The sequence below is a fragment of the Carcharhinus amblyrhynchos genome, chromosome 10 (genome assembly GCF_965287045.1).
Source record: "Carcharhinus amblyrhynchos chromosome 10, sCarAmb.v2.hapA, whole genome shotgun sequence".
NCBI classification, from domain to species: Eukaryota; Metazoa; Chordata; class Chondrichthyes; order Carcharhiniformes; family Carcharhinidae; genus Carcharhinus; species Carcharhinus amblyrhynchos.
Genome location: NC_137333.1, coordinates 63,056,723 through 63,200,901, shown reverse-complemented (window position 1 = coordinate 63,200,901; position 144,179 = coordinate 63,056,723). Strand labels below are relative to the sequence as shown.

General features: G+C 41.9%; 1 protein-coding gene across 1 annotated transcript; it reads left to right on the top strand.

Annotated features, from left to right (window-relative positions):
* The first annotated feature begins 47,376 nt into the window (after positions 1-47,376).
* On the top strand, positions 47,377-143,884 carry LOC145349385 (beta-galactoside alpha-2,6-sialyltransferase 2-like). Its single transcript, XM_080197904.1, has 7 exons — positions 47,377-47,503; positions 99,671-99,906; positions 104,591-105,592; positions 121,643-121,740; positions 127,807-127,908; positions 134,134-134,308; positions 143,415-143,884. The coding sequence occupies exons 3-7, from the start codon at positions 104,650-104,652 to the stop codon at positions 143,663-143,665; spliced, it is 1,569 nt and encodes a 522-aa protein (XP_080054030.1). The 5' UTR covers positions 47,377-47,503; positions 99,671-99,906; positions 104,591-104,649; the 3' UTR covers positions 143,666-143,884.
* The last annotated feature ends 295 nt before the right edge of the window (positions 143,885-144,179 follow it).

The following is a 144,179-nucleotide window of genomic DNA, read 5'->3' as shown; positions in this document are numbered from 1 at the left end:
CTGCTTGGTGTTTTATTATCCTGCTTTTCCTTGCTCGCTGTTTTATTTTTTTAAAGGATATTTTTCAGCTAAAATTGCTTGTCCCTTTCAGTCCCCCATTTTTGCCCTCGGCCTAGACCATTGAAGCCAACTTAGTGATACTGCCCTTACCCTTACACTCTGCTGCCAATAGATACCGGCCAGGTATCGAGCTTAGTGTTGTAAAGATAGTGGGTTATACCATCTGTATAAATCGGGCCTGGTGGAATGAATGCTTGCCTCTTTTGTTTATTCCCTGCATTATCAAGATGGTCAATCTCTCACTATTTCTTGTGGGACCTTGTGCAGTAAACCAAGTATTCTAAGTATGGAACCAATACATGGGAGATGATCTTAATCCATGGGTGTACCTGGACATTCAGTCTCCAGTTTCATAGGCCTTCCCACCACGTGGTATCATTGATTTGTTCAATACCGTCCATTATTTTACGAGCCTGTTGCTGTAATGTCTAATGCATTCTATGTTTCCTTTGCGCCTCCTCTTGGATAACTATAAGATGTTCCAGCAGTTGTGGGATCACTTTGGAGTTTCCTTTTGTGCTTTCTTCAATCGCATGTTAGCTGTTTCCCTCTTGTAGATTCCACCAGTTCTACCTTTACCAGACAAAGTGTGTGATTTGTTATGGGGCAAGTTTGATCATTCTCATCCTGATACTCTTGTTGGAATGTGGTTATATAATATCACCCTTTACCCAGGTATTCATCATGTGTCAGTTTCATTGTGGCTCATAGAGCTTCCATAGTGCAGTTAGCTGTTGTATTAAAGCCGTATCACATCTGTATCACATACTGAATATGGACAACTGCAGATGCTTCCACAGTACAACTATCTAAAGTAGTTCCTACCATATTCCCCTCTATCGCTACTGTGTATGGCAGTAAATTATGGTACCTCTCATAATAATCCTTCCTAATTACCCCAATATTTTCTACACTATATAATGTCTTAATGGGTGTTAATTCTGGCATATTTATTCTTTATACTTTTCTATTTTAGTCTAATCACATTGTTTGAAATTCTTTGATGTTAAATGCACTGCCCCTGCTGCCAGCGAGAATGGAGAATTTGACACTCAGCCAAATCTCCATTCACAGCAGCGGGTCTGGAGAATCCCAGTTGCAGATGAGGTTGGAGAATCCTGGCCATCGAGATTGAGGCTGGTCTTTTTTGAACTCGGATTGGATTTTTCCAGCTGTATCCCGTATCTCAAAACTGACAGGCATAGTTAACATTAATGTTACCTTACAGGACCATTTAATTCAGTGTTAACTGAGGCTCAGTCTGAGATCCTTCTTGTGACGAATTTTGACTTGGAAATTCTGTGCAATCTTTTTGCTGCCTCTTTGCTGCCCGGTATTACAATTGTTGCATCGGTATGTTTTCTTGTGCTAGTTTGTTTTAACTGGATCACAAACAAATAGATTTTACTTACAAATTGTGGCATACTGTGGAAAAACATCATGTCATTTCCAATATAAAATCTATACTTTTGAGAGGTAATTTCAGAACAATTTCAACAACACAAGGCCCCTTGACCAGAGTACACTTTAAATGAGCTTTGTGCAATGGGCAAAGTGCAGACTTCCCTTCAATATCCTGTATTGAGGTCCGTCATTTCCTTGAAGTGGCAATCAGCAGCAAATTGCCACTCTGTAGCAATTTAGCTGGGCCCATCTCAGCTGACCTTGGTGGCTGTGCCTTCAGCGACCAAGGGCCTTTATTCTGGAAATCTCTCAATAAATATCTTTGAATTCCAACTTTCTTTCTTCCTTGATGCTGCTTCTTGAACCTCCACTTTGGCCAAGCTTTTGACCATCTGCTCTGCTATTACTGTAGGCTCAGTGTCTTAATTTTCCTTTATAATGCTGCTGTATAATGCAGCATGAGACGTTTTATTGTGCTAAAGGCTCATTATAAATGTCAGTTCTTAGTGATGGAAATCTATATATCTGAGGGCTACACTCACAGCAAAAATACAATAGCAACAAGAGTGTGCCTGCCAATGGAATGAATACATTCTCTCTCCTTTCTTATCCTGCGCTGCTGATTTTATATGCTTGGCCTCTCTTTTGTAGCTTCTTTCTTACTTTGGCATTTTGCTTTCTTTCTTCACAACCACAGTGCAGGATTCACGAGAACTGTTGCTGCCTCAAGAGCAAGAATCAATTGTGAATACAAATTTATATAGTGGGAATAAAAACCCTTTTAAAATTACTGGGGGGGGAAAGAGAAAAGGAAACACTAGAAGTTACTAGCCAAGACCATAAATTCTGATCCTTATGCTGGAAATCAGGAAATTCCTCAAAAAAATTGATAGCTGAGACAAATCAAAACAGGAAGACAATCATCTTTATCTTAATTCACTGACTCTAAATATTGCCGCTTTTTTGCAGAAATAATGGAACACTGGAGTGGCTTTAATCATTTGTAACACTAATTAGTTTAAACAATTCCAGTTGTGTTTTGCTGTCAACATATTGTTGCCACAAATTTTTTTCAATCTCACTATGGGGGGGAGCCTTATTAGCTTAAGCCAATGCCAACCCATTTGCTACTGAATAATTGCATTGATGTAGCATTTGTTCTTTGAAGCAAGCAATGGCAGAAGAAAACTTTGTAGTGCAACCAATTCTTAATCTGTGAAATTTCTATATCGGAGAAGATTACTGAGGCATTGGTCAATCAAAGCAACAGCCTGGGGGATAGCTTGTGTAGATAGGAGGGCAGCTGACAGCTGAACTGACTGGGGATCAGCAGGTCACATTCTGGAGCTGCTGCACTCGTTTAGTTGATAATGCCATGCAGTTTGCGGGAAAGGGATAACCTTTTTTTGCCCTCACTGGTGTTTTAAGCACCATTTGCTCTTGAGTCATTGTAATACTTAGTTCACTAGGCCTAGAGAGGAAAGACTGAAAAGGAAGCTTGCCCGCTTACTTTGCTCACTGTGGTCTGACTGCACTTGTAGCTTGTGGGGGTGCTGTAGCTATTTTTTACAATCATCTTCTTCTTCATTTGAAACCATTACATAAGAGGAATTTTCAATAGTGCTGTCACTACATCAAGCAAAACCATAAGGAAGAGGAGCAGAAGTAGTCTATCTGGCACCTCAACAAGCAACCCCGTTCAGTAAAATCATGGTTGAACTTTACCTCAACTCCGCTCCCTCCTCCACTATCCCCATATCCCTTAAAATGAGAGAAACCTGAGTCTTATGCTATATATTTTCTTTCAATACTTGAAACTATGTCTTAGATCATCCCTTCTCCTAGTGATTAAACCCTAGATGTACCCCGGAAGATAGAAACATAGAACAGTACAGCACAGTACTGACTCTTCGGCTCTCAATGTTGTGCCAAGCTATGTCTAAACCCAAGATCAAGCTATCCCACTCCCTATATGATGCGCTGGGATACTCCACAGAAGTCCCTTTGCACCAATTCATTCATGTTGCACTTCAGTAAGAACTGCAGTTGTAACTGCTCAACTGTGAATCCTCCTCTGCTCAGAGCTGTCTCTCTCTACTGCCTGTGTTCCATCTCCAAGCCATGTTTTAGCCCAAGAGGGTCAGGAACCATGGTCCCCAACAATTGAAGCAGGCTTTCTCCTTGACAGGGTTCCAACTCCTCAGACTTCCTTATCTAAATATTCCTTGATGATCTAAAAGGTTTGCAAAATGCTTCTAAGAATAGTCAATATAGTAGCTACACTAACACTGTACATGTCATTGTAAGTCAAAAGACCTCACCTGCAAGTTGGAAGGATGGCCCTTTAAGTAACATTAATGGGGGATATAGAATGGTCCAAAGTGGGGGAATGAGTGCCAGATCAGCACTAGAGACTATTTGGCATCATGATCCCTCCACTCTGCATGCTTTGGCATACTTACATTGTGCTGGTCATGCCAGAGATAGCTGGAAATGTCTCAGCCGCTGTTATTTTACTTTTGAGCTAGGAACCCAATTATGTGTCTAAAGTATTTTCTTTGGAGGGAAACTACCAAATCACAGTATTCCAACAGGAAAGGTCACTGATCTGAAATGCTGGCTGGAATTCTTCAATGTCGCACAGCTGCCGGCGAGAATGGAGGGTTTGGTTCTCAGCCAAATCTCCATCCACGGCAGGGGAACGGGAGAATCCCAGCCATGAGTGAGGTCATGGAATTTCAGCTGGAACTCTGTTTCTCTCTCTACAGATACTGCCATAACCTGCTGAGTGTTTCCAGAAATTTTTAGTTTTTATTTCAGACTTCCAGTTTCTGCAGTATTTTGCTTTTGGCAAGAACACCTGATGGGTTTCCCACTAACTCTTAATTTGTGAATTTATTCTGCCATAGCCTGGCATGACTGGTCACGTCACACTCATGGCACTATCTCCCTTATCCTTAAAAGCAAAAGGCCTTGCAATGTAACTCCCACAGTACAATGGATGAAATTTTTCTAAAAACAGATTTGTAGAAAACTGGAGTAATTCATGCTTTTTTTTCAGTGGGAGTTCAGACAAGAATCTCCCACACACTGTGCAATGCAGAGGCCACCAGCATGAATATCATTAGATTTCAGAGAACAAGGCCTGTTCGCACTGGACCAGCAGGCATCAGCACATGCACAGTAGCCCCGAATTGACAGCCTGAAGTTTGCTAGCCAGCTCGATCACTGGCCAGCCCAGGAATCCCACAGTCCTGCCACCCCAACTTCTCTCCAGCCTGATCGCAGCCTCATCAACCCAACCCACCGACAATTCCTGGGCCAGCTCCGCTCACCTCACCCATCCACCCATCCTCCCTTCCTGGACTGCCCTGATCTTCAGGCATCCCCAAAAGTTTCCTCGCCCAGCAGTGCTGATTTCCCTCCCCCTCTCCTGTTTGCAAACCCCCCTGCTGACAGACTCCACCCCCTGCCTGATTTTCCCTCATGCAGAGTGGGATTCCCCACCCCCATCGATCGCCCCCTAGGCCCTGTACTCAAGGCCCTGCCCCCAAAAGGCCCCTCCTCCTTGGCACTGCCCCTTGGCTGGTGCTGATAGGGTGCTCATGCCTAGCCCAACCCCCCCTTCACATTAATGGGGTCGCCCTAATAGGTCCCCAAAAGTGGGGAGCCAATGTAATCACGGCTGGAGTGAAAGATTGGCAGGGTGGGAGAGGATGCTGGGCCCAGCGGATTCATTCCCAGACCCACTAATCACATTTAAATGACATTAAAATTAGATTAATATAACTTACCTGTCTTCCTGCCGGTTTCCAGTGTGGATCTGATGACTGGGAGTGAGAATGCATGCATGAATCCCGTGCATGCCTGGATGCGAGATTCTCCCATTCTGCTGTGCTAGAAAAGTAGCGCAGTGAGGTGTGAGAATCGCCCCCAATATCCTTACTAAATCATTGTAATTTTGTTGAAATCCATAACTGCGCAGTTCAATCATCTCATTACAAGATTCATCAAGATCAGAGAGAGGCAGTTTACTTATGGGAAACGCTCATATAACTACATTCATTGCCTGTTCTGGGTATTGTTGATGGATCTCGCTCAGAAACTGAGCAGTTCCTCAGTGGTGTTTTCTTTGGTACAAACTTTGATCATTGTCAGCTGATCTGCAGTGATACTGTTATTTTGTGGGATTCTACTTAGATCCCAGAATGCAATCCATTGTGATCAGCAATTGGATGGATTTGTTTTCTTATCCATGGCTGTCTGGTCCTTCTAAATTCACTTCTGTCAGCTCAGCAGCAGTTTTGGGGCAGATTAGTTGGCAAGCGTTTGAACAAGATTTCTTAGCTGCTCTCACTAATTGATCGACCAAGGCGAGCTTTGTCACTTCGCACCATAAGCAAGAGCTAGGTGCATCAACTGAACCTCCACCATATAGTTTGCCATGCAGAGTGGCCGGCTTTTTGACTTATCACATCCACTTCAAGGTTGTTTATTATTTGCTAGGTTATTTTCCATCTGGGGATATGGTTGGGATATTGATTACTTCAAATATCAGATGGCTTCAAATTGTCAGCCAGGTGCAGAGTGAAGGCAAACAATTCTCAAAAACATCACAAATTCAGAACAGAGATTGTTTTCTTCAGTATTCATGAGAATCTTTCCTTTTTTTTTCCCCTGAGGGCTATTCTGTGCATTCTGTTTCATAGCATGAAGTGACAAAACATCCTCACCAAATTACATTGCTTTTAGAATCTGTATTCAAGCTTAAATAGCTTTCAGTTGAGCTGATGTAAGATTGCATCTCTTTCAAATAACCTCTATCAACATAACAATGGAATAAAACTAAGTATTTAAAATATGTAAATTTGCAACGGTACATTTACATGCTGTTAAATATGTCAACCTTTATAGTGCTTCACTTTTGTTTGTCACCTGGCCCCAACATTTAAAAAAAACAGATGGCTCACCAGATTTCCAATGTCCATAAATTGTTTAATTAGACAAAGTTCATGAACATCAAATCTATTATAATTCAAGCCTATTGTATTAAACTTCATCCTTAAGTGAGCTATGAGAAGGCCTGGCTTTGATGCTTCTGTTCAAGTGAAACAATATATTGTCCACTGCTGCAGAACAATCTCCAGCATACAATATTAATGATGTGCAACAATTGTACAACTTTTGACAACACCAAATAACTGGTCATTTACAGCTCTTGCTATGTTGCTGCCATAAAGTATAAGTATTTGTCACTTATGGGGTTGAATATTGTTAGCTCATTGCAGTTTTTTCTTCCCTGTTTTTCTTTCCTGCTGATTTGATTGTTGATAATACAGAAGGAACATACAATCAGGTAAGGATATGGAATTAAATTTGTTGCAAAATACGTTTGAAATTTTCAAAATTCAACTTATGCCTGTGTTGAAAGGTTGGTGTAAATCAGTCAGTGACAAAGAACTAGGAACAAAGAAAAGTATAGCACAGGAACAGGCCCTTCAGCCCTCCAAATCTGCTCCAAACATGATGCCCAACTAAAGTGAAGAAAACCTTCTGCCGTTACTTGTATCCCTCTATTCTCTCCTTATCCACGTACCCATCCTGATGCCTCTTAAATGTCACGAATGTGCCTGCTTCCATCACCTCTGGCAGCATGTTTGGGGCACCAACCACTCTCCATGTGAAAAACTTCCTCCATACATTTCCCTTAAACTTTCCCCTCTCACCTTGAACCTGTGGCCCCTTGTAAAATTGACACTTCCACCCTTAGAAAAAGCCTCTGACAGACCAGCCTGTGGTTCTCATGTTTTATGTTTCTCGTAATTTTGTGGACTTCTATCAGGTCTCCCTTCAGCCTCCCTCTTTCCAGTGAAAGCAGTCCTAATTTATTCAACCTCTCCTCATAGGCAATACCCTCAAGACCAGACAAAATCCTAGGGAATCTTTTCTCTACTCTCTCCAAAGCTTCCACGGTCCTTCTGGTATTGTGGTGAACAGAACTGCATGCAGTACTTCAACTGTGGTGTAATCAAGGTTTTATATAGCTGCAACATGATTTCTCAACTCTTGTACTCAATGTCAGGGAGACTCTCTGGTCAAACCACCAACAGCAGATTTTCTATTCCTGGAAGGCTTTCAGATAACCAGCAGTTTCCAAAACCAGGGAGACAGGGAGAGAGAGAGAGAGACACTTATTTCCAGCTTGATGTTCTTTCTAACACTAAACTAAACAGCAGCTTCGAACTGAAAATGAAAGAGCTCCTGACCTGCCAACCAGTTTTCCTCCTGACAATGCAGAGCCATAAAAGATTCCACAGTAAAAATAAACAAACCCCTGTTTAAGCAGCAATAAAAGGATATCTCCAGACAAGCCAGTGCCATAATGAAAAAACAGCTGATGCCAAAAAGGCCTGCTTACAACTGCAGAAAACATGATGTAGAAAAATAATCCCTTAAAGATACACTAACATCACAATGTGCTTTGACAAAGGGTCATCTGGACTCAAAACATCAGCTCTTTTCTCTCCTTACAGATGCTGCCAGACCTGCTGAGATTTTCCAGCATTTTTCTCTTTTGGTTTCACAATATGCCTTCTTAATCACCTTGGCCACCTATATTGATACTTTTAGGGAACTGTGGACCTGCACACCAAGATCCCTCTATGTTAATGTTCCTAAGGGCTTTGCCATTTACAGTATAGTTCACACCTAAAATTGGTCCTCCAAAATGCATCACCTAGCATTTGTCCAGATTAAACTCCACCTGCCATTTCTGTGCCCAAGTCTCTAATCTATCTATACCCTGTTGTATCCTCTGACAATCCCTGGCATTATAAGTAACTCCACCAATCTTCATGTCATCTGCAAACTTACTAATCAGACCCTTCACATTTTCTCCAGTTCATTTATCTATATTACAAGCAGAGATCCCAGCACTAAGCCCTGCGGAACACCACTAGCTACAGATCTCCGTTCTGAAAAACACCCATCCATAACCAAGCCAATTCTAGCCAGCCCATCCTGAATCCCATGTGATTTTAGTTTTTGTCCCAGTCTCCATGTGGGAACTTGTCAAATGGCTCACTAACCTACTACCATATAAACTACACCCACAGCCCTTCCCTCATCAATTATCTTTGTCACCTCTTCAAAAACTCAATCCAGTTGGTGGGACATGACCTCCCTTGTACAAAACCATGCTGCCTGTCACTAACTTGTCCATTCTTGTCCATATATCTTGTCCCTCAGTCTCTTCTCCAAAAGCTTCTCTTCTTCCTTTTTTAAATAAGGGAACAACATTGGCTATTCTCCAGTCCTCTGGACCTCACCTATGGTCAAAGAGAACGTGGAGATATCTGTTAAGGCCCCAGCTATTTCTTCCCTTGCCTCCCATAGCAATCTGAGATTGATCACATCCAGTCACGAGGACTTGACTAGCTTAATGGAATTTAGGATACCCGACACTTCCTCCTTTGATATACTAACATTCTCTAGAGCACTCACACACCTATCCCTGACCTCAACATCCATCATGTCCTTAAAAGTCACTATTGTATCTAAAGAAGGACAAAGAAAATTACAGCACAGGAACAGGTTGTTCAGCCCTCCAAACCTGCATTGACCATGCTGCTCAACTGAACTAAAACCCCCTACTCTTCCAGGGATCATATCTTTATGGGGACTTTCTCTTTGGTGAATACTTATTCAAAATACTCATTAAGGATGTCACCCACTTCCTGTGGCTCCACGCAAAACTTCCCTCCATTGTCCTTGAATGGGCCCACTCTTTCTCTTGCTACCCTCTCACTCCTAATACATGCATTAAAAAAAACCTCAGGATTCTGCTTGACTGTGTTTGCTAAAGACAATTCATGGCCCCTTTTAGCCCTCCTAATTCCACTTTAAGATCTTTCCTATTTTCACTATATTCCTCAAGGGTTTTGTCAGTTTTTAGATGCCTAGACCTATTGTATGTTTCTTTTTCTTTTTGACTAAGCTTACAATTTCGTTGTCATACACGATTCCCAAATCCTGCCATTTTGATCCTTCATTTTTGCAGGGACATGCCTGTCCTGCACGTCAATCAACTGGCCTTTAAAAGTCTCCCACATGCCAGGCATGGTTTTGCCCTCAAATAGCCACTCCCAATCCACATTCCCCAGTTCCTGTCTAAATTGGATGTAATTAGCTGTCACCCAATTAAGCATCCTCACTCGTGCACCATTCTAGTCCTTATCCATGACTACTCGAAATCTTATGGACACAACAGTTTTCATGGGTTTGAAACCTTGTGGCTGAATTTTTGTTCTGTGGAGGTGGGCAGGAATCAGAAGATAGCCAACTCCTACCTCTGCCTTTGAGAGACACGCTCTAATACTTCTGGCGACCAATTAACTGCAACCGGATGGATCCTTGGCCAACATGGTCTCTTCGAGATGCCCATATAAACTACATCCACAGCCCTTCCCTCATCAATTATCTTATCAAACACCCTGTTAAATATTGAAAGAGAAATAATTGTTCCAGAAAGTGAAAAACTGAATTAAAAACTGAAACTATATTGAGCTGTGATGCACTGAACTTAACTACCATTTGTAACTAAATTAATTAATTTACTCAGTGTGTTAGGACAATAATTGCTTGTTAATAAAATCAAAAGTGCTGATAAAACTCAGCTGGTCTGGCAGCATTTGTGGAGAGTGGGTAACTTGTTTGACCTGAAAAAGGTGTGGAGAGTGGGTAACAGAGTTAACATCTCGTTATGACTGTTCTTTAGAACAAAGAGTAAATAAGATCAGGAAGTTGATTGCGTGGCTCGAAGATTAGTGCAGGAGAAATGGTTTTGATTCATGGGGCAGTGGTGTTAGCACGTAACAAATGATAACATTGGATCTGTTATAATGTAACCAATGGTAACATGCTGTGAGGGTCAGCTGACCAACTGATCTGGCATACAATGTAACCAATGACAAAATGATGTGGTGATCAGCTGACTAAGTATAAATAAGAGGCAGCCTGGGAATTGGGGAGAGCTTATAAGGCTTCAAGTGCTGGAGTAATGAAGTTTCTTTATTTAACCTTTTTCTTTGATTTGCTTTCTGAAGTAAGTTCTTTTTATTGCTTGCAACTGAAGAATTCCTTCTGCTGGATGAACATTAGCAGTAGAGGAAAAACCCATTGTAACTTAGTGTTTGTTTTTGAAGAAGTGCTACAGATTCAGGATACAACCATGGTAGAAGTAAACTGATATTGTTTGACTGCTCCCCCTGCCTTTTCAGATGCTGAACCACATTGGTAATGGAAGGTAGAGGTGGAAATATGGACCCTTGATGCCACAAGTCTTAGCTTTGTCACCTCTGATTAGAAGTAAGGTAAGAAGTAAAACACTTTGAGTGGACTGCAGATGCCCTAAATAAAGAAGGATTTATAGCTCCTGCTGTGATATCCAGATAGGTTTTACCAAAGGAGATTTTGGATAATTATGAAAGATGGGTGATAGTTAGGATTAGAAGATGAGAAGACCAGTCATTGGAGGAATATATAACTAATGTTAAAAGAGGCTGTAATGGGGTAATGAAATTTAATTTGGAGATTTGAGATGCAGTATTGGTCTTTAAGTTGTTGAACTGTACATGTCTGTCGCAGATAGATAGTCTTCCAGTAATGATTGGAATACAATTAAGGGAAACGGAGCCCCTGTTTCAACAAATGACAGCATCACTAAAATTGTTGTTTGGGGAAACAATCGTTCCCTGTCACTTTTTTCAATCCAGATCAGAATGCCATAGCACCTGGAATAGAGGATTCACTGGCAACTCATCTGCATGTCAGACTAAATGGTACACAAAGGCCCTTAAACAGAAACAGTTATACTAATAACAGACCTGATCCTGAAACCAGATGTAACCGATTTTGATAATGGGGGAAAGACACATGGAAAAGTGATAAAAGATGTTTAAATCAAAGAAACGTTAAAGGGATTGTGAATCACTGTTTCCATTGCGATTTTCCCCATATCACCGCCTACTAAACTGCCCGAAATGAAGAAATCTTGTCTTTGAAACTACGTGACACAGAATACGTGGAAACTGACAGTGATGAAAATAAGGACCATGGAGGGACTGTTTGGGTGGCAGAAAAGTTGAGTCCTATAATGAATGTCCTGATACTCTTTCAATTATGCTGTTTTGGATAGTGGATGTACATTCACTGTGGTCAAGATTAGCTAAATTGTTGTTTAGGGTCTCTTGATCATAGAGTGAAAAAACATGATATCTCCAAATTGAAAACAGGTGGAATTAACAATACTTTACTTTAACATCTTCCAAAAGAGTGGTATTTCCCTGTAGGACTGCAGGAATCGGCTTGTTCACAAGTACAAATGTAGCTTCCAGTGACAACCTTGGGGGGGGTGGTGGTGAATGAAATATAGACCTACATTTTAGAAGGTCAGGTCATCATTGTCTTCCCTTAAGCAAACTGAAATTATCAGACCAAGAATTCATGGCACATTAGTGTCACTTCCTGACAATATGATGAACAAAAAAGATTATTTTGAAACTTCATAATCAGTTTGCTCATCCAGCACCACAGACTGAGTGCTGATGTAGATGTGCTGGACAAAGGATATAACATCAGCCCAGTGTGAAATTTACATAAAATATAAAAGGACACTTCCCTGTCCAGTCATGAGTCTACCATTAGCATGAAATTTCAATGATGTAGTGGCAGTGGATCTGAAGCTATGGGATAAAGACAAAGGTGTCTATTTATTGCACTTCATAGACATGGCCATCCACTTTAGCATCTCGATGGTAATTTACAGCAATGATAAAAAGCCTATTGTGGATAAAATTATGACCTATTGGATTGGAACAGGATTGGGGGCATTGTCTAAATTTTTGACAGACAATGGGGGTGAATTTGTAAATGATGAATTTAAATATTGTAATAATACACACTGCAGTGGTGAATCCGTTCAGCAATGGCGTCTGTGAAAGGAATCATGCAGTTATAGATATGCTGCATAAAATTTTGATGGATCAGCCAGGCTGTAAATTGCAGATTACATTAACATAGGCAGTGCACACAAAGTTTGTTACAAATGGTGAGGGGCTATAGTGCATACCAATTGGTATGAGAGGGACCCAGCATTACCATCAGTATTGATAGACGCTCCTCTGGCATTGGAAGGGACAAGCATTAGTTTCATTTTTTCCCCACACATTTAAACGCCGTACATGCAGGAAGGAAGGCCTTCATTAAGGTTGAGGTTTCAGATTGGGTAAGACAAGCCTTAAGGCATTGTGTAAGACCATCAGGGGTACATTTTGAAAAAGGTGATACGGTCTACTATAAGAGAGTGGAAAGGGCTCAGGAAAGTGATAGGGACATATGGTGAGGTCCTACAACACAGTGATCAAACAGTGCAAGCCCGCTCTTCTAGAGTAGTGGGAACTGATTATGAATTTGGAGCATCTGAACAAGATATAGAAATATGGAACGTACCATGTACCTCGCATACACATACTTTGAACAACTATGCTGATCAGACAACTATGGATGAAAGGGAATCTGATGATCAGCTAAGTAACAGAGAAGCAGGGGATGAAGCTGTTACTTCAAAGGTTCAGTTACCAAAAGTAGGCACAGTATCATACATGCACAAAGGGTCAAGTGAGCGGAGGGATGCCAGTATAATTGGAAGAGTATGAAAAGCCTCAGGAAGGTATAAACATCCAAGAGCAAAAAGCAAAAGCTATAGTTTGGGAAAATGAGGTGGAAAGATGGTAAACAAAAAGCAAGATTTAAGTTCTGAGGATGAGACAGTGAGCATTCATGAACCCAGGAAAATGACACAAATCTGTGGCCAAAGTTGTGTTACGGTGGTGTAAGAGTAGCAGCCATGACAAGAACAGATATGGCAGAAGAGGCCAAAGTTCAGTGAGGAAGGCTAGGAATTGTGATGTTAGTGTACCTTTAAATTCACGCTCACAGCCTTCGATGATGTCATTAGTGGGAGGAGAAAACACTGTGGGCAGGTCAGGTGACAGGGTTTCAATTTCAGTTTCAGTTTTGAGAGTTGGAGTGTTAGCAGCATTGCTGAAAGAGAAGTCTCTCTCCCTGTTTTTTCTTCCTTTTGGAAATTCTGTTTTCCTGAAGGGTGAAAATCTGCTACTATTGGGGGCTGGATTAGAGTTTCTCTGGTGTTCTGAGAAGCTGTCTTGTTTTAAACTGTTCAGAGTGAATCCAGGGAACTGCAGGCTTCAACCAAAGGACTCAGTTTCCATTATCATGTGAGCAGTGGACTTTACTGTATTGAACCTGTTTAAAGAGTTTTGTCTATGATGAGGATTTTGATTTGATTGGAACATATTAGAGATCTTTGTTAAGGATTATACATAATAGCAGTTGCTTTGTTTCTTGTTTATAATTGACAAAAGTCCTTGCTAATTTTCTTTCTATACAAGTTAACTGTATTCTTAAATAAACTTTGTTTGATAAAAGCTCCCTAGTGGGTCCTGAAGTGGAACGTATCATGCTTATCCTAGCCACATTCAAGATGCAAAACTTATGATTCAGGTGGGCTTCATAAAACGTTCAGAATTTCTAACCTAAACCATAACAGAATCAAACCAGTGATAGTAATAGGAGTGGAAGTCCCCATGACAGGGAAGTCTTGGTGGCTGCCTATAAAATGGAGCTCATGGAAATAGAAGAAGCTAAACAGAGAATTGGATAGTTGGAAAGAGTTTGGGGTGTACACTGAGGTACCAGACAAAGGGCAGCCTACTCTATCTCATCAGTGGGTTTGTACAGAAAGATTTGCAAGATTAGAAGCAGTTTGGGAATTGGGTATGGCCCCAAATGTTGGAGTAATGAAGTTTCTTTATTAACCTTTTTCTTCAATTTTGCTTTCTGAACTCTCTCAGAATACTACAGTGCAGAAGAGGCTTTTCAGCCCATAGCTGGACTGATACATGAAAGGCCCTTACCTGCCCACCTAATTCCACTTGCCAACACTTGGCCCATTGCCTTGAATGTTATGGCATGCTTAGTACCCATCCAGGTACTTTTTAAAGGATGTGAGGCATCCTTCCTTCCATCACCCTCCCAGACAGTGCATTCCAGACCATCACCACCCTCTGGGTAAAACTTTTTCCTCAAATCCCCCTAAACTTCCCACCCTTTATATTTAATTTGTGTCCCCTCGTAACTGACCCTTCAACTAAGGGGAACAGCTGCTCTATATCTACCCTGTCCATGCCCCTCATCAGGTCACCCCCTCAGTCTACTCTAGTCCAGAGAAGCCCCTCAGTTTACTCTGGTCCAGAGAAAACAACCCAAGTCTATCCAACTCTCTTTATAACTTAAATGTTCCATTCCAGGCAACATCCTGGTGAATCTCCTGTGTTCCTTCCATTGTGTTCACATCCTTCCAGTGCACAGTACCCCAGCTGTGGCTTCTCCAAAGTTCCATACACTTCCATCAATACGTCTCTGCTTTTGTAATCTACACCCCAATTGATAAAGGCAAATGTGCCATATGCCTTTTTCACCTCCCTTTCCATCCTCAGATCTATGGACAAACACACCAAGATCCCTTTATTCAGACCTTTCACAGTATACTTCCTTGTCAAATTACTCCTCCCAAAATGCATCACATCACACTTCTCAGTGTTAAATTTGATCATCTTGGCAATATCTTCCTGTAACCCAAGACACTCAACCTCACTGGTAACCACCCAGCCAATCCGTGTCATCAGCAAACTTACTGATCCTACCCCCACATAGTCATTTTATATAAATTATGAACAACAGGAGGCCTAGTATGGATCCTTGTGGTATGTCACTGGCCTCCAGTCACTAAAGCAGCTATCACCACCCTTTGTCTCCTACCGCTAAGCCAATTATGAATCCATTGTATCAGATCACGCTGTATCCCATGTGGCATTCATCTTTTTAACTTCTTTTTACTGTTTGCGCCTGAAGAATTCCTTCTGCAGGGTGAACATTGGCATTAATGTGGGGAAAGAAGGAATGAGAGATGATTTTGTTGAAACATATAAAACTCTGAGGGACCTTGACAGGATAGATGCTGAGAGAATGTTTGCTCTAATGAAAGAGGGAACCTAGAACCAGGTGGCATGGTTGAAAGATGAGGGGTCTCCCATTTCAGACAAAAAGGGAATTTCTTCTCTTACAGGGTCATTAATCTTTGGATTTCTCTGTCCCAGAAAGCTTGGGAGGCTGGGTCATTGGATATGTTCAAATAGATTTTTGGTTGACAAGGGAAGCTAAGCGTTACGGCGGGTAGGTTGGTAAGTGATGGTCTTATTGAATGGCAGAGCAAACCTGATGGGCCAAATGGCCTATTGCATGCTCCTATTTCTTACAGTCTTATGTATAATACTACAGGTCACCATGGGTTGTGATGAAGCTGCCAGGAGTGGGTGGAGAGATAAAGGAGCTTCCTTTGATCCATTTCCAAGCATGGAATGATAAGTAGTGTTAAATTTCAGATTGTTTTTGATATTTGTAGTTTTTTGCTTATGTGGCACTATTTCAGTAAAGGTCATGTGACCAAATGACTTATTTAATTTATGGTTCAAATTGGAATTTTAATCTAACTTGTGTGCTATCATAAGACTAACTTCCAGTCTTACACCTTCCAACTATGTAATTATGCTGTGAACAATAGCTGTATTTTTTTCTCTATCTGCACTGGTTCTATCAACCTCCCAATCTGCTCTTCAGTTTTGACTTCATGCTAGCATTTGCTTCCATAGGCACTGAGTTTCTTCTAGCACGTCAACCCAGTAGCCTCTCTTGATGTGCAATCCTATACACCTAGGACCGGCAGATTAATTAAATGAAAAGGGAATGATGCCTAAGTAGAAACTGGACTCCTTCTGACATCCAGCACAGGAAGGATCGCAGCACAGGTTCTTGTAAAGTGCTTCTGTACCTGATCCTCATCCCTGGCCAATTTTCCCTTTCCTGAGCTCATTTGTAGGGCTATCATCCCATCTCTAGCAATTCATCATTAACAGGCATTAAACCCTGACACCTTACTCTCTATGTTGCTCAACTCTGACCAGCACAGCGATTAACCTTGTCAATTTGGTGATTTCTATGCACAGCGATAAACAACTTTTACTTTAGTAGCGTTCTTCAGCTAAAAGAATGCCTCAGAATTCTTTAAGTGAATACCAACATTAGCCCTTTTGTTAGGAGGATGTGAGAAGAGGCGTGAACACAAGGGCACAGAGTAATTCTTTTTGGACTAGGAGGAGGGTGCAGTGAGCAAAACATATTTTAAATAGACTTAGCTCCACTATATTTACCTCTCTGCTGAAACTTATCCCAATCATTCTGATCACAAGATGGAACAAACGTTCTTTTGCTCAAAGCAAAGGATACGTTTGTGCAAAAAAAGAGCAAAATAGCACTTGTGCTGTTTTTTTTTCTAGAAAAGCCCTGTCACAAAACAATAGTTTGCTATCTTGTATTGACAACAACGTATTGGTTTCTTTAATTCTGATGACAAATGATCAATTCATTAAAATGAGTAAAGACAGCAATTCCATTGTCATGTATTATATAATGTAAACTGGTTTTACTTACAAGTTCCAATTAATTTTTTTTATCTGAGAATTGTCTTCTCAGTACTAGTTTATTTTCACAACAATTTTCCATTCCTCTTCTGATCACCATTGACTCCTGCTGTGATGTCCGGCTGTCCACTAATATGTCGTCCAATTGTCCTTTCCTGTGAGTTTAGACAATAGGGTATCAGAAATGTATCATTTGGTTCAACCACATGGACAATTACAAGACAAATTTTTCCCACACATGTGTATTGTCTCAGAGCAGGAACCTGAGCAGACTTTGCCCTCCTCTTGGGCAGGATTACTGGGGCCTGTTCTCCGCCCTACTCAGTTGTAAGTGGTTTGATTATATACTGCTTATATGATGAGGCAGCAGGAAAATTTCTGGTATTTTTACAGGGGTCTTTTACTCAAGTAAGTATTTTACTCCTTTGTTTTATTCCTTTACGTTTCTGCTGAAGGTCCCCATTCATGTTGTGCTATTATTCTATTGGTTATCCATACTTAATCTAATGCTGTAACAAAAATAAAATGCTGCAGATGCTGGAAATTGGAAGTAAAAAATCTGAAGGTCGTCTGTATCCAAAACATGTATGTCTGTTCTCTCCACTGGTACTGGTGGTTTTGCTGCAGGCTTCAGCGCTTTCTATTTTCATTTGTAATCCTATCTTTACCTGACATTTACACATACTGACTCATGATCAGGGGTGGTATGACTGGCTGGTTTTTCCACTGCTTTGTAGAATTGAAATCAATTTTAATGTCTCAAATTTAGTCCTGGCTGAATTAACTACTTCAGCACAGTCTGACCTTCACGTTGAGGACATTCTGAGTCTGCAGAAATCAGGACTGTACAAAGCAGAACATTTAACATTGGGCCATGGGAGTCCATTTTCAAATAAATGAAAACAAAACTTTGATACTAGAATCTAGAAGTTTCTAATCCAAAATAGACAGTGAGTTAATTCACACCTACTCTTAGCTATTGTGGGTAAAGTTTCAACCAACAATAGGGGCTAACAATGAATGTGAAAACAAATGCAATATGCAGCACATCAATGGTGCTGCATTTAGTAGTTACTCAAATTAACAAGTTATCAATTGAAAAAGGTATTCATCAATCAAGAAACAGTGGCAAAATGATAATGTCACTAGACTAGTAAACCAAATTGACTCTGTTGGCATTTGGGATTAGTTTAGGGGTATTTAAAAAATGGGCAGCATGGACAAGTGTGGCCAAAGGACCTGTTTCTATGCTGTAAACCTCTGACTTAAAAGTGAAGGCTAATGTACATGAGTTCAAATTCCACCATGGCAACTAGTAGAAACTAAAATTTAGTAAATCTGGAATTGAGAACTACTCTTAGTAACGGTGAACATGAAACCATCATTGGCATGACACTGATCTGATTCACTAATGCCCTTTAGGGAAAGAAATCTGCTATCCTTAGCAGGTCTGGCCTACATGTCTCTAGTCCCCACATGTAGTTGACTCTTAAATGTCCACTGAAATGTCACACCCAAGTTACTTGATTTAAAAGCGATGAGGGATAGGCAATAAATGCTGGCCACATCCCATGAAAGAAAAAAAATTTGGTTCATGTTTCAAAGTTGTAAAAACTGAAGCTGTTAGGTATGAATCATTAATTCACTTTGTGCACAGAATCAAGGCCTAATAATCATGCCCAGTGGTCTCCTTGCCTGACATTCACATATTTTCACACTCCTGTCAGGGTCAAAGCATAATGAACTTTATCTCCCCACCTTCAATTATGACAAAACGGCATCAGCACCTCAGCAAATATAGCTTAAAGCAAAGGAAAGAGTTTCCTTGTCAAAAGTACCATTTTCCCTGACTTATTCTGGTTAGTTGGGCAGATATGAAAATCCCATGGTACTATTCAGAAGGTTCTTTCTACATTTTGGCCAGTACTTCTTTCTCAAACAGCACCATTGGAACAAAGCAAAGATCAAAGAAAACTACAGCACAGGAAGGGCCCTCCAAGCCTGCACTGACCATGTTGCCCGACTTAACTAAAACCCCCTCCCCTTCCGGGGACCATATCCCTCTATTCCCATCCTATTCATGTATTTGTCAAGATGCCCCTTAACAGTCACTACCGCTTCCACTACCTACCCCAGCAACAAGTTCCAGGCACCCATTACTCTGTATAAAAAAAAAACTGCCTCGAACATCTCCTTTAAACCTTGCCCCTCACATCTTAAACCTATGCCCCCTAGTAATTGACTCTTCCACCCTGTGAAAAAGCTTATGACTTTACACTCTGTCCATGCCTCTCATAATCTTGTACACTTCTATCAAGTTGCCCTCAACCTCCATCTTTCCAGTGAGAACAAATCCAGTTTCTCCAACCTCTCCTCATAGCTAATGCCCTCCATATCAGGCAACATCCTGGTAAATCTTTTCTGTACCTCTTCAAAGCCTCCATCTTGTAGTGTGGTGACCAGAACTGAACACTCTATTCTAAGTGAGGCTTAACTAAGATTCTATAAAGCTGCAGCATGACTTGCCAATTTTTAAACTGTGCCCTGGCTGATGAAAGCAAGCATGCTGTATGCTTTCTTGACTACCTTCTCCACCTGCATTGCCACTTTTAGTAACCTGTGTACCTATATACCCAAATCCCTTTGCCTATCAATACTCTTAAAGGTTCTGCCATTTACCATGTATTCCCTATCTGTGTTAGACCTTCCAAAATGCATGACCTCATTTGTCTGGATTAAACTCCATCTGCCATCCCCCCCACCCAAGTCTCCAACTGATCTATCCTGCTCTGATGGTCCTCATCACTATCCACAAATCCACCAACCTTTTTGTTGTCTGCAAACTTACTAATCAAATCAGTTACATTTTTCTCTAAGTCATTTACATATATTATAGACATGAAGGTCCCAGCACTGATCTGAGTAATGCCACTAGTCACAGCCCTCCATTCAGAAACACACCCTGCCACTGCTACCATCTGTCTTCTTTGACCAATGATGTGGAGATTTTGGCTTTGGACTGGGGTAAACACAGGAAGAAGTCTCACAACACCAGGTTAAAGTCCAACAGGTTTATTTGGTAGCACAAGCCACAAGCTTGGTGGAGGAGCAGCGCTCCGAATGCAAATGGCTTGTGCTACCAAATAACCCTGTTGGACTTAACCTGCTGTTGTGAGACTTCTTACTCCTTTGACCGAACTAGTTCTGTACCCACCTTGCCAGTTCACTTCTGATCCCATGTAACATCACTTTCTGCACCAGTCTACCATGAGGGACCTTGTCAAAGGCCTTACTGAAGTCCATGTCAACAACATGCCCTACCCTCATCAATAATCTTCTTCAAAAAACAGTAACATGTTATTCATTGCATTACTGTTTATTTTCCCGAATGTCACTAGGTTTGCTTACAAGACAAGTCATCTTACTTCAAATACCTAATAGCATATGGGATGCTTTGAAATGTTTCTGACAGAGAATTGAATATAAAACAGGTATTTTGTTGTTGTTGACCACACCATTCTCTCTCCAGTGTTGTGCAGCAGAGTGTGATTGTTCTCGCCTGGCTCCATTCTTAACCACCTAATCATAGACAAAGGATTACTTTCAATGGCTTCTCATCCTTTTTCCAGAACATTATTTGTATTGGCCACAAGGATCTATCGTTGGCCACTTCAGTTTCTCCTTTACAAGCTGCCCCTTGGGGGCATCATCCAAAGGGCACATTTAGCTTTCACATACTGATGGTACCCAGTTCCAGCTCACCACTATCTCTTTCAACTCCTCCACTGTTGCTAAATTATCAGAGTTCTGACATCCAGTAGTAGATGAGCAAAAAGTTCCTTCCATTAAATATTGGGACGACTCTAGTCACTTGCCAAATCTTGCTCCCGTTCATGCCGATGGGATCTTATAGTCCAGCCGATGATGCACTCCTCGCTATTGGGTTTCCCAGTGGTGAGGGGTGCATTCCACAGGAAGCCTTGTTGATGACAGAGGGCCATAAGATCCCAACACCAGCAAGCATGTGCCATCAGCCACTGCCATGAAACATGTTGCAGAGTGGGAGAAAAATCCTGCACGTTTTTTGAACTGCGCTCCAAATTCGATCCCTTAGCTACTGAAACCATAATTCTCCCTGACAACTTGAGATTAAGCCAGTCTGTTTGCAAGTTTGGTGTCACATCTGATCACAAGATGGCTCCTAACTGCATACTCAAGCCTCACTAAGACTGTTATTTCTATCTCCATCATATCTTCCAACTTCACATGATGCTCATCTGCTGCTGAAATCCTCATTTGTGCCACCTTTACCTCTAAACTCGACTATTCCAATTAATCCCTGGCTGGTCTTGCACGTTTTACCCTCTCTAAACTTGGTTATCCAATACTCAGCTGTCCATATCCTAATTTACAGCAATTTACATTCCCCTATCACCCCCGTGGTCACTGACTTACACTGGCTCCTGGTCAAGCAATGTCTTCACCCTAAAATTCTCACCCATGCTTTCAAATCCCTCCCTGACCTTGCCCCTCCGTATCACTATAATCTCCTCCAGGCCCTCAACCTTCTGAGATACGTATTCTAGTCTACTTTATGACCTCTTGTGCATTTCCAGTTTTAATTGTTCCACCACTGGTAGCCATTCCTTCATTTTTTTCTAGGCCCCAAGCTCTGGATTTCCCTCCTTCTGTCTCCCTACTTCACTTTCCTCCTTTAAAACTCCTTAAAACCAACATATTTGACAAAACTTTGATCATCTGACCTACATTGTTTATAATGTTCCAGCGAAACATCTTTCTTTTCACATTATGTTAAAGACACTCTCGTCATGAACAATGGAAAATTGTGACTAAGATCTAACCGAATACAAGTTAAAGAAGGACATATTTTTGAAACAATAAGAAACAACACTGACCAAAGATAGCTACCACCAGTCACCTGATGCTTGGTTTTGTAAATGCTGTGCATGTATAGTGATTTCTTGCCTGTAGCACTGAAGCTGAACAAAGTCACCAGAAGTGATATAATCAGTCGTTCACGTAACTGAGGTGGTTTGCAGCCTTACTGAACACATCTCCTTAATAAAGCTCCTTTGTTAAACCTCCTAGCTTCAATCCTCTGAACAACAAGGTAAGTTTACTATTTTTCTGGAAGGTTCTGATGTGGATTGCACAGCAGATATGCCCTGATGTATTACATGGAAAATTCACACCTGGGAGGTACCAAGGTTCACTTCAGAATGGGACTCTTGAAAAGAAGGCATTAAAAATACAAAGCCTGGACTTGATTAACTGTCATTTTGCCAAGACAATGGGAAATGCTAACAACGGCAACATCTCCACATCAAGTGCTAACAAGCCAGGTACACCCATCAGACACTCAATCCCCTGTGGAGGATGAAATAACCTCACTACTATTTTGAAACACGGCAAAAGTTTCTGAGATGCAAGATCAACAACATGATTATTTATTCTACAAGAATGACTGCAAGACATGCTCATCAAATTCATTTTCTGAGAATGTACAGAAATGAGGTTTGAGAACTAGTTTTGCCAAGCTAGAAACAGACACTGAAGTCATCAGCTAAAGGAGATAATAAGGAATCTCTTTCACCTGCTCTCTTTCTAATTCTAAGATTTTCTCCTACAAACTAATTGAGGTTTGTATGTCATTGCATCCTTTTATTTTTTTCCTCTCAGGTTATAATCTATTAAACTTACACTTTCTTTGATTTAAGAAAACCTGGTTTGTTTGTCTCCCTTTTAAGAAGTAAATACAGAAGTAAAAAGGGGAGGCAGTGATGTAGTAGTATTGTCGCTGGATTGGTAATCCAGAGACTCAGGATAATGCTCTGCGGACTCACATTTGAATCCCACCATGGCAGATGGTGAAATATAAATTCAATAAAAATCTGGAATTAAAAATCTAATGATGACCATGAAACCATTGTCCATTTGTTGTATATGCCTATCTGGTTTTTAATGTCCTTTAGGGAAGGAAATGTACTGTCCTTACCTGGTCTGGCCTACATGTTAACTCCAGATCCACAGCAATGTGGTTGATTCTTAACTGTCCTCTGAAATGGCCAAGCAAGTCACTCAGTTCAAGGGGCAATTAGAGATGGCCAACAAATGCTGGCCCAGCCAGCAATGCCCATATCCCATGAAAGAATAAAGAAAAACATTTGGATTGGAAAAGGCAACTATGGAGAAAATAAGTTTTAAAAACATTTATCGTGGCCAACCAAGAGCTGAAAAAAGGGGAATCAGTTCACTCCCCCTCACTCAGGCGTAACATTATATAAACATAAGGATGTTTTTATTTTCATTTTGCGACAGTATGAGTTGACAGGATGAATGAATTGCTGTGAGTTTTCTACTTGGGAATATAATTTTGAAGAGAAAGTCTGATCAATGAGTATTGTTAACATACCTTATCACTTGCGCATAGATATAGATATTAAGGTTAATTTTAAACAGATTACCATAAAACCCTTCAAGCTAGCTTATCCTAATATGCATGTTGAATCTTTCCTAGTTCTGCATTTCTTGAAGCATTGGGATTTCCAGCTCCAAATTTACCAGCCCCAGAGAAAGCATGTTGGATTCATTAAGGCTGACTGTACCAGCACTCCATTAAAGGCAATCGAACAGCAGGTTCGAATTCTGTTCCACTCCACCTACACAGAACAAGTCACAAAAAAACAGCTGTTTTCAGAGCCCCAGGCATCGCAGCTTATTAAGAGTTTAAAAGGTATACAATTGTGGAGAAACTCCTTTAATTGCATGGGTTTTTTTGCAATTGTACAAACTGAATTAAATAGAAGTCAGCTGATTTAGTTACAAATAACCAAGGCCTTTATTAAATCTTAAATAAGAAAGAACAAATTACTCTGAAACCGGAATAAAAATTCTAAGGATTCATAAATCAGTGTTTCATAGAATGTAATTTTTCAGCTGTATTTTGTAGTTCACAAGACCCCTTGGTTATACAAATCTGTATTAATAAATATTTTGGAGCACAAGAATTATTTGATACTATTGTTATCACATACTGTATATTTTATCTCAGTCAATTGAATAAGATTTGTTATTCGAAACAGTGATATTCCATGATGGCAGTCTGTCTAGCAATATCATTGAGTCCCACTGCACAATTGTGGGACTTAAAACAAAAAGCATTTTAAGTACCTCATTTATCCTGTCTGAGTAGGTAAGTCTGGGTTCATCCTAGTTCAATATGAAGTGAATTCTGCAGAACACCTCCTGAAGTAGTTTACTTTTTAAGGAAAGCTTGGTATTTTTCTCTTTAGTGTGCAACCCTATCTAAAATCCTTCAGGTTTTATAAGAACGTAAGAACTAGGAGCAGGAGTAGACCATCTGGCCCCTCGAGCCTGCTGTGCCATTCAATAAGATCATGGCTGATCTTTTCGTGGATTCAGCTCCACTTACCATAACCTGCTCACCATAACCCTTAATTCTTTAACTGTTCAAAAATTTATCTATCCTTGCCTTAAAAACATTCAATGAGGTAGCCTCAACTGTTTCATTGGGCAAGGAATTCTGCAGATTCACAATCCTTTGTGTGAAGAAGTTCCTCCTCAACTCAGTCCTAAATCTGCTCCCCCTTATTGAGGCCATGCTCCCTGGATGTAGTTTCACCTGCCAGTGGAAACAACTCCCCTGCTTCTATCTCATCTATTCCCTTCATAATCTTATATGTCTCTGAGATCTCCCCTCATTCTTCTGAACTCCAATGAGTATAGCCCCAGTCTACTCAGTCTCTCCTCATAAGCCAACTCTCCCAACTCTGGAATCAACCTAGTGAATCTCCTTAGCATCCCCTTCCAGTGTCAGCATATCCTTTCTCAAGTAAGGAGACCAAAACTGTACACAATTTCCTTCCCCCCCTCTTAAAGCACTGACTGTTGTGGGGACTAAGATCCACAGGTTCTCAAAGTCAGCTAGTATCTTGCCAAAGAGCTGATTCTTCAGGTAGGAGTTTCACTTATTCATGGAAACATCCATGGAGTTTTAAAAATGGTGGACTCAATTCTGGGATTTTAGCCGACATTCTTGGTATCACCAATTTTCATTGCCGGGCAACAAGCCCACACCCTGCAGTCCTGACCCAACTGGTACTATTGCAGGAATAGGCATCTCTTAGACCTCCACAGTTTTCATGGAGTCAGGCCAGCTACTCAAGAACTCATAGTTCATAACCTCTCAAAGGAGGCATGAACTCCCATACCCTAAATGTGAGAGCATTTTGAAAGATAACTTCGAAAGGTCTTGCCTACACCCCCTGTACCTTGCAATGATCCCTCCAAGCCTCCATGTCAACCTTAGCTCCCTAACCACCCCCAAAAGTTCCTCATATCCTTCATGCCAACTTGTAACAAACACTTCCATGCCTATTCACCCAGTATAAGTACATAAGATGCAGGACCAGAATTAGTCTTTTCCACCATTCGATCATGGCTGATATTCTCCTCATCCCCATTTTCCTGTCTTCTCCCCATAACTCTTCAACCCATTACCAATTAAAAATTTACCTAACTCCTGCTTAAATTTACTCACTGACCCAACATCCACTGCAATTTGAGGTAGTGAATTCCACAGATTCATAACCCTTTAGGAGAAGTAGTTTCTCCTTGACTGTTTTAAATTTGCTATCCAATATCCTAGAATGCCCCACAGGGGGAAAGCTCCACGTCCACTTTATCCATACCTTCTATAATCTTACATACCTCAATCTGATCTCCCCTCATTCTTTTAAATTCCAGAGAGTATAAGACTAATCTGTTCAATCTCTCTTCATACGACAAACCCCTCGTTCTGCACGGAAGCACTGAACACTAATGACAATGGAGTGTGTGGAAATACTTAAACTTATTCATAACTTTCTAAAAAAATTATTGTATAAAAATGTCAATAAACCAGACCCTTAAATTACCACACTAACAGGGAATATGAGAATTTGACATTTCTTTAACTTATGTAAATAAACATTGGGGCATTGACAAAATGGCTCACAGAAAAAAGTTTGAGAGCATATATATAAAGAAATGTTTCCCTTCTGTGCACCTGTTTTAACAGATTAATGGATGTTTGAGCTCACATTCAAGTTTATAGAACACTTTCCTTAAATCTATTTTGTACTATGCTACGTGTGAGCTGCAAAATTGGACAGTAATGATGACCATGAGCCTACCATTGTCATTATAATAAACTCAGCTGGTTCAGTAGTGTGCTCAGGAAAGGAAATTTGCTACCCTTACCTGGTCTGGCCTACATTTGATGCCAGACCCACAGCAGTGGCTCTTATCTGCCTTCTGAAATGCTTTGGCATACCATTCAGTTCAGGGAGATAAGGATGGACAGCAAATATTGGCCTTGTCAGCAAAGCTCACATCCCATAAAAGAGAAAAAAGGTAAGTTTCTGATGGCAAGCTCCCCCAGAGAGCAATGGGATGATGTGTATATTTTTGATTGAGGGATTAATTTTCACATGGACATGAGGGATAACTTGTTTGTTTTTTTGAAATAGTATCGTGGGATCCCTCACTGTCACCTGAAAGAGTAATTTAACCTTTCATCTAAAAGTCAGCACCTCCAACAGTGCAGAACTGCCCCAGCGTTGCACTTGAGTCAACATAGCTTTGTGTCAAACCTCTTGAATGGGTCTTGAACCTTCTGACTCTGATAGGAGGCTCAGTAGCTATCTTTGATTCTAAAGGCATTGACATATAAGAATAAAAATGTCTTTTTGTATAGGGCTTGTCCAGACCATAACTGGGACACTGTACAGTTATTCTCTCCTTCACTAAGAAAGGACATACTTGACATAGAGAGAGTGCAAGAAAGATTCACAAGATTGATTCCTGGAATGGGAGGATTATACTATGAGGAAAGTTTGAGTAGACTAGGGCTATATTTCCTGGAGTTCAGAATGAGACGTGATCTCATTCAGATATGTAAAATCTAAGTTGATAGGTCATTGCATCAGAATAAGGAGGTGGACCTCAATGATTGAGATCAGGATAAATTTCTTCACTCAAAGGTTTTGGAATTCTCTATTGCAGATATCTGTGAATGCTCAGCCATTGAGTATATTCAAAACAAGAGTCCTATAGAGTTTTTAATAACAAGGGATTCAAAGGACATGGACAGCATGCAACAATGTGCAACTGTGGTGGAAGGGCAGCCTTGATCTTATTGGATAGGATAGACTTTAGGGATTGAAAGGCCTATTCCTGTTTCATCACTATGTAAATGGAATGCAGTCTTCCATGATCCAGTTCAGCCCTTTTACATATCCACAATCTTACACCATCAGCTATATCATCAGCTGCCAGGCCTGTATTCTGGAATTACTCCCAAAAACTGCATGTTTCTCTTTCTCCCCTCTTTGAAAATGCTCCCCATCTGCCTGAGTATCTCCTAGTGTGGCCAATATGCCAAAATTTGCTTGATGATGCTCCTGTGAAGTGCCTTGGGATGTTTTATCACATTGAAGGCAGTACATAAATGAAGATTGTTGTTGTTGTTGTGCTACAACACATTTCAACCTTCAGTATTCGTAACTTGGGCATGGATCATTACCCGTCCCAGGTTGGTGGAACCACCTTTTAGAGTCAGCAGTCATGATCCAATGATGTCATCAGTGCCCTGACATAATTTTATCTGCTTGAATAGGCATTGCACATGGAACAATCCCCGTTAACAACACCATGTTGGAAATCATCAAACGTTGGGGTAAGTATTTAAATTAATTTGCTTAAGAATTGTTTGTGGACCAGGCGAAGGAATGCTCCCCAGGCCCTGCAAGCAGTTCTTAGGCCACTCCATACTTGGCCATGCCTTTACCTTCCAAAGGCATAAACACTAGGAGTCCTGCAGCTCAAACCATGCCAAGCACTGTTTCTTTGGGGCTCCAGTATGCTCACGCTCCTGAGGTAACATATACTCCAGCTCAGTTAAGCCTGATGTTACTCCCGTGAGTTTTGGATGAGAGGCATTGATGGATTATTCAAATGTGACTGTCCCCCTCTGGAACTGGCCAAATTAAAATTCACTCTACAGACACTGCTTTGAAAATATTGACTATCCATGTGTAACATGAGTGTCTGATTTATTTATAACTTTTAATCATTTTCAACAAGACCGTAAAGTCTTAAGTGTCAATTTTGACACAATTGGTAGAACCAAAGAACCATCAAAAGGTTACAGTGCAGAAAGAGGCCATTAAGTCCATCACATCTGCACCAGCCATAAGAGGAAGATGAAACTAGCTACTCACTTTAATTCCAAATTTCCAGCACTTGTTCCGTACCCCTGCAGGTTACAGAATTTCTGATACAGATCCAGGTACCTTTTTAGCAGCAGTCTTGTCTCTGAGTCGCAAGGTTCTGGTTTCAAGTCCCATTCTAGGAGCTGAATTTTCTGGCCCCTCCTATTGACAGGATCTTCAGTCACACTAAAGTCAACCCTTGTTGGTGGGTCAACAAGCAAAGCAAAAGCCCAGAGACTTTGGCACAACTAGAAGATCCCATTAACAGCTAATGGCTCTCTGCATCCATTATGGGAAAACCCACCATGGAATGGTGGGGTAGCGGAAAATCCCAGCCTAGGACTTGAGCACAAAAATCAAAGCTGACACTCCAGTGTAATCCTGAGGGACTGCTCCACTGTTCTGAGATGCCATCTCTCAAATGAGCTGTTAAACTGAGGCTCCAGCTACCCATTACATTCAGTGTAATAGATACCATAGCACTAATCCAAAGACAAATAGTGACGTTATCCACAGAGTCCTGGTCAACATTTAACCCATTTTCAATATCACAAAACAGATACCTGATCATTATCATGTTGTGAGGCATTTGCTGAGTTTACAAATTGCTTGCTGCATTTCCCTACATTACAGCTGTGACTACACTTCAAAAATACATCATTCATTGTGGAGCACATTAAGATATCCGTTGCTTTTGAAATGCTCTCTATAAAGGGGGGTAGTTTTACATATACAGAATAGGAATTTTTCGGGGGGCAGTAGACCCGAATGGGCAGTACTGAAGCCCGTGGAACTGAATACAAGATGGAATTTATAAGGGATGTTCATAATTGTCTATCTTGTGCTATGTCCAAAGACAAAGTTGTACCCCAAGATCTGAGGCTGGAAAAAATGTATTAATTTATATTTCAAGTCAAATCATTCTGCAATCTACTAAGAGATATAATTCAGGCTAATCCAGATAAAGGCAAAACTTGCAAAAACTCTCCATTACAGCAATGCTATCAGTTAATCAAATTGCTTCATAGGGAACTGGATACTAACTTGTAAACTTATTAAGAGATATGAGGCAGCGAATTGGGATGAAAACAGAGTCTTGGAGCCATTGCAGCAAATTTATGCCACAAGTCCGAGAGAGTTTAGATAATGCATTGCCGATCGATAGTGGAAATTAGATCCTTTTATTCTGCGAGCTTAGATATGATGCCAAACAGCACAGCACCACATCACATGGTGTATTGGTCCACATAGCCACTCAAAGTACGTGACATTTCATGACCAATGAATGAACAATGTAAGACTGAGGATATCCTTGCATTACATAATACCTATTTCATTTTATTGATGCAAAGCGGGCTAAGTGTACAGATGGAGGAATGCATAGTTTTAACTTGGGTTTAATCATTAATTTGGCCTATAGAAAACTGGCAGACATGGTAAGCCATATGAATATAAGAATTGGGAGCCATTCAGCCCCTGGTGTGTCACTGCAATTTGACAAGACCATGGCTAATCTGATTGTGGCCTCTACCTTCAAATCTACATCCTATATCCTTTGATAGGTTAGTTAATAGCCTATCTAATTCAAAATATTCAATGACCCTACCTCTACTGCTTTCTGTGGAAGAGAATTCCACAGACTAATGACCCTCAGAGAAAAAGATTCTCCTAATCTCTGTCATAAATGGAAGCCATCTTATTTTTAAATCTAGTCTCTCCCATAAAAGGAAACATCTTTTCAGCGTCCACCCTGTCAAGTCCTCTTTAGATCTTCTATGCTTCAATAACATTACATTTCTTTTAAACTCAAATGAATATTTGTGCAACCTGTCCAACCTTTCCTCATAAGATAACCCCTATCCCAGGAGCTAGCTTAATGAACGTTCTCTGTAGTGCTTCTAATGCAATTATATTATTTCTCAAATAAGGAGACTAGAATTGTACGCAGTATTCCAGATGTGGCCTGACTAATGCCCTGTACAGCTGCAGCAAAATGTCTCTACTTCATTTCATTCCACTTCAGATAAACACCATTTTCCTTCCTAATTACTTGCTGTACCTGAATACTGTTTATGATTTATGTACCAGGACACCCAAAGCCCTCTGTACTGCAGAGTTCCACAACCTCTGTCTATTTAAATAATATGCTGCTTTTCTAATCTTCCCACCAAAGTGGACAACTTCAGATTTCCGTCTTTGTACTCGATCTGCCAAATTTCTACCCACTCACTTAACCCGTCAATATCCTGTTTCAATCTATGTTCTCTTCACAGTTTAATCGCCTATTTAACTTTGTGTCATTGGCAAACTTAACCACTACACGTTTGGCCCCTTCATTCCAAATCATTAATATCGATTGTAAATAACTGAGGGCCCAGCATGGGGCACTCCACTGGTTACATTTTGAGAAACTGAAAATGGCCGATTTATGTCAACTCTGTTTCCTGATACTTAACCAATCATCTATCTATGATAATATGTTACCCACTACACTAGTGGTTCATGGAAAAAGAAATACAATTACATGTACTACATATATATCATAATCAATATTACAATATTACTCAATGTAATTTGCTTCACAAACATCTTTGTGCAATATAATCCATTATTATTCTCTGAAATTAAATAGTTTGATGCTTTTGCACGATATCAATGTGAACTCTTGCTTCCCTCTGCATGTATTGGTTAAGAAACATTAACCTGGCAAAGTCAAAAATGGATCTGTGACTTTCATCTGGCACGCTCAAGAGCACAGGGACAGATAGTCAAAATGACAGTTGGGCATCAGCAAATAAAATTCAGCACAACAAAGGTAAGTGAAGAGTGTGGAGAAAATACTTTGAACTGGGACTTACTTACATAAGCATTGAAAATGAACTATCGCCATTATCATAGAATCCCTACAGTACAGGAGACCATTCAGTCCATCAAGTCTGTACTGACCACTATCCCAACCAAACCCTATTCCCATTAACCTACACATTTACCTTGCTCATCCCCTGACAACTAGGGTCATTTAGCATGGCCAATCAATTTAATCCGCACATTTTTGCAGTGTGGAATCAAGCAGGGGAAACCCATGCAGACACAGGAAGAAAGTGCAAACTCCACACAGACAGTGACCCAAGGCTGGAATTGAACCTGCATCCCTGGTGCTATTAGGCAGCAGTGCTAACCATTGCACCACCGTATCACTCGTGCTGTGCATTATTAATCTTTGAGTCATCTTGAGATTTAAACATGGGGAATATATATCGAGGCCTATTGAATATTTTGCAAACAAATTCAAAGAATTTCAGAGTAGCAAGAAAATTATGGAATTCACATTTACAGGCAATGATGACGCTAAGATGATGGACATGAGGTAGAGATGCCAGCATTGGACTGGGGTGGGGACAGTAAGAAATCTCACAATGACGGGTTAAAGTCCAATAGGTCACTCCTCCAAAAGCTCATGATTCCAAATAAACCTGTTGTAATTTAAGCTGGTATGAAACTTCTTACTAAAATGATGGAGGCCTTGTATCAGATGGCTTCACTCATAGCAAAGGTAGGGAAGTTACACACAACTGGGGGGAGTAGATATTGCTAGTGGCAAAGGTGATGCTGGGTTTAATGTAGAGGGAAGGCCTGAAAGCAAATTAACATAATTTTATTGTCGAATGATACAATCCAACGCCGAAGAGATGGCCCATAACATGAGTGGTCAGCTAATAGCGAGAATATACACAAGTCAATTTTATGCATTTCAACCGGATGAATCACTGGACAATATAAACCTGTCAAACCTGTTCATCTAAGTGAGGTATGAGCACATTGGAGAGAAACATGAGGACTTTCTCTTTTATAAATCATTGCCCACACACTCAACTGCAAAAACTATTTTTAACATAATCCTAAATGGGATTGATTGGTTAAATTGCGTAGATATTAGCATAGGTGGGGCCTGTGTGATGTTAGGCCAATACAGTGGAGTTGTTGTGTGCAAGAGCAGTATTTCCACTAACAACGTCCATTCACTGCAGCATCCATAGGGAGGCATTAGCTGAAAGGAAAATGTCTGCTGACGTCACGACCATTTGGGAGGAAGCAGTTAAAATTAATTTTATAAAAGCCTGTCCACTGAACTTGTGAATATTTGCTGCTTTTTGTGAAAAGATGGGCAGTGATCAGCGTCAACTACTTCTGTACACCAAGGTCCACTGGCTGTCCCAGGAAAAGATATTCACATGTCTTTTTGATTTGCATGATGAAGTGAGAATTTATTTACTTGACTCAAAGTTTGAACTCTCACAATGCTTCAGTGATTTTCTGTGGCTTGCCAAGTTGGCATATATAGCAGCTATTTTCCATCAGTTAAATCGTCTCAATCTGAGTCTTCAGGGAAAATCAGTGACAGTTTTACATGTGCAAGACAAAATAGAAGCAATGATCAAGAAAATAGAGATGGAGGCTAAATGACTGAGCAATCAAGTTACTAATCATTTGTGAATCTGTCAGCTTTTTTGGCCACAGCAGAAGTGCAGCTTCCAAACAGTGTAAAACACGACATCAAAGAGCACTTGCAAAGTTTGAAAACACAGCTACGTCAGTACTTCCCTGTTCCCGACACAAAGTTTAACTGGAAACAAAATCCCTTTGCAAGTCTTGATAATGACATCCTCGCAAGCTTGACCTCGGGAGAGCAAGACAGACTTGTGTAACTGACTGACTTTTGACTTAGTTGCTTTGGAATACCCAGAACTGTCCAACAGGCAGTAAAGAATCATAGAATCCTGTAGTGCAGACAGAGGCCATTTGGCCCATTGAGTCTGCTCTAACCACAATCCCACCCAGGCTCTATCCCCATACTCCCATCCATTTATCCTAGATAGTCCCCGTGACACTAAGGGACGATTTAGCATGGTCAATCCACCTAGCCCGCGTATCTTTGGATTGTGGGTGGAAACTGGAGCACTCGGAGGAAGCCCAAGCAGACACGGGGAGAATGTCCACACAGACAATGACCCAAGCTGGGTCTATGGCACAGTGAGGCAGCAGTGCTAACCACAGTGCCATTGTGCAACTCTTTATAAAGGTACTGTGAAAATCCCCTAGTCGCCACACTCCAGCATCTGTTCAGATACACTGAGGGAAATTTAGCCTGGCCAATGCACCTAACCAGAACAACTTTCGGATTGTGGGAGGAAGCTGGAGCACCTGGAAGAAACCTATGCAGACATTGAGAGAACATATGGACTCCGCATGGACAGGGACAAGCCAGGAATCGAACCCAGATCCCCAGCGCTGCAATGTAGCAGTACTAACCACTGTGCTGCCAAAGCTTCTGATGTCCTTTCCTCCAATCTACATTTGTGAAACTGAATTTTCAGGGCCCGTCGCATTAAAGACCAAATATTGGAATAAACTTCTGGTTGAATTACATCTCCAATTGAGACTGTCATCCCTGGAACCTAACATCCAGTGTTTGACATCAGTGAAACAACATCAGCCTTTTCATTAGATAAGTGTTATTTGTTTCCACTGGTAGGCCGACTGCAGGTAAACGTGCTGTGATGAGTGCAATCTATTTGTGAGAGTCACAAACTATTAGAAGTAGCTGTGTTTTTGATACCCGTTGATATAAGTTTGACTCCCATCAGCGATTGGCTATGATAAAAAAGATGTTTAAAATGGCTTGCATGTGTTTTGGTCCACAAAAGCTTTTGATGGTAAGTGATCCGCATAAAAAAGGTTCGGAACCACTGCTCTATACCATGAATTCTTATTTTGCATTGTGACTTTTGACATGGTGTCTTATCAAATGCCTTTAGGGAATCAGGTCTACAAGTTCCCCTTTATTCACCTTGATTGTTACTTCCACAAATAACTCTAATAAATTTGTTAGATATGATTCACCTTTCATAAACCCAAGTTGACTCTGCCTGATTGCATTTTGATTGTCTAGGTGCCCTGGTATAATCTCCTTAATAATAGATTCTAACATTTTCCCTATGACAGCTATTTGGCTAACTGGCCTGAAGTTTCAAAGAACAAAAAATATACCCTTCGGCCCACTAAGTCTGTGGCAACACAGATGCCTTTCTAATATAATATTTTCTTGCCTCTATTCCATGCCTATTCACATATCTATCTGGATGCCTCTTGAATGTTGCTATAGAATCTGTTTCCACCACCTCCTCCAGCAGCGCGTTCCAGGCATTCACCACCCTCTGTGGAAAAACTTGCTCCTTACATCTCTTTTAAACTTCTTCCCTCTCACTTTCAACCTATGCCCCCGAGAAATTGACCCTTCGACCCTAGGAAAAAGACTCTGACTATCCACTCTATCCAAGTCTGTTATAATCTTGTAAACCTCTATCAGATCCCCCTCATCCTTCACTGCTCCAGTGAAAACAATCCAAGTTTGTTCAACCTTTCTCAGTCCATTTTCTCCAAACCAGGCAACATCCTGGTAAATCTATTCTGCACCCTTCCCAATGCATCAACATCCTTCTGGTAGTGTGGTGACCAGAATTGTACACAATATTCCAGATGTGGCCTAACTTGCACAACTTTCACGTCCTTCACAGCTGCAACCTTATGTTCCAATTCCTATATGCAATGCCTTGACCGATGAAGGCCAGCATACCATATGCCTTCTTGGCCTCCTTGTTCACCTGAGTTGTCAACTTCAGGGAACTCTGGATCTGCATACCTAGCTCCCTCTGTCTGCTAATATTTCTAAGAGCTCCACAATTTACTAGAAACTTTCCTTCTGCAATAGACCTTCCAAATTGCATCACCTCATATTTGTCCGGGTTAAATTCCATTTCAATTCAGCCAGGCAGAATGATCGAGGAATATGACTCAACTATTGGAATGGCATTTCCAATGAAAGAGTAATGTGCTTGTATCTTGAATTTCTAATTCCAGTATCCCTTTAAATGTACATGCACATGGCATGGATTTTCAATTCTGCATTGGGAACCCAGCCATTTGTTCACTTTCCACTGGACATTTGAAAGGACAGTGCGCATACTCACCATCCAATTAAGGGCAGCAGGTGCCCTCTGAAGAATAGACTAGTTTGTTTGTGATTTTAAACATTCACAGCTGCTTGGTCATGTTTGTACAGGAGCAAACCCTCCTTGGGATGATCAGTGGCCACAGCTGTGACCCAACAACTGTTATGGGTCAGGGAAGGGGAAGCTTCGCGTGATCCATTGCCTCACCTTCCCCCCCCCGCCCGTCCCACCTCCCCTGCCCTGAGCCCCACCACATTGGGGGTCTGCACATGGTCCAGCTTGACATGGGCTGTTTGTTACATTCTTTCTCTGTTTGATGTAAATGTAGCAATCACTACAAGGACTTATAAAGCAGTAATGTGAGCTCTTATTTGAAGATAAGACTATATACATATAATGTTCACTGGGAGCTAATTATAGTCAATCTGATTTCTCCTGCTGCTTGCTGACTGGTGACAAGTCATGGGTCTAATTCATCACATTCTGCCGAGTAATGTAATGATAGGCAGCCATTTATGATATGCACCCTTAAAGGGACATTACTTCATATCACAACATTCGCCTTTTAACTAAACTTGTATTCTTAAAAAATCAAACTTACTTACATGGCAGTAAACATTGCAACTGATTGCACTTTAACGAAGAGCAATAAATTAACAACTCTCAGAAGTGTACCAGCACTTTGCTTATCTGTCCAACTTTATGGTGGTCTGGAGGCTGCTTTTTTTTTCAGAATGCTAGTTATAGTTCCTTTATTAGTGTTGTGTCTTAAAACCTGTTCTAGTCATAATGGGGTTACTCAGTGTTTTTGATTGCGGTATTCTGATTTGGCATCTGTTTTGTAGCACTGTCATGCCGTTTGGTATTCATGCTAGCTACCTTGTTATTTCTGGGCATAATTCTGCTGGATTCCAGGTACCATCAGTTGGGCATTTACGCAAACTTTCTAGTTGATGTTCACATGGGGCACTTTGTTCCCTGTATACAGGTCATGGGTACTCACCATCTTACTCTGTTTTTTCAATCAAGACAGCATGTACTCCTTGGGTTATTGATGACTGAAGACTGGGGAGTGTTGGAGTACTTGGGTGCCAAATAGTAAATTCTGCATTGAGTCTGCATGCAATGTTTGCAAGTTCAGACTGGGTATACGTATTCAGTTCAGATATTATTCTTTAGCCTGCTGGCTAATGATCTGCATGACAAGTTTAGTTGATCTTCTCCCAGTACCTACTTGCAAGTAGTAAACACCACCTATCATGTCTCTTGTTTCTGCATCTACTTATGAATTGATCAATGTCTCTACGGCTTTTGCCTAAAGGACATGAATTCCAGACAGTGTATCCTGAAGTTGAATTTCACTAAGAATTGATCTTCGAATGTTCACCATGCTTTCTCTGAATTCTGAAGATGGTCATTGGACAGACCTGCCAGGATCAGTCTCTGGATGCCTTCATAGCCAATTGTAATTATAATGGCTTATTTATTTGATTCAGAGATATTGAAAGACAGGAAACAGAATTTGATGAATTGTTGGTAAATTCAGGTAAGGAATTTGTTGTTTTCCAATTGAGTGTTGGAAATTTTGTGGTCACTTTTTAGCTTTTTGCAAGGTTGTTAATGTTATCTAGAGCTGCTGACAGCTGCTTAGCTTTTCTCTCACGCTCTTAGTGTTGCTTTTCACTGGCTTCTAGCCTATTAGAAGCTTTTACTAAATGGATTCTCCTCATGTCTGCCTGCTGCACTCCAATTGTCCCAGAAGCAGCAACAAAAGACTCTCTCCTGTCTGTAAGTTTTGCTTACAGTGAGACTCTCCAGCGCCAGCTATTTGATTTCTGTTCATGTTTAAGATTTGTAATAGTTAGACTTGTACAATTTAAGTTCTATCAAATTCAAACAATCTTACCAGGTCCTGATGCCTGCTGTCTGGAGCAAGGTGTGATTTCTGAACTGAGGTATGGCCATGGTTGAACATAAGAACATAAGAACATAAGAAATAGGAGCACGAGTAGGCCATCTGGCCCTTCGAGCCTGCCCCGCCATTCAATAAGATCATGGCTGATCTGTCGTGGCTCAGTTCCACTTTCCCGCCCTCTCCCCATAACCCTTAATCCCCTCTCTTATCAAAAACCCATCAACCCGCGTCTTAAAAATATTTAGCGAGGCAGCCTCCACCACTTCAACGGGCAGAGAATTCCAGAGATTCACCACCCTTTGAGTGAAGAAGTTCCTCCTCAACTCCGTTCTAAACCGCCCCCCCTTTATCTTGAGGCTGTGCCCCCTAGTCCTACTGTCTTTTTTGAGCGGGAAGAGTCTCTCCACCTCTATCCTATCCATCCCATTCATCATCTTATACGTCTCAATGAGATCTCCCCTCATTCTTCTAAACTCTAACGAGTACAAGCCTAGTTTATTCAGCCTCTCCTCATAGCTCAACCCCCTCAACTCCTGTATCAGCCTAGTAAACCTCCTCTGCACTCCCTCCAAGGCCAAAATATCCTTGCGCAGGTGCGGCGCCCAAAACTGCACACAGTACTCCAGCTGCGGCCTCACCAATGCCCTATACAGCTGCAGCAAGACCTCCCTACTTTTATATTCAATCCCCCTCGCGATGAAGGCCAGCATCCCATTCGCCTTCCTGACCACCTGCTGCACCTGCAGGCTGGGTTTTTGCGACTCATGCACAAGGACCCCGAGGTCCCTCTGCACCGTCGCCTGCTGCAGTTTTTCGCCACGTAAGTAATAGTCCTTCCTACCATTCTTCCTACCAAAGTGGACCACCTCACACTTGCCAACATTAAATTCCATTTGCCATTTCCTGGCCCATTCGCCCAGCCTATCTAGATCCTTCTGCAGACTCTCCACACCCTCCGCACAATTTGCCTTTCCCCAATCTTGGTGTCATCAGCAAATTTCGACACCCTACACTCGGTTCCCTCCTCCAGATCATCTATATAAATGGTAAAAAGCTGAGGCCCCAGCACCGACCCCTGGGGCACTCCACTAGTCACCAACCGCCAATCCGAATAGCACCCATTGACCCCCACTCTCTGCCTCCTATTTGACAACCAATCCTCTATCCACGCTAACACCCTACCCCCAACTCCATGTCCTCTGACCTTCTGCAGTAACCTCTTGTGAGGTACCTTATCAAACGCCTTCTGAAAATCCAGAAAGACCACATCCACCGGCTCTCCTCTCTCCACCGCCCTAGACACATCCTCATAGAACTCCAGTAAATTTGTCAGACACGACTTCCCTTTAATGAAACCATGTTGCGTCTGCCCTATCAAGCAATTCCCTTCAAGATGCCTCGCAATTTCCTCCTTAATGACGGATTCTAACATTTTGAGACATGAAAGATAATATATATATGTAGTCATCCGTTGGAATATTTTTATAAAGTCATTTTTTCTGTGCTTTTAAAAATGGAAAATTGCTGAGCTGATAATTGGTTCAGCCAGTCACCTGATGCCTTGCAGTAGTTTCAAGGTCGCAATGGCCGCTGGGGTGGAGAGTCTGGTCCACTTAACTTCAGCTAATGGCCAAAGGTTAGAAATGCTGACAATGGTCTCAACATTCGAGAGCCTGTTTACCAACTCAACACCAGAATCTCCAAAAACCAAAAGGAGTCCTGACTCCAGTTCAACTCTAGATTCCAACGTTGGGAATATACATCCTGTATCCAACATCAAGGAGGTATGCTGCATGACCCCCCACCACCACCACCCCCACCCCCACCCCCAACCAAGCTGCACTGTGATACCACCTGTTGAAGCTGAACTGCAACAGTGTCTGTCTGACTTCCAAAGTGAACAGAAGTCCAGGCAACAGGCTGTGCCATCTACTCTCAAGCCAGTGGCAGCAGAGAGATCTTGGACCCTCATCAAACCTGCCAATTGCTGCCCCCTTGATTAACATTAATTGGCATGACCCATTTGAAAATTCAGCCCCATGTCTGCGTGAGCTGCATTTTCCAGATGCCCTGCATTTATTTGGAATCATTCTTTAAACACATGTCTGTGGGCCTCTTTAGATGAGCCTGGTACCTTTGAATGGAGGAGTTAAATCTTCAATCAGGATATATCAGAATTTACCAGGTGCACCTTATGCAATGTGACTCAAATATTGGTATTTTGTTCATACATTGTACTGACTTCCACTGGAACAATGTTGATGCTTTTTATTGTTTTATGAAGAGTTCAAATGATGTGGTAATTTGAACTCACTCATGTTGATCTGGATAGTGAACTATGTGTTTGTTAACCTACTATTAACAGGATTATCAGCAGAATTTACAATCAAAGCACATGCATAATATTGCATTGCTTGTTGTTATAATACTCATGAATTTTGCTGGCACCTTTATTGCAATTGTGATTTTATTATCCTGTCTTTTAAATCTTAATTATCACATGTTTAGCATTCACAAATAAAATTCCTCACCAGTTATTTTAAAGGAGGTAGCTACTCATTTAGAATAATCACATAGGGAAGCTTTTCAGATGAGATAGGCCTTATGTAATCTAACTCGCTGCAATAACAGAGAACATAGAATAGTACAGTACAGGCCCTCCTGCCCTCGATGTTATGCCAAGCCATGTCCAAACCCAAGATCAAGCTATCCCACTCCCTATCATGCTGGTAGGATAGGATAGGATAGGATAAAGGGTGCACTTAAATTCATAAGTTGGGTGAAGTGTAAGCAAAAAAAAAGCTTAATGATCTTAATGAGCAAATGATAACTAGAGTATTCTGAGGGTAGGCATAAATGTTTTTATCCGAACACAAGGAGGAATAAAACACTAGCTTCAACCGTCAATATTACTGACATTGTTAGCATCTCAGGAACATGACTGATAGCAAAATATAGCCAAGTGCTGGAGCCAAGGGGGTAAAAAGGGAGATGGAGGAATTTCTTGATTTATAATAAATATAGCCACCATACAAGGAGATAATACAACACTGAAAAGAGATAAACGTAAAACAATAGATAAAATTAAGTACTGATGTGGGTGGAAAATTACTGATTAGATATGATTGTGGACCATCAGCTAAAGTGAGCAGGTGGACAGGCACTGTTTGATCAGATAGGAAACATAGAAACTAGAAGGAGTAGGCCATTCGGCACTTTGAGCCTGCTCCACCATTCAGTTTGATCATGGCTGATCATTAAATTCAATGTTCTGATTTCCCCCTTCCTCCAACATCCCTTGATCCCTTTAGCCCCAACAGCTATATCTAATTTCTTCTTGAAACCAGACCTTTTGGCCTCAACTACATACGTGGGTAGTGAGTCCACACATTCACCACCCTCTGGGTGAAGAAATTTCTCCCCACCTCAGTTCTAAAAGTTTTACCCCTATTTTCAAACTATGACCCCTAGTTCTGGATTCCGCCACCATTGGAATCATTTTTTTCTGAATCTACCCTGTCTAAACCTGTTAGAATTTTATAAGTTTCTATGAGATCCCCCTCACTCTTCTAAGCGCCAGTGAATATAATCCTAACTGACTTAATCTCTCCTCATAAGACAGACGTGCCTTCCCAGGAATCAGCCTGGTAAACCTTTGCTGTTCTTTCTCTACAGTAAAGACATCCTTTCTCAGATAAGGACACCAAATCTGCACACAATACACCAGGCGTGGCCTCAGCAATGCACTATACAATTGCAGCAAAACATCCCAATCCCTATACTCAAATCCTCTTACTATGAAGGCCAACATACCATTTGCCTTCTTTGCTGTCTGCTGCACCTGCATGTTTACTTTCAGCGATTGATGCACAAAGACTCCAAGGTCTTGTAGAGTATCCACCTCTCTCAATTTACACCCATTCAAGTAATAATCTGCCTTCCTATTATTACTACCAAAGTGGATAACCTCATATTTATCCACATTATACTGTCTCTGCCATGCAGATGCAGACACACTCAGCTTGTCCAAATCACGCTGAAGTATCTCTGCACCCTCCTCACAGCTCACTCTCCCATCCAACTTTGTATTATCTGCAAATTTGGAGGGAATGCATTCTGTTTCCTCTTCCAAATCGTTAATATATAATGTGAACAGTTGGGGTCCTAGCATAGATCCCTGTAGAACCCCACTAGTCACTAACTGCTAATCAGAAAAAAACCTATTTATGCCAACTCTTTGCTTCTTATCTGCTAACCAGTTCTACCTCATGACATTACCTGAAATCCCATGTGCTTTAACTTTATATAGTAGTCTGTTATGTGAGACCGTATCATAAGCTTTCTTAAAGTCTAAATAAACCCCATCCACTGGTTCTCCTTGGTCAACTCTACTAGTTACATCCTCAAAACATTCCAATAGATTTGTCAAGCCTGATTTCCCTTTTGAAAATCCATGCTGACTTTGTCTAATTATACACTGCCTTCCAAAAGCTGAGTTATGAAATCCTTGATTGTAGACTCTAGCAACTTCCCCGTACCAATGTTAGGCTCACTGGTCTATAGTTCCCTGTTTTCTCTCTACCTCTCTTTTTGAATAGTGGGCTTACATTAGCTACCTTCCAATCTGTAGGAACTATTCTTCGGTCCAAAGAATTTTGGAAAATAACTACCATGGATCCACTATTTCCAGGGCCACTTCCTCAGATACTCTGGGTTGAAGATTATTAGGACCTGGAGATTTAAACACCTTCAATCCCATCAATTTCTCCAAAACTATTTCTCTTTTAATGCTGATTTCCTTCAGCTCCCTACTATAACATGTTTCTCTCAGCACTTCTGGCACATGATGAGGTGGTCTATAATTCTCAGTCCAAACTGCTCCCATGCCCCTGCTCACCTTAGCAGACGGAATACCATAATTTCAAATCAATTATTAACTGCCCGCATCATTACTCAGTTTTATCCATATTGATTTAACTTTATTTCCTTGTTTTGATAATGCAGGATTTTAACATCCTACAAATTCAACAGAGAACCTTAAGCAAGAGTTGTTAATACCCATCGGCAGTCGTGGACAGTTTGATTTTATAAGGTGCAAAGGCTTTAAAAGATGTTGTATTTAGCAATCCAGCACATGCAGCTGATTACATAAGAACATAAGAACATAAGAAATAGGAGCAGGAGTAGGCCATCTAGCCCTTCGAGCCTGCCCCGCCATTCAATAAGATCATGGCTGATCTGTCGTGGCTCAGTTCCACATTCCCGCCCTCTCCTCATAACCCTTAATCCCCTCTCTTATCAAAAACCCATCAACCCACGTCTTAAAAATATTTAGCGAGGTAGCCTCCACCACTTCAACGGGCAGAGAATTCCAGAGACTCACCACCCTTTGAGTGAAGAAGTTCCTCCTCAACTCCGTTCTAAACCGCCCCCCCTTTATCTTGAGGCTGTGTCCCCTAGTCCTACTGTCCTTTCTGAGCAGGAAGAGTCTCTCCACCTCTATCCTATCCATCCCATTCATCATCTTATATGTCTCAATGAGATCTCCCCTCATTCTTCTAAACTCTAACGAGTACAAGCCTAGTTTATTCAGCCTCTCCTCATAGCTCAACCCCTTCAACTCCGGCATCAGCCTCGTAAACCTCCTCTGCACTCCCTCCAAGGCCAAAATATCCTTGCGTAAGTACGGCACCCAAAACTGCACACAGTACTCCAGCTGCGGCCTCACCAATGCCCCATACAGCCGCAGCAAGACCTCCCTACTTTTATATTCAATCCCCCTCGCTATGAAGGCCAGCATCCCATTCGCCTTCCTGACCACCTGCTGCACCTGCAGGCTGGGTTTTTGCGACTCATGCACAAGGACCCCGAGGTCCCTCTGTACCGTCGCCTGCTGCAGTTTTTCGCCACGTAAGTAATAATCCTTCCTACCATTAGTGACATGAAGGGTTTTGTAATGATTATTGTATTGTTAGATTTGAGATTGGCTAAGGCCAGAGACAAGACTTCAGAAAAGTAAATTACACGCTATGAATACAATCTTGGCAAAAATATTATTAGCAACCATACTTAAAATAGAACAGAAAAAGACAAAGAAATGTATTTAAGACTGTTATATAAGCTGAAGAAAGAAAGCATCATACATTTTAAAACATTCAAAAGAGAGGTAAGGCAGTTAATTACAGCACAGATAGCCTTTAGTCCGAAAAAAGACACTTTAAGGTAATCAGTGGGATACTATAAATGAGCTTTGGAACAGGGGATAATTTATATGTCTGTTATACTCTTTGTGCATCAGTTCCCAGCATATTATGTGAAAAGGTTTTATGTGGATTACACAATTGTATCAATTCACAACTTTGGGTGCCAATTTGGACTTGTGCAGGAAGAACATTCATGATTGTTGCAGACATCTGAAGAAATGGGAAATGCCAGAACAGGATGACAAAAATTATTACAGCCTTCAAAAAGCTCAAAAGGCATCTTGACCCATTGGCAGATTCAGACAAAGGTGGAAGAGGATTAATAAATGACAGGAATAAAAATCAAGGAGAAAAAGCCAGTCATTTTCCCTTGATTTCTATTCCAGTCATTAGTTATGTTCTTGAACCTATAGAGTTATATCATCTGACCCAGTCTGATAGCAGAACTAGAGATGGTGCCGCATTAAATGACAGGAGGAGGATGTTCCTCTTTGTTTCTTCATGGCACCACCTCTGTTGGCCATCCAGCATAACAGTGAAAAACTGAGATCCATAATGCATAATGTTCTCCTTTTGCACATCACATGCATTTTCAGTGAAACTGGGGTTGGCCGAAAGGAGCCATGTCTGAAACAAATCTGAGCTTATTAATATGATGCAAAGACTTTCTGGGTGTGCTTCTAACTATCACACAAATGCTGTTCTCTTTTACCCTTAGTATATAATAAGTGTTGAGGGGTGTAACTCAGCTGCTGGCAGAAGCTCATTTAAAGAACTTAGTTAAAAATAACAATGAATAGCTTTGAGGCCAATTCTGCACAGTTTTGTTAATTTTCTTTTTCTTCTTTCTTCCTGTTGCCAGTTTAATTTACATGACAACTATCTTGCTGCTATTTTCTCTCAAAGTCATCCATCACTAGTGCTATAAATTGGGATTGCCTGTATAGATGTGCTTTGTGAAAAGAGGAAAATCAATCTAACAAGTGAGAAGCCACCAGGGGTGTGCTTTGACCACGTGCCAATAAGCTCACTCAAGTTAATGGATGAAGGTGCATTGATCACACTTAGGAAGTGTGAATGCAAAGTCACCAATTGCCAGGCTAGGTTGTTACCGCAGACCTAATGGTACAAACATAATAGGTGCCTAACTGTTATGCTGGATGGCCAACAGAGGTGGTGCCATGAAGAAACAAACAGGAACATCCTCCTCCTGTCATTTAATGCGGCACCATCTCTAGTTCTGCTATCAGACTGGGTCAGATGATATAACTCTATAGGTTCATGAACATAACTAATGACTGGAATAGAAATCAAGGGAAAATGACTGGCTTTTTCTCCTTGATTTTTATTCCTGTCATTTGTTAATCCTCTTCCACCTTTGTCTGAATCTGCCAATGGGTCAAGATGCCTTTTGAGCCTTTCAAAGGCTGTAATAATTTTTGTCATCCTGTTCTGGCATTTCCCTTTAATGGTCCCCATTTCTTCAGGTGTCTGCAACAATCATGAATGTTCTTCTTGCACAAGTCCAAATTGGCACCTAAAGTTGTGAATTGATACAATCGTGTAATATGCTGCACTGGGAAGGCAACCTAGTTTTGTTTCAATTCTGCATGTCCCAATTCTCAATTGAAAAACCTGAGAAAAATAAAACATTGTGGTGGTCTCAGTAATAAACGTATTGCAGTTTTTATTTAACTTTCTTTTACTCAATTTCACATTCTAGAAAATGCATATTTTCACATTAAGAACATAAGAACATAAGAAATAGGAGCAGGAGTAGGCCATCTAGCCCTTCGAGCCTGCCCCGCCATTCAATAAGATCATGGCTGATCTGTCATGGCTCAGTTCCACATTCCCGCCCTCTCCCCATAACCCTTAATCCCCTCACTTATCAAAAACCCATCAACCCGTGTCTTAAAAATATTTAGCGAGGCAGCCTCCACCACTTCAACGGGCAGAGAATTCCAGAGATTCACCACCCTTTGAAGAAGTTCCTCCTCAACTCCGTTCTAAACCACACCCCCCCTTTATCTTGAGGCTGTGCCCCCTAGTCCTACTGTCCTTTCTGAGCGGGAAGAGTCTCTCCACCTCTATCCTTTCCATCCCATTCATCATCTTATATGTCTCAATGAGATCTCCCCTCATTCTTCTAAACTCTAACGAGTACAAGCCTAGTTTATTCAGCCTCTCCTCATAGCTCAACCCCCTCAACTCCGGTATCAGCCTAGTAAACCTCCTCTGCACTCCCTCCAAGGCCAAATTGTTGTCATTAACAAAAACATTGCTGAAGTGCAATTGCTAACATTCATGAGAACATACACAGAACAGAACTGCATGTGTTTTAAAGAACAATAATTGTTTAAAAAAACAAAATTAGCTGGTGCAACTGGTGAGTGGAGGAAAAGGACATGTTTCCTGATTAGGAGCTAACCATTCTTCTGTGTGAACTGTGGTAGTTCTGTCTTTGCCAGTAACAGGGTAATATCCGTTAATCTACTGGACTCCTACAATCCACAGGCTTTTAAGCTCCAACCTTAGCATCCCCCAGTTGCTACTTCTTGATTTACCACATCTTATCGCATACCTTTTCATACCCAGGGATAATGTCTACAATGTAGGACAAACTCTTTAACTCAGTGTGGTGCAAGCAATTCCATCTCTGAGTCAGACGTTTGCAGGATCAAGACCAACAACAAAATCTAAGCTCTCATTCCAGTGCAACACCAAGTGGTCTGGAGGAGCTATTTTCTGAATGAGACATTAAACCTAGATTAAAAGGGGCATTCAAATGTTTAATCAAAGAGTTGGGTTCCAAGCAGGGTCTTGTAGGATAAAGTGGTAAAACACTGTGGTTTGAGAATGGAATTGCCAAGTCTCTTAGCAGAAAATATTTGCATTTATATGGCATCCTTCAGAACTGTTAGAAGGACTTTGCAATGAAATGATGCAGCAGCTAATTTGCAGACAGTAAGGTTCCATAAACAGCAATGAAATAATATTTGTGATGCTGGTGGGTAACTGGAGGCATTTTAGTGTGATAAAGGGAGGAGGTGCCTATGTCAGTGATATAGAATCTGGATAGTGCAGTGATGTGAGTGGAGGATAGGGTAGTGTATGGTTGAAGAAGGTTACAGAAATATAACTTGCTCCAGTAGTAAATCTAAAGTATGTAATTAAAGGTAGCAAATTATGCAGTTCATTATTTGAAAACAAAGGGTTAAATGAACAATTCATACCCAAAATGTTAGCACATTTGTTTGTTCCACAGATGCTGCCTGACCTTCCTGTCTACAACATTTTATGATTTTGATTCACATTTCCAGCACCTGCTGTTTTGCTTTTTAGTTTCTATTGGTCAAGTGTTTACTCTGTGCAACGTTGTCTTCAACCTTCTTCATTCAAGGACACCTTTGAAACAGCTTCAGGTTCAATGTAGTGAACATAAAAGAGGCCTCCAAATTGGTGCTGTCGGTGACATTCCGCTGTAATTAAATTCAATTATAAAGTAGCAATCGTCTGCTGTGCCTGGCGTCCTTTGAAAGATGCCATTCCAGTTCATTGAAAGACCAAGCTGTGAAATAGTCGGAGAGAATAAAACACTCAAACGTCAATCAGTGCTCATCCGTCATTTTTGAAATGCTCGATTGTGCAGACAGCCTGGAGGCATTTACCATCCGCCTGCGAGAAAGCTGGCATTTTTACGGTACATGCACTTATGGCACTTCTCTGGCATCTGTTTTGTGATCGCAGGGTGTGAGCGAGCTATTATTTCGAGCTGATAACAGGAAGTTGAATGCAGACAAGTCCCCACCCACTAACAGCATGGTTGCTGCTGAGGCAAGTGTAAAGAGAACAAAGAAATGACAAGCAAAACAGTAAACTGTGCTGGTAGCATTCCAAGAGGCATACTTTCCCTGCTTGTATGGCTTACGCTTGCTGGAAAATTTCAAGCCCGATTTGATCTCTGAAACATTACGAAGGTGGTGTTTGCTACTTACAGGTAAGTTCAATAATGTCTCCATGGTATCTGACTTAAAAATCCATGTTGTGCTCTGTTCCTAGCTGCATATTAAGCAGTAGCTTAACATCTTTCTCAAGGATAGACACTGCTTCGGTCTTTGATTCAGGATCTTTTTGAATGGTGACAGATGCAGGACTGCAGCTTAGTAAATAAAGGATATCTGCCTCAAAGATATTTTAAGCCCTTAACAACATAACACACTAAACAGCATTGATTTTTTTTAAACCAGCAAGTCGTATGTGATTGTGGTTTCTGGGGTTGCTTTTGTACAGTTAGACAATGCACTTTAGATGCAGCCTTTATTGTCTAAATAAATGTACTATACTTTACATTTGATCAATATTTCAGTCGTCCACTGCAGATCATTATATCTACCAAACTGACCTACTGTGAGTGATAGCATTCCCTCTTTATGACTGATATTCTGCAAACAATCAGTTCCAGTTTTCTGTGAGGTTCAGAAAGGAAATTCTTTCTACACTCTGCTGTCAGCTACATTTCTGGGACATGGAGTTAGCCTGCCCTCCTGGTCAGAAGTAGTCCAGGGACAGTATTGCATTGAAAAGAAAATACTTGAAACATGTTTTAACCTTTAAGTGCAGAACAAGGCAATGAATTTTAGTCATTGAATCATTTAGAAGCTGAGCAGAATTGTATTCAATGTCAGAGAGCCCTTTCCTCCCTGAATGCTGTATGATATAGTTCTACAGGCTCAAGCAACCCTCCAGTACTTCATTCATTGTCCAGTAGTACCAAATGAAAGAGGGTGTGATAATAGTAGGGATTTGAACATAGCTGGAGTTTGAATGTTTTCTTTACAGTTATGAAAGTTCACCGGAAATTTTGATACCCTTACATCATAAACAGAATTAAGTGGAAAACACAGATATCCTCTTCTTAAACCAGGCTTAGATTCGATTTACATCTTAGAAATTCCTGTTCAAAAAAAGCAAATGATCCAATTTCAAAAGCAGTTAGGAGAGGTAACTCTATACCTTACCCAAGTAGCTATTGTTCCTTTCCGAGTTTGGCTCATGAGTGTTGATGGGCAGTTTGACAGAGGGAGCATCACAGCTCAGCAAAGTCCTGCCCTTAGCTGCAGCACTCTTAACTCTTGAGTCAGAAAGATTCAGGTTGAGGACGTGACTCCATGTGAACACGAGCATATAGTCTATGCTGCCAAGTCAATGTTGTACTGATTATTGGAAGAGTCACCTTTTGGATGGCTTTCCCTGCTCTGTTTTCTTCAGTAATACTGACTATTCCAGTCTCTTTCAATGTCTTGACTTCATAGCAATAACTTGCATTTATTTAAATAGCACCTTTAACAAAGTGAAACATTTTAAGGTCCTTACAAGGACTTATTAAATTTGATACTTAGCCAAAACGGTATGAGGACAAATGATTAAAAAAATTGGTCAAAGAGACAGGTTTTAATGGTTGCCTTAAGGGAGGATAGAGACGTAGTAAAACAGGGAAGTTTAGGAAGGGAATTTCAGAGTTTGACAGCTGAAGGCATAGCTGCTAGTGACACATACAAACATACTAATTATGAGCAGGAGTTAGGCCACTCAGCCCCTCGAGCCTGCTCCACTTTTCAATAATATCAAGGCTGATCAAACTATAACCTCAACTCCACGTATCTTCTTACCCCAATAATCTTTCATCACCTTGCTTATCAAAAATCTATCTACCTCCACCTTAAAAATATTGAAAGCCTCTGCTTCCACTGCCTTTTGAAGAAGAGAATTACAGAGACTCATGACCCTCTGAGAGAAAGAAAATTCCTTATCACTGAATTAAATAGGCGATTCCTTATCTTTAAATAGTGAGTGACCTCTAGTTCTAGATTTTCCACCACGAGGAAAATCCATTCCACCTTTTCAAGATTCATCAAAATCTTGTGTTTCAGTTGTTGCCTCTTAGGCTTGTATACACTGAAGTTTAGAAGTATCAGCACAATTCCTCCCCATAAGACAACCAGCATATTCTAGGATTAATCTAGTAAACAATTCCCGGAACTTCTTCCAATGTATTTGCATCCTTCCTTTAGTAAGGAGATCAGTACTGTACTCAATACTCTAGATCTAGTCTCATCAATGTGCTGTATAACTTAAGCATAACCCATTCAATTCCCCTCACAATAAACAACAACATTCTATAAGCTTTCCTAATTACTAGTGGCACAGTGGTTAGCACCCAGGTTCTTGGCTTGGGTCCCTGTCTGTGCAGAGTCTGCATATTCTCCTCGTGTCTGCATGGGTTTTCTCCAGGTGCTCTGGCTTCCTCCCACAGTCCAAAAGATGTACTGGTTAGGTGCATTGGCTATGCTAAATTCTCCCTGAATATATCCAAAGAGGTGCCAGAGTGTGGGATTTTTCATAGTAACTTTGTTGCAGTGTTAATGTGAGCCTACTTGTGACAGTAATAAATAAACTTAAATAAACTGAAACTTAAACTTGCACGCATACTGACCTTTTGCAATTCAGGGATTAGGACACCCAGATCCGTCTGCATCTCTGCAATCTTTCACCATTTAGAAAATATGCTTTTTTGTTCTTCCTGCCAAAATAAACAATTTCACATTTGTCACATTTTTGCTCACTCACTTAACCTATCAATATACCCTTGTCTCTTTATGTCCTCTTTAAAATTTACTATCCTATTTATCTGTATTTAATCAGCCAATTTAGCAAACCTATTGGTTCCTACATGGAAGTCATTAACATAAATTCTGCTGCTGTTGGGCTGCAGGGTGTGTGTGGGGGAGTGTCCCTCAAAGGACCTGAGGTTTGGGGGAACTCAGGCTGTGGGAAGGGCTCTCCCCTGGAATGGGGATCTTGTGGCTTGACTTCTTATTGCTGCCCTGGAAAATGTGGAAATCACTCTATGGGTGGTGATTTCAGGCACCTTTCAGGTCAAATTCTTTATTGTTGTCTGTCTCCTGTTTTACCTTTTGAAGTGGCCTGGTCACATTAAATTCCATGCCGCCAGAACATCTGGAAGCCTTCAAAATCTGAGAAGCACTCCATTCGACAGGAGGGATTTCCCTTGGTCAATTTCAGAAGTGCCAGGTGTTTGATTGACATGAACTGTCAGTTTCACGAGGGAGATCCCTTGTTTTCTCTCATAAGCCCCAGCTGCTGTGAATCACTTTGAAGTGCTTTGTTTGACAGGAACTGTCAGTTTCACTGAGGAGATCCCCTTTTTAGCATAAATGAGCCACAGCTGCTGTCTGACCTCTTTGAACTTTGATTGACAGCTCCAGAGCAGATCAAAGAATTTATTGTTAATACAATCAGTTCACTCTCCGTTAAGCTTGAAGTGTTTCACCTTTTCACCACAGCTGTCCTCTCACGCTCCATAACTTAACAGTCAGTTTTATTTTGAGTCTCTAACCTTTCCTAGAAAGTTGATCTGCTTTCTGAAACCTTTTTATTTACCATTGGCTTTTTCCCTTGCCAGCAAAACTTCTCACTGAACTCATAAATGTAACATTGCCACATTTTCTCTTATTGTACATTTTTTTCCTTCAAGATTGCATAGGCTGCAGTTTTTATTTTTGAAATAGAGGAGGTTGAGGGAAGATTTAATTGAAGTGCATAAAATAATGTTAGAGCCATAACAGAGTGAACATAAGTAGTAGGAGCAGGAGTAGGCCATCTAGCTCTTTGAGCCTGCCCTGCCATTCAATAAGATCATGGCTGATCTGAAATGGATCAGTTCCATTTTCCCGCCTGCCCCCCATAACCCTTAATTCCCCTGTCTATCAGAAATCTATGTTCCCGTGACTTAAACATATTCAATGAGGTAGCCTCCACCACTTCAATGGCAGAGAATTCCAGAGATTCACCACCCTTTGAGTGAAGAAGTTCCTCCTCAACTCTGTTCTGAACTGTGCCACCGCCCCCCCCACCCCCCTTATTTTGAGGCTGTGCCCACTAGATCTGTTTTCCTTTCTAAGCTGGAAGAATCTCTCTACCTCTACCCTATCTAGCCCCTGCATTATCTTGTAAGATCCCCTTCTAAACTCCAACAAGTACAGACAAAGTCTATTCAATCGCTCTTCATAAGCTAACCCCCTCATCTCCGGTATCAGCCTGGTGAACATTCTCCGTACTCCCTCCAAGGCCAATATATCCTTTCGCAAATACGGGGACCAAAACTGCACACAGTACTCCAGTTGCGGCTTCACCAGTGCCCTGTACAGTTGCAACAAGACCTCCCTGCTTTTATATTCTATCCCCCTTGCTATAAAGAGTGGATATGGAAGGACCTATTTCTGAAAGTAGAGAAGTCACCAGGGGGCATAGATTAAAAGTGATAGGCTGAAGGATTAGAGGGGAGTTGAGGGGGAAATTATTTTAACCAGAGAGTGAGGGGTTAGTATAGGCAGACATGGTTATCCATTAGAAGTACCATGATCTATGGGAGTACTGACAAGAACTGGAAAATAAATCTCCTTCAGTCAGCAGATATCTGATGGACTGAATGGCTACCTCCTTTGCCATTGTTTACTATAAATCTGTAGCCAATCTCCAGGGCTATTACTTACATGGTGAAAAACTGCAGCATGCAACGGTGCAGAGGGACCCTGGGGTCCTTGTGCATGAGTCGCAAAAACCCAGCCTGCAGGTGCAGCAGGTGGTCAGGAAGGCGAATGGGATGCTGGCCTTCATAGCGAGGGGGACTGAATATAAAAGTAGGGAGGTCTTGCTGCAGCTGTATAGGGCATTGGTGAGGCCGCAGCTGGAGTACTGTGTGCAGTTTTGGGCGCCGCACTTATGCAAGGATATTTTGGCCTTGGAGGGAGTGCAGAGGAGGTTTACTAGGCTGATACTGGAGTTGAGGGGGTTGAACTATGAGGAGAGGCTGAATAAACTAGGCTTGTACTCATTAGAGTTTAGAAGAATGAGGGGAGATCTCATTGAGACATACAAGATGATGAATGGGATGGATAGGATAGAGGTGGAGAGGCTCTTCCTGCTCAGAAAGGACAGTAGGACTAGGGAGCACAGCCTCAGGATAAAGGGGGGCGCGGTTTAGAACAGAGTTGAGGAGGAACTTCTTCACTCAAAGGGTGGTGAATCTCTGGAATTCTCTGCCCGTTGAAGTGGTGGAGGCTGCCTCGCTAAATATTTTTAAGACGCGGGTTGATGGGTTTTTGATAAGAGAGGGGATTAAGGGTTATGGGGAGAGGGCGGGAATCTGGAACTGAGACACGACAGATCAGCCATGATCTTATTGAATGGCGGGGCAGGCTCGAAGGGCTAGATGGCCTACTCCTGCTCCTATTTCTTATGTTCTTTTGTCCTCAGAGACCCTCAGAAGGACCATTCATATTAATTAAATAAGAATCAAAATAATATACCCCATTTTAAATAGACATTGTGCAGACTATCTAATTCGTTTTGTAATGATCTAACTTTTTAGGGAGCAGTTCAGATCCCGCTTTCAATTTTTTTTTCTGGTTTCTTGCTGCAGTAGAGACTGTCAGAGGTAAATCCACAGTTATAACTCCAAAAGATTCGTCTCATAAAAGCTTGAAGATGAAATGCTTACTGCATTAATCTGAGACTGGGTTATTCGGCTTTCAGTTATTCTGAAAGAAGGAAAATCAGGAAGTCTTCTTGAATGTCAGCTGGACAGCTGATCACTGGTTCGGCAAATTTACACATTTGGTGCGTTTGGCCCAGCATGATTCACGTGGGGCAGTTTATTTAATGTTAAAGTGGTTGAATCCCACCTCAGTAGCACGGCCAGCGCCAGTGGGAAACACACTGATTTTCCTGCTGCTGACAGCAATTAGATATAAACTCGGAGAATCACGCCCAATGACTTCTAACATTTCCCTCGGGTAGATGTTAAGCTAACTGGCTTTTAGTTTCCTGTCTTCTGTCTCCCTTCCTTTATGAATAGGGGAATCACCTCCATTATTTTTTTTCCATCTAATGATGGGACAATTAACACTGAGGCACAAGTCAGAATTGGAGCAGCTCCGCCTTGGAGAACACTTAGCCGAATATCAGAGGCCAAATGCCCCTGACCGTTGAAGTGTTCCCCAGCAGGAAGAGAACACTCTTACCTGGTGATTGTCACGCGGTGTTCATTCATCCGTTGTCGTAGCATCTGCATGATCTTCCCAGCGTACCATGCTTCGGGAAATTCTTTCCTGAAGCGTATCAGGTAGACAAGGTTGGCCGATGGCAAGTGTATATACCATGTACCTGGTGGATGGTATTCTCACGTGAGATGATGGCATCCATGTCGATGATCCGGCATGTCTTGCAGAGGTTGCTGTGGCAGGGTTGTGAGGTGTCGTGGTCACTGTCCTCCTGAAGGCTGGGTAGTTTGCTGCAGACAATAGTCTGTTTGAGGTTGTGTGGTTGTTTGAAAGCAAGAAGTGGGGCTGTGGGGATGACCTTGGCAAGATGTTCATCTTCATTAATGACATGTTGAATGCTCTGGAGAAGATGTCGTAGCTCCTCTGCTCTGGGGAAGTCCTGGACAATGAAGGGTACTCTGCCCACCATGTCCCGTGTTTATCTTCTGAGGAGGCTGGTGCAGTTTTTCGCTGTGGCGCATTGGAACTGTCGATCGATGAGTCGAGTGCCATATCCTGTTCTCATGAGGGCATCTCCCACTCACCTGATGAAGGGGCAGCACTCTGAAAGCTAGTGGCTTGTGCAACCAAATAAACCTGTTGGACTTTAACCTGGTGTTGTGAGACTTCTCACTGTGTTTACCCCAGTCCAGTGCCGGCATCGCCACATGATATGCACAAAACAGATGCTGGAAATCTGAAATTATATAGATAAAATGCTAGAAATGTACAGCAGCTTCTGTGAAGAGAGAAATTACTAAAATTTCATCAGCTGCTGAGCATGTACTGTTTTGATTGCTGTATTGTCCACTTGTGATCATGAATCAAAATAAAAGATTGCTAAGAAGAGTTAGCAGTGGCAATTTGACTACTTAGATTTGAGCTTCAATTTCTAAAACAATGGTGACGATTTGTGTTAAGGTTCAAACGTATGTAATAATTGAACCAAAAAACCTCTTCTTCCAAACTTTAAAGCAGTGCCAGTGCCTATTTCTTCAATTTGCAATAGATACAACTTTCCTCCACCTTAATGAAATGTGCATTCATTTTGGTAGGGCTAACTGAGAACCACAATTAACCCTGTGTGTACTCATTTAAGTGTGAAGTGACTCACAGACCCTTCCTTTTACTCCCCTTTCACTCACAAAAGACTCTCAATTCTCCTTTTGAATAGGGTCGTTTCCCATCAAAAGCCTTTCAATCTCTCTTCCACATCACAATAGGGTATCTCCCCCCTCCCCCACCATCTCCTGACCCTTATCTTATTTCTAACAAGACCTTGAAAAAGAGAAACGAAAGGACAATGTTAGCAGAAACAAAGCCAACTTTTACTTTTGTTAGCAATTTCTCTCCGATGTTGTGTTCAAAGGAAGGTCTGAATATGTGCGGTATTTTGTGGAATTCGAATTGGCACCTTCTTTAGATTTAATTTATCTTTTCTGTAATGAGGTGATGTTGACTGAGCAGCGTATGTAACACTGCAAAAGACATGTAGCATTTTTAAGAAAAATACACAAGATACAAGCGCAACCTGGTATGAAATCAATGTAACTTTCCCAAAAATATAAAAATGAGGAACATTGAGTATACTTGGCAGTGCTCATCAAAGACAATGATGAACAAATAAATGTTTGCATTTCAAGAAGATTCTTATTACAGGATAATGGACTTCCACATTTGCACTTGTGTTGCAATAGCAATATAAATGTACAAAGAGCACAAATGAACTTGTAAAGGATGAAGTATTTACAGCAATGTACTTTAACAATGGCAATCCCCATTGACTAAGCTAACAGATAAAAAATAAACATGTGAGAGAATGGTTGGAATTTTACACCCTCTCTCACCAACGGGATTTTCAGAACATGCCAAAATCAATGGACTTTTGAACTGCTTGCTGAATTTCCTGGCCCCGCCCACGGCAAGGCCATAAAATTCCACCCAATCTTATATTCCCTGGAAGAAGAACGGAAATCTTGAAGGTTACATAAGAACATAAGAAATAGGAGCAGGAGTAGGCCATCTAGCCCTTCGAGCCTGCCCCGCCATTCAATAAGATCATGGGTTTTTGCGACTCATGCACAAGGACCCCGAGGTCCCTCTGCACCGTCGCCTGCTGCAGTTTTTCGCCACGTAAGTAACAATCCTTCCTACCATTATTCCTACCAAAGTGGACCACCTCGCACTTGCCAACATTAAATTCCATTTGCCATTTCCTGGCCCATTCGCCCAGCCTATCTAGATCCTTCTGCAGACTCTCCACACCCTCCGCGCAATTTGCCGTTCCACCAATCTTGGTGTTCCACCAATCTTTGCCGTTCCACCAACCGTGCTGCGTCCGCCCTATCAAGCAATTCCCTTCAAGATGCCTCGCAATTTCCTCCTTAATGACAGATTCTAACATTTTACCTACCACAGACGTTAAACTAACCGGCCTATAATTCCCCGCCTTTTGCCTGGCACCCTTCTTAAACAACGGCGTAACATTAGCCGTTTTCCAATCATCCGGCACTTCCCCAGAATCCAGCGACGTCTGGAAAATAACCACCAAGGCATCCACTATCACCTCCGCCATTTCTTTCAGAACCCTCGGATGCATTCCATCCGGTCCTGGCGACTTGTCCACAATCAACCCCTCCAGTCTGTCGAGCACCGCCTCTCTAGTAACAGTAATGTCATTAAGACCCTCCAGTCCTACCACCTTTCCATCGCTAACACCCGGCAAATTATTCACGTCCTCCTCCGTGAAGACAGAAACAAAAAAGTTATTCAAGACCTCAGCCATTTCCCCATCCCCTACCACTAGGTCCCCCTTCTCATCCTCTAAGGGACCAACGTTCACCCGAGCCAGCCTCTTCCTTTTTATATATTTATAAAAACTCTTGCTATCCTTTTTTATATTAAGCGCTAGCCCAGCTTCATAGTTTCTCCTACCCTTCTTTATCAACTTCTTTGTCAATCTTTGTTGACATTTAAACCTCTCCCAATCCTCTTCTCGCCCACTACTCTAAGCTACTCTAAACGCCTCCGCTTTTAATTTAACACTTTCCTTCACCTCCTTTGTTATCCACGGCTTATTACCTCTCCTCCTACGGTCCTTTTTGACCATTGGAATAAATTTCTGCTGAGCACCAAGAAAGATCTCCTTAAAGATCCTCCACTGCTCCTCAGCAGACCTACCTTCCAACGCACTCCCCCAGTCCACATTCGCCAATTCTTCTCTCATCCTACCGTACTCCCCTCTGTTCAAACAAAGGACGCGTGTCCGGGAACCCACTTTCTCCTCCTCCATCTGCACCAGAAACTCCACCATAGTTTCTGGAGTATCAGAGATGCGACATCCTGGACCCGAGCATCAGGCAGACAACACACCCTTCTGTGCACTTTGTCATTGTGACAAAGGACAGTGTCAATACCCTTCACCCCACTATCCCCAATCACTACTACGTTCCTTTTCACCTTCTCTTTGGCTATGTCCTGCTGCATCACTGTACCGTGTGCAGTTTGCTCACCGACCTCACCTCCCTCGTCCTCTTCCAGACTGGAAGCAAGAACCTCAAACCTGTTATGCAGATTGAGAGGCTGAGGCCTCCGCTCCCCACCCCCCTTCCTCCGCTCCCCACCCCCCTTCCTCCGCTCCCCACCCCCCTTCCTCCGCTCCCCACCCCCCTTCCTCCGCTCCCCACCCCCCTTCCTCCTCTCCCCACCCCCCTTCCTCCTCTCAGCAGCCCCCTCTTGTTCCCGACCCTTAGAGTTAGCCAGTCCAGGGGGGGTGGATGTCACTTGCACCCCATTGACAATGGCACCCTCTCTCCCCCTGATGAGCCTCAGTGTCTGTAGCTCAGAGGCCAGCTCATCTACCTTGAGCTGGAGCTCCTCCAGCAACCTGCACTTACTGCAGACATGGTCACTGGGAAGGACCCTGGGGTCCACCAGTTCCCACATCATACAGAAACAACACATCACATGACCCTCCATTATTCTCTGTAGTAATATTGAAAATTTCCACACGAACTTACCTGGCCCTTTTTCTCCCCAGCCCTTTTGATCTTAAGCCCTAGTAGCTCACTCTGCTTCCCACTCACTCCGCTGCCTGCTCCGACGCTGCCTGCTGTCTACACCAGGCCTCCTTTTAAACCTGGCGCTGTTTTAAAGCCTTCTCCCCCACAACTCCTCCTAACCATTCCCTCAGAATTCTTAAAGCGATAAATACAAAAAGCCCGCAAAAATGCTTTTAAATGCTTTAAACAGTTCTGCAAGGTAAAAGTGCTTTAAACTTATTTAAACAGGTTTTTAACAGGTAATTTCTTATCTGTCTCTCTGCTCCTTCACTCGTCTGCTCCAGCAAACAATGGAAGGCTTCACCGTGTTGCTTGCTGTGTTTACAGTCCACCATGTGAAAGTAGAATTATGAATCAAAACTCGGCCTGAAATGATACTACACAAAATGCTTTACAAATCCATTGGAAACCGGTAGCAATCTGATTCAGGATTCAGCCCAATCTGTTTTGCTTGACTTCTGTAATTGGATGCTGAACAATTTCAGAGCCATTCTAGTTCAACAAATACTGTTGATTTCACTACAAATATTGTCCAAAAGGCTTTTGCAGGTGAGTTAAGGGTTGCATTTGCCTCTTTGCTTTGTTTGGTGCAATACAGCATTATAAGCACAATTTCACCACAGCTTGGCATTAAGTGGTTCTGAACACTTGGCAGATGTTTGCAAGAAATGTATGAAAATAAGGAAATAAGAGTTAAGGCAGAAACTGGGCAGCACAGTGGCACAATGGTTAGCACTGCTACCTCACAGTGCCAGTGACCCTGGTTCAATTCTGACCTTCGGTGACTTTTTAAAAATTCGTTCGTGGGACATGTGCGTTGCTGGCTGGCCAGCATTTATTGCCTATTCCTAGTTGCCCTTGGTGGTGGTGAGCTGCCTTCTTGAATTTCTGCAGTTCATGTTCTGTGGGTTGGCTCACAGTGCCATTAGGGAGGAAATTCCAGGATTTTGACCCAGCGACTGTGAACATAGAACATTACAGCGCAGCACAGGCCCTTCGGCCCTCGATGTTGCGCCGACCAGTGGAACCAATCTAACGACCCTCTAACCTAAACTATTCCAATGTTATCCATATGCCTATCCACTGACCATTTGAACGCCCTTAAAGTTGGCAAGTCCACAACTGCTGCAGGCAGGGCATTCCACGACCTTACTACCCTCTGAGTAAAGAACCTATCTCTGACATCCGTCCTATAACTACTGCCTCTTAATTTAAAGCTATGTCCCCTCGTGTTAGCCATCACCATCCAAGGTAAAAGGCTCTCACTGTCCACCCTATCCAATCCATTGATCATCTTGTATGCCTCAATCAGGCCACCTCGTAACCTTCTTCTCTCTAATGAAAATAACCTCAAGTCTCTCAGCCTTTCCTCATCAGACCTTCCCACCACACCAGGCAACGTCCTGGTAAACTTCCTCTGCACCCTTTCCAATGCCTCCACATCTTTCTTATAATGCGGCAACCAGAACTGTACACAATACTCCAACTGCGGCAGCACCAGAGTTTTGTACAGTTGTAACATGACCTCACGGCTCCGAAATTCAATCCCTCTATCAATAAAAGCTAACACACTGCACACCTTCTTAACAACCTTATCAACCTGGGTGCCAACTTTCAGGGAGCTATGCACATGTACCCCGAGATCTCTCTGCTCGTCAAAACTACTAAGAGTCTTTCCATTAGCCCTATATTCTGTACTCCTGTTACTCTTACCAAAGTGAATCACCTCACACTTTTCCGTATTAAACTCCATCTGCCACCTCTCGGCCCAGCTCTGCAGCTTATCTATGTCCCTCTGCAAACTGTAACATCCATCCTCACTGTCTACAACTCCTCCAATTTTGGTGTCATCAGCAAATTTACTAATCCATCCTTCTACACCCTCATCTAGGTCATTTATAAAAATGACAAACAGCAGTGGCCCCAAAACAGATCCTTGAGGTACACCCACTTGTAACTGAACTCCAGGTTGAATATTTCCCATCAACCACCACCCTCTGTCTTCTATCAGCTAGCCAATTCCTGACCCAAACTGCTACATCACCCTCAATCCCATGCATCTGCATTTTCTGCAGTAGCCTACCATGGGGAACCTTATCAAATGCTTTGCTAAAATCCACATACACCACGTCAACTGCCTTACCCTTATCCACCTCTTTGGTCACCTTTTCAAAAAACTCAATAAGGTTTGTGAGGCACGACCTACCCTTCACAAAACCGTGTTGACTATCCCTAATCAATTTATTTCCCTCTAGATGATTATAAATCCTATCCCTTGTAATTCTTTCCAAGGAATGGCGATGTATTTCCAAGTCAGGATGGTGAGTCGCTTGGAGGGGAAATTGCAGTAGGTGGTGTTCCCATTTATCTGCTGCCCTTGTCCTCCTATGTAGAAGTGGTTGTAGGTTTGAAAAGTGCTGTCTAAGGATCTTTGGTGAATTGCTGCAGTGCATCTTGTAGATAGTACACATTGCTGCTACTGATTGTCGGTGGTGGAGGGATTGAATGTTTGTAGATATGGTGCGAATCAAGTGGGCTGCTTTTTCCAGGATGTCAAGCTTCTGTAGTGTAGTTGGAACTGCACCCATCCAGGCAAGTGGGGAATATTCCACCACACTCCTGACTTATAGATGGTGGATAGGCTTTGAGGAGTCAGGAGATAAGTTACTCGCCACACTATTCCTAGCCTCTGACCTGCTTTTGTAACCACTGGTGTATGTGATGAGTCCAGTTGACTTTCTGGTCAATGGTAGCTCCAAGGATGTTGACAGTGGGGGATTCAGTGATGGTAACACCATTGAATGTCAAGGGGTGGTGTTAGGCTGACTGTTATTGGTGATGGTCATTGCCTGGCATTTGTGTGGTGCGAATGTTACTTGCCATTTGTCAGCCCATGCCTGGATATTGTCCAGATCTTGTTGCATTTGAACATGGACTGCTTCAGTATTTAAGGAGTCACGAATAGTGCTGAACATTGTGCAATCGTTGGCAAACATCCCCGCTTCTGACTTTATGATGGAGGGAAGATCATTGATGAAGCAGTTGAAGATTGTTGGACTCCTGCAGAGATGTCCAGGAGAGAGATGACTGACGTTCCACAACCATCTTCCTTTGTACCAGCTATGACTCTAACTAGCAGAGTATTTCCCTCTGATACCCATTGATTCCAGTTTTGCTTGGGGTCCTTGATGCCACACTCAGTCGAATGTGGCCTTGATGCCAAAGGGCTGTCAGTCTCAGCTCACCTCTGGAATTCAGCTCTTTTGTCCATGTTTGAACCAAGGCTGTAATGAGGGCAGGAGCTGAGTGACCTTGGCGAAACCCAAATTGGGCATTGCTGACCAGGTGCTGCTTGATAGCACAGCTGATGACCCCTTCCATCACTCTACTGATCAAGAGTAGACTGGGCAATAATTGACTGGATTGGATTTGTCCTGTTTTTTGTGTACAGGACATACCTTGGCAATTTTCCACATTGGGTAGTTGCCAGTGTTGTAACTGTACTGGAAGAGCTTGTCTAGGAGAGCAGCAAGTTCTGGAACACAAGTCTTCAGTACTATTGCCGGAATGTTATCAGGGCCTATTGCCTTTGCTGTATCCAGTGCTTCCAATCATTTTTTGATATCATGTGGAGTGGATTGAATTGGCTGGAGACTGGCATCTGAGATGCTGGAGACCACTGGAGGGCCAGATGGATCACTTGGCACTTCTGGCTGAAGATTGTTGCGAATGCTTCAGCGTTATCTATTGCGCTGATGTGCTGGGCTCCTCCATCATTTCAGGATGGGGGTATTTGTGGAACCTCCTCCTCTTCCAGTGAGTTGTTTAATTGCCCACCACCATTCGTGACTGGTTGTGGAAGGATTGCAGAGCTTAGATCTGATCTGTTCGTTGTGGAAGCAGTTAGCTTTGTCTGTCACTTGCTGTTTTTGCCAGTGTGGAGTTTGCACGTTCTGCCCCGTGTCTCCAAGTGCTCTGGTTTCTTCCCAAACTCCAAAGATGTGCAGGTTAGGTGGATTGTCCATGCTAAATTGCCCCTTAGTGTCAAGGGGATTAGCAAGATAAATACATGGGGTTATGGGGATAGGGCCTGGATGGGATTGTTGTTGGTGCAGCCTCAATGGGCTGAATGGCCTGAATGTATAAGATAAGGAAGGGGATGGATAGGGTAGCGGTAGAGAGATTCTTCCCGCTCAGAAAGGACAGCAGGACTAGAGGGCACAGCCTCAAGATAAGGGGGCGGGGGGGGGGGGGGGTGGCAGTTTAGAAGGGAGTTAAGGAGGAACTTCTTCACTCAAAGGGTGGTGAATCTCTGGCATTCTCTGCCCGTTGAAGTGGTGGAGGCTGCCTCGCTAAATATATTTAAGTCACAGGTAGATAGGTTTTTGGTAGGCAAGGGAATTAAGGGTTATGGGGAGAAAGCGGGAAAGTGGAACTGAGCCACTTCAGATCAGCCATGATCTTATTGAATGGCGGGGCAGGCTCGAAGGGCTAGATGGCCTACTCCTGCTCCTATTTCTTATGTTCGTATGTTCTCTGTCTGCATTGTAAGGATTCTATGATTCTAGAAACACCACCTGCTTTCGCTCCACAGTAAAAGGCAGAGAAGTATTTCAACTGAAAGATTCACTGTAATTATCATGCCTCATTTGTAGTAGTAACTTCCAAAACATGCCCAGTATATTCATTGTAGCTCTCCTGTTGTTAATTGGTGCAAGATGAATTTATGAACAGAAAGTAGAAATTAGTGGAGGAAAAAAGAGTAATTGTGCATTTATATAGTGTTAATGTGTGCTAATCTTGTGCGCTGATTCAGTTCTCATTAGCTGCTCAAAATGAGACACTAGATACAAAGAAGTAGTATTTGCATCCTTGCAGTTAGGTGCAATTATAATGTAATTTGTTCAGATGCATACAGTGCAAACATTGTCTTCCTCCCATCTCAAGAGTTGCCAGTTTACATTGGTAATGTGCGTAAGTCTTGCAATTATAAATCATCCCTCCCCGTTATTTACTTACAGGGCGGAATTCTGTTATAGCAGCCAGTGTCTCGAAGGTGCGGCAGGAAAAGAGCAAGACATCCGCACCGAGCTGGGATGGCAAACCGTGCAGCAAAGCCAATTAGCTCTGCACGGTCAGGGCCGAGCTGATTGTGCTGTGAGGGTGCACAGGAAGTTGCTGACCTCACCATGACTCATGGGGTCAAAAGTCCAACCGCAGTATTTTAAATGGCACCCAGCCATTCACTCCATGCCTGCATCAGCATTCTGGCTGTCTGACTGGAGAATTTAAACTGGAGTTGTTACCATTGCCTCCCCACCTGTGGATCTTGATTACCTGTTGTCAGGGTCTGGATGAATCGTGCAAAGACATCAGTCCTTTTGAACATGGCATTGTTAAATACCCTTATGCATCTGTGGGTGGCTGACTGAGAGATGCCACATATTCACCCTGTGGAGCCATGGAACAACCTGGTGGCATAGAAATTCAAGACTTTTAAAGCTATCAGCATAGAATTCCCTATTTCCATGGTACTGTGGGGCTCATATAGGTCAATGACTGTCGTTACATTCTCAGCTGTCATTGACATTGCCTCTTTGACATTTTCAGGTAGTTACTCCACATGCAGTATATTTGATTATCTGCCTTTGCCTGGCATTGCACTAGCCTCTGACCTTCTGTCAATTACCCGTGACTCTTCATCCATCACCCTTGCTCTGTCTTCGGTGACCCTTGAGCCATTCAACAACCCCTTGATTAGCTGCCTCGCGACCTAGAACTACCCCCTTCACTCTTGAGCATCCAACCATCATTCTCAACTCTCCCTCTGTCACCATTGACCTGTCCTCAATCACCCTTCATCTCTCCTCTATCTGCTTAATTTGTCTTTTGTAGTGAATGAACTTCCACGTGTCATCCTGCTCTGTCTCCCAGTCGCAGCACGAACCCTCTAAGGCGTACCATGAGCTGACCTCCCTTTCATGGACAGCCATGCCCCGATCTCCCTGGATAACCTCTGTCTCAGCACAGTGCAACAGTTCAGCTTTCTCTCCTCTGGTCCAGCAAAGTTTCTGTACAGAGAAAATAGCTTGTTCTCACTCCAAATCTACCAGGAAGACTACCCTGCTGGCAGCATGCCACCTTTAAACAGTGCTGAATATGAAAGCACATGATTCTCATTTGTTGCAAGTTAATTGTAAATATGCAACTTAACCTAACAACCCTGTGTTTCAATGAGCATGTATGCCACGCTAGTGCATTAAAAATAGATTCCCGCTGCTTGCCGTCGGAAACCACAATCCTCCCTTAATCTGCCGCCAACTGAATAACCAACTTCCATCCCACCATCAGGAAGCTGATCTTTCGCCTCAGCAAAACCAAGTGTTCCCACCCACCTTGTTTCCCACTCCCAGGAACTTCATTTAATTCCACAATTTTGTTTGTTGTTAACATGTGAATGCATTCATCGTCTTTAGGGACCATAAACAATGCAAATATTTTGCTACAGTTTTTATTCAATATCCTTTCCTATGTCATAATGTCAAGAATGAGCAGTTCGCTGATGTTGTGAAAGGCTTCAACTTCATTTATTATTTTCCAGTAACAAAGCAATGATAGCCAGTTCATAGAAATACATGAAACATAAGGAATTGGAAGCAGAGCGGATTTTTTTTTAATATATTATAATATTCCTGTCAGAAACCCACATCCAGCTTTCCCAAACTGGCCAGCTCAGTTGCGGAGGTAGTACATCCTACTTCAGTATTTTTATCCGTGGTTCACGGCCCCTTAATATTCATGAGGGGACCTTTTAAAAAGTAGGTTCAAAAGGTCCCCTCATGACTCCTATGCCAAGCTGTCCCCTCAGGCCCCCATGCAGTGCTCTGACACTTCTATTCCCATTGACCTACTGACTACTTTCTTAAACCAATGAACATCTTGGTGCATAATGGGATATGTAAATCAAAAAGTTTTGAAAAAAATGTAGTCCATTAATAAATTTCTCCAATAATGCGAAGTCAGGATGGCAAACTAATTAAAAAGATCACCCAGCCCCTTTAAAGTTTCAAAAACCACAGATCACAAGCACTTGAAAGAATTTGACTTATGTCAACAAGCATTGTAAAGTTGACCAGAAAGATCAGAGATTGTTTGATTGACAGCTTACAATGTTCACACTAGGGAGCATATTTAATAGCTGTCTGGACTGTTAGCCAAGCACATGGCTTGAATTAACCATGAGCTACTAACTCATGTAGCAATGTTTTTTGTGACTGTCTTATTGAATGCCTTTTGAAAATCCAAATACATTACATTTATGCATTTCCCTTTATTTGCCAAGTTTTTTACATCCTCAAAGAATTATAATAAATTTGTCAAACCTGATTTCCTTTTCGTAAAACTATGACTGTGATTGTATTATGAATTTTCTAATGTCTTGCCTCATTAAGAAGAGATTCCAGCATTTTTTCAATGACAGATGTTAGAAAAGTCTATAGTTTCTAGATTCTGTCTTCCTTTGAATAGGGACATTACATTTTTGGTTTTCTAATCTGCTGGCAACATTCCAGAATCAGGATTTTTGGAAGATTTTAACCAATATACACCTAAGTAAATGCAAAAGCTTGGACTTTATATTCAACTCTCATGTCAGGTCAGCGTATACGGTGCGACTTATGGTGCTTTATTTTAGTGACAGTGATTGCTTTATGATCCCCTCTAATTTTTGTTCCTTGATTTTCTGCTATCCTCGGGATGTTTTTAGTTTATTCTACTGTGACAATATTTATTCTCAACCATTTTTCTTGTTTCCTATTAATTCCCCAGTTTCAGCCTCTAATGGAACAATGTTCACTTTTGCTATTCTCTTCCTTCTTAGACACTTGTAGAGAAGCTCTTACGGCCTATTTTTATTTTCCCTGCTTCATTTTTCTTACCTTCATGTTCTAATTTTTCCCTCTTTATTCTTTTATTCATCCTTTGCTGGTTTCTAATGTTTTCCCAATCGTGTGGCCTACAATTAGTCTTTGCAGTTTTGTACAACTTTAATTTCAATTCATTATCACCCTTGATATCCTTAGTTCACCACAGATGGTAAATCCTTCTCATGGCTTTACTTTCTCAATGGATTCTATTTATTGAGTATTATTAAATATCTTTTTTAATTTCTGTTCTGCTTATCTATGATCTCAGACCGGGAAATAGGATAAAAGTTATTTTAGTCAACACATCTTTACCTTCATTTAAGCTTAAGACACTAGTTTCAGGCAGAAGTTTCTTATTCTCAAGCTGAATATGAAATCCTTGCATATTGTGATCACTCTTCCCTACATGATGCTTTACCTGTAATAATTTATTTATCCTGTCTCAATTTATTTATCCTGTCTTATTGCATATTACATTTAAAATAGCCTGATCCTTGATTGGTATTAGACTAAGAAATTATCCAGGACACACTTGTCCTCAAGGATACATTTGCCAATTTGAATTGTCCAATATTATAGGAAGATTAAAATCTCCAATTATTAATAGAATCGTAGTATCCCTGTAGTGCAGAAGGACGCTATTCCACCCATCGAGTCTGCAGCAACCACAATTCACCAAGGCCCTATCTGCTAACACCCTCCTAGTCCTCCTGACATTATGGCTATGCTGAATTGTCCAGTCAACCTAACCCACAATTCTTTGGCATGTAGGAGGAAACCAGAGCACCTAGAGGAAACCCATGCAGACACAGGGAGAATTTGCAAACTCCACATAGACAGTCAAGTGAGGCCAGAATTGAACCCTGATGCTGCCATCACTAACCACTGCTAACCAATGCCATCTCACCTTTTGATAAGCCACATTATGCCCTGATATAAGCTTTCTCTTGCAGTGTAGTTTCTATAAGAGTGAATACAAGTGGCAACTTGCCTTTGCTATTTCTTATATTCATCCAATCTGATTTTATAGCTTAATTTTCTGAGCCAATATCATTTCTTGCTACTTTACTGATCTCATCCTTTATTATGTGGATATGCCGGCGTTGGACTGGGGTAAACACAGTAAAAAGTCTGACAACACCAGGTTTTAGTCCAACCGATTTATTTGATAGTAAACTCACTAGCTTTTGAGGGGATTCCCTCTTCTTCAGGTGAATGGAGAGTTCTGGCCTCAGACAGAGCATATAAAGCACAGACAGTTTACAGATTACTGATTAGAATGCGAATCTTTACACCTAACCTGCTGTTCAAGTTCTAAAGTGGCTGACAATGTGAGTGGAAGGAGCACTGATCACATGTTAAAGAGATGTGTATTGTCTCCAGACAGTACAGTAAGTGAGGTTTTGCAAACCCAGGCAAGTCACGGGGGTTACAGATAGTGCGACATGAACTCAAGATCCCTGTTGAGACTGTCCTCATGTGTGCGGAACTTGGCTATCAGTCTCTGCTCAGCGACTCTGCGCTGTCGTGTGTCGTGAAGGCCGCCTTGGAGAATGCTTACCCGAAGGTCAGAGGCTGAATGCCCATGACCACTGAAGTGTTCGCCAACAGGAAGGGAACAGTCTTGCTTGGTGATTGTCGAGCGATGTTCATTCATCCGTTGTCGTAGCGTCTGCATGGTCTCCCCAATGTACCATGCTTCGGGACATCCTTTCTTGCAACGTATCAGGTAGACAATGTTGGCCGAGTTGCAAGAGTATTTACCGTGTACCTGGTGGATGGAATTCTCACGTGTGATGATGGTATCCATGTCGATGATCCGGCATGTCTTGCAGAGGTTGCTGTGGCAAGGTTGTGTGGTATTGTGGTCACTGTTCTCCTGAAGGCTGGGTAGTTTGTTGCGAACAATGGTCTGTTTGAGTTTGCGTGGTTGTCTGAAGACAAGAGGTGGGGGTGTGGGGATGGCCCTGGCGAGATGTTCGTCTTCATCAATGATATGTTGATGACTCCGGAGAAGATGTCGTAGCTTCTCCGCTCCAGGGAAGTACTGGACGACGAAGGGTACTCTGTCCACTGTGTCCCGTGTTTGTCTTCTGAGGAGATTGGTGCGGTTTTTCGCTGTGGCGCATCGGAACTGTCGATCGATGAGTTGAGCGCCATATCCTGTTCTTAAGAGGGCATCTTTCAGCGTCTGGAGGTCTCTGTCACGATCCTCCTCATCTGAGCAAATCCTGTGTATACGGAGGGCTTGTCCATAGGGAATGGCTTCTTTAACATGTTTAGGGTGGAAGCTGGAGAAGTGGAGCATTGTGAGATTGTCTGTGGGCTTGCAGTACAGTGAGCTGCTGAGGTGACCGTCCTTAATGGAGATGCGTGTGTCCAAGAATGCAACTGATTCTGGGGAATGGTGAGTCTGATGGTGGGGTGGAATTTGTTGATATCATCATATAGTTGTTTCAGTGATTGTTCACCATGAGGCCAAAGGAAGAAAATGTCATCGATGTATCTGGTGTACAGCATCGGTTGAAGATTCTGTGCAGTGAAGAAGTCTTGTTTGAACCTGGGCATGAAGATGTTGGCGTATTGAGGTGCAAATTTGGTCCCCATGGCTGTTCCGTGTGTCTGGATGAAAAACTGGTTGTTGAAGGTGAAGACATTGTGGTCCAGGATAAAGCGGATGAGTTGTAAAATTGCATCTGGAAACTGGCAGTTGTCAGCATTGAGTACTGAGGCAGTCGCAGCAATGCCATCATTGTGGGGGATGTTGGTGTAAGAATACCATCCACCAGGTACACGGTAAATACTCTTGCAACTCGGCCAACATTGTCTACCTGATACGTTGCAAGAAAGGATGTCCCGAAGCATGGTACATTAGGGAGACCATGCAGACGCTACGACAACGGATGAATGAACATCGCTCAACAATCACCAAGCAAGACTGTTCCCTTCCCGTTGGCAAACACTTCAGTGGTCACGGGCATTCAGCCTCTGACCTTCGGGTAAGCATTCTCCAAGGCGGCCTTCACGACACACGACAGCGCAGAGTCGCTGAACAGAGACTGATAGCCAAGTTCCGCACACATGAGGACAGTCTCAACAGGGATCTTGGGTTCATGTCGCACTATCTGTAACCCCCGTGACTTGCCTGGGTTTGCAAAACCTCACTTACTGTACTGTCTGGAGACAATACACATCTCTTTAACCTGTGATCAGTGCTCCTTCCACTCACATTGTCAGCTACTTTAGGACTTGAACAGCAGGTTAGGTGTAAAGATTCGCATTCTAATCAGTAATCTGTAAACTGTCTGTGCTTTATATGCTCTGTCTGAGGCCAGAACTCTCCATTCACCTGAAGAAGAGGGAATCCCCTCGAAAGCTAGTGAGTTTACTATCAAATAAATCGGTTGGACTAAAACCTGGTGTTGTCAGACTTTTTACTGTGCTCATCCTTTATTAACATAGCTACCTGACTTCCTTTCCTTTCTTTGTATCCCCCCTAAATGTCAAATGCCCTTGAATATTCAGTTCTCAGCCTTGGTCACCTTGCAAGCACATCTCTGTAATCACCATCATATTTTACCCATTTATTTCTATTTGTGCCATCAGTTCATCCATCCTGTTATGAATGCTTCATGCATTCCGACAAAGAGCTATTTTTCTCTAACTGACCCTATTTGCTGGTGCACTTGTTACGTTTGTAAGCTCTGTCCCTCCCTATCACACACCACTGATAAAAAGCCATCTTGCTATCCTGCACAATTGCCGCGTTCTTTCTGTTTAACTTTGAGTTGAGCCTCACATGAAAACCCCTTCTCCATACCTCCCTTGATTTTTGGTTAAAGCTCCCTCTACAACTGTAGGCATTCGATTCAGCAGGACACTTGTCAGTCCCAGTGTGGATCAATTGAAATTCTTCCCAAAGGAACATACCCTCTTTGACCAGTATGCTGCCAGTGTCCCATGAAAAGAAAATTATTTTGCCCACACCAATCTCTGAGCCACAGATTCAACCCTGATCTTGCTCACCCCATGCCACTTCCTTGGGACTCTGGTAGTAAGTCATAAATTTCATTAATCCTGGCACTGAGCAGGCAACAGAATGTTCGGGATTCACTTTGCATACAACAGTATCTATCTGCATAACTATACTGTCCCAGCATGGTGGCAGAGTGATTAGTACTGCTGCCTCACAGCATCAGAGACCCGGGTTCAACTTTGGCTTGGTCACTGTCTGTGGAGTTTGTACATTTTCCCTGTGTCTGCATGGGTTTCCTCCAGTGCTCCGGTTTCCTCCCACAATTCAAAGATGTGCAGGTTAGGTGGATTGGCCATGCTAAATTGCCCCTTAGTGTCAGGGGGATTTAGTGGGTAAAATACAGGTTATGGGGATAGGGCGTGGGTAGGATTGTTGTTGGTGCAGGCTCGATGGGCTGTTGGCCTCCTCCTGCACTGTAGAGATTCTGTTCTATGAAATCCCTTACCAATCCTACATGCCTTTCAATTTGCCCAACTTTAGTGAGCCCCCAAGCCACAGTGCACAAGGACCATTCTAAATGGTGGGAAGGGAAAGGTCAGTTTGCTTATCCATCCTGCAGTCCCTGCTCCCCTGCACACAGGTTGCATGAAGCTCCTACCTGAATGGGATCCAGTGGAGCATGAGGAAGTCTGTCCCATTTGTCCCATTGGTATTTTGCTGCGCTGGTACAGAAACTGCTTTTCTGGCCAAGCTGCCACAACGTCAGGTAACCTGGCCAGCCCCTGGCATAGAGGAAGATCAATTCCAGGGGGTTGCCTAATGTCCACCTAGCTCTGTCCAACTTTCAATCAGGAGACCCCAATTGGTATTTTGTCTTAGCCTATCATCTCATTCAATCACACTGGCGACCCTACTCATCAAAGAATAAATCAATTCAGATTTGAACTTAATGACCTTCTCAGGCCCCATTCAAGCATTTTGTCAGATGCTGATGGGAAGGAAGGTTTAAATTCTTCTTAATGCATTTGCCCACAGAGTCATAGAGCTATTGTAGATCACAAGGAAATATTTACTTGTTTTAGTTTTTCCATTTTGTGCTGCTGTACATAAGCATCAGGTTTAAGCATGTAATCTTCTCCGCTGGTTACTGAAAAGCTTCTATAATATTGTAAAAATGAATATCAATGATTCCTTCTCAAAAGGGGTAATGTTGCTCCGAGATACAGAAAGGAGAGGAAGGGTGGAAGGCTTTAAAGTTCATTTGTTAGATCATTGACAGTGATAGTCATATGAATTGCACTGAAAATGTAAACTCGTCTGTAAATATTAACTTTATCAACCATGTCATATCTCAATGCATTCAGTATGATTATTATCAGGATTGGAAGTCTGGCACAGTTAAGCAAATGCTATGAAAATAGAACAAAACTGGGTCACAAGCTGTGAAATGCTGAGATGCCAGTTCTAAGAGCCGTTTTATTTTGTTATTCAGAGCTACAGTCACTTCAGTTTTATGTAATTTCTAATGTTGTGAGTCACAAAATGAAAGCCATTGTTGTGAAGAGACAGGGTGGAATTTTGCTGTCTGCACAAAGTGCTGACAGAGGCAAGAAGACTGGCAGCTATCTTTCCAGCCTCACAGCCGAGTTTTCTCTTCAGATTCTCCGTACCCTGTGCACAGAAAGTCTGACGGCGTGATTTTTGATGGGGTGGGGCCTGATAGAGCCTGCAGTTCTGGCTGCACAGCGATTGCGAGGCCGTTTTTAAAGGCCACTTCAATTTGTGCTGGTGAGAGTACCACCCCACAATTCACAGATACAGAGAACCCCCCCTCCTCACAAGCACCAGGGCTAAACCCCCATGCCCATGGATAAGGGAAATCCCCATGCACCAGGGCAGCACCTGCCCCGCTATGCATGTACACACACACACACACGTACACACACACACACACACACACACACGTTGCCTCACAATGGATATCCTCAAAGGGCAGTGCCAAGGTGCTCAGGAGCATGTCCCTGTGCCCCCCCCTCCCCCCACCCACCCAAGGGTCCATCCGCCCATGATGGGATCCCCTTGACTGCATTGCATTTTGTAAAAGCAGTTGTAAACCTTGCCGACATGTCATGTTCTTTAAATGGGCGTGGAACATCTGGCGGGGCGCCCTTTAGATATATTTAAATTTATTAAGATATATTTAAATGTGGTTTCCATCATTACATCACAGGCAAGGGCAAGGAAAATGGAGAGTAAGAGTTAGCTGCTGAGATTCTTGTTTCAGCAGTCTCTTGGGATTTTCCATGGGCATTGCCATTTTTCACCTGGGGCAAATGCCGGCAGAAATTCCCTGCCATAACCTTGGGTCAGTGTCTCCTTCTTCATGGCAAATGTAATTTCTGTATTAGCCAAAGAAAATTATATTCCAACGTAAACATCCTGAGGGGCCTTGAGTGGATGTAGAAAGAATATTTCCTCTTGTGGGAGAATGTTTGTGTGTGGCGCAGCACGTTAGCACAGTGGTTAGCACTGCTGCCTCACAACGCCAGGGACTTGGGTTCAATTCCTGGCTTGGGTAACTGTCTGTGCCGAGTCTGCATGTTCTCCTTGTGTCTGCATGGTTGCTCCAGTTTCCTCCCAAATGCTGAAGGACATGCTGGTTAGGTGCATTGATCTGAACAGGTGCTAGACTCTGGCGACTAGCAGAATTTCACAGTAATTTCATTGCAGTGTTAATGTAAGCCTTACTTGTAACTAATAAATAAACTCAACTTTAGAATCAGGAAATCAGGATCACTATTTCAAAGTAAGGAGTCACCCATTTTGGAGTAAGATGAGGAAATTCTTTTTCTCTGTGGGTTATGAGACTATGGAATTCTCTTCCTCAAGAGCTGATTGAAACAGAATTCTTGAATTTCTTTAAGGCAGAAATAAACAGAGCTTTGATTAAGCAAGGGTCATCAGTAATAGAACAAAGAAAATTACAGTACAGGAACAGGCCTTCTGGCCTGCCGAACCTGCACCTATCACGCTGCCTGTCTAAACTAAAACCATCTTCTCTTGTAGAGACCGTATCCTCTTTTCCCATCCAATTCATGTATTTGTCAAGATAAGCCTTAAAAGTCACTATCGTATCTGCTTCCGTGACCTCCCCTGGCAGCAAGTTCCAGGCACCCACCACCCTCTGTGTAAGAAAACTTGCCTCGTACATCTCCTTTAAACCTGCCCCTTGCACCTTAAACCTATGCCCCCTAGTTACTGATTCTTCCACCCTGGGAAAGAGCTTCTGACTATCCACTCTGTTTATGCCCCTCATAATCTTGTACACTTTCTATCAGGCTGCCCCTCAACCTCCATCATTCCAGTGAGAACAAACAAAGTTTCTCCAACCTCGCCTCATAGTGAATGCCCTCCATACCAGGCAACATCCTGATAAAATGTAAAGTTAAGGTTAAAATCATATCAACCATGCTATCATTGGATGGTGGAGCAGGCTTGAAGGGCCTAGTGGCCTATTCCTGATTCTAATGTGTATGTTTGTATGTTCATATGGAAATGATAGAAGGCCTGACTTTTAAGTCTGAGCTTGTGTGCAGTGTGCAGGAGCTGAAGTAGGTAGCAACTATCTACGGTGGTACGTAAAGCCCAAGCCCCCTGAGAATGATGAAGAGGTCAGTATTTAATGTGGCATGATGTTACCATTGGGTGGGGGTCAATGAAAATGATCACCAGTGTGAGTAAAGTGTTATTGGGATAAGAGTGAGGCTCTGGAAACAAAAGCCAGGTTAGGTCCAAGGTTTCATTTTGGGCCTCACCAAGACCTCTTGACCAGAATAACATCTTAATAAAATTTAAACTTACCTGGGACTCTACAGGTGACAATTAAGCTTAACATTGAACATTACCATCATGATCCACAGTTAAAACCAGGTTGGATTCCAAATTATGTCATCGGACTTCCACATTCAAAATACCCATAGCAGCCTGTAGCAGGAACCTGAGGCACGCCCATTGGAAACATGTATGAAAGGATACTTGAGAAAGGATATACTGACACTGAAAGGGGTGCAGAAGAGATTCACTAGGTTGATTCCGGAGTTGAGAGGGTTGGGTTATGAGGAGAGACTGAGTATTCTGGGGCTATACTCATTGGAATTCAGAAGAATGAGAGGAGATCTTATAGAAACATATAAGATAGAAGCAGGGAAGTTGTTTTCACTGGCGGTGAAACAAGAACTAGGGGGCATTGCCTCAAAATAAGGGGAAACAGATTTAGGACTGAGTTGAGGAGGAACTTCTTCACACAAAGAGTGGCAAATCTGTGGAATTCCCTGCCCAGTGAAGCAGTTGAGAGTACTCATTGAATGTTTTAAGGCAATGATAGATAAATTTTTGGTCAGTAAAGGAATTAACGGTTATGGTGAGCGGGCGGGTAAATGGATCCGAGTCCACAAAAAGATCAGCCATGATCTTACTGAATGGCGGAGCAGGCTCAATGGGCCAGATGGCCTACTCGTGTGCCAAGTTCTTATAATGAATACATCAGGAAATGCCCATTTACCATTTTAATGAATTTTCTTTCAAACATGCTCATGATTTCACAACACCTTCTGTCACTATAATTCACTCCAACCCTACGCCTGCCACCCCCACCTCCTGTGCTCCTATAATTCTATCCACTTGCCCATTTCCAATTGCTCCATCATTGGTGAACAGGCCTTGAGCTGCCAAGACCTATACACTGGAGTTATCCTCCTAAATCTTCCTGCCTCTCTACTTCTCTTTCCTCCTTTACGATGCTCCTGAAAACCTTCCTCTGGCCAAAGTTTTGGTTGTCTGCCCAACATCATCTTATGTAATTTGGTGTCATGTTGCACCTGTGACATTACATGAAAGGCAGTATATAAATACAAACTGTTGTTGTTTTCGTATAGTATTTAGAATTTGAACTATTTTATCATACAGCTTTGATGATTAGCAGTCCTTGTACTGTGTGTATTTAGCAGATCCAGCTCTTTAGTAGTGCACTAAGAATTAGCATATGCCCTCCAAGACAGATTTTTATTGAGTAACTGGTGTCTTCAAGGATCCTTATTTCCATAGCAACAACTGTTAGAAATGTACTTGTACATGGGGAAACCGAGCCATTATTTGTTTTGTAAATTCAGTGACTGGATTTGTCAGAGACAGTTTTCGTTAGAACATACCGACTGTGTAATCTTCAAGTCTATTATTGAAGCTTCTGATTAATAGCAGGTCGTTTGATAAATCATCCATAGTTCATTGATTCAAGAAGTTGTGTCGTTTGCTTGTAGGCATTTTATGAGCACTGCATTGACATAATATCTGCAGAAAGTTAAATCACTAAATCAGTACTGTTTTCAGTAAATGATCACTTACAGACTGGAGACTTAGAACTGGTCTGGGTGTAGAGGGCAATCTCTGCTCTGGAATGAGCTTCAATATTGAAGCTCAGACTGTATTTCAACGAAGCCAGTGAGCTGCTACTGGACATCCAAGTGTTAAAATCCATCAGGTCTCACAAAGGAAATCCCAACAGCTTCTCGGCCACCTTGACCACCTGACTGCACCAATCCATTCATTCTTCCCATCTTAGTATTTATTTCTTAGTTAATTTAAATCCCTGGGCATTCAACGTGTTACTGCTGTAATTAAATAAGGGCTGACAGAATGCATGTCGGTTACAGAGGAAGTGGGGAAGCTGGAGCTGGCGATATACCTAACAGATTTTCAAATTCGATTTAGTGGGCAGGAATGCTGCATGCTGGCCTGTCATATATAGACACACAACACATGGGACACAGGTCCTAGATATACTCATGATAGATTGCCTAGAAACCTGCATCGTGGTGATTGACAGCTGGCTTATGGGTCATTAGAATAGATAATAGGAATTTGTTCTCTTCCAGGAAGAGACGACTGAGTTTGAAATTTGGCTTGGTGAGAGGGGGACCTCATATTCCCTAGAAGCACTTTGGGTATTGGCTTTGAGCACACTTGAATAGGAGCCTACAATATGAGAATATTCAAGAGGGATTGTTTCAGCATCAAAATCAGAACAACTGGGATTTGGGAACTTTTTATTCCAGAATACAAAAGGAATTTTTTGGGGATTTGAAAGTGCTTGGAGATTAGACTCTGAGTTTTGGAGGGAGCGCTACCTTTACCCACCTTTATGTTTAACAATAAACCTGAGTTGAGCTAAAAGGGCCTATCTCTGCTGATGAAACACTAACTGATTCCAAGTCTAACTCAACCCTACAGCCATTGAACCATTCAGTAATGCTGCTGTCATTTTCATCCTTGACTTCTCTAATATTCCCTTTACTGGCTTCCATAGCAGCACCCCATATAACATTTAACCATCCGCAACTCTTCCTCTCGCATCCTGTTCCAAACAAATGTTCACTCGCCCATCACTCCTGTCCTTGCTAACCTTTACTAGCTTCCTGTTTATGGAGAACTGTCATCCAGAATTTATAGGGACTGTAGCTTCCATTCTTATGGAGTTAATTCTCTATATGAAGCACTTTAGCCAGGGAAGTTGCCAACATAAGAACATAAAAAATAGAAGCAGCAGTCGACCATATGGCCTGTTGAGTCTGCTCCACCGATCAATAAAATCATAATCTTTGGCCTTAACTGCACTTTCCCACCTGCTCCTCATATTCTTTGTTCCCTGAGAGACAAAAAACCCCTGTCTATCACTGGGGCAGAGAATGGCAAAGATTTACCCTCTTTGAGGGAAGAAATTTCTCCTCACCTCAGTCCTTTTTGATTGCCCACTCACACTGAAACTGTGTCCCCTTGTTCTAGATTCCCCAGCCAAGGGAAACAACTTCTGTGTCTAACCTGGCAAACCCTTTCAGAATCAAATCAAGCATCTGTGGAATTCGCTACCCCACAGTGTGGTGGATGCTGGGACAGTGAGTAAATTTAAGGAGGAGTTAGACAGATTTTTAATTGGTAATGGGTTCAAGGGATATGGGGAGAAGGCAGGAAAATGGCAATGAGGAGCATATCGGCTATGGTCGAATATCAATGGGCTGAATGGCTTAATTCTGCTCCTATATTTTATGAATTTATAAACTTATGAAAGTACTCAGAATGTGATCCAGTGGCCATGGGAAAAGAAACCAAATTCAAAACCTATTGCAAATCAAATGACAGTTTTCACACCTTGACACAGGAAAAAGGACAGCTGTTTTTTGGAGACGAGAGTTAGACAGAGAGAGAGAAACAATGCAGGTACTGCTGGGGAGAGCAGGAAAAGGTTGTTTTTGTGTTAGCAACCAAGGGGGATGCTGTGAGAGCTGGTACTCTTCAAAAAGAAGACAGAGTAGACTAGACTTGTATATTAAAGGATCAAAGATGGCCCCTGCTGGTGGAAGTCAGTTCTGGAATATTTAGGCTGATTGGGATGATTTTTAGAGGACATTAGAAGATTTGGCCTGGCATGGCAGGGAGAAGTGAGTTGACTGGAAAGTTGGGAGTAATTTGGGACTTGTTCATGGAATGATGTGTGGCATCAGCAATGTGGTGCCAAGCAAAAAGAGTTGTAAGATTTATCTCAGTTGTGTTAATTCGTTAATGTGAAGTATCTTTTCTTTAGTTCAGTGTTAAATAATGTTTGATTTATGTTGCATTTAGTTCTTTAGTTATAGTAAAATTTCTACTCTGAAATGTCTTTCAGTTTTTCATTGGTTGCAAAGAAATTAATCTCTTTTCAAAAGTTATTGGTCTCCACGGGGATTGCGAAAATAGATAGTAATGAACTGGGAACCAAGCACTGATCCTTGCACCACTCCACTACTTACAGTCTGCAGGTTGGAGTATGCCCTGTTTATCCCCTACTCTTGCTTTGTGTCCATTAGCTAATTCTCTATCCATACTAATATATTGTCCCAACTCTGAGCCCTCATCTTGTGTATTAAACTTATGTGTAGCACTTTAACAAGCATCTTATCAAATGCCATTTGGAACTCCAAGTGTACCACATCCGCAGATTCCTTTTCATCCATGCTACTAGTTACAAGTTGCAAGTACTATCTAGTACTGGTCAGTTAAAGGAGTCTGCGACTAACCTCTTTTATCCCAGGACTAAACCATCTGTGACCAGTATAACTTATTTTAATACATCATTATTTTAATCCTCTTCTACAGAAGTACCTTTGTCGTGTGTCATCTCCACTTTGGACAGTTCACCGCATAATGATATTTTGAGTGACACCCGGAATAACTGTTAACTTTTCCTCCTGCATTGCTGGGATTCATTTGTCTTCTGCTGTAATAGCCAGATTTGCTAAAGGTGCTTTCAACCTCATTCTGCCTCTTAATTCCACAATCCTTCCATTGTATTCACACCTGCATTCGGTATCTGGACCATTTCAAAATCTGACAATCATTGAGTCCTATATTATTTGTGATGTTATTGAATGTCCCATTTTTTTCCATGAAGGCTGAAGGAAATTACTGTTTTTCCAGGACTTTTTTCATGGTAGCAGACATCTGGTCAAATAGGGTCTCCCTTTCCAAAAACTAGAAGTGGGAATCTGTTTGTTTCAGATCCTACCCACAGTACATTTAAATGCCAGTATTGCTTCAGGGACCTCAAATTGAGTTTTGACAATTTTTTATATAACCTATTAAAGTCTATATGATATATTTTTCCATGGAATGACCACCTGGTTTCTGAAACCTATTAAAGTCTGATCATGTCTCATAGGCATTTACCCACTCACCTCTCATCCAGGAACTCTGATAGGAGATCCAAACCTCTTCCACTTTCCAACTGGTGGGCATTCATTACACAAAATACTTTTCCTAGGAAGCAACAGTACCGTGGTCATGCCTTGTTTCCTTTTTGGTGTCCACAAATCCACTTCCTTCTTCCAGTGGTCATATGGTTCAGAGTTTTACAGGATCAAAACATGGTACCCCCACAATTTACTCTCACGCTTGTCATTTTCCACATTGGCCACTCAGATTATAGTGTCCTGTCTGATTTTGTTTTCATCAGTATCCAACTTTTACCAAAGGTTACTGGATACTGACAAAAAAAATCAGGCAATATCCAACCTTTAACCTGCTGTCACATCATAATCCAGAGAGCTAGTTGGTGAAGAACAGGATTGAAGGTAATCTTTACATGTTTTTTGTTTGCATTTATTTACAGAATTACATATGTATAAGTATACACCTCTTAACCTAACAGCCACAGGTTCAGTCTGTGCCTATTTGTAGGGACAAAAGTGAATTCTTTAGAGCAGCACGGTGGTACAGTGATTAACACTGCTGCCTCACAGCGCCAAAGAACCGGTTTGATTCTGGGCTTGGGTCACTGTTTGTGCAGAGTCTGCACGTTTTCCCCCTGTCTGCATGGGTTTCCTCCCCCTGTCTGGTTAGGTGCATTGGCCGTGCTAAATTCTCCCTCAGTGTACCTGAACGGGTGCCAGAGTGTGGCAACTAGGGGATTCTCACAGTAACTTCATTGCAGTGTTAATGTAAACCTATTCGTGACACTAATAAATAAACTAAACTAGTTAATGCTTGCAATATGCATCCAATTAAACACAACTAATATACACTTAGTAAATTATGGAATTTATAATGCACCTTTATAAATTTTTAATAATTTTAAAAATCCTTTGAAGTACATTCCATGTTGTAGCAGCATGTGGATCTGACCTGACTCCAGACAGCAGCATTGAACTTGGCTGCATTGATTGATATGGGTTTGACATTTACAGCATTGGACCTGCCTGACCCCTTTAGAGATTTAACCAGTCTTTTGTAAATTTTTTGAAAATGCAGAGATTCTAGTTTCTTTACACCAATTGCAATAGAGTTACCCCTTGTGGTCCTGTAAAAGAACGAATTGCTATAAACTTATTGCCCATATGGACCGTTGGGTTCACTGTGTTGTTGGTTCTTGGCAACACCAGTATCTAACATATGGTTTGGGCAGTTTTAAAGTGTTTGACAGCTTGAATGTTGGAAGGAATCCAAGCTCAATTTGGCATAATGAGCAAGGATTGCAAATAGAGGATGAACATTGTCAATTAGAATTAGGCTATTTATCTATTTATAACATTTTTCCCATTACCTTATAATCTATGTAAGACAGTCTTAATAATTTAAGCTGCATTAAGTATTCAAGAAGACTATGAATTTTCACGTTAAGTTGATGAAGCTGCCATCTGAAATGGAAAACTAAACAGCCCAAACACATCATGTAAACATAAAACCCTGAGTTCCCAAGATGCATATCGAGCATCGGCCTTGCTTCCAAAGCCAGCCAGAATTTTGGAGTTCACAGCTTGTCAGACGGACACGTGGGACTTGACTTGGAGACTTTTAGACAAAGCAATGCAGCAATATATATACTCTGCAAAGTTCAGCAATGCGGCATTAACTTCAATTTTCTTGGCCGGCAACTGCAAGCAAATTTGTACAATTGGTTTGGGAGCTGACTTAGAGAATTGCAAGTCAGGACAGGAGGAAGAGAATAGACCATCGAATCAGAATCTCAGAATGGTTACATTGCAGAATGAGGCCATTCAGCCCATCATGTCTGCACTAGCTTTCCAAGTGAGCATTATGATTTAATACCATTCCCCTGCCTTTGCCAACTCCTAGTTACAAAAAATGTGCCTGAATTATACGCAAGTGCCTTTCAGAACCAAAGAGGCCTGGTACAGACAGCGGGCAGCGTCGGAGCGGGCAGTGGAGTGACAGGGCAGCAGAGTGAGCTATTAGGGCTTAATATGAAAAGGGCTTGAGAGAAAAAGGGCCAGGTGAGTTCGTGTGGAAATTTTCACTACTACTACAGTGAATAATGGAGGGGCATGTGATGTGTTGTTTCTGCATGATGTGGGAGCTGGTGGACCCCAGGGTCCTTCCCAGTGACCATGTCTGCAGTAAGTGCAGGTTGCTGGAGGAGCTCCAGCTCAAGGTAGATGAGCTGGCCTCTGAGCTATAGACACTGAGGCTCATCAAGGGGAGGGAGGGTGCCATTGTCAATGGGGTGCAAGTGACATCCACCCCCCTAGACTGGCTAACTCTAAGGGTCAGGAACAAGAGGGGGCTGCTGAGCGGAGGAAGGGGGGTGGGGAGAGGAGGAAGGGGGGTGGGGAGCGGAGGCCTCAGCCTCTCAATCTGCATAACAGGTTTGAGGTTCTTGCTTCCAGTGTGGACGAGAACAAGGGAGGTGAGGTTGGTGAGCAAACTGCACACGGTACAGTGATGCAGCAGGACATAGGCAAGGAGAAGGTGAAAAGGAACGTAGTAGTGATTGGGGATAGTGGGGTGAAGGGTATTGACACTGTCCTTTGTCACAATGACAAAGTGCACAGAAGGGTGTGCTGTCTGCCTGGTGCTCGGGTCCGGGATGTCGCATCTGGGCTGCAGAGGAACCTGGAGTGGGAGGATGAGAATCCGGTCGTTGTGGTACATGTGGGTGTCAACAACGTAGGCAAAATGCAAACTGAGGATCTGGGGAGGGAGTATGAGAAGCTGGGAATGGAATTAAAAAGTAGAACCGACATGGTGGTTATCTCTGGGCTACTGCCTGAACCGAGTGCAGACGGGCGTAGGGTTGATAGGATTAAGGAAGTGAATGGGTGGCTCAGGGATTGGTGTGGGAGGAATGGGTTTGAATTTATGGGGCATTGGCACCAGTATTGGGGTAGGTGGGACCTGTTCGGGCGGGATGGGGTTGGTCTGAACTGTGCTGGGACTAGAGTGCTGGCGAATCGAGTAAAGAGGACTGTAGACAGGGCTTTAAACTAATTGGGGGGGGAGGGTGCGAGGGTAGGTGACATTACAGGGTCTAAAGTTAAGGAGAGGGTACAGGTAAGGGTAGAGGCCGAGGATGTCCCAATAATAAAGGGAGTAGGGGGCGTGAGTATAGTTGGTGGCGTTCCGGCAAATACGGTCCAGGTGAAGGCTGGGATGAAGGCACTGTATCTGAATGCACGAAGCATTCAGAATAAAGTGGATGAGCTGGTGGCGCAGATCGGCACAAATGGATATGATCTGGTGGCCATTACCGAGACGTGGCTGCAAGGTGACAGGGACTGGGAGCTGAATGTCCAGGGGTATCAAGTGTTTAGGAAGGATAGGCAGGAGGGAAAAGGGGGGGGCGTAGCTCTGCTGATTAAGGATAGCATCAGGGTGGTAGCAAGGGATGATATTGGAGACAAAGAGCAGAAAGTGGAATCGTTGTGGGTGGAGATTAGGAACAGCAAAGGGAGGAAGACGCTGGTGGGTGTCGTCTATAGGCCCCCAAATAATGATCTGGAGGTGGGGCGGGCTGTTAACGCGCAAATAAGTGCGGCGTGCAGGAATGGGACGGCCGTAGTTATGGGGGATTTCAATCTACATATAGATTGGTCGACCCATGTTGGACGCGGTGGGCTCGAGGAGGAGTTCTTGGAATGCTGCCGGGATAGTCTCCTGGAACAGTGTGTGTTGGAGCCAACGAGGGAGCAAGCTATCTTGGATCTGGTGCTATGTAATGAGGCGGGTAGAATTAGGGACCTTGCGGTGAAGGATCCTCTTGGGGAGAGTGATCATTGTATGGTGGAGTTTCTGGTGCAGATGGAGGAGGAGAAAGTGAGTTCCCGGACACACGTCCTTTGTTTGAACAGAGGGGAGTACGGTAGGATGAGAGAAGAATTGGCGAATGTGGACTGGGGGAGTGCGTTGGAAGGTAGGTCTGCTGAGGAGCAGTGGAGGATCTTTAAGGAGATCTTTCTTGGTGCTCAGCAGAAATTTATTCCGATGGTCAAAAAGGACAGTAGGAGGAGAGGTAATAAGCCGTGGATAACAAAGGAGGTGAAGGAAAGTGTTAAATTAAAAGCGGAGGCGTTTAGAGTAGCTAAGAGTAGTGGGCGAGAAGAGGATTGGGAGAGGTTTAAATGTCAACAAAGATTGACAAAGAAGTTGATAAAGAAGGGTAGGAGAAACTATGAAGCTGGGCTAGTGCTTAATATAAAAAAGGATAGCAAGAGTTTTTATAAATATATAAAAAGGAAGAGGCTGGCTAAGGTGAACGTTGGTCCCTTAGAGGATGAGAGGGGGGATTTAGTGGTAGGGGATGGGGATATGGCTGAGGTCTTGAATAACTTTTTTGTTTCTGTCTTCACGGGGGAGGACATGAATAATTTGCCGGGTGTTAGCGATGGAAAGGTGGTAGGACTGGAGGGTCTTAATGACATTATTGTTACTATAGAGGTGGTGCTCGACAGACTGGAGGGACTGATTGTGGACAAGTCCCCAGGACCGGATGGAATGCATCCGAGGGTTCTGAAAGAAATGGCGGAGGTGATAGTGGATGCCTTGGTGGTTATTTTCCAGACGTCGCTGGATTCCAGGGAAGTGCCGGAAGTTTGGAAAACGGCTAATGTTACGCCGTTGTTTAAGAAGGGTGCCAGGCAAAAGGCAGGGAATTATAGGCCTGTTAGTTTAACGTCTGTTGTAGGTAAAATGTTAGAATCCGTCATCAAGGAGGAAATAGCGAGGCATCTTGAGAGGAATTGCTTGATAGAGCAGGCGCAGCACAGTTTCGTTAAAGGGAAGTCGTGTCTGACAAATTTACTGGAGTTCTATGAGGATGTGTCGAGGGCGGTGGATAGAGGAGGGCCAGTGGATGTGGTCTTTCTTGAAGGCGTTTGACAAGGTACCTCACAAGAGGTTATTGCAGAAGGTCAGGGGACATGGAGTTGGGGGTAGGGTGTTAGTGTGGATAGAGGATTGGTTGTCAAATATGAGGCAGAGAGTGGGGGTCAATGGGTGCTATTCGGATTGGCGGATGGTGACTAGTGGAGTGCCCCAGGGGTCGGTGCTGGGGCCTCAGTTATTTACCATTTATATAGATGATCTGGAGGAGGGAACCGAGTGTATGGTGTCGAAATTTGCTGATGACACCAAGATTGGTGGAACGGCAAATTGTGCGGAGGGTGTGGAGAGTCTACAGAAGGATCTAGATAGGCTGGGCGAATGGGCCAGGAACTGGCAAATGGAATTTAATGTTGGCAAGTGCGAGGTGGTTCACTTTGGTAGGAATAATGGTAGGAAGGATTATTACTTACGTGGCGAAAAACTGCAGCAGGCGACGGTGCAGAGGGACCTCGGGGTCCTTGTGCATGAGTCGCAAAAACCCAGCTTGCAGGTGCAGCAGGTGGTCAGGAAGGCGAATGGGATGCTGGCCTTCATAGCGAGGGGGATTGAATATAAAAGTAGGGAGGTCTTGCTGCAGCTGTATAGGGCATTGGTGAGGCCGCAGCTGGAGTACTGTGTGCAGTTTTGGGCGCCGTACTTACGCAAGAATATTTTGGCCTTGGAGGGAGTGCAGAGGAGGTTTACTAGGCTGATGTCGGAGTTGAGGGGGTTGAGCTATGAGGAGAGGCTGAATAAATTAGGCTTGTACTCGTTAGAGTTTAGAAGAATGAGGGGAGATCTCATTGAGACGTGTAAGATGATGAATGGGATGGATAGGATAGAGGTGGAGAGACTCTTCCCGCTCAGAAAGGACAGTAGGACTAGGGGGCACAGCCTCAAGATAAAGGGGGGGCGGTTTAGAACGGAGTTGAGGAGGAACTTCTTCACTCAAAGGGTGGTGAATCTCTGGAATTCTCTGCCCGTTGAAGTGGTGGAGGCTACCTCGCTAAATATTTTTAAGACGCGGGTTGATGGGTTTTTGATAAGCGAGGGGATTAAGGGTTATGGGGAGAGGGCAGGAATGTGGAACTGAGCCACGACAGATCAGCCATGATCTTATTGAATGGCGGGGCAGGCTCGAAGGGCTAGATGGCCTACTCCTGCTCCTATTTCTTATGTTCTTATGTTCAGTATTAGAAAGAAGATTATTAATGACAAATATTATCTTCAAATTTTGTTGCAATGAGTGAATTTAATTATAATTTTGTATTTTCTTATGATCATAGAAAAATAATTTTTGTGTCATATCACTTGTTTTATTGCTGGCATTTTCAACAAAAAGCTCAGTCATTAAATTTCTTTAAGGAGTCAAAAGGTGTGTTGTTCCAATGTCAAAAGCAATTCATTTTGATGGTTAATTAAGAGTTGGAAAATTGTTTTAAGGGGTTTTGTCCATTTGCATAAAATATATGAACATTATTGATTGCATTTCTGAAAATAATCTGTCCTCCAGTCACCTTGGAACAGATGAGTTTTAATGGTAAAAAATTAAACCGGTTGCCTGCTTTTCAATGACAAGATGATTGGGTGAGAATAGTGTTTTGACTTGGATCTTCATGATTCATATTTTAGGGAATTGAACCTTTTTACCCTTTTTTGTTTGAACATATGAATCGATGTGAAGAGTATGATATACATTTACATTTAGCTATGTTATTTTATATTTGTGCAGCGAATTTACAAAACAATAAAGGCAGCCAGACCATCTTCAGGATGATTTTCCAGTTGTGGTGCAGATCGTACTGGGGATGTGCAGGGTCAGAGTCTCGTGAAGGGCCTAGCATGTTTAATCCGAGTGAAAGCCCCCATTGGGATTGGGATTTTCCCAGCCCCAACCCCACAAGGGTGGGAACCAGATTAGTTGATTTTGCGCTGCCTTCTCCCTGCTCCTGGGATTATCTGACCCTTGGGTGCAAAAGGAATCCAGCACATCACTACTGATGGCGACGCTTGGGGGGGAGCTGAGAGGGCGAGGGGCCAGACGCCAAGGGACAGTGCCAGGGGAATGGAGCTGAGCAGACCGGGGACTGAGAGAGTGAGGCATGATGGATTGGGGTCTGGAGAGGGGCATGAAGAAGGCAGGAAGGGAAAGCCATTGGGAGGGCCCCAGTACCCTATGCCAGTGATCTATGTTTGGGGTGGTAGGGGCAGGGGAAATCAGGCCAGCGATCTCTGTTGTGGAAAGGAAGGGGGTAGAAACATACCTTCAATGAGGTATCCATAGTGGATGGGAGCGGGATCTTCAATTTCACTTTGAGCCCTTTGAAAAACAGTCCCAATCTCTGTGAAGCCAAGCTTGCAGTTTGTCAGACCCCGTCCCTCTCGGAACCAGTGCAAAATCTGCCCTCTCCCAAAAAATGATCAAGCGTGGAAAGATTCCACCCCTTATCTATAAAGTTAGATACATATCATACCAACAACGCAAAAGCCTGAGGGTAATCTTCAGCTGGAAGGCAAAACATAACGCAGGCGATTCATGGGATTCCCACGAGTGTTTGCGCCCCGCTAACGTCTCCCAGCATCGAATTTCCAGCGTGGTCAGCGGAGAAGAGGAGTTAGCATTTAAATGATATTTTACATATCATTTAAGTGCTACTAGCAGGCTCAAAACTGAATTCTCAGGCCCCATTAGTCTCCCCCATCCCACCAGAATGTTTCATTCTAGCGAGGATTATATTAGCTCCCGACTTTTGGGGACCTACCAACCTAATTCCACTGGATTGAAGGGACGGGCAATCGGGGCCCCTGGGGGGTTGGGTGGCAGGGGTTGCCCCATGGGGAAGGGCACCCAAGCAGTGCCAGTCTGTGTCCCTGGCACTGCCAAAGGGGCAAAGTGCCCATGCCCAGGGGCTCCTTGGCACTGCCCACCGGGCATGGGGCAGTGCCAAGGGGCAAGGCCTATTGGTGGGTGGGCCTAGGGGCCAATAACTGGGGGTGGGGGATCCCTCTGCCTAGAGATCTTGGGGACAAGAGGGAGGCCATTGACAGGTATGGGCTGGAAAGGGGATGGGGGGTTGCGGTCTGCCAGGAGATGTCAGCACCATTCCTTCAGATGCCTGGGGGTGGGGGGGGAGGATAACTGGAGACTGGGGGGCTGGCAGGAATAGTAGGTGGGGCTGCAAAAAGGCTGTGGAAGGGTTGACGGACAGCACTGCGGAGGGTCCCGAGCTGGCCAACGATTGAGCTGGCCAGCATACAAGAGGCTGACCGTTTGGGGCCACTGCGCAGAGGCCCTGTGTTTTCAACTTTCTGAGTGGGAATATGCCACATCCCCTGAAATTTAATGATATTTACGTTGGTGGCCTCTACATTGCACAAAGTATGGGAGATTCTAGTGTGAACTCCCACTGAATAAAACCAGTGTGAATTACTCCAGTCTTCCCACAAATTCAACAATTAGAATACTTTTTGGGAGAATGCTGCCCAATGAATTTGTTAGTCAGATCATCAAACACCTCTCAGGGAATCCTCTTTGTAAAACTTAGGAGGTAGGATCTTATTCCAGATAATAAGGTCATCTTGAGTCAAATTGAACACATTTGATTGTTGAAAAGTAGTCAAAATGTGAACTGCTAAATACATTGCAATTTTAACCCCTTGATTTTTTTTTAACTAATCACTATTTTTGTAACGATTGGTATTCCGCTGAATCTTCTGCTGGAGATAATGGATTCAGAGGATGATAGGAGATAACCGTCTCTCTCTTTTATTAATTCCCTTCTCTTTTTTATCTTCTTCCTGCCCTGAAAGCATTGATTCATATTGAGGTTGCGCAGGTGTTTTTGGTCATAGTGTTCGCATGTTTGTAAACACTCCTCCAGTGAAAGTCACTACCTGCTGGCTGGGAATGGGAATTCTATCTGATTTCTCCATTCTCCAACTCTGGGCTTTTGAAATTAGAATGCCCAGTAGTTCCCCTGCCCAGGCCAGCTAACGCAGCATAGAACAAGGATAAAACTTGGGGACATTTCTGATCTGTATAGCTCAGTGTTTACACTACTTAGCTGTCAGCCATCACAGGAACTTTGTGGGGGTGGGGGCGTTGGTGAAATGTTACCTGCTGGTGAGCTCACACTCTCCCTTTTGTGACCGACATTTGCAGCCTCCTTAAAAAAAAAAGCTCCCTGCCAGTGGAGGAGGTTCCAGTGACAGGCAAAGTCACCACAGTCCAGAATTTCTTTGCCTCTGTCTTCGTCCAGGGTTCTGCTGGTGATATTTGTAGAACTTCACACAGTCTATTGCACGCAAGTGCACCTCCCAGGCAGCAGGTGTCATGTTTGCCACAGCTGACATTTTGTCATTCCACTTGATGAGGCTGTTCAAAATGAGGAGGGTACTCGGATTTACTGCTTTGGTTGGACTCCCACAGGTATGTGGAGCCACTTTGCACACGTGTGACAATCAAATTGCCCTCAGATCAACCAGCAGTGTTCTTCTGCCGAAAGCAATTACACTCCATCAATATACGACCAACAAAAAAATATCTTGCAGGCCTGTGCAAAGTACCCAGTGAGCTCCCATGATGCCTTCGTTCAGTGCTCGTGAAATCTTCCTTTACTGCCGGGCTATTTCCTTGAGGACAATGGCTACTCTCTACAAAGGTGGCTGCTGATAAGTGTAAACATTCCTACCAATGAGGCACAGGCTAGGTACAACTGGAGGAACATGAACATGCATGTTCACTGAGGAGGCCTTCCACACTTGGAAAGATCTGAGAACATCCTTCAGCATGCATCGGAAAGGGCTTCAAGAATGATAGTAGTCTGTTTTACCAATTAGTGTAGCAGGGAGGACTGGAACTGTAGAAGGAGAATCCTCATGTGGCCAGGGTGCCTGCAACTATTCAGTCTGCCAGGGATGCACAGTTCACATTGATCCAGGTACTCTTCAGCTTACGTAACCATCTGACAGACTAAAGATGTACCCACAGTGCAGGTTGGACCTAATCCACAGCAGAAAGCAAGCCGATAATTACAATCCATCCCTCTCACATTCATTGTTCACCTTCTACTCTCCTCTATTTTCTCAAGGCTGAAGACCATTTGGAAGATGACAAGCAACAATGGGGGATGACTGGACTATGGACTTTTGAAACAAAGTTTATGGTTCATAATTGTTGACAGCAAGGCTGACAATTCACCCAACACCCAACCCATTTCCGTTGAAGTCTTTCTCTACTTTCTTCTACTATCCTGATATGGTGCCAGAATGTGGAAACTGTTTGGATAGAGATGAGAAATGATAAAGGAAAGAAGTCATTTATGGGAGCTATGTACAGGACCCATAAATGTATCCACATGACAGGGTGGAGCATAAAGGAAAAAATAATTGGAGTTCGTCAGAAAGGGACAGTGATAATCATGAGAGATTTTAATTTTGCCCATCTGAAAGTCAGATGGGCAAAAGTAGCCTCAATGTTTTTGGGATAGTTTCTTACAACAGCATGTTTTGGAGCCAACCAGCGAGCAAGCTATACTAGACCTGGTGTTGTGCAACATAATGGGAATAATTAATGATCTCACAATAATTTTACCCTGAGGTAGCAACAGTTATAATATGATTGAGCTTTAAATTCAATTTGAGGGAGAGAGGAGTGGGTCTGAGACCATAACTTAAATAAGGGCAATTAAGGGGACATAAAAGCAGAGCTGGCTCAAGTGAATTGGCAAATTAAGTTAAGAGATGTAGCAGCAAACATTTAATGGGATATTTCAGAATAGATTCCAATGAGCAAGAAAAAGCCCATGGGACAAACCCACCTTCCATGGTTAATTTGAACAATTAAATATAGAATCAAACTTAAAGAAAAATAATACAATTGTGCAAGGACAGGTGGCAGGGCAGAAGATGTTTGAGTTGGCAGTCAATAATAAAGTTATTACATTCTTAATATTTTATTGTGAAGGCAAAAATTCATCAAAATATAATTATCAAGACAAAATAAAATGATTAATAATTACATTCAGTGGCATAATTGGCAGCATTTTCACTAAAATGTTTTCTATTTTTAGAATTTCCATGACACCAAATTAATGGGTAACTAATCAACACACGCTGATAGTGTCCTATGCAGTTAATTCTTACGGGTCACTGTAAAAATCTGTTTGCTTCAATATGATTCTTAGCTTTTCAATAGAAAGTTTTCTTTCCCAATTTGATCTTTTTTAAAATATCTCAATATCATGCCCCCACTTTTTTATGCTTATTCTGTGTTACTATTTTCTCATCTATTTTCTTGTCATCTCTTTTTTCCTTCAATACCAATGATATCTCTGTCATGTTCATGTGTGAACTTTGATGATGGCATTGGTTGGCTACTTATGACGAGCCTCATCCTGTCCACACTTAATATCCACATACTCATTTTCATCTGGGCCACTGATAGACCCTGGGAACAACATTCTTCGTCAATTTAACTTACCTAAATTGGATGCTGATATTCCACCGTTCCGACTGAGATCAGATCAACTTTGACCAAGACTTTCTGACTTATGTGCTTTAGCTGCTCCACAGATAAACTCACTGAGCCATAAGGCCCTTTACCATTAACGCACATACATACAGTGTGTACCTTATTATCTGCATGTCCTATTGATCAGATATATATATACATGTGTTTGTAGTTTATCTACATTGCACTGTAATAAACGTATTCCTTAGTATCTATTATTTCATAATAATTTGGAAAACAGATCATATTTTCTAAGAAAAAATGTAATTCCATCTAAATTAAATTCAGGTTTTGTGTTTGAAAGAACTGTTGGCAAATTGAAAGTGATGGGAACTGTGATGTCTTGCATCAAAGAACATTGCAACATGGAAAAAAAAAATTTCATCTGGAAGAAGGTATTTTTAACAAGAGAAAGAAAAATCCAAAAGCCAAAATAATCTCTTTCTTTCACTCATGAGAGGAGATTGGATTTGGCAAGCTACAAATACGTCAATGCCATATATCTGGGAATCTATACAGACATTCAACTTATCTTTGCTGGCAGTTAGTATTCTTTCTGTACAGACCTATCTTCATCCAGTTTGTGAAATGCTGTTTGCATGTTATGTGTTACGGTTCAGGTCAGAAATTCCAAAGTGTTATATGGAGCCCACCTGGATCATAAGTTTTGCACCTTGAATTTGGGTAGGATAAGAACATAAGAACATAAGAAATAGGAGCAGGAGTAGGCCATCTAGCCCTTCGAGCCTGCCCCGCCATTCAATAAGATCATGGCTGATCTGTCGTGGCTCAGTTCCACATTCCTGCCCTCTCCCCATAACCCTTAATCCCCTCTCTCATCAAAAACCCATCAACCCGCGTCTTAAAAATATTTAGCGAGGCAGCCTCCACCACTTCAACGGGCAGAGAATTCCAGAGATTCACCACCCTTTGAGTGAAGAAGTTCCTCCTCAACTCTGTTCTAAACCGCCCCCCCTTTAAGCATGATATGTTTCACTTAAGACATGATTAAAATGACCCGCACAAGCGCTTTTATCAAACAAAGTTTATTTAAGAATACAGTTGACATGTATGGAAATAAAATTAGCAATAACTTTTCTCAGTCACAAACAAAACAACCATAATAATGTATAGCTCTCAATAAATATATCTAAAATGTTCCAATGGATGGGCTGAATGGCCTCCATCTGCACGGTAGGGGTTCTATGATTCAAACAAAACCCTTGTCATAGACAAGATCCTTTAAGCAGGTTCAACACAGCGAAGTCTAATACCCACCTGATACTAGAATTGAGTCCATTCGTTGAAGAATTGAAAACTCACAGTCTTGTAAGTTCTAATAGTCCTCTTGACACACCCAGAACAGTTTGAAGTTAGAACAGCTTCCCAGAATCCCAGGTAGACTCTGGTCAAGCCACCAACAGCAGATTTTCTACTCCAGGAAGACTTTTCAGCTAACCTGCAGAATTTACAAAACCAGGGGGAGAGAGAGAGAGACTTCTTTTCAGCTTGCTGCCTCTTCTAAAACTAACCTGCAGCTTAGAACTGAAAATGAAAGAGCTCCAGATATCTGACCTGCCAACCAGTTTTCCTCCTGACAATGCAATGTCATAAAAGTTCCAATAGTAAAAATAAACAAACCCCTGTTTAAGCAGCAATAAAAGGACAGGTCCAGACAAGCCAGTGCCATAATTAAAAAAAACAATTGAAACCAAAATGGCCTGCTTATGACTGGAGAAAATATGATGTATCCTTTCTCTGTTTACTTCTCAAGCCATCAGTCTTTATTGGTTAAGGAGATTTATTGTTGTCTGTCTTGTTTAAAACCTAAACATGTCTAACAACTGGCTCCAGGCTGCCGTGTACAACAAATCTAGGCCACATCTTCCCAAGTAAGTTGTATTTCACTCAAAAAGGTATGGCAGTTATATACAAGACAGTAAACAGGGTCAGTATTACTTGAATGACTTTAGGAAATGTTTATTCAGTGACAGTCTCAAAGGAATTCAGGGCAGATTATCCTTACAGTGTATTTCATTGAACTTTTTTGATAGAGGAAAGAATTACATTGGAAAGGAAATACAAGAAGATTGATATCTTCATAAAAATGAAGCTAAGTTGGCATTTTATATTATTTATGTTGTTCAAAATACTTAATTATATTGGTGTGTGGCACTTGCAGGTTTCAATAGGATAAAGGTTAATGTTGATGTGTATTCTGTTTTACAGAATGAGAGGGAAGGCAAATAATCAGTGTTATGCTAGGCCCAAAATAAGAGTCTCTATTTTGTAACCAACAGAGTGTTTTCATTGCTGTCATTATTGTGATACGGCAGCTAGAACTGTTGTTTATTAGTAAGTTCATTGCTTTGATTATCTGTTATATGCTGCACATTTACCAGTAGGGACAACATGTTGCCTTCCTACACTATGGTTAATTTCTTTGGTATTATGAGTTTTGTAGCTGAAGGAATTTTGTGATAACAATTCCCAATTAAAAGGACTTCCACCAACAGTGTTACTTCCGAAAATTCACATTGTTAAAAGAATAATGTTCTACTTCAATGTGCTTTATTGGAAAATATTTTTGTTTAAAATTAAAATTGATAGGTCATTATCAGTATGCTATTCTCTGAGATGAGTTCTCATTCTTCAATCTCTTTCGGAAGATTCTGTCCACCTATCCTCTCCACTGACTTGAGCGAGTGACAGAAATGTATAGAATCAATGAAGATGTGGCCACGTTTGCTCCTCCCTGTGTGTATTAACTATAACCAGATCATGGCAAAATGAACAGTGGAAGCAGCACACTTTGGATAATTGTAAAGCAAACACACACGTGGATCAGATCAAAGTTATGCACAAATCCAAGATACAAAATATACAACAGTACCTAGCACAAAAGAAAACATTTGTAGTTGCTGGAGGGCATTTATGTTAGTCTGAGGACATTACCACAGGAGTTCCTCAGGGCAATGTCCTAGGCCCAACCATCTTCACCTGCTCCATGTTGTCACCTCTCTCTAACTGTAACCTCCATTGCCCTACAACCTTCCAAGGACTCTGTCAGCCTTGAATTCCTGCCTCTTGTGCATCTTCAATTTTAATAATTCCAGCGCTAGTGGCTCAGGCTTCAGCCATCTAGGCTCTGTATTTCCCTCCCTAGACGTTTTGGACCCTCTCTCCTTTAAGATGCTTCTTAAAAACCAGTTTATTTTCTTTATGTGGTTTAGCATCCCATTTTGTCTGATAATGTTCCTGTGTTTCTATGTTAAAGATATGATATAAATACAAGTTGTTGTTGTACCTTAACCACAACATCTTGGTAATCTTGGCCAATCCAACATGAAGTTTTTGGATTAACCAATTAGCTTTTACCAATGGACTTGGGTGTGATATTGCTTGCCACATTGTACAGGATCTTTCACCACATTGAAGATATACATGCATATAGCGCTGAATAAATTCTCAGACTAGGGTTCACAGCAGTTTGAAGGCATTCCCTTTATGTTAGTTAAGCAACAGCATGGTGGCATAGTGGTCAGCACTGCTGCCTCACAGCGTCAGGGACCTGGGTTCAATTCCTGGCTTGGGTCATTGTGCAGAGTCTGCATGTTCTCCCTGTGTCTGCGTGGGTTTCCTCCGGGTGCTCCGGTTTCCTCCCACAGTCTGAAAGATGTGCTGGTTAGGTGCATTGACCCAAACAGGCACTGGAATGTAGCAAGTAGGGGAATTTCACTGTAACTTCACTGCAGTGTTAATGTAAGCCTTACTTGTGACTAATAAATAAACTTTAAACAAATACAAACTCATTTACCTATAATTGAATGTCAACTGAAGTTGGTGATGGATATCACCATTTGATGGGATCTTTTGAGTGTCCATGCTGCAGAAAGAACTTTTACTGGTAATGCGTTCACACCTTTTCTGTACTTATTACAATGATAGGAGTTTATGATACTAGTTATCTGCCGAGCTGGAACCAAATTACACTCATTTCTGTAATAACCAACTACTCACTATCCTGCTTGGCAAACATTCAGGTGCAGTAGGTATGTGGTGTCTCTTTGGAATTGAATTCACTCCATGGGGTACGATGCCTATTGATTTCATGGTACCATGCCTATTGATGAGAAATGAAAATTGAATTGATCCTCTGCAGCAAACTCTGTAATCATTTACCTGAATTAAGCAAGTTGGAAGTACGATTTGTGTTGACCTGATAGTCTTGCCCATTGGTATCTGGATATTTGTGTCTGTCAATTTCACTTTAAATAACCCCGCAAAACATTTCTGTAATGTTTCGAGTATTCTTGGTTGCACACACAACACAATGCTTGCCAGTTCTTTGTGTGAATGGTTTTAAACATCTGAACACAAGGAGTAGTCCTGTGGATATTCATTAATCTGTAGCTCTTGCTAACCTATGCCCAAACTCTACAGTTTTAAAAGTAGGTATTTTATCTCATGAAAATAGTAGTGTATTCCATATAATGCCAGTGGAAACTACTTTGGACACTGTTGGTTTGGAGTCTGTGGGTTTCTGAACATGTCAAACACTCAGCTGACCAAACAAAATGAATTGCCATCAAAAGAATAACTTGGCATTGCTGAACCTGATGGTGTTATGGAAACAAATGATAAGAAATGATTATTGAAGCATCCTAGTTTATTTTAGCATCCTTCCACAATCCTGCAAATCCAATCCACCTCCTTACTGATGTAGAGAATCCAAAGAAGGATCCAAAAAGGATTAGAGATACCAGTTATCTTCTGGTGATTCTGTGGAGTACAGAAAAGTGATAGAGAATCTGGTGCGATGGCAGTAATCGCTCCCTCATTGTCAACAAAATGAGGGAGATGGTCATCAACTTCAGGAAGCATAGTGGAGGACAGTACTGTGTGCAGTTTTGGGCGCCGCACCTGCGCAAGGATATTTTGGCCTTGGAGGGAGTGCAGAGGAGGTTTACTAGGCTGATACCGGAGTTGAGGGGGTTGAGCTATGAGGAGAGGCTGAATAAACTAGGCTTGTACTCGTTAGAGTTTAGAAGAATGAGGGGAGATCTCATTGAGACGTATAAGATGATGAATGGGATGGATAGGATAGAGGTGGAGAGACTCTTCCCGCTCAAAAAAGACAGTAGGACTAGGGGGCACAGCCTCAAGATAAAGGGGGGGCGGTTTAGAACGGAGTTGAGGAGGAACTTCTTCACTCAAAGGGTGGTGAATATCTGGAATTCTCTGCCCGTTGAAGTGGTGGAGGCTGCCTCGCTAAATATTTTTAAGACGCGGGTTGATGGGTTTTTGATAAGAGAGGGGATTAAGGGTTATGGGGAGAGGGCGGGAAAGTGGAACTGAGCCACGACAGATCAGCCATTATCTTATTGAATGGCGGGGCAGGCTCGAAGGGCCAGATGGCCTACTCCTGCTCCTATTTCTTATGTTCTTATGTTCTTATGTACATCAATGGGGATGAAGTAGAAAAGGTCGAGAGCTTCAAGTTTTTAGGTGTCCACATCATCAACAACCTGTCCTGGTCTCCACCTCCCCCCCACCATGCCAACACCTCTACTTTCTCAGAAGATAAAGAAATTTGGCATGTCTGCTACGACTTTCACCATCTTTTACAGATACACCATAGAAAGTATTCTTTCTGGTTGTATCACAGCTTGCTGCAGCTCCTGCTTTGACCAAGACCGCAAGAAACTACAAAGGGTCGTGAACGAAGTCCAATCCATCACTCAAACCAGCCTCCTACTCATTGACATTGTCTATACTTCCCGCTGCCTCGGAAAAGCAGTCATCATAATTAAGGACCCACGCATCCCAGACATACACTCTTCCACCTTCTTCTGTTGGGAAAAAGGTACAGAAGTCTGAGAAGAGCTTCTTTCCTGCTACCATCAGACTTTTGACCTACCTCACATTTACTTGATCTTTCTCTAGGTATGACTGTAACACTACATTCTGCACTGTCTCCTTTCCTTCTTTATGAACAATATGCTTTGTCTGTAAAGCAGGCAAAAACGATACTTTTTGTTGTATACCAGTACATATACAATAATAAATCAAAGTACTGTAGCTTGCCAGGCTGAAACTGCTAACTAATAGTTTGATTTTGATTGAAACATTTCTAAAGCCTGCACTAACAATATACATGTGGAAGGAAACTGATGAGAAAACCAATTAGGCTTTTTATTGTAAATGAAAAGATTATTCGAAATACAGCTTGAGTTCTTTACATCCATAAATATTTACAATCTAGTGTGATATATAAGCACTGCTGGTAATCCAGTCTGATAATCTCTATAATATGCACATTTTAATAGAATAACATAAAGTGACTAAAGTGCTGATTAAGATAATTTTGAGGAAGTGAATATATTAAACAGCTTGTTCTGTAAATCAAATTTAAATGGGGATTATATTTAACTGCTACTTGTCTGCATAGTTTTTTGAATAATTATGAATTGTCCATTAACCATACTTCATTTCTTAAAACGTGATGTATTTTTGAAAAAAGAACCACTTTATACACTTGTTTGAAAGGGCACAAATAACTAGACCTTTCCAATGTATGTTTCTTTTTAAAGACATTACAAAAGACTTAAGGAAAGACCGCACTTCTTACATACATAAATTAAGAAAATCCCATGGTAAAAGATCAGTAGTTGCTGGGGGCACCAGAACTTGCACGTGCAGGAAACGAGATACACCGACTGGGATTAATGCGGGTAGCAAGGATTTTGTCACTTTCCTCCAGGACTCTCACCGCAATTTCATTTCCATCATACATTTTATCTGAGCAATGTCAGACCTCCCATCTAATTAATCCCCCAGTAGGGCTAAAGTTCCAGCCCCAAGAGCTGCTGACCAGCCAAAAGCTGCCAGCTCTCCAGTGCCAGCAGCACCACTGGGAACGATGCTCACTGATAGTATTATAGTGGGGATTTCAGAAAAGATTGAGAATGGATCTTTGGAAAAAGGTGAGTGTGGGTGGGATTGGGAGTGGGGGGATCATCACTGGCAAGGAGCATGAGTGAGATTTGGAAGCAAGGAAAATGGGGTAACTTCCTGTGAGCCCCCCTCCCCCTCCCCCCTGCCATCCCAGTACTGGGCCCCCTCCATTGGAACCCTTCTGGTAGACCATTGGTGGATGATGAGTCCACTGCCCCCATTGGTTAAGTACTTACATGCAGGAAAGCCACCCACAAGCCTTCTTGTCCCGGACTTGATTGTAGGGCTGTTGGACCTCTACAAGCTGGAGATGCCGGTGTTGGACTGTGGTGGGCGCAGTAAGAAGAGATTTCAGAGCACTGCTCCTTCATCAGGTAAAGGATGATGAAGGAGCAGCGCTCCGAAAGCTCATGATTCCAAATAAACTTGTTGGACTTTAACTTGGTGTCATGAGACTCCTCACTAGAGAGCACATCTTTCCTGCCTAATTATATGGCATCCCTGCCTCTGAATTGGGTGGGGGCTGGGTATTAAATTCCACCTGTTATGCATAGACCACTTTACAATAATGAAATACCAGATTATTTCCCTATGTTGAAGACAAAATCAACTGGACACAGAGTATTGAGAAACAACATTGTGTTTAACAAGTCTTTAAAAAAGGTAAATGTATAATAAGTTTATATGCTAACATTGTTTAAATAATCAATAAACTTAATGTCATGATATCACAATATAGGAAATGTCAAAGGAATAATATTTTAAGGATGAATCTCTTGTAGCAGTCACATGGTCAGAAGAAAGTGATGCACTGTCTACAGTAAACTCAGGGCTGTCTCCTCAACCCTGCGTGATGACTCCAGGTAGTTCAAACTTAAGGAGATGGCTACTTTTGCAGTAACATGGTCACGCAGCCAGATTTTGACCAAGCTGGTTTTATGCAACAATGCAAAAGAGTGATATTATTACACCGCTGGAATAAATTAGGCTACAAAACATTACACGTGTTATTGTACTGTGTGTCCAGTGTGCTGACCTCTCAATCTTGAACCAGCCAATTGGACGTAGAGGCCCCAAATCAGGATCACCCTAGACTGTTCAGAAATGTCATCTGCCAACCCTGCCAATAATAGAATCCTGCAAATCCAATCCACCTCCTTACTGATGTAGACACCTCCTGTGCAAAATCCTGTAACAAGTGCCATCAATGTTAATATGCTTTTTTGCTTTATTTACTACTTTTTATTTCAATTTTTTTCCCTGGTATTTGATTTTCCTCCTGTTTATTGACAAAAGCAACACAGATACAAAATTAGCTGAGTAACAGGAAACAGCACAAAAGGGGTAATGGATATTTTTCAGGCTAGAAGGAGGTTTATAGTGGGGTCCTAGAATCTAGATCTTGACGTGCAGGGGAAAATTTCAAAGTTTGCAGATGACTGTTGTAAATTGTGAAGAGGACAGTGTAAAACTTCAAAAGGACATAGAAAAATCGGTAGAATGGGCATTTAGGGGACAGATGAAGTTCAATGCAGGAAAGTGTGAGTTGCTTCATTTTGACAGGAAGAAAATGGTGAGACAGTATAAAACAAAAGGTACAACTCTAAAGGATGCAGGAGCAGAGGGACCTGGCTGTTCATGTGCATAAGTCACTGAGGTGGCAGGACAGGTGGAGAGAGCAGTTAATAAAGTTTAAAGTATCCTAGGCTTTGTTAATAGGTGTGTAGAGTACAAGACCAAGAAGGCTTTGCTGAACTTGTCTCGGACACTAGTTAGATCTCAGCTGGAATATTGTATACAATTCTGGGTACCACATTTAGGATGTGAATGCATTGGAGAAAGCACAGAGAAGGTTTTTAAGAATGGTTCCAGATGGAGAAACTTCAGTTATGAAGATAGATTGGAGAGGTTGGGGCTGTTCTTCTTGAAGAGGAGTAAGTTAAGAGGAGATTTGATAGAGATATGCAAGATCATGAGGGGGCTAAACAGAGCAGATAGGGAGTGACTATTTATGCTTGGCAGAGGGTAGATAAGGAGAGGGCACAAATTTAAAATGATTGCAAAAGAAACAAGTGTGATATGAGAAAAGTCTTTTTCATACAGCGAGTGGTTTGGGTCTAGAACGCAGTGCCTGGAAGTGTAGAGAGGGCAGGCTCAATCAAGATATTCAGGGATTATTTGAGTAAAAACAATGTGCAGGATTACGTGGAAAAGACACTAAGTTGTAATGCTCATTTGGAAAGCTAGTGCAGACATGACGGGCCCGATGGTCTCCTTTTGCACTTTAACAATTCTGTGATTTTCTAATCAATTTATTTTTCCAATTTTTCAGTGTTTTCTCCGAATATCTGAGTTTTCTCTGTATTTATTTTTGTCGGTATTTGATTCCTTGGGCCTTTACTCAGTACTGCCCTGTGTGGCTGCTTGAATTCACTGTTGTCTTTTTTCTCATGTTCTTCAGCAAGAGCTTTTAGGGAGCATAGCTGGGCTTTGCCACGAATACAAATGCAAAGAATCCACAACAATAAATTGACTTTTTTTTAATGAAACCTTTTCTCTATTATAAGGTAAACATAGCCTGCCTTCAAATAATCAAATTAATAAGTAGACAGCAAGTTGAATCCTCAGAAAATGATGTTGGTGCGGTACTAGAATTATATGATAGTGTCCAGTCAGTGGCAGCCAAGAGATTGAATCCAGTGTGCTACCCTCTAATTTGCATTGCAATTGCATGAACATATATGGGATTTTTATTGTGATATCAGAGATTTGTGGTTTCCATACAATGAACTGGAATTTCCTGCACAATTGGAAACTTCTTAGGAGTTTTCCAAATGAGCAGTAACTATATTTTCTGAGTATTACCAAGGGAGGGGAATCAGGACTCTGGATCCTGTTTATTTTGACTGATGTAACTTCCTTTCTTCCAGCTTTCTCTGGCAATGTCTTGCACCTGTTTCAAAGGTGGTGCTGCACGGGATGCAAACCAGGAGATGGCTACCTTCTCGCACTTCTTCTGGACTCTTCATTGTTCCTGAGATGTTGGCACTGATAAGCTTCTAGAATTCAGACCCTCCTCTGCTACAGACTGCAGAGACACCTTTCACCTCTGCAGAAACTAGCATGACTTCATCAGCTGAAGAATCATTGGTGGCTTAAAATATAGGTAAATCATTTGTCAAGATATGAATATAAAAGTGATTTTTTTTTTAAAAGACATATTGCATTAGGTTGAATCGGAATAAGTTCCAACTGAACTGGAAAGGGGCCAGTGGGGCAGCACAGTGGAACAGCAGTTAGTGCTCTGCCTCAGCATCAGGGACCTGGGTTTGATCCCTGGCTTGGTTCACTATTTGCGGAGTTTGCAAGTTCTCCCTGTGTCTGCCTGGGTTTCCTCCAGGTGCTCCAGTTTCCTCCCACAGTCCAAAAGACATGCTGGTGAGGTGGATTGGCCAAGCTAAGTTCTCGTCAGTTTACCCAAACAGGCGTCGGAGTGTGGTGACTAGGGGATTTTCACAGTAACTTCATTGCAGTATCAATGTAAGCATACTTGTGACAAATAAATAAACTTTACTTGTTTTTTACCTGAGCAAGCAGATAGGATAAATAGGGAAACTGGCAAAGGATTTAGACTAGTAAGTTGTGGAGATGGGGGAGTGGGACTTACAATAAATGAAATACGCTAAGTATAAATGAAACAGGAAAGGAGCATATAGCACAGGCTAAGGGAGGTCATAACTTATCAGAAGATAAACAGCATATGAAAAGGTGGCTTAGACAAAGTGAGAGGAACTGTTGCTGTTAATGACTTAAACTGTACAGCACAATACAGAATTCTATAATAAAGCAGAGGACTAAGATATCAGGGATAACAGGGATCACTGAGACATGGCCACAGAAAAATGGGGATTGGAAATTTCATATAACAGGGCACAATATATTTAGAGAGTGGAAAAAGTGGAGGTGGAGCATCTGTGTTTACTGGAGATAATGTAATAGAAAAATGCACAACTATCAGACTGAAGTAGGATCCGTATGGCTAGAGACAAAGGAGAATAAAAGATCAATTACAAATTACACTGATAGGGATAGTTTACAGACTACCTAATTGAGGAAGGGAGGCTGAGAAAGAAATATGCACACAAGAAACAATATTTTTCACTGCACACAATACATGTGACAATAAATCAAATCAAAATCAATCAAATTTGGGAAATGAAAGAAAAGAAGAATAAAAATCGGGGATTCTCAACCACATTAAAATTAATTGACCGTAAGAGATATATAAAGAAATAAATAATTGGAGTTCCTATCTTGTGTACAGAACTTATTCCTAACCCTTTTGTAAGAAAGCTAACAATGAGTATTCACTAAGCCACATGAGAAACCTTTTTCTCAGATTTCGATTAAACAGGATACTCACAAAAACACTGCAGATTCAGGAAATCTGAAATAAAAATGCAAAATGCTGGAAATACTGAGCAAGTCTGGAAGCATCTGTGCAGAGAAAGGTCATGATCTTTCATCAAACCTGATTCACTATTGGATTTAGTAAGGGGAAATTAACTAGTGCAGACAAGAGAGGTAAGAGGAAGTTCTCCCCACTTCTAGCCACCAGTGATCATAACATAATCTTTAAGATGATACTTGAATTGGTCCTAAACATGACAAAGCAGGCCAGGCAATAACTGTGGAGAGAGAAATAGAACCTAATGGTCATAATGTAATAACCCTGTTGACCACAGGCGCAAATCTCCATAATGGCTGCTAAATCTCATGAGAGGCCTAAAGCAGGGTTTGTGCCGGCGAGATCCCAGAACAAGATCTTCCCCACCACCCCTCATGTCCCCTCCAGTGATGTAATCAGGTTCACACCCAGGAAGGGTGCAGGTCTGAATTGCATAGATTGGCATACATTACAATATAATTATAGTGCTTGACATCGCAACATGGCGGTGGGGGCAGGAGATACAGTGTTGATTGAGGGACCCAACATCAGGAAAGAGACAACTGCTAATTAAAGCCACATCCTGCCCTTGTCTCTGCCCCCCACCCCCCCCCCCCCCCCACACTTCCCCTCCCTGAAAACACCTCCCTGTCACCCCCATTCATATCCAAGTCCCGCAGTGATCCTTGGTGAAGTGCCTACTGGCTGCAGCCACCGCTCCCATGTTCAACAGTGACTAGGAAAAAGATATTCCACTAATGAACAAGAATAACTAAACACTGTATCATCATGGAAGAATAAAGACCCAAGAGAGTGACTGAGATTTGGAGGTGTAGTGTCACAGTGAGTAACATCCCGATTCTGAGCCAGAAACCCCGGTTTTCAGTCCCACACCAGGACTTGATAGCTACAAAAGATGTGTTCCTAATGTAGCCAAACAAGTTGAGTATGTTAACATTCAAATCCTTCCAATACTTCAGTGGCTTGTGATAAGAATGGGAGAGATTCCTGGTCAGTCACGCATGATGTAGAGTGGTGCCTCTGGCTTCAGGCTAGTGATCTGTTCCAGAAAACACAAGCTATGGAAAGCAGGCACAAGCAGGTGCTTTATCTGCCTCATGTGTCTGTAGATCCTGGAAGTGTCCTAAATCTGTGAATAATTGAGAGTAAGGAAAAATGCATTCACTAGCTCCACAGAGAGTAGGAAAGGGCCCAACAATGGGAAATGCACAAAGATTAACAGAGAAGTCAAGAAAAATGGAAGACAGAAATGAATATTTAAATTAAATTATCAAGGAACACCTAACAAAATAGAATATTTTACAGACACGTAAATAAAGAGAAAGGCAGGATGAGAATAAGATCTAGGGGATGGCAGGATGAAATCAGAGTCAGAAATAAATAGTTTGCATCGATTTTATCAGAGAGATAAATCTGGTCTTGTGCCAGAAGGTTGGTGGTATATTCACCTTCTACACGGCAATAGAACATATTCTTGGAACTATAGACTGGTCAGTTTAATATTGTTAGTGGAAACAGTAATTGAACCCCTGAGAAATGAGAAAAAAAGTCATGATTTCCAAAGGGAATTCAATAAGGTGCCACGTAATAAACTAATGAGTAAGATGAGAGTGTGCAAATCAGTGGACAAGTGGTGAGATGATAGCTAGCTGGATTCAAATCAGAAAGAAGAGAGCAGTGAGTAAAGGGTGGCCATTTAGTGCTAGCGTCACTGTTGTTCACAATTTATATTAATGATTCGGAATCAGTAAAACAATTCATAAATTTGTGGCTGACACCAAATTGAGAGGGATGGTCCATACTGACGACAGCTGCAACAAATTTCAAGAATACATTAATGAAGTTGGAAATTTGCATATAATTGGCAAATTTATTTCAGCACAGATAATCATAAGGTATTACATTTTGACGAGCAAAATAAGGTCATATATTATTTGGAAAATAGAATCGAAATAGGGACAAGGAGCAAAGGAATGCTGGAATGCAAATCCACAGATAACAGAGAGTAGTGACAGAGGTTGGCAAGTCATTAGAAAAAGCAAACCAGAATTTATTTATAGATGGATGGAATTGCAGAGTAGAAAATTTTGCTAACCTTGTATGAAACCTTGGAAACACTAATGCTGAGTGCAGTTCTGATTGCATTATTATTAAAAGGATATCAAAGCATTACGCAGGGTGCAATGACGGATGATATCAGCATTATGAGGTTATGTCTAACAGGAAAGAATTAACATACTGGGTCTCTTTTCTCTTGAAAGAGAAGGCTGAGAGGTGCCCTGATAGACATCCTAAAAATTACAAAATGTTTTGATTAGTGCGGGCGCAGAGAAAATATTCGCACAAGCAAAACTCAAGGTCATCAATATCAGATAGACACCAAAAAAATTTTTTAAAAGTTCTTCAGTCAGTGAGTGGTCAGAAGGTGGAATTTGCTGCCACAGTAAGTTGCTGAAGAGAATAGCATAGTTGCATTTAATGAGAGGGTAGATAAGCATATGAGGGAAAAAGGATTCGTTGGTTATATTGAGTTAGGTGATGAAGTTTAGGAGGAAGCTGGAATGGGACATTAATGTCAGTGTGTACTATTGAGGCCAAGTGGCCTGTTTCTGTACTGAATATGCTATGTCACTTCTGCTTCCTGTTAATATTTATGGACCATGATTATATAAAATCATGTTGATTTCTATGTTTTGTTTTCAGTGTTCTATTTGCTGAAGGTCATTATTGAAGTAATATCCCTTTTTATTTCATGGATAGTTGTTGGACAGCTTCAGTTCAGCGAATCTTTTAAGTTTATTTAGCTTTAGTTTTGCATTTGACAGTGGTGTCAGCCATGGCTCAGTGGGTAACATTTTTGTCTCTGTGTCAGAAGGCTCAAGTCTCAAATTCTATGTTGACATTTCGGTACTGCATTGTGAAAGTGTCTTTTGAATATCGCACTAAATTACTAAATTCGAAGCAGATGGGTCATTGGTAAATATGCATGCCTGCATAATTATTAACTGCCAAAAGTGCTACACAGGAAGGCATGTTCCCCTATCCCACAAAGAGATTATATATAAAATTGATGAATTATGTTCTTTAAAATGTACAGTCTCTACTGTAAATTTTTTGGCAAACATTTGAATCATAATGGAATTCATGCCAAATTGTCGCTGTGTTGTACGGACAACATTACATCCCTTTTTATGTGATATAATCATGACAACAGTGCTGCTGAGCTGTTTCAGTTTCTGCTCATCCTAACAAATGATGGCAAGTGCCCCTTTAAGAGGATAATATTGCCTTCATTTAAATAAAAGTAATTTTGACTTGCTAATTTTTTTCCCACTGTGATGTTTCACTGTTAATCAAATCTGTCCTTTTTTTTGCTTTTTAGCTGGCTTTTTCACACTCCAGCTGTGCTGAATCCAAGAGGAGTTTGGTGCAGTTTGGACAATGAAAGCCAAGACCAAGCAGTGGAAGCAGCTAGTGCTGATTGGAATACTGGCCTGGGCACTCGTCTTCTTGCTGCTGTTTACATATTTCACAGACTTCCAAACAGATGAGCGTCCAGCCAGCTCTTTCACGTTCACTGAAACAAGAAGGCTCTTCCCCATGCAGGGTAACCAGAGAGTCTTTATGGGGGCTTTCTCAAATCCAAAGGTCTCAGCAAATCAAAGAGAAAGTAGCCTTTTCTATGAGAATGATGAAGATTCTGTGCATTCATTGCATTTAGATTCTTTGGCTGACGAAAATCTAAAATGGACCCAAGAGAAAGATGATGATGATGATGAACTTCAGGTCAAGATGAGAGTGAAGAAAATGAGGATTGATGGCCAGCAGCAATTTCAAGACAAATTGATAGATAAAATAGTTAAAATTATTGCTAAGGATGAGAATAGCAATGAGGAAACAATTATTCAAGATGCAAAGTCTAACCGCCAGAAAAGAACAGTGAGAAATATGGAACAAGCAAGTTACCCAGTAGATCCATTACTCGAAAATCTAGACTCCTTGGACCTAGAGGACTTGGAGTTTTCAAAATCCAGTTCCGTGCTTGCCAAACTGTGGAGAGGAAACATTTCATCTGGGATGCTGAATCCGCGCTTGCAGAAAGCTATGAAAGACTATATGAACGAAAACAGACATGGTGTCCAGTTTCAAAGAAAAGTGGGGACTGAAAAGATGCTTGGAGAAGAACTTCTCTGTGAGCTGAAAAACAAAGTCAGAGTAAGAACCCTCGATGGGAAGGAGGCTCCATTTTCAACGCCTGGATGGAAAAAACACATTCCCCAAATTCCACTCAACAGGATCAGGATTAACACACAGTCATTCAGAAATTGCGCTGTCGTCACATCTGCCGGCTCAATACTGAATTCGTCCCTTGGAGAAGAAATAGGTAGGACTAGAATTTTTGTCATTTAAAGTGCCGTTTATGTTATTGACTGGAATTTTTAGCTTCCAAACAGCTAAAATGTGTATAATGAGCAAGCTCAAAATCAAAGGTGGTAAAAACAAGAGAGACTGGAAGTTTGCTTTAACCCATTGAGAGGATAATTTGAACGATCATATAATTGCATTTGTGTGTTTCTGATATAAACAGGTTTCGTCTTTCATTTTGCTTTCTTTTAATTCCTGTTCTTCTGAATGTAGTGAGTCATGCCAGAGTAGATTCTGTGGTGGTAATTTTCCATATATCAGAAAGCAATCTTTCTGCTTGTTTGAGACTAGTGGGTTATTTTTCATTGCCACCAAAGTTGATCGAATCCAATCCAGAAGACTTCCATCTGTTTGGAACTGGAATCTTGTCTCATTTATTTCCTTTGCTTCCCAAGGCAATCTTGAGGATCAGTTGCAGTGTCCGTATTTCTAATCTGGCTAGGAATAACTAAAATAATGCTATAGATCAAACATGGCATGCTCTTGATCGATAAGCCTCAGTGCATTTTCTGATGGAGTCATTTGGGGGAGGGGACCAGTGCTAAGTTTTGTGAGAATGTTCATGTAGACACATCGGGCACAATTCTCCAACCTTTTCAGACAGCCAGCGGGAATACCAGTGTCCCAGTAAATGGAGCATGGCCACAAATCAGAATTCCCAAGGGGCATGAGAGTTATTGGGTTTCATGTTCCCTGGCCTGTCGGCCCAACAAGTGGGAACATGGCATATTGGACCTCAAGGGTCCTGGGGAGCACCATCATTCTCTTAGGAAAGAAGGGCATCTTCCCCTCATCATTCAAATCATAACCAACTGCACCACCACCAGCCGCCCTGCACTGCCCCCCCCCCCCCCCCCCCCCACACACACACACACACACACATACATACACACACACACCATACAGGTATGAAAGTGACCCAACTTAGCCTGTCTTCAGGCCATGTGCCTTGGCAGTGTCAACAGTGTACAGCCCCCTGGCATTAACACTCTGGCCAGGTGCCTTGAGCCCTGAGGGATGTCAAGGTGATAGGTCCAGTGGCCATTTGTCCCTTTGCTGCTGCCAGGCTGAAAGGAGGGTCCTACAAGGGTCCTGGGGATTGGGTGGGCTCGGGTTGGTTACAAGGTGTTGACTTTGCCACCCCTGACCAGGATGGAGTGTCATTGCGGGACATGGGTCCGGCAGTGACACCTGACAGATGTTGCCAATGCCAGCAAAAAACACTCTTGTTTTCCCACCAGCATGGGCACCCTGAGCCTCAAAATGGGAGAATTGGGCCCATCGTGTGTATTTTTTGAGAGATATTTTACTTTTTCTTATTAGCAGACAACTCACAGCCAGCAACTCACAGGTGGGGCCATGGCACAAAGCAGACTAATTTCCTTTTTACCCAGTGAAGATACAATTCAACATAGCAACTGTATATGAAACTAGCTTGTATTATTCAAGCATTACCTCCTGCTGAATGACAAGTGACAATTCCAGCGATTATGGAAGTGAATGATAATACTGGAGATAAAAGGGAGGACAAATAAATTAATCAAAATAATCAGAACTAATTGGTTTAATTGCTGGGGCAATATGCTTGACTTTTCAAATTTCTCAATTCATACAGTTATTTAGTGTTAATATAACATTGATATCCCAGCCCATGTCATTTGTTCTGCTTAGCATTCAAGTTTCCTGTTGATTATTTTCACCTCATGAGCCAGCTCATACTCCCCCACAACTGTTTCATTCACTTTATTCCCGTTTATCCTGCGGAAGAACATTGACATTTTAAAATAATCGCTGCATGTTTGCAAACATTTTACTTGCTGCACTTAGTTCTAATTGCCGTGTGCAGCAGCAAAGGTTAATTAGGGAAATAAATAGAGCGTAAATCAACTGGGAACAGAAAATGGTCAGTGGAGTAGTGGATTGCAGGATTCAGCGAGTGAAGCAAACTTGCATTTGTCATATGATTTTCACAACTTTAAAACATTCCAGATCACGTAAAAGCATAGTCATCGTTTCAATATAAGAATACAATGGCAGTGTGATTAAAAATCTGGTGTTATTTTGTGATTTAGTTACAAGATACCGACAAGAAGATTGGAACATGTTCCTAAGTTCTCAAAGTACATTCCCCACCTTGCTTATCAGAAACCTACCCGTGACTTAAATATATTCAGCAAGGTAGCCTCCACCACTTCAACAGGCAGAGAATTCCAGAGATACACCACCACGAAGAAGGTGGAAGAGAGAATGTCTGGGGTATGTGGAGTCCTTAATTATGCTGGCTGCTTTTCTGAGGCAGTGGGAAGTATGGACAGTGTCACTGGGTGAGAGGCTGGTTTGAGTGATGGACTGGGCTTCGTAAATGATCCTTTGTAGTTTCCTCCGGTCTTGGACAGAGCAGAAGCCACACCAAGCTGTGATACAACCAGAAGGAATGCTTTCTATGGTGCATCTGTAAAAATTGGTGAGAGTTGTAGTGGACATACCAAGTTTCCTTAGTCCTCTGAGAAAGTAGAGGTGTTGGTGGGCTTTCTTTACAACAGGCACTTTAGTATCAATGTGATTTACTCCTTACGTGGTGGATGCTTTAACCAAGAAAGCCACAGTAGTAACAGCGGTTTCCTCAATTACACTGCCCACATAATTTCACTTGTGTTTTTCTCTGATTTTGCAGCACTTTTCCCCTATTGATTTGAGGCATCCATTAAGGTTTGACATGTGCATATTGCTTCCTTATTTATTCTAGTTTTAAACTTTTCCAACTAATACATTTTTAAAATTCCATTGTCTCTTGCATTTCATTGTCTAATTGGTTAAAAATCCATATTCACCCTAGATACTGGTTAAAAGACTTATAAGAGTTTGTATACCCAGTATGGTAAATGGCAACTGAGTGGGCTAAGTTAATACTATGTGTATAGAAATCTTGACAAGAGCGAGCCATCCTTATTATAGGCTAGTGGGATCTGTGTACCTAGAAAAACTCCAGTTGACACTGGGGGTGAAACTGATGAAACTTGAATAACGATCCACGAAACACCTTGCAGCTTTCCTGCAAAATCAGATAAATCAGGGAAACTGCGTCAAAAGATTGATTTCACCAGGAACAATATATCCTTTAAAGTTCAATCCCCAGTGACAGGTAATTAAACTGTTACAAATTGTGTAAAGCTGTACATATATAAGCTTGTGATTCCAAATAAACCTGTGAGACTTTAACCTATTGAGGGACTTTTTATTCTGCCCACCCCAGTCCAGTGCTGGCATTCTCCACATCATTTGTAATTAGTGTCTTTGGTAATGGTAAACGGCACTGTACCAGATAGATAGGAACAGTGTAAGCAGTGCAGACAATTGTGCCATGGGATCTATTAGATCTTCCCGTAAGCATTAATGAGGCTCAGTTTAATTTCTCATCTGAAAGAAACATCTTTGGCAATGCAGTATTCCCTTAGTATTGCACATGAGTATCAGCCATGATTATGTGCACAAGTAATTGAACAGTGAGTTACCTTAGGTGTGAAACAAATAGATTCTTGCTAGTCAAATCAGGAAAATTCAGTTTTTTCATTTTATTTATAATCTATGGAGTGGGCCTTTAGTTTCATGGCAGCATTCCTGTCTCTGAATCAAAATATCTGCGCTTCAAACCCTCTTCCAGAAGCTTTGGAATGTCAAGGAAGTAGAGCTGTGATAACACAAAGTTAAGGCTTTTGTATTTCCAAAGGAAATTGGAATTTTTCTATAACTTGACCAAGCAGTCTGACTAGACCAAAGGGGCCATAAGGTGAAAGAAATTTTCAAATCTAAAGTTGAGTATCAACAGAATATGTAAAGGCCTGAACTTTCTGGCTGTTCGCACCAGCGGAGTCTTCTAGTCCCGCTGATGCCGTATTCCTGCCCCAGGTTTACGTCATATGGGTTGGAGTCAGTGGGAAATCCCATTGTCAGCGGCAGGACCAGTAGCTTTCATCGCCAGCCAATGGCAGGCCGCCTCCCGCCATGAGAAACACGCAGTGGAGAGGCTGGAGAATCCCATCCAACATATGAAAACTGATCCCATGCTTATGGCAGTTGTCACATAAAAAAAAGGAATGAATTACAGATCCGTGGGGGAAACTATCAACATCCTGGCAGTTAGCATTGCCTAGAAATGGAACAAGACTAGCCATATAAATACTATGGCTACGAGAACAGGTCAGAAGCCTGTAGTGAGTATCTCACCACCTGATTCCCCAAAGCCTACGTCAAGACACAAGTCAGGAGTGTGTTGAAATACTCTCCACTTGCCAGGGTGAGCGCCGCTCAAAGTCTCACAACACCAGGTTAAAGTCCAACCAATTTATTTGATAGTAAACTCACAAGCTTTCGGGGTTTGCCCCTTCGTCACCTGTGTTGTGAGATTTCATACTGCATTTACTCCAGTCCAACGCTGGCATCTCCACATCATGAGGGCAACTCCAACAGCACTCCAGAAGCTTGACACTATCCTGGTTAAAGCAGCCCACTTGTCTGGCACCCCATCCACAAACATTCACGTCCTCCACCAATGCACAATGGCAGAAGTGTGTACCAGCTACAAGATGCACTGCAGAGTCTCATCAGGGTTTAGATACCCCCCAAATCCATAACTGCTACCATCTAGAAGGACAATAGCAGCAGACATAAGGGAACATTACCACCTGGAAGTTCCCTTCCAAGTCACTCCCCATCCTAACTTGGAAATATATTGCCCTTCCTTCACTGTTGTTGGGTCAAAACTTGGAATTCTCCCCCTAATAACACTGTGGGTGTACCTACACCATAAAGACTGGAGTGGTTCAAGGAGTTAGCTCACCACTTTTTCAAAGGTAATTAGGGATGGGCAATAAGTGCTGTCCTAACCACCTTCTATGAATGGAAAAAAAATCTTGCAGTGACAACTCAAGCAATGAAAAACATTTTAATACAAGGATATGTTGGCTGTATTTGGATGCATGGATGTAAAAGTGTACAAGGCTATGAAGCTGGAAAAGAAGTGGAGGAGGTAGGGGAATAAAAATGACTAACATTGTAAAAAGCTGCAGAAAGAAGAAAGATTATGGGAGATGAAGAGCAGTTTGCTTATCACCAGCAATAGTTTTAGTAGTTTTCATAGTCTCAGCCAGGACATTGTTAGAATAACATAGGTAGAAGTCAGACTGAAGGGATTTAGAGAAACATGCATGAAAATACACAGAAGTTACAATGGACTAAGTGCTCTCTTACAGACGAGCAAAGTGTTCGAATCACATTTACCTACCTACTTCCAAATCTCTTTAGTTCCCAATTCCTTCATCCAATCTAATCTTCAGTGTTGACAATCATCAGCCCTGGAAATGAATCCGACTCCTCACAACTTTGTAAAGAAATTTCTTTAAACATTTGACTTTAATTGTTTTCATCTTTAATTTTAAACACTTCTATATATTTTGCATTGCTCTACCATGAGAGTATTGTTTTTCACATTTTTATTTTTTGTATTTTTCCACACAAATTAGCATCACAGCCATTCTAAAATCTTTAATTTCTTTCATTAATATGCTGTTCAAAACTACATGTGGTGCTCCAACTGTGATGTTATTAAACTTTCATATATAGATTTATCACCACTTTTTGTCATGTTTTGCATTAAAACCTAGAAATCCACTAGCTTTTTTTGAACAGACAATCAGCTGGAGGCAATGCCTGTGAGCTCGTATCTCCAAGTCTTTCTGTTCTTACGCAGCACCGAATTTACTTCCCCTCAGAGTATAACGGCTATTGTATTTTTTGCCAAAATTTATCACTTCACTTCTTGACATTGAACTCTATCTGGTGCATTAATAAAGAGGGGTGGGGGGCGGTTTGCAGAGGCTGGATGTGATAACATGTTCAAAACAGATGTTAAACTGAGGTCCTGTCTGCCCTCTCCAGTTGACATAAAAGATCCCAAGATGCTATCAGGAGTGGAACTGTAGGATTCTTCCAGTTTCCTGGCCAATATTTGTAAGGGGGTCTGTGTCGTTTAGTCTTGCCATGATTCTTGGACATGTAGAATGACAAGAATCAAAATGCAAACAGCAAATAGGATTCGGCTCAACTTTAGATTTATTGCTTACTGAACCCGTAAAATCACAGTACCTTTTACGATTTGATTGAACCTCGTCCGCATGGCTGGTCATTACCAGTATTGTTTGCAGGCCTAGGTCTGGAGATGCCCAATCCCCATTTTTCTTTTGTTTAAAGTTTATTTATTAATGTCACAAGTAGGCTTATATTCACACTGCAGTGAAGTTATGGTGAAAAGCCCCTAGTCGCTACACTCCTGCGCCTGTTCAGGTACACTGTCGGAGAATTTAGCACAGCCAATGCACCTAACCAGCACATCTTTCAGACTGTGGGAGGAAACCAAAGCACCCAGAGGAAACCCACACAGACAGAGGGAGAACATACAGACTCCATGCACATAGTGACCCAAGGTTGGAATCGAACCCGGGTTCCTGGTCTTATGAGGCAGCAGTGCTAAGCACTGTGCCACCATCTTCTCCTAACTTCAATATTGTCTCTTTTTTATAGTGTTCAGGTCACACTGTTACATACCTAGGCCTCAGGCATAGATTCTGTTAACATTATACTAGATTGTCCAACACTTCACACACCTTTACCCTGGTTCTTTTCAGTGTGCTGAGCAATGCAGAACTGCAAGGGCACAGACAACTCTCATGCTGTTTACACAACAGAAGGTTTTCCTCCCACAGTGAGGGGCACTTAGCTCATAGCTTACCCAAGTGTAAATGTTCCTTCCATTCTAAGCAGGAACTGTTGACAATTCATAATTGCAATTAACCTGTCGTTGTCCTGTTTCTATTCCTCTCCAAATCAATCACAACTCAGTTCGCTCATTCCCTCTGTGTGACAAGGTTAACCCTTTCATGTCCTTCATGATTATTCCACATCCAATATGTAAAACAGGAATTAATCATGTATTTCATTGCAGTTTATAGGACATTGCTAAATGAAAATTGATTGCTGCAATTGACATTAATGATACCAATTCAAAAGTACTTTGTTAACTGAAAATCATTTTGGTACACCCTGAAATCACAAAAAGTACTGTATAAATACAAGTTCTTTATAGATTAGACAATAATTATAAAAGACAAACGGGTCGGGGTGGATTTTTTTGTAAATGCATAATGACTTTGGTTTTGAAAGGTAAAGGGATAAGCTCTCTGGAAAGAGACCTGCTGTACCTGTTAATTCTCAGATACTTTCAACCGGTTTGCTTACTCCGAGGTTTTACCCCGATGCCCTTATTTGCAAGATGGACAAAGGACAAACACAAGTAAAGGTTCAATAAGTTTTTTAATAGTAACACTATTAAGCTTTGAATTACCCATGTAAAACAAGAGGACACCCCAGATTCAAGTATACTACCCGCAAAGATGGTTTGGTTAAACTGTAGGCCCAATTCTCAGAATCCCTCTGGTCTGTCGTCAGAAAGGTGAGCCTTGATGGCAGCTTCTTCCTTCCTTCCTTCTCTGGTCAGTCTTCTGGATGGTCACGGTTGCTCCCTCATCAAGTCTTCACTGCTGGTGTGTCTGAGATATGTACATTTATTCCCCTTCCTGCCAGTCTTTCCAGAAACTTCTCTGATTTCCGGCCAATGAGGTTCCAGGAGGGGGTTCCAATACCCAGTGGGTTTCTTGATGTCTGCCTGACAGGACACCAGGGTCCACCCCCAGGTGTCCATCTCCATGCTGTTGCTTACATGCAATCTGTTGCTAGATAAGGTAACTGCAGCAACTCTAGGTGACAGAAAGTCTGACCCAATCTGGGCTTCTAACAGTAGGCCGGTGCGTTTCAATGGGGTGCGATGACAATCTCCTGCTGGGTCTCAGTAAAGTGCAGTGATCTTCGGGTGATTGATGGGCCAGGCCCAGACATGTTTGTGTATTTGTATCATTGACCTGCCTGAGGTTTGACTGCATTTGATTTTAATGTGCACAATTTTTTAATTTAGGATATCCAATTTAATCAGCCTTAAAACTAGGCCTGATTATATTACCACAGGTGGTCATGATGTAGAGGTGCTGGCGTTGGACTGGGGTAAACACAGTAAGGAAGTTTGATGAGGACTTGTGGAAGTTTGATGAGGACTTGTCTGTTGAGGTAGTATGGGCGGAGATTAGAAATAGGAGAGGGGAGGTCACCCTGTTGGGAGTCTTTTATAGACCTCCTAAAAGTTCTAGAGAGGTTGAGGAAAGGATTGCGGAGACGATCCTGGTTAGGAGTGAAAGTAATAGGGTAATTGTTTTGGGGGATTTTAACTTTACTAATATTGATTGGAATTGTTATAGCTCTAGCTCGTTAGAGGGGTCAGTTTTTGTACAAAGCGTGCAGGAAGGTTTTTTGACTCAGTATGTAGATAGGCCAACTAGAGGTGAGGCTATATTGGATTTGGTGCTGGGAAATGAGCCAGACCAGGTGCTAGACTTGGAAGTTGGTGTGCATTTTGGTGATAGTGACCACAATTCGGTTACGTTCACCTTAGTGATGGAAAGGGATAGGCATGAACCTCGGGCCAGTGGTTTTAGCTGGGGGAAGAGTAATTATGAGGCCATTAGGAGAGAATTAGGAAGCATAGGTTGGACTAGGAGATTACAGGGACTGGGAACGTCCGAAATGTGGAGTTTTTTCAAGGAGCAGCTACTGCGAGTCCGTGATAGGTATGTCCCTGTCAGGCAAGGAGGAATTGGTAGGGCTGGGGAACCGTGGTGCACTAAAAAAGTTGATTCGTTGGTTAAAAAGAAAAAGGAGGCTTATGTTCGGATGAGACGTGAGGGCTCGGGTAGTGCACTAGAAAACTTTAGATTGGCTAGGAGGGAGTTGAAGAGTGAGCTAAGAAGGGCTAAAAGAGGACATGAGAAGACTTTGGCTGATAGGGTTAAGGAGAATCCTAAGGCGTTCTATAGGTATGTCAAGAACAGAAGGTTGGTTAGGGCAAGATTAGGGCCAGTTATAGACAGCAGAGGGAAGTTATGTGTGGAACCGGAGGAGATTGGAGAGGCATTGAACCAATATTTCTCTTCGGTGTTCACGCAGGGGGACATGGATATAGCTGAGGAGGACACTGGGTTGCAGGGGAGTAGAATTGACAGTATTACAGTTGATAAGGAGGATGTGCTGGATATTCTGGAGGGTTTGAAAATAGATAAGTCCCCTGGTCCGGATGGGATTTACCCCAGGATTCTCTGGGAGGCAAGAGAAGTGATTGCAGAGCCTCTGGCTCTGATCTTCAGGTCGTCGTTGGCCTCTGGTATAGTACCGGAAGATTGGAGGTTAGCGAATGTTGTCCCATTGTTTAAGAAGGGGAACAGAGACTTCCCCGGGAATTATAGACTGGTGAGTCTCACTTCTGTTGTGGGCAAGGTTTTAGAAAAAATTATTAGGGATAGGATTTATAGTTATTTGGAGAGTAATGAATTGATTGGAGATAGTCAGCATGGTTTTGTGGTGGGTAGGTCGTGCCTTACGAACCTTATTGAGTTTTTTGAGAAAGTGACCGAAGAGGTGGATGGGGGTAAGGCAGTGGATGTGGTGTATATGGATTTTAGTAAGGCGTTTGATAAGGTTCACCATGGTAGGCTTCTGCAGAAAATGCAGATGTATGGGATTGGGGGTGATCTAGGGAATTGGATCAGGAATTGGCTAGCGGATAGGAGACAGAGGGTGGTGGTTGATGGTAAATATTCATCATGGAGTTCGGTTACGAGTGGTGTGCCTCAGGGATCTGTTTTGGGGCCACTGCTGTTTGTAATTTTTATTAATGATCTGGATGAGGGTATAGTTGGGTGGGTTAGTAAATTTGCTGATGACACCAAAGTCGGAGGTGTGGTAGATAGTGAGGAAGGGTGTCATAGTTTGCAGGAAGACTTAGACAGGTTGCAGAGCTGGGCCAAGAGGTGGCGGATGGAGTTTAATGCGGAGAAGTGTGAGGTAATTCACTTTGGTAGGAATAACAGATGTGTCGAGTATAGGGCTAACGGGAGGACTTTGAATAGTGTGGATGAGCAGAGGGATCTAGGTGTAAGTGTACATAGATCCCTGAAAGTTGGGAATCAAGTAGATAAGGTTGTTAAGAAGGCATACGGTGTCTTGGCGTTTATTGGTAGGGGGATTGAATTTAGGAGTCGCAGCGTCATGTTGCAACTGTACACAACTCTGGTGCGGCCGCACTTGGAGTACTGTGTGCAGTTCTGGTCTCCACATTACAGGAAGGATGTGGAGGCTTTGGAGAGGGTGCAGAGGAGGTTTACCAGGATGTTGCCTGGTATGGAGGGGAGGTCCTATGAGGAGAGGCTGAGGGATTTGGGGTTGTTTTCGCTGGAAAGAAGGCGGCTAAGAGGGGATCTTATTGAAACATATAAGATGATTAGAGGTTTAGATAGGGTGGATAGTGATAGCCTTTTTCCTCTGATGGAGAAATCTAGCACGAGGGGGCATGGCTTTAAGTTAAGGGGGGGGTAGTTATAGGACGGATGTCAGGGGTAGGTTCTTTACCCAGAGGGTGGTGAGGGATTGGAATGCCCTGCCTGCTGCAGTTGTAAATGCGCCTAGTTTGGGGGCGTTTAAGAGATCCGTGGATAGGTTTATGGACGAAAAGGGATTGGTTTAGGTTAGTGGGTCATTGTTTTTTAACTGGTCGGCGCAACATCGTGGGCCGAAGGGCCTGTTCTGCGCTGTAATGTTCTATGTTCTAAGTCTCACAACACCAGATTAATGTCCAACAAGTTTATTTGTTTACTATCAAATAAACTTGTTAGACTTTAACCTGGTGATGTAAAACTTCTTACTATATTACCACAGAACCATTGTCACCTTTGATGGGGATTTGGCACGAGTGGTAGATAAGTTGCATGAAATAAGTAATGTTTAACACCACCTAATTACAGTTACCCCAAAATAATGAACAGATTCACAGACTTTGAACCTCAGTCAAAGCACCAACAGAAGGCAGCATAATAAAAATAGAATGCAATAATCATTCATAACACAAGACTAGCGCTAATATACACTTTACATGGCACAACAGCATTTTGTTATAAAGCTGCATATTCTGCAACTCTCACTGAACAATACTATAGGATCTTCACACACTATTTTAAAAGTTTTGCACATTATACACATTCATGTAAGTGCACCGTTTATTTCCTGTAACATTTCTCATCATGCATTTTCTATTATATCTTTCCATCATAAGTTGACTTGTTGAGGCCAAATTTTCCTTCAGGAACCTGGCGTTGGCAGGGCAGGTGAGGAACTGAAACAGTCAAGCTGGGCTTTCAGAACCTGTGAAAAATAGCGTGAAAGTGAGAGCAGGTGTATTATGATGACATGCAGATGAGAGCAATAAATGATACTCTATATCTTCCATCCTTCGCACCCAAGCAGTGCTGGACACAGGAATTACCTGTGCAAGGGGCACCCAGCATTAACAAAGATTGCAAAAAGGGTGATTTACTGTTAAACTAGAAGTTTTTTGTTATGCATACCATTGCAAAATGGTGGCTTATGCCTGGATAAATACCATTGCTCAAATCTCCAATATTAAAAATCTGGCAGGAAATACTCCTGCATCTATGTCAGGCACAGCTTCCAAACCATAAGTGATGCCAACTTCCATCTATTATATAAATGCTTTATCAAGTCATCAAAATACCCCCAAATGTCTGAATTATGGATAAAAGACTGCCTATAATCAGCATTGTGTGGAAAGGAATATGTTTGTTCTTGTCCTTGGAGTGTGTATTCTATTTAAGTGATTCAGCAGCAAACTTTCATGAGTTTGCAGTAAAGGTTATTTATTTTCACACACTGACCCCGAATTAAGGTAATGCTACACATTCAGTCTCATGCATGCACATATAAACATAGTGTACAGGTGTACGTTTCTATAAATTAAAGCTAATTCTGCCTATGATTTATGATTTCATAGAATCCCTATAATACAGAGAGAGGCCGTTCGACCCATCAAGCCTACACTGACAACAATCCCACCCCCGCCCTATCCCTGTAAACCCATGTATTTACCCTAATAATCCCCTGACACTAAGCAGCAATTTACCATTGCCAATCCACCCAACCTGCACATCTTGGACTGTGGAAGTGAACCAAAGCACCCAGAGGAAACCCAAGTAAACACAAGGAAAATGTGCAAGCTCCATACAATCATCCAAAGTTGGAATCGAACCTGGGTCGCTGGTGCTGTGAGGCAACAGTGCTAACCACTGTGCCACCGTGCTAGTTTCCAATTTCCTATATAGCAGGCTTATGACTGGGTGTGATCATTTAAAATGGAAATGGGGATGTTGTAAAGCAATTGTACACCTTGGTGCAAGTGGTCTGCACTCGATTCCTGATCAGTCGTGACCACTTTATACCTGCCAGTTTGATGTAAGTTACTGATCACGAGATTTATCTTAAGAAATCTACAGGATGGATTTCATATCTGGAAATATTGCCAGCTGCTGTAAACAAGTTATTTTAAATGTTTAAATAATCTAGTAATTTACCATTGAAACATAAAAACTAGAAGCAGGAATAGACCATTTGGCCCTTTGAGCCTGCTGCACCATTCATTTTGATCATGGTTGATTATTGAATTCAATATCCGCATCCCCCCTCCCTCATACCCCTTGATCTCTTTAACCCCAAGGGCTACATCTAATTTCTTCCTGAAATCAGATAATGTTTTGTCCTCAACTACTTTCTGTGGTAATGAATTCCACACATTCACCACCTCCGGGTGAAGAAATTTTTCCTCATCTCAGTTCTAAAAGGTGTACCCCTTATCCTTAAAGTATGACACCTAGTTCAGGATTCGCCCACTATTGGGAACCATTTTTCTGAATTTACCTTGTCCATTTCTGTTTGAATTTTATAAGTTCTTGAGATTCCCTCTCACCCTTTCAAACTCCTGTATATAAATGTAATCCTAAACCCCTGCCCCAATGTCAATGATGACTTGTATGGCTCACCCGTCCCACCATCGGCAAATCCACCACAGGGGGTCGCTTTTGCAGGACCTGAAGATTCTGCCAGTGAGAAGGACCAGAAAATTGCACCCACTGTTTCTGCACAATTAGACGCAAATATGTGGACAAGGCAACAACATTGCACACTGATAACAAATATAAGGGGAAATTTCTCACAACACCCTTGATGAGCAAGGAGGCCATTCCTTAGAAATAGTTGATGAACTATGCAAACCTCACCCATTTTAACAGCACAGAGGGGGCGATTATGGCTGGAATCCTCCAGCCGTTCATACCCCACCACCACTGCCAGAGAGGATGAAGATTTTGATGCTCAGCCAAATCTCCATGCATTGCAGCGGGACTGGAGAATCCCACTGGCGTGAATGACCAAAGAATCCTGCCATATGTCTTGTATTTGAAATTGATCATGATAGGGGCCCTCTGGTGGTGATGAACATAGAGCAGCAATTTTTTATAATCATTTATGGGTATTACTGGCAAGGTGAGCATTTACTGTCCATCCCTAATTGCCCTTGAGAAGGCAGTGCTGGGTTTCCTTCTTAAACCGCTGCCATCCATGTGGAAGAGGTATATCCACAGTGCTGTGAGGGAGGAAGTTCCAGGATTGTTATACAATGACAGTGAAGGAATTGACAGAGCTTTCTTACTGGATTTATATATTTGGGACAATGTTTCAGGCAGTGTGAAATAAAAGCATTTATGACATTCCAGTACCAAGCTGAATATTTACTGGGACATAACAGGGCAGTAAACAAGGCTGGAATGTGAATGGGGTTTGAAAACAGCTGAGATGGCGTTTGAGACAGTCAGTGCATGTCTGGTCCAACCCTCAATTGTTCCAAGGCATTTATGACCTGCAGTAACAGTTTTGGAAACATGAACTGTCATAAGAATTTTTATTTTATAGGTGTCACTGTTTTTGTGACATTGCATTTCTTGGGGGAAACATTTATTCCAATTTTGTGAAAACCTCATTCAGTGTCGCCAGCATCACAAGTACAATTTGAGAAAGCAGCAACATAACCCATAGCTGGATTTCTGTGTGACATGGAAAAGCTGTGCCCACTACTGGAAGTAACAAGTAAAACTTGTCACACTAACACTGGAAGAACTACTCTGCCATCCTGTGGGCATAAAGGTTTATATCTTTGTCACACATTAATTGCTCTTTGTCACACTTAATTTATATATTGTTGTATATTTCAGAGAATGTACGTTTTTAGCTGAGAAAGAGGTTGTATACAAGAATTAATTGACCACATTTAAATTCTGCTACACTCCATACTGCAATTATCCCAGAGAGTTGTCTATTGAGTAATTCAGGTTCAAATGTCCACTCTGATGCATAATGCACAAACTAAACATCGTTTTGAGTACTAAACAATTTATTAGCTTCCATAAGTTTTAATTTCTATTAATGAGTCTGAACTTCCACAGAATGGAAATCAAACTGGGATTGTCATTTGCTCCTAGTTTCTTACCTCAATGTTTAAAAATTCTTTCTCCTGATCTTGTGCAGTGCATCCTGCCCCTGAAGCTTAGAATGAAGTGCAGAAGAAGGCCACCGCTCTCATTAATGGCACTAGCCTTGGGCCTCTGATTAGGCTGGGCAGATTCAGGCTGAGCCTTTTGCAGGGTTGGAAAACAACATGGGCCTCAGACATCAGGCCATGCTTTGTTTGGGAAGGAGGAGGGCGGGGAGGCTTGCCTTGGGGAGGGAGGTTTGTGTCAGGTTGGCCTCAGGTGTGGGAGGTGTCAGGTTAAGGGGGTTGTGAATCTAGCCTGGAGAGGTGGGAGTGTGGGGGGAGAAGGGGGTGGCTGGGGGAAAGGGCCCCCATGGGGATAGGGGGAAATCCCATGGTTGGGAAGATCCCATCAATGGTTGTAGTCCGCTGGAGGTGCTGGGAGTTCCTTGGAGGGTGTCGCTGTGGGGCTCTGAGGGATATAGCTGGGGGATCAAGGGGGTGTGGAAGTCCCGTGGGGATGAATAGTCAAGGATGTAGTTGGAGGTGGGGGAGAGCCCTGGGAATTCAAGGTGTGGGAGGGCCCCATGGAGGAGTCTATGCAGTAGTTACCCCTAAGTTAGAAGAGGTTTTAATTCTTCTAACTTTTTCTGGAAAACTATTGAGGTAACTCAGCCCGAACTATCCAATTTAAATTGCTTTTTAAATAATTCCCAGCAGAGAGCAATTTCTCTGGGGAAATTTGCAGTTCTGGGCAATTGCTGTACAAAGCTTACCTGTGAACTTCCAGTGCGAGTGTTTCGTGGTACATCTTTGGGGTACAGCCCCTAGAGCTCTGAAGTTACGGCCCAATACCTGTCTTTTTTTGTGGTTTTCTAGAAACTGGTGCATAATGTTTCAGTAACAATGCACTGAAGCATTTTAAAAGCAGTTTACAAATGCTCCATTATAGTCTCTGCAATATTGAAAGTACTGGCCACAAAGAAAAAAATAACATGTCGACTAGTCATTGGCAAAGATGAAAAAGGGAAATGAATTGGGGCAGAATTCTTGACAATTATCTGGCAGAGCAGCTTCACTACTAAAACCTCTGTGGCAATGGAAGGTTCTGGAATTTAATTCTTCAAAATAGTCTGTCAGGTGTTTTGTGTATGTGTATGTTTTCTTAAGAAAAAACTTTTTACCAACTATCCTCTTCAGAGAATACAGTAAATTGTAGTAACATTCCTTGTCCTTGGTCAGTGAGCAATCTAACAAATTGATTCATTTTTGGCTTGGTTAACCCAATTAAAGCCACTGTGCCTTTTGCTTTAATCAGTGCCATAAACTCTATATGATGTAAAAGTACAAACTCCCCCATTACGATGTCCGGTTGAATTAGACTTCTGTCATTTTCTGAGTTGTGTAAAATAGCATATCTCAATTCCATTCACTTAAATTCCAAAAAAAACATGAAGATTAATTGCTCTTGTTTCTCTTTTCCAGATTCCCATGATGCAGTTCTGAGATTTAATGCTGCCCCTACACAAGGTTACGAGAAGGATGTTGGAAGCAAAACCACAATCCGTGTTATTAATTCACAAGTGAGTTAATGTGTGCCCTGACATTACTCACCTCTCTGCATTTTTGCTTCAGTTATTTTTCCTTAATATTATGAAGTGTTTCTTCTATGAACAGGACAGCGATCTTTAGTTAACGGTTTGCTAGCGTCGTTTAAGGACGCAAATCAGCAATCTTTACCTGGATTGGCCTATGGGTGACTCCAGAGCCAGAGCAATGTGGTTCATTACTAACTGCCCTCTGAAGTGACCAAGCAAGTCATTAATTTGTATCAAACCATAAGACCAAGTTTTAGAGGAAGAAAATTGAATGGACAACCCGGCATCAGCGGAATCATTAGATTCAGACTTGATAAAGGCGTAATTGCTCAAGTTAGGATAAAAGGTCTTCCAAAATTAACATCTAGAAACATGTGCCAAAACAAAGAAGCTGTCCCACAGATTACTCAAGTAACAGCCTGACATAGTCACACTCATGGACTCATGCCTTGTGGCCAAAGTCTCTGTCACGATCCCTTGGGTATGTCCTAACTCAAAAGCAGAACAAACTGATCATAAGTGGTGGCACAGTGGTATACCATCAGGAGCAGGTGGGCCTGTGAGCTGACAACATTGACTTTGGGTGCCATAAAATCTCATGGCATCAGGTCAGACTCAGATAAAAATTTTCACACACTGCACTCTCCCATATCCCACTACCTGCCACCCCCACCCCACTCCCCCCCACCCCCCCTCTGTTAGCACTGTTGAAGGATCGGTACTTCTCCATGAGGGCAACCAGGGCACAAATATGTGTTGGATAGGGGACTTAATGTTCGTTGGTACCACTACTAACAAAGCTGGTTAAGACTTGAAGGGCGTAACTGCTAGACAAACAAAAATGCTATTTGACCTTGTCTTCAAAATCTTTGATTTGATTTATTATTGTCACATGTATTAGCATACAGTGGAAAGTATTGTTTCTTGCTCATTATACAGACAAAATATACTGTTCACAGAGAAGGAAACGAGAGAGTGCAGAATGTAGTGTTACACTCATACCTAGAGTGTAGAAAAAGATCTGTACATGTTACATATGTACCTGTACCTACGTGACCACTGCACAAGTACTTGTGGAGATACAGCCCCTATACTTTGGACACGCTCATTGTATAATGTGGCACTACCATCATATTAAATAGGACAAGTTGATAACAGATCGAGTGATAATCCAGAAAGTGAGTTGGTGAAGGACAGACCTGGAGCTAATCTTTCCACAGCTTTATACAGGCTTACTCATAGACTTACAGATTATGAGCAGACACCTCCTAGGCCAGAAATAACAATTTCTGTCTGTGTCTATTTATATGGGCAGAAGTGAATCACCAGTTAATGCTCACAACATGTAACCCATCAATCTCAATGAATATACAATGAACATCTAGTGACTCAAACTAGGCATCCATAGGGTATTGTTGACCATCAGAAGTAGCAGAGTTGTGTCCAACAAAATCTGTAACTTCATCGTTCAGTATATTCCTCTCAACGCTAGTTCAGTGAGAAGTGTAGAAACATGTCAGAGCAGAATGAGGTGCTAATCTGGTGATAATAAAAACCACAACACATAAGTGCTAAACAATGAAAGAAATAACATGTTGACAGAGCTAAGTGATCCCACAACTAATGGATCAGATCACATTTCTGCTATCCAGCCACATTCAGTCATGAAAGGTGGTGAACAAGTAATCAATAATAGGAGGAAGAGGCTTCCTGAATATCTCCATCCTTAATGTAGCAAAGCCCAGCATGAGAATGCAAAAGACAAGGCTGAAGGGCTTGTAAAGTTCTTGGCCGTGACCTTATCTTCTCGTCCCGCAGGCTGATGGGCAGGGTGAGCCAATAAGATTGTGAGAGAGCCGAGAAATCAAGTTCACATCCAATCAGACCCCAGGCCATTGAGGGCCCCTGGAGGTCGGGGGCAGAGGGAGGCTGCCCCTTGGGCAGTGCCAGCCTGGAACCCTGGCACTGCCCACCAGGCATCCTGATAATGTCAACCAGGCACACTTAGTGGGGCCTGAGGTGGTGGGGCCATTGAGGGGGGCAGAGGGAGGCGGGCCAATTTGGGCGTGGGACGTGGTGGACTGCTGCTGCTCTACAACCAGCGATCAGTCAGTCCATGTGCGGGATGGGGGATTTTGGCCTTGGACCCCCATGATAGCAGTGGGGGGATTGATCGGCCCATATGGAGGGTATGGGTCTGGGCAGGGTGGGAGGGGAATCAGCCACAGAGCGGCACCGTATCCGGGTAGTGGGGTTTCAGCCGTGGAGGCCTGCTATGGCTGGGGGTCGGGGGGTGGGGCAGCCACTCTCAGATCTGTGTTCACAGAACACAGGGACCTCCACATGCACACGGCTGGCCTTGCTGCTATTTGCCAGCTTTCTGGTGAGCTAGGCCCTTCCCCCTGCTGGTGAGAAAGTAATTTGGCCTCCTTTTTTTGCCAGAGTCAGATAAGATTCGATTTTTATCATGTCCAAAAAAACAGTGGGCTTCTCTCCCGTCTTCATGCTCATTTGGCACTGAGAATTTTTTGGTAAGATTGCCCCCATTGAGTCAGAGGTACTGAGTGGCTACACTTCAGCCACTTTGCTTCATTCACGTGATATGAAGAAATAGCTGAGTGTACTGGATACAGCAGAAGCTATGGTCCCTGACAACATTCAGTAGCACTGAAGGTGTGCGTTCCAGACTAGCCTCACCTCTAGCCAAGCTGTTTGGTAAAGCTACAGCACTGTTATCTAATCAACAAAGTGGAAAATTACTCAGCTACGTCTGAAAATGGGCAAAAGGGCAGAATGCTGGAGGTGAGGTAAAAGTGATTGCCGTGATATCGAGACAGCATTTCACCAAGTGTGACATCAAGTTCCTTCAGTTAAAATTGAAATCAAAGAGAATGAGGGAAAACCTCTTTTCTGGTTGAAATCGTTTCTGGCACAAAGGAAGATGATTGTAGTTTGGAGACCAAGCAGCTCAACCCCAGGATATCACTAGTCCTTCGGGGTAGTGCCTTAGGCCCTACCATCTTCAGCTGCTTTATCAATGACTTTCCTTCTGTCATAAGATCAGAAGTGGCAATATTCGCTGATGATTGCACAGTTTCGAGTTCAGTTTGCTGCTCTTCAGGGAATGAAGTAATCCATGCCTGAGTGCAGCAAGGCCTAAACAACATTCAGGTTTGGGCTGATAAATAAAAAAAAATCCATGCCGTGTAAATGCCAGGTAATGATCCTTTGCAATGACAGAAACTCTAACGAGCTGCACTTGACATTCAACAGCATTACCACCAACATATTGGGAGTCACTTTTGACTAGTCACACAGATAATGTGGTTACAAGAGGAGGTTAGATGCTGCATATTCTATTGCAAATAACTCAGCTCCAGACTCTCCAGATCGTTCCCAACATCTAGAAGGTGCAGTAAGTGATGAAATAATCTCCAGCTGCCTGGATGAATGCAGCTGCCAAGAATGCTCCAGTTTAATTTGATACCATCGATGACAAAGCTACCCGCATCCCATGAATAAATGGAAACAAAACTTCCATCAGTCATCTCTGATGATATATTTTATGAAAGCTTTATAACTGAAATATTAATGCATTTAGAACATTTTTATTCAGCTGCCTGGATTTTGCAATCAGTGGAAAGGGATGATATCACCATTCATTACCCTTGCAGCTTCCCACACACTGTTGTTGGACTCTAGTGATAATTATGAATCCAATTCACTGTGGTGCTCCTGTGGGGGAACCTGGATCCTGTTGAGTAGGGCAAGCAACACAGTGTCTCTTCAACTGATCAGATTGAAGCTTGGTTCAGATTGGAAATTAAAAATTAAACTCTGAAACCGGAGTCCCTTAACCTTGCCTCAAACCTGCCCCCTACCAGTTTTACAAGAGACAGGACGAAAGATAAATGACTATACTGCACTATCATTAAAACCTTTTAAAGGAACTGTGTGCCTCCATTTTAATAGTGATTCTATTTTAAATAACAGTTTGTCTGTTTCCCCTGACCTTAGGAAACCTGATGGGTAACAATAGGTTGGAAGAGTTAAGTCCATTTCTACATTTAACTGTGTGTGTGCGTGTGTGTGTGTGTGTATGGGCAGTACAAATTACTGTCTTATTTACCCCTAATAATGGTGAGTGCTGTTAGCCTCACTGATACTCTTGATGCAAACCTGGGTATTTATGTTGAAAGTTAATTAATTTAAATGTAATTAATTTACTCTATTTTTGCAAGAATAATTCATCTCTTGCGAAGCATTAAAATAACTTGCAATAAACCTAACTGTTTTATAGTTTCAGTGAACTATGAGGAAGGGATTCTGAAATGCTACAGTTCTATGCTCAGGCAGATCAGCCGGTAAAATGAAGGGATGCTTTTTTGTGCAGAGTTTGGTAGCATAGGAGGATAACATAGATCAGCAGCACTTGTATGAGTGGTAGGTGCTGCCTTTGAATGACACTAGTCTACAGTGATTGCAGCAAACAATATCTCTGATAATGATACAAGTCTACCGTTTGATTCATTTACAGATACTAGGATTTCTATATCCCTCACCACATTAGGGCTGCTCTTTCACCCAGGGGAACACTTAAAAGTAGCATTGTTAAAATAAAGATTATTGCTAAAATAGGGGACATATTGTCAAAACCTTTTTCATCTTGAACTCACCAGGACAAATGCAAGAATTCCAAATTTCAAACCATCTCAAAAAATTTACACTGCAGGAGAAATTTATGAATTTCAGTGCCATATGATGCTGGATCAGCAGGCCGTATGTCATAGCAATTCAACTCAAACAGTATGTTCCTTCAGGTGTTGGTAATAGGCAGAATACAGGCTGTACTCAGCCAGCCTATGCTAGCAAAACCCAAAACGTAACTTCTGTTGTTAAATGTGATCCTGCAGTTAGTCAGCACTTGCTGAAAAATTCTGAGGTGCTAACAGCTACACTAACAACCAGTTTAAGATAATCAGTCAAGTTCGTAACATAGCTCATTTATGCTTTCTAGAAGTGACGGAGGAGGGGATGGAGCATTCTCGGGAAACAAAAGGAATATGTTCAAGCTTTGCATCTTTTTTAAATTACCCCAGAGTTTGGGGAGCCTATAGTTTCCTTTGCTTTCTCCATAACAATGCCTCAGCCAATTAGAGTTGACTAGCAAACCAATCAGGACCCATTTCTTTTGCAGTATAAACTGTTCTGATCATTAGAAATTTGGCATTCTTGCATTAGTCCCGAATTGGTGCAAGACTAAAAGCATTGCCAACATGTCTCTCTTTTCAGCAATGTTCGATTGAAGTTTATTTGGCTGACTCATGTTTTATACCTGTTCTTTAACCTTCTTTAACTCTGGATTGTGTGGGAAGGTGGAATTGAGGTAAAAGATCAAATATGAATGTACTGAATGGCAGAACAGGATCAAAGAACTACTGACCTATTCCTGCTCCTATTTATTATGTTGATAAGAATGAACGGAGAACCTTACTTAAGTTATTTCTGCCTTTGGTTATTATGTTCACAGACAGTGCTCCTTGCATTGAATTGTGCTAATTTTAAGCTCTCGAAAGATAAGTGCAATATTTTATGATAGAAATTATTTTCTCACTTGATAGCTAGTGCTTGAATTATTCCAATTTTAAATTTATGGGCATAGTTTGTTTAATTAGGATTATTATTTTACAGCTAGCATTACTATTGAACATCAGTGAAGCTATGTCGCTTAACTGGATATGAAACCTTTATGAAGTTTTTACTTGCGCTGAGCAGGAATAGGAGTGCGTAGTTAGTATATCAACATAATTTATGATTATAAATAAATTGACCACTTATTACTATTTTTCTTAAAGTTTAATTTATGCATTATTGCTATTCAAAAACATAATCTTTGAAATTATTAATTCCTTTGTTTAATATCTTCCTATTTCTAAGGATTTGTGTAGTATCTTTGTGTAATTTACGTTCACAAATAATCAGAATGCTCATATTAAGCCATTCATTTCATTAAAATATTTTTAAAATGTTTGTTTTTATCCTGATTTGCAGATACTTGTTAACCCAGAGCACAAGTTTAATAATAACACTCTATTCAAGAATGTTGTTTTGGTGGCTTGGGATCCTGCACCTTACTCAGTAAACCTCCTTAAGGTAAAAACAACTGGTGGAAAAGTTTCTGCTGTTGTCGACAGTGCATGCTATTCCAGAAAAGCACAATATAGTAAAAGGGGTTGTCTTTGTGTTGTTAAGGACCTCACTGATGTTAATTGCAAGGATATCCCAAATCCCAGAAGGGAAACTTGGAACTTCCTGAATCGAATATTTTGTAATTTTGTATAAAGTGAGGGAAAAGATGAAAACCAGTGAAGAAAGTCTTCTTGTAATCATTCAAATAAAATTGTTTACTGAAGCCTAAATGCACAACAAGAAAGGCAGCAACATAAATTACACTTAACTTTGATGATGGTTGTATGATTAAATTAATCCCAATCCAAATCTATCTACTTTCCTAAACATCACGATTCTCCCTTCCCCAAACCAACATCCCGTAGGTTTAAAAACGATTAGCCAAATCCAGCAATGGTTAGCACACACAACCTGTATCTTTTTTGGGGGGAAATTTTCTTGTGGTTCAGAGTAGTATCTGCGGTTTGAAACAGCAGTCTTCAGGACAAAGGCTTGTTTTTGGAAGACCTCAGTTTCCAGTTCAATATGGCTGTGATCTTGGTCGTCAGTCAGCTGTTCTCCTATAGCCCTGCCATTGATATATGGTTTATTCCATTTGATTTTGTCTTATCTGAACAACCAGTCTGAAGAAGTCCCTCATTTAGCATGCAAGTGCAACAGGCATTCTTATTTACCAAATTGAACTGTGACCCTCTGTATCTTTATCTTGTGTAATTCTATACCCTATTGTTCTCCACTTCACTTGGATAAATATCCGTTCCGCTGTTACCAGGCTAATCCGTATTTTAAAAGCCATCAGTGTAGCTGAATCCTTATCAGTTTCCTTTTATCCAATTCTTTAATCTTCATTTGATCCCAATTTCTTGACAGTTTAAAATTTATCTTGGCTCAATGGTAGCATTTTTATCTTTGTATCAGATAACTGTGGGTTCTAAGCCCAGTCCAGAACTTGAGCTCATAATCTAGACTGATACTTCAGTGCACTACTTGGAAAATGCTGCCTTTCAAATCAAAACAAAAAACTATGGATGCTGGAGATCAGAAGTAAAAACAGAAAGTGCTGGAAGAGCTCAGCACATCTGGCAACATCTATGGAAAGAAAAAAAAGAGTTAATATTTTGAGTCCAAAATGATTCTTCTACAGAACTCGAGAGGTAGGAATGAGAAAGATTTTCTGCTGTTGTAATGGGGGCAGGACAGGTGGAGCAAAGAGAAGGTCAGGGATAAGGGAGATTAAATGACAAAGATGTCATGGAACACAAGACAAAGTGAGTGGTAATGTTAGCATTATAGACACAAAACATTGGTCTAGAGTCAGTGTTAGTAGCCGAGTAAAGGTCAAAGCTGATTGAAAACAAAATAGCAAAGTGAGTTAATAGGAGAATAAAAGTCAGTGCTGTCCAAAAGCAAAATCATGAAAGCAAGATTGAGACTGGCAGTTGGGGCAAGAAACAAAGTGGAGGACAGAGTTCATTAGTCTGAGCCTGTGCATTAGTAGTGATATTACCACAACAACAGCAAAACCCCACCCACAGTCATTCCAATGTAGTAAAATGAAAATATGAGTGCACATGTACACTGGTATATTTTAACAAAATATTTCATAAGTAGCTGGAGATGAGTGGTTTCCAACTGAATATTATCATCTGCGCTTAAGATTGTACATGTACTTTGCAACATTGCAATCAAAACCTTAAGCTTGAAAATCTTGCTTGTATGCAAGTCATGGGCAATCTATTGGTTGTAAAATTCTTCGAAGAGATCTTCCAGATTGCTTCACCTACAATGTATCATACATCCTGTCTGTGAGTTGACAATGCGAATAGCCATTCCCGCATTATGGGCTGAATGTGCTCAGTGCTGTCATTAGGAATTTGTAAAACTACTAAAATTGTCACATGGAACGTAAAGTTGGCTGATCCATGATCACCTTGTGGAAGACACATTCCTGAGTGACTGTCAAAAGCCATTTTAATTTCCCTGAAGCAGCAAATCTTTCCACACAGCAAGGGAAGCCAAACATCCAACTGATATCCCTTTCTCCATGCAAAGCATCTGCCTGAAGAGTTAAAACTGATAACAACAATCAGCCACAGGAGTCTTTAACTTTGCTGGCTCACATTCAGTTCACTTCCAGTGGAGATCTAGCCCCAGCAAAATCCCGGTGGGTTTGGAATGACTGGGGATGGGGGGGCGATAGTTATTGTATTGGTAATATCACCCGCAACGCAGAGACTGAGGCAACTGGTGGAATTTAAATTCAATTAATTAATTTTTTAAAAACCTGGAATTGAAAAGCTAGTCTCAGTAATAGTGACCATGGAACTATCACTGATTCTTGTATAACCTACTAACGGTCTTTAGTGAAGGAATTCTGCCATCATTACCTTGTCTGGTCCATCAATGACTCCACACCTACTGCACTGTGGTTAACTGCTCTCTGAAATGGCTTAGCAAGCCATTCACTTCACAGGTAATTAGGGTGGACAATAAATGTTATCCTTGCCAGCAATGACAGCATCCAATGAAAGAATAAAAAGAACATTCTACTAGTAGGCATCATACTCCCATTTGACACTCGTAAAGGTGCTATGTGAGGTCAGGAGGGTCACAAGTGATACATAAACAAGTAGAACCAGAAGATAGTATTGTAAATTATCCTGTAACCATTCACAATACAGTTAACAAAAAAAAACTCCTCTCAGCAGTAACATAATCTCTAGTTCCATGGTTAATATTTCCAAGGCGACCTTTAGTTTTAGGAATTAAAGTACTAAACATATGATGAACAGGTCAGAATTCTCTGATGTCATTCCCTCTGCCCCCAGTGCCAAGAATGGAGAATTTGGCACTCAGCCAAAACACCATTCATTGCACTGGGGACTGGAGAATCCTAGCCACAGACAAGGTGGGAGAATTCTGGCCTTGATTTGGAAACTGATAACCCTAATGTAGAGCAAATCATCAAGCCTAGATTAATGACAGGAGAGGGATAACCTATGTTTATCTTGCAAGATCAAAGTTAGTCGTGGGAACACAAAACCACCTCTGGATCTGCAATAGAGTCAGGGGGCATCCTCTTCTCTCAATAAAATATTTCAATTACTTATATAGTTCCACAATTCAATGCAAATCTTAAATGAGGCCCCAAAATTACAATTGAGAGACTGATTTAAATTGGTAATACACCAATTTTCCAGGAATTTTCAGGAAACCCAGCAGGTAAGTGAAAACAGAAGCTGCCAAACACAACAGGATTTTCTAGCACTGCTTCTGGACCAGAAGGTGCAGGAGTGACTGAGTGCATGAAACAATAAAGAAACAAAAGATTAATTAGTCATAAATAATCCTTTTGCAATCACTAGCAATTTTGGCCAGAAAACCTTTGGAATTCCAATTATTTCACTCTATGAGAATATTGAGCAATTCTATTAACCAAGACATTTCTGCCTGTGACAATAGAAAGCATCAACTATGCATCATGAGTTTTCATCAGTACCTTATTTGGTAACTTTAAGCAGGTGCAGTTATTTCAATGTAACATATTAAATCATGCTTACTTTGTAAATATGGGTCATTTAAGAGATGAAATGGTGCATATATTTTTCATGATTACTTTCTTCACATTTGTAGATGATATTGTTGTGGCAAAAATGCATCAAAATCATTTTTACAATATTAATAGATACAGACAGCTGACATAATCCATAATGCCATGGAATGTCTTCAGGTTGACTGAAAAATTCCACTCAGCTCTACAATCATTTAACTGGCTCATTGACAACTTGCCATTTGATTGAGTTGAGGCAGAAAGTCAGCAATGCTGTGCATCCATGTACCTCCATGTTGGACCTCACATGGGGTTAAATTTCCTGCCCCAAAGATCTTCGATCTCAACCTTCCATACATTCCATCAAAAAGCACCCACAGCTCGCTGGGTAAAGGATTATAAGGATTCACAATCCTAAAGAATGTGTCTATTCAATGGTGGCACAGTAGTTAGCATTGCTGCCTCACAGTGCCAAGGCTCAGGGTTCAATTCCAGCTTGGGTCACTCTTTGTGTGGAGTATACGCTTTTTTCCCGTGTCTGCATGGGTTTCTTCCAGGTGCTCCAGTTTCGTCCCACAGTCCACAAATCTACAGGTTAGGTTGATTGGCCGTGCTAAGTTTCCCCTTAGTGTCAGGAGGATTAGCAGGGTAAATATGTGGGTTTACGGAGCTAGGGCATAGTAGGGATTGTTGTTGATGCAAGCCTGATGGGCCGAATGCCCCCTTCTGCACTGTAGAGATTCTATGATAAATAATTTACCCCTTATCCTGAGGCTATGCTTCCTTGCTGTAAATTCTCCAGCCAGAGAAAACAGCCTCTGTGTCTACCCTATCGAAGCCTTTCAGGATCTTGTATGTTTTAATGAGATCATTTCTCATGGTTCAAGACCCTCACCAAAACCCCATACAATTATTAGCGAGACTTTCTCTTTCTGTATTTCAATTCCTGTCCAATAAAGGTCAATACGTCATCTGCCTTCCCAATTGCTACCTGTACCTACATGCTAATGATCTCTGTTTCTTGTATGAGTACACTAAGTCTCTGAATACCGCCATTTAAAAGTTTCACATCATTTGAAAAATATTCTTATTATCAAAGTAAATAACCTCAGTTCACAACTATATTCTTAACCTGTCTATGTACCTTTGAAGTCTCTTTTTCTATTCCTCACAGCGTTCATTCCCGCCCAGCCCTGTATCATCAGCAAACTTAGACGCAGAGACCAAGATTAATATAACTAAATCCTGAATATAAATTGTAATAATAGTTACTACCTGCCAACATGAATATGCCCCAATTATTCCTACTCTTTGCCTTCTGTCCGTTAACTGATCCTCTAACCATATTAATGTTATTCCAAACTCCACAGCTATTTATCTTGGAAATTAACATTTTGTGTGACACCTTTTTGAATGCCTCTGGAAATCTAAGTATATTACCTCTACTGGTTCCACTTTAACTACTCTATGAGCTACATCCTCAAAAAGCTCGTTTCATTTAATCTCCTGCTGTCCTGCAGTTCCACTCTTGGGTCTGGTTTTATCAGCTGTCGCCCCTCTCACTTTTCCTCCGGTGCTCTCACAAGACAGTTATGAGTGCCTTTTGTCCCTGTCACAGGTCCGCTCTCGGGCCTGGTTTTAACCTGGGGCGCTCCTCGCAAACTCTTCTTTCTTTCCGTGATGTTAGCATCAATCCAAGCTGGATCAATGGATAGGGTGGTAAATGGACTAAGATCTCACCAGGAAGGATAGAGGGGAGGAGAACAATGAAGGAGAACACTAGAGGGAAGAGAGGAATAGATGAGGGCAAGATGAGAGAAGGGGTGGGGAGCAGGGGATGCAGGCAAAGAATTGCAGGGATGGTGTTGTGGAAGTAGTTGCTGTGTTTGGAAAAAGCTTAATGACATGGTGTCATGTGTAGCTGCACATTTTGTATACTGTCTTTTTCCAAAACTCAGGACCTCACCACATAGTACTTTTACACATGTTACAGAAATGCAGTGATGCACAGAGCTTTGAAGAATAGTGGCGCACTTCAGTGTGTGCAGCTAGATGGTGCAATTCATGCAGGTTCAAAAATTCTCCTGCAAACAAGGACTTGGGCTGAAAGGCTATGGGGTAAAACTGATAATCAAAAGTGTGTTACATTGATGGAGAAAAGTAGTTTAAGGTAAATGGGCAAAATAAGGGCCAGGCTTTCTCAACAGAGTGGTAAATTTAATCTCTTCTTGAACATTGCACATCTCTTAATGAAAATCAAATCCATTCTTTTTATGTTGATATAAGAATGAAGAAGTGCTGCCCATTTGAAACCCATCCACTGTAGATATGGTTAGACAAAAAAAAAGGGAAGGTATAAACATTAATTGGTTTGATCAAGCTCGCTTAAACATATGTGTTTATTATTTAAGATGATTTGCAAATAACAGTAATAATGAACTGAGATTTGACCATGTCATCAGCATTTGGTCTACAAAAAATTTACAGTTTTTTTCTGAATTCTAGCTTTACATAATAAATTGTTTTGTCTGTCGGTTGTGTGAAGTATAAGAATAAAAAGAAAGAGTCTTGTTTCTTTCTATCATTATGCTGCAGCATTGAAAGTGAGCATTTTGATCCCCTTTTAATGTGCTCCTCAGTGGTACAAGAAACCCGATTACAACCTGTTCATGCCCTATTTGCGATATAGAAGAAAGAATCCTGACCAACCCTTCTACATTCTCCATCCAAAATTTGTCTGGCAGCTTTGGGATATAATCCAGGAAAACACTCAGGAAAAAATACAGCCAAACCCTCCCTCCTCTGGCTTCATCGGTGAGTCTATCTTTCCTCCTTTCCAGTCATTCATGTGGTTTAATTGTGTTCTAAATGTGAATGGAAGATCTAACTTGATTCTTTGCAAACTGCACATACCTGATATTTATAAATTATGGCACAATGTCAAATAGTGTTAGATATGGAAGACAATGAATTTGTTTTGAAAACCGAGAAGAACTGTAGGTAATTAAGTTGCCAGACCATGATGGCAAACATCCTACTCCTGCTGAAGGAAATCAGGGAGGTGATATCAGAAGCTCTAACCACAATTTTTCAATGTTCCCAAAATATACAAATTGTTCTGTGCCAGCCAATGTTGCACCCTTGTTCAGGAAAGAGTGGATTGATAAGACAATTGATTATGGACCAGTTAGTCTAATCTCAATTGTAGGCAAACTATCAGAATTAATAACACAAGATAACAATTGTAAAAATTTGGAAGTGCATACGGTAATCAGCAGGAATTTGTCAGACAAGGCAGATTCAACAAATCCCATTTTGAGTTTTTTGAAGAAATGTTTGATTGCATAGGTAAAGAAAATGTATGTATTTTTGAAGAATTCAATAGGGTGTTTCATAAGAGGTTTATAGGAACATGGAGCTATATGGTGCACAGAAAATGCAGCAACATGAAGATATTGTTGCATGAAGAATGACTGCTTGGGTAACAATGAAACCATCATAAGACCATAAGATATAGGAGCAGAATTAGGCCATTTGGCCCAGCGAGTCTGCTCCGCCATTCAATCATGGCTGGTATAATTGTCATCCCCATCCTCCTGCCTTCTCCCCGTAATCCTTGGTCCCCTTATTGATCAAGGTCAGCACTATGTTTTATGCCCTATGTAAGCCTCATATCCCTCTACTTCACTGAACCCTATCAGCTCTTCCGTCTTTCTCTCTCTCTTGTGCCTATCTAGCTTCCCTTATACATACACAGGTTGGTCACCTCATTTAGTCAATGTGATAGCAAGTTCCATGTTCTAAGTACTCTGGATCAAGGAGCTGCTCCTGAATTTCTTTTTAGATTGTAAGCAACGATCTTATATTTATGATTCCTATGATTTCCTCCACAAATGAAAATATTTCTATGTCTATCCTGTGGCACCCCTTTAAAATTTCCAAAACCTCTATTAGGTCAAGGCTCAGCTTTCTCTTTCCTGGAGAAAGCAGTCCAACAAGTTCACTCTTTCTGGATAGTTACAATCTCTCAGTTGTGGTATCTCCTTGTGAATCTTTTTGTTGTTTTTCCAGTGCCTCAATGTCCTTTTTTCCTATTACGATGGGACGTCGTGCACAGTTCTGGCCAAGTATGGTCTAACTAAGTTCTATATACTGTTAAAATATCTTAATTAATGTCTTCAAGAGAAAAAGGAAAAAAATAGGCAATAAATAAAAACCCAGTTAATATTGATTCCTAACCAGCAAATGGTGAAATGTTTGATGCATAGTTAAAGAGAATGCAGTAGATTAAGTGTATATGTATTTTGGAAGGATTCAATCGGGTGTCTCACCAGAAGTGTGATAAAAGATTTAGTCATACGGTGCACAAGAAATGAAGCAATATGAATAAAAAGTTGACTGATGGATGGGAGCTGAAGAGTTAATTATTACTTAAAGGTTAACATTGTTTTTGTATCAAACAAAATTTCAATTCAAATTTATCCGTTTTTATTACTGAATAGATTTCACATTGTGTCAAACATCCCCTTTCGGTTTAGGTTTTGTGCCAATTTATTTCATTGTTGTAAAATGAAGTTTGCATGTTACATATACAAAAACAAATTTTGGAAGTAACAGCTTTTTGTGACATACAGGCACTAATTTTGATCAGTTTGAAGACAACAAGCCTTTTCAGGAATATTTAAGTCGCATATAAGAAAAGTCATTGATCATGTATTGTTACCCAAATGTTCCAATGACACTTGAAGCTTTGATCCTGATATACCGTGTGTTTGTTTTTTTTTAAGTATTGAATGTCTGATGCATCTTTTGGCATTGATATTTCTTGTGGGCCAGTAGTTTGTAAGTTTGAGACCCACATCAGAACCAGGATACCCAATTCAGGCAAAGCATCTGCCAAACTGTACAATAACCATCTGACAAAGGGAAGGTTCAAAGGCATTGAAGAGAGTGCAGAAACGATTCATGAGAATGGCTCCACTGATGAGAAACTTAGATTTTGAGGACAGATTTGATAGAGGTACACAAAATCATGAGGGACCTAGGCAGAGTAAATAGGGAGAAATTGTTGTGCCAACTCATGAAAGTTTCAAGAGCGAGAAGGCACAGATTTCAGGTAATTTGCAAAGGACAAAAGCGATGAAAAAGAACATTTTCATGCAATGAATGGTTAAGTCTGAAACTAAATATCTGAGAGTGTGGTGAAGGCAGGTTCAATTGGGACATTGAAAACTAGACGGTTATTGATAAGGACAATGTCCAGTGTTATGGTGAGAAAATGGCAGAATGGCACAAATTGCTCATCTGGTAAGTAGGAGGACTGAATGACCTTCTGCGCTCTAACAATTCTAGGAAAACACTGGGGGGAAATTTCCCACCCCGCCTGCCACGGGGACTGTGGCGGGTGGAACAAAAAATTTGGTGGACTATTTGAAGGTCCATTGACCTTGGGCAGGAATTTCCAGTTTTGGGGCACACGTGGCTGGAAAATCCCATCCTGTGGCACAAAATTAGCAGGAGGAGTATTGAGACTATAAACATACCCCATTATTATGAAGCAAATCAGACAACTTACGGCTTTGGCATGTGTGCAGCTAATGCAGACGTATGTCCAATTTGCCTTGCTCCTCTTACAAGTTTTGCTACACCAGCTAATAGATGCAACTCGTTTTTGAAACATGTGGAAGAACGTTAGGGTTTGCCCATTCAAGTATAAATGAATCTTCAATGGCGTGATAGCCGTGAATACCTTCAAACAACCTCCCTAGCACTGATAATGCACATTTGTATAAGTAAATAAGTTTTCATTTTTGTTGGGAGTTATTTGTAATTTTACAGAATAATGTTTTTATCTTTTTTCTGTATTGCAAAATCCAGATCATTTTGGTAGAATAAAGATGGACACTATTTATTTGTATATTGGAATTCAGTGAACATACGTTCACTATCAGAAAGCTGACAACAGAACACTATAGACAGAAAAGAGGAGATAATTTTTTACAAAAGCAAAAAGAAAAATTCTTTGACATTTTACCAACATCACACGTTGTATTGGACTGCAATATAGTGTCGGGCTTTTAAGTTGAAACATAACAGAATTAACACTTTTGAAGGATTGCTTAATTGGATCAAATTATTTTACAACAATGAACACATTTTGATCAGCAAATACATTTACACTTTAGTTACTTTTGTTGAGATGTATGGACATTAAATCATTTCAGAAACAACACTGCAGCTCTTTATGAAAACAGTACAGAAGATTACAGCAACAATGCTTATTAGAAACCTTTTCTTATTATACCACAGATTACTAATAACATTACAGAGTGCTTTAGTTCAGTTATCTCACTAAATAATATAGATTAGCAATCACTACAATTTGACTTGTAAAGTTACAACTAGCCTTTGTGCTTTCTTTCACTGCTTCCGAGATTTACAATAGCCAAATGTTAAATCGTCAAATACTTATCCCATCCACCCATCCCCATCATATTTACATAGTCCTGAATATAAATCACTGATTAATGCAAAATAAGGCCTAGTGTAGGATTATTTTTAAAGTTCTCGCTGCCTCTCTCCACGTGGAGTTCTTGGGAGTGATTTTATGAAAAAATTCTTGTCCAGGATAAGAGTGAGAACAGGAGAGTTTCTGATCCATTTTTTGTGCGCGTTCAAATCTGTGATGTTAACTATTTGAGTGAAAAAAACCCAGCAGAAACTGTTTCTCGCCTGTAGGGGGAGGGTGTGGGGTATTTAACAAAAACTGGCATTAGAACTAAGTGTTAGTTTCACTTTTAAGTTTAAAGTTTATTTTTTAGTGCCACAAGCAGACTTACATTAATACTTCAATGAAGTTATTGTGAAAATCCCCTAGTCGCCATGCTCTGGCACCTGTTAGGGTTCACTAAAGGAGAATTTAGCATAGCCAATGCACCTGACCAGCCCATCTTTCAGACTGCGGGAGGAAATCAAAGCACCCAGACATGGGGAGAACATGCAGACTCTGCACAGACAATGACCCAAGCCAGGAATTGAACCTGGGTCCCTGGCACTGTGAGGCAGCAGTTCTAGCTACTGTGCCACCATGCCGCTCCATATTGCTAGCTACTCAGGCAAAACTGATAATAATGCTTCACTGCTCAAACAGCCAAGTACAGGTTGCTCTTCCAGTAAATAGTGAATGCAATATTTCTACTTCAAAACTGTAAGGTGACTTGCAAAACAAGTTAAATTTACAAGATCCTGAATTTTAAGCTAAAGATTACAGATATCCTACCCTGCATTAGCAAATGAAAATGATGTTAAGGTTTCATGCTATAAACAAATGGTTTCAGTAGTGTCAATCCAAATCTCATTTTTATAATTTAACATCACAAATTGTTAGCAATGATTTCCGCATACTATTATTTTCTGCTAAAAATATCAGAACACTACCATTTATCAGACCATCAGATCTCAGGGCTTTTGTAGGAAGGTTGTGTTATTTGATCTGTGTGGGTTTGTAGAGGCGGATGCTGATACAGGTTTGCAGCAGAGAAGGGTGAGAAGGCATCGGTAAAACTAGAGAGGGAGAAGAAATAAATTATATTACCACAATCTGTTAAAAAATGAGTACAAACATTGTAATTATAGTTCAAAAAGACACTTTTGATATATACTTTACAATGTATCAACAGGATAAAGAGAACACAAATTATTTTGTACACATTTGGAAAGGCCACAAAATGTAATACCTGTCACAATAGGATATGCTTTTAATGGTTTTGAGGACTACACAACTAGGGAATGTTGTTTTCCTTTCATCTTGCACCTTGCAGTTTTAAACCCCAAATCTGAATCATTGTAGAATCATAGAAACCCTACAGTACAGAAAGAGGCCATTTGGCCCATCAAGTCTGCACCGACCACAATCCCACTGAGGCCCTACCCCCATATCCCCACACATTTTACCTACTAATCCCTCTAATCTACGCATCCCAGGACACTAAGGGGCAATTTAAATCTACCTAACCCACACATCTTTGGACTGTGGGAGGAAACCGGAGTACCCGGAGGAAACCCACGCAGACACGAGGAGAATGTACAAACTCCACACAGACAGTGACCCAAGCCGGGAACCGAACCCAGGTCCCAGGAGCTGTGAAACAGCATTACTAACCACTGTGCTACTGTGCCAGCTACTGTGCTGTAACATAATCTTACTTTTTTGAATATTTCTTTTTTTTTGTTTCCCTTTCTTCTCAATAATGCTGTCCAGTAGTTCTGGCCTTAGCCCTTCACATAAGTTTCAGCTGCATTCTAATGTCCTAATGGATAGAGGGAAGCATTGATGGGATTGTCAGGCCCCACCTGCCACCGGGATTTTCCAGTCCCGTCCAAAGTCAATGGGATTTTAGCTGTTCCGCTACTCCACCCCCCTCCCCTCCAGTAGCCAGATCCGCCATGGCAGGGTCGGAAAATCCCACCCATTGTAGGAGTGAGGGATGGATTTTTTTAAAGAATATAGGGGATGATTCTCCCAGGGAGAAGAATGCTTCCCACTGGGTGCCACGGCCTCTGTGAGTCTCCGGGTGCTGGATTTCCAGCGCCGTCAGCTCTGCACCAGAAATCGGCGCAGAACTGAATAATTTATTAAACTGATCATTTTAATACAATTTAAACATTGTACTAATGAGCCCACCCCTCTCCTCCCCAGTCAGGAGTGTTTCACTCCAGCAGGATTTACAATAGCTCCCCACTTGTGAGGAGCTGGTGGCCCAACCCTGTTGGAGTGAAGGGGGGGGGGCTATTGAGGCCCACCAGAGGGTCAGGGTAAGGGGGTGCCCTGGGCATTGCCACCTTGGTAGTGCCAGCCTGGGCCCCCAGCACTGCCCACTGGTCACTGTGTAGTGCCAAAAGGGTGAGGCCTAATTGAGGCGGGGCCCTGGGGACAATTGGTGGATGTGGGGGGGGGTCCCACTGCACTCTGGTTGGGTGACAGAAGGAGGGAGGCCAGTGATCCGGGTTGGCCATCAAGTTGAGGGGAGGGTGTCAACCTCTTGGGGGAGGGGGGTGATTGGGATTCCTGGTGGGGGGAGATCGGGATTGCTGGGGGGGTGTGGAGGGGAGATTGAAGCAGGCTAGGGGCAGGGGATGTTGAGGCTGGCCACTTTAGTGATCGGAATGTGGGGGGGGGGGGTGGTTGGTGAGGGAGCATTGTGGGGGCGTTTGGCTGACCAACAATCGAGCTGGCCAGCGATTGAGAGGCTGGCAGTGCGGGACTACAGTGCATGCACCGATCTCAGCGCTGACAGATCAGCGCATGCGCAGTGACCCGCTCAGCGTTATGCTGCCGGCCTCTCCAGCGGGAATAGGCCCCGCCCACTAATTTTTCATATGAATCATGCTCGTGCACTCCGCAGTGCTCAGAGTGTGGGAGATTCACTTTGATACACTGAAGAAACCAACGGGATTTATTCCAATTTTCAAGCAAATTTGGTACAATGCTTTTAGCACTAATGCCTCACAGTGCCAGGGACCCACGTTCAATTCTGGCCTAGGGTGATTGCATAGTTTGCATGTTCTCCCCGAGTCTGCATGGGCTTCCTCCAGTTTCGTCCCACAGTTCAAAGATGCGCAGGTTAGGTGGATTGGCTCAGTGTCCTAAGAAGTGTAGGTTAGGGGGTTACATACATTGGGTTATGGGGATACGGCCTGGATAAGATGCTCTGTTGGAAAATGGTGCAGACTCAATTGGCCAAATAGCCTCCTGCACTGTAGGGATTCTATGAGGTGGCAGTGGAGATGGTGGATCTATTGGTTATGGTATTCCAAAGTTCCCTGGATGTGAATGTGTGCCAAGGTGCATGGCCTGAAGGGGGGTTGAGTAAGGGGACTGAGAGAGAAGGGGCATGAATGGGGGGGGTTCTGAGAAGGAAGGGGGGTCTAAGTGAGGAATCTGAGAAGGGTTGGCCAGCTCACCCTCATGCCTGCATATGGGCATGGGGCTGACCTGTTATTTGTGGGTGAGGCGGCGGGGAGAGGGGGTGCCCTTCTTTGATGAGGCGTTAGTGGTGCTCTCGTAGCAAATTGGGGGGGAGGGGGGACACTATTTCATTTAACCCTATCCCTAACGTTGTCTGGGTAGCCCAGTCTTGGAACAGTGGGGCTGGCCGATAGGTTGTTCAAAATAAACCTATTAGCATCTTTCAGGCGGGTGAATCCCACTAAGCCTCAAAGAAGACAACCTCAAAACGGGAGAAATCAGCCCAAAGACTTTAGCCACTTAAATTGACCAGTGTTACATACATATATCAGCGTTCGGGGTGGGGGGGTGGGGAGTGGGGAGGGCAAAAGGATCACATCAACTTGTTGTGGACAATAAGCAATAACAGGATGAGATATTTATTGCCTCCTTGTTGTATGGTATAAACTCTTGGATTAGCTGCCCTGTGTGTAAAAGTCTCTCATGCTTAGAGCTGGGACTGAAGACATTCTGAAGTAAAATATCCCGATGAGGCACAATCGGAATTCTAGCTAAAACTTCAATGAAGTTACAAGGGCTCACATGGTACATAAATGTAATCACGATAGCGTGAAATATTTATTTAAATCCTTACATTGTAAAGTAGAAACTTTAGTCACAGGAAATTGCAGTGGAAATATTTCAGATGAGTGTTAATAAAGCTGCTCTACACTGACAACTGTAGTGGGAGCCAGCAGTTGCAAATCACATTACTCGGACGTTCTGTGAAAAAGTGACGGGGGTATTATTGAGTGGGGCATTATTAATGAGAAAAGAAGTAGCACTGCTCATTTGAATGGAAAGATGATGGAGCACAGTGGCCATGATTTTATTGGCTATCCCTGGCCATCGATGGATGGATCGAGCTGATAAAATCATGTGAGAGCCAAGAAACCAGGTTCCATCCAATTTCTCACCTCTGTGATCTTACTGGCACCAGATAACCAGCTCATTCAGCCTCTCATCTATTTCCAATGTGAGGTTGAATAAATTATTTAAATATATTCAGAGCCTAATCTAAATGAAATTGGTGAGCCTGGGATGCAGTCACCTGGGCTCACTTGCCTTTGTGGCCTCACCAGGAGAGGTTTTCTCTGCTGAGGAAAACACCTGGTCCTCACGAAAGGGGAACAGTTATGTTGGCCTCGCCGGTTGAACCAGAGCCCGTTGAGGACAAAGGGGGTGTCCCTTTGGCAGTGTCAGCCTGATAACTTTGCACTGCCCACCAGGCACCTTGGTGCTACCTACTGGATACCTTGGCATTGTCCACCAGGCAGTGCCCAGGGCAGGGCCTGAAGAAATGGGGCCTGAAGGGGCGGGATCTGAAAGGGCAAGGCCAGGGCGGCCTGATCGGAGCGGGAGGGAGGAGTCCCTGCTTCCACTCTGCAGGTAATCAGTGGGGGAGAAGGGGGATGCGATCAGTCTGGGTGATGGGGGTTGGGGAGGGAGGGGCTATATTTCTGGACGACGTGGAGCTCATAATCGGCCGTGGGCCCTCGTGATAGCTGGGAGGGAGGGACGAGTGTGGCAAGCTGCAGCAGCTGAGGCCTGACAGATGTGTCTCTTGGACATAAATCTCAACCCATAGAGGTGTGCACATGTGCAATAGCTCCCTCTGCTCAAGCAAGTTGGCTGGTGATTTAATCCCTACTCACTCCCTCTATTGGCTGGAATCAGTCCAGCTCATTTTTCATTGTCAGCAAGTGTATAAGATTCAGAGTAAAGACTCGCCCAAAAAAATGAATCTGAAATTCTCTCATGTTCATGCTAGCTGGACACTTAGAATTTTTCTTGTAAAATCACCCCCAGTGATTTTAGTAATATTTGGGCAGATGACCTAATCAAAATGTAATTACTTTGAGGAATTTTTGTTGGACTTGCTGAAGTAATCGTCTATTTGGAAATATTTTTCAGGAATCCTCATTATGATGTCCTTATGTGATAATGTCAATATCTACGAGTATATCCCTTCCATCAGACAGACTGATCTCTGTCACTACCACGAGCGATACTACGATGCTGCCTGTACCTTGGGTGCCTACCACCCTTTGCTATATGAGAAACTTCTGGTGCAACGCATGAACAAAGGAATTGAAGCAGATTTATACACAAAAGGAAAGGTTATTCTGCCTGGCTTTTGTACTGTGAAGTGTTCTGGAGAATAATGAGCTTTGTACTGTTGAATTATTATTGGTAATGGTGTGCAATACAGGGCATGATAAATATGCTGCAACTTTAAAAGAATACTTGAAAAGAATAGCTAGGACTTATTTCAGGGTAATATCAAGTTAATGAGCCATTGAGACAACAAAACAATTCTGTTCCATCCTACTGACACTTTTGTATTTTGTACAAATGTATTGAAACACACCACGCTTAAAGGTTACCAGCTTAAATTATGTCAGATTTAAAAATAAAGACCATTAATTTACAAAGAATTCCCTTTTCCTCCCATGCCACTACAAATAAATTGTTAAATAAATAGGGCCTGTATGGTTTTAATGACTGTTAATTTTATTTTACATAAGGTTAGACAGTTTAAGAAATTGCTTTTAATTTAAGCATTAAAGATCAGTGGCACCTACCACCAGAGGTTCTGCATTGTGGATTACTTTACAGTAAATTGCAATCCTTTTTTCTCCAATATGTAACTCCTCTAATCCTTTCTAATATGACAGT

Excerpts from the sequence above, each read along its gene's own strand:
- LOC145349385 (XM_080197904.1), top strand. The coding sequence starts at position 104,650 with ATGAAAGCCAAGACCAAGCAGTGGAAGCAGCTAGTGCTGATTGGAATA. Across the intron at positions 105,593-121,642 it reads GTCCCTTGGAGAAGAAATAG|ATTCCCATGATGCAGTTCTG; the intron begins GTAGGACTAGAA and ends TCTCTTTTCCAG. Across the intron at positions 127,909-134,133 it reads ACTCAGTAAACCTCCTTAAG|TGGTACAAGAAACCCGATTA; the intron begins GTAAAAACAACT and ends TGTGCTCCTCAG.